General features: G+C 40.8%; 3 protein-coding genes across 7 annotated transcripts; 2 read left to right on the top strand and 1 right to left on the bottom strand.

Moving 5' to 3' along the window:
- The first annotated feature begins 2,630 nt into the window (after positions 1-2,630).
- PHOSPHO1 (phosphoethanolamine/phosphocholine phosphatase 1) lies at positions 2,631-10,793 on the top strand. Of its 3 annotated transcripts, none has more exons than XR_012677704.1 (2): positions 2,631-2,810; positions 4,119-4,645. XR_012677704.1 is itself a non-coding variant. In XM_075177197.1 (2 exons), the coding sequence occupies exon 2, from the start codon at positions 8,440-8,442 to the stop codon at positions 9,181-9,183; it is 744 nt and encodes a 247-aa protein (XP_075033298.1). In that variant the 5' UTR covers positions 2,671-2,810; positions 8,431-8,439; the 3' UTR covers positions 9,184-10,793. The 3 variants fall into 3 exon arrangements, 2 of the variants coding, with proteins under 2 accessions (XP_075033298.1, XP_075033297.1); XM_075177197.1 differs by lacking the exon at positions 4,119-4,645 and adding an exon at positions 8,431-10,793 and having other exon boundaries at positions 2,671-2,810; XM_075177196.1 differs by lacking the exons at positions 2,631-2,810; positions 4,119-4,645 and adding exons at positions 2,828-2,899; positions 8,431-10,793.
- A 28,176-nt stretch (positions 10,794-38,969) lies between these two features.
- ABI3 (ABI family member 3) lies at positions 38,970-96,324 on the bottom strand. Of its 3 annotated transcripts, none has more exons than XM_075177194.1 (10): positions 96,073-96,324; positions 92,080-92,247; positions 89,572-89,748; positions 83,203-83,288; positions 82,885-82,953; positions 81,691-81,773; positions 70,842-70,949; positions 67,241-67,333; positions 66,364-66,471; positions 38,970-39,289 (listed from the first exon to the last, which is right to left on the bottom strand). In XM_075177194.1, the coding sequence occupies exons 1-10, from the start codon at positions 96,226-96,228 to the stop codon at positions 39,261-39,263; spliced, it is 1,077 nt and encodes a 358-aa protein (XP_075033295.1). In that variant the 5' UTR covers positions 96,229-96,324; the 3' UTR covers positions 38,970-39,260. The 3 variants fall into 3 exon arrangements, with proteins under 3 accessions (XP_075033295.1, XP_075033293.1, XP_075033296.1); XM_075177192.1 differs by lacking the exon at positions 38,970-39,289 and adding an exon at positions 41,709-44,055 and having other exon boundaries at positions 96,073-96,323; XM_075177195.1 differs by lacking the exons at positions 38,970-39,289; positions 70,842-70,949 and adding an exon at positions 41,709-44,055.
- A 14,719-nt stretch (positions 96,325-111,043) lies between these two features.
- On the top strand, positions 111,044-118,942 carry GNGT2 (G protein subunit gamma transducin 2). The gene is made up of 2 exons (XM_075177191.1): positions 111,044-111,429; positions 118,673-118,942. The coding sequence occupies exons 1-2, from the start codon at positions 111,346-111,348 to the stop codon at positions 118,796-118,798; spliced, it is 210 nt and encodes a 69-aa protein (XP_075033292.1). The 5' UTR covers positions 111,044-111,345; the 3' UTR covers positions 118,799-118,942.
- The last annotated feature ends 25,237 nt before the right edge of the window (positions 118,943-144,179 follow it).

Below are 144,179 nucleotides of genomic sequence, written 5' to 3'. Positions count from 1 at the left end.
TCATCACACTGTGCCATGCTGCTCCTCCCCTTCATCACACTGTGCCATGCTGCTTTCCCCCTTCATCACACTGTGCCATGCTGCTCCTCCCCTTCATCACACTGTGCCATGCTGCTTTCCCCCTTCATCACACTGTGCCATGCCGCTCCTCCCCTTCATCACACTGTGCCATGCTGCTTCCCCCTTCATCACACTGTGCCATGCTGCTTCCCCCTTCATCACACTGTGCCATGCTGTTTCCCCCTTCATCACACTGTGCCATGCAGCCTCCACCCCTTCATCACACTGTGCCATGCTGCTTCCCTCTTCATCACACTGTGCCATGCTGCTTCCCTCTTCATCACACTGTGCCATGCTGCTTCCCCCTTCATCACACTGTGCCATGCTGCTTCCCCCTTCATCACACTGTGCCATGCTGCTTCCCCCTTCATCACACTGTGCCATGCTGTTTCCCCCTTCATCACACTGTGCCATGCAGCCTCCACCCCTTCATCACACTGTGCCATGCTGCTTCCCTCTTCATCACACTGTGCCATGCTGCTTCCCTCTTCATCACACTGTGCCATGCTGCTTCCCCCTTCATCACACTGTGCCATGCTGCTTCCCCCTTCATCACACTGTGCCATGCAGCCTCCACCCCTTCATCACACTGTGCCTTTTTGCTTTCACCCTTCATCACACTGTGCCATGCTGTGTCTTTCTGCTCCCCATTTCTTGATCACTCTGTGTCTTTTGTCCCCCTCTTCATCACTCTGTGCCTATCTACTCCCCCCCTTCATCACTCTGTGCCATGCTGCTTTCCTCCTTTACTTACCTTTCTATTGGCTTCTTTCACCTCTTTTCTTCTCTTCAGACTTCTTTTTTGCATGCTGGCTTCTTTCTCTCTGTGCCGCTCCTCACTGAATGTCAGCCATGATGACGTCACGCCTGACATTCAATGCGAACGGAGCAAGGAGGAGGGGCGCAGACGTTGCGATGCGTTTTTTTAAAAAAAAGAAAATGTACCCTGCTCCCCAACCAACGTAGGGGGTGATGTTATCAGGCATCCGGCTCCACCGGGGAATACCCCGGCTCCCTGGCGGGCCAGTCCAACCCTGGGGGGCCCCCTTGGTTGTTTCCTTCCTCCTTTATTGGTAACCAGCCCAGGCTATAGTACTGGTGATGTTTACTAATTTTAGGGGAAGGGGACAACATTTTTTTTGTTTAATCATTTCTTTTTTAACTAGTAAAGATATGTGCTGATCGTTCTCATCCTCAGCTTTGTGTATTTTTACACTAGGCCTTCAGGAGAGGCAAAAGATACTCCCAACTCTAAATAAGTTGCATCTCCAGAAGGCAGGATACATTGCACAACCCCTACTGTGCATAGCTTGCATATGCTCGCCCATGATCCGCCTCCACAGATGTACTGGGCAGAAAGTGCAAGTTAAGTGGAACACAAAACTTTGTCTTGTGAACAAAGTAAACAAACATGAACCACATTATAAATAATATATAACTTATATTTATATATTATATTTTTTACACACACACACACACACACATATATATATATATATATATATATATATATATATATATATATATATATATATATATATATATATATATAAAATACATTCATAAGCTTAATTGTAATAATTAATATAATTTGAACTTTAATACGATAGAAAATGTTTTATTCTAAATATAAAGCATTTTTTAACACCATCCCAAAATACTTGTTAAATATGCCCCTCCCACACTTGTGCTTAATGCTGGGGTTATCACTTTCAGTTACCACTTAGATGTATGAAGAGTAATGCAGTATTAAGCTCTAGAGAAAACACATTTTCCCTGGCAAATAGGCCCCATGTAGACTGGATCATTAGTCACTGTCCACCTGCTGATGGAATGGATTAGCTATAATAAAAAGGGAGAGCTGATCTTTGCACTATGCAGTTAGCACTTCTGTTTATCTGTCTCGTCTACACGTGTAGATAAGGCTGCTAGGCTGGAGGAGGGGACGGGGATGTAAAGGAACTGACTGATATAAACCGGTTCAAAGCAGAGAGAACCTGTAACGCCCTCAGAAACCAGTCATCGGGGATCTTACTTGTCATAAATATTTTTCCACTAATATTTTTAGTTTAATTGAAAACCAGGTAGCGCTTTTTAAGTGACATTATTTATGTAATAGTGAAGCTTATCTGAACATAATATGTGTCAGAGACAGAAAATAGAATATTGTTAGACCAGATTGAGACGTAGCTCAGTGTGCTGCTCTCATCAATGACAACCTTTTATTATATTCTATATATGTTTTCCATAGAGATCAGCACTGTGGTATTCACTTTCAGTAAATGTACTGATGGTTGGCAAGGCTGGCATCAGCCGATCTCTGGGCACTGCCCATAGAACAGGGAACTCTTTCTACGTGGAACATCACTCTCAATGCTGGGTGTCTGACCACCATACAATAACTCTAAATAGCATCAATACACGATGATGATGGCTGGTGGGCTTTGCCTGTTACTTAAGCTGTCGGGGGAGGGGTTGTCACCAGCGGTGGGCGTGTCTACAAGCTTCACCTCCCGCCCACATGGCAGCTTGTGAATGGAAGTGGGCGGGACTTGTTGCCGTGGGGTGTTTGTCATCCGTCCCTGTTGCGGCGTCCTCTGATCACTACTGAGCGCCCCCATTGGCTGCTCTACGCGTGATGCGTTGCGATGCAGCCGGTTCTCCTCTAGATATAAAAATATCGGGCGAGCTAACAGACCGACAGAACATCATCTAATCGGAGAGACGAGAGCGGCCATAAAGAAGAGAACGTAAGATAGTCCTGACAATACCCCCGTGTATGACTTGGACTGTCTTCTTGACCTTCACGGTATCGCATGCGGGGAGATTCCATTTGGGGGTAATGAGGGGGTTAACTTGCTAGAGGGCAAAGCAAGGAGTGGGATCGACCACTGGGTACAGGGGGAGGACAATACAATATGATATAATATTATAGAGGGCATGATGAAAGCAGCCATCTGGTTTAGGGGACAAGCACTAAAAATACCCGATGATGTCAATGCTTCCAAAGGTGCTCTATATATATATTGCACTGAGGACAAGGGATCAGCCTGTACTTGCTGCAGTAGGGGACTTTTGAGGGACTATTGCTCTGACCTCAGTGATAACGTGACAGCAGTAGGAATGTTCCTGGAGTAAATTAATTGACATTGTTTCTATGTGACAATGAATGTTATGTGCTTGCTTCTTTATTCGTTGTGATAACAGTGTAATATAGACCAGGATGATATTATGTGACTAACAATAAGGTGTTCAGATGTCAGATTCATTGGATAGTCCCATGGAAACGATGCACTTTTTCCAAGGACAGTGATCTCTGCTTTCATCCTGCGCTACACCTTTCCCCCTTATACCGCCTATCCCCTATAAACTCCTTTTTAACCCTCTCTTTCTTTGTTTCCTTCTCTGACATTGAGGATATGCAGCAGTAATAAATTACTAATCTGTCTTTCCTGTGATTTTATTCCTCAACAGGAGTGGGGCACTTTTTGTTTTATCGGATGTGCCAATCAAATCAACATATAATGTCACAGAGATAGCATTACATGGAGTAGGATAGCAGAGTGACTCAGCTAGGCTATCTGCTGACTACAATGCACCTCTATTATTGGAAGAGAGACATACAGTAGCTGTATAACTCCTAGTGAAGTTGAGAGATTCTTAAATTGGGAAATTTGGGAAATGAATTTGCAACTTTGTGTCCCAGGCAAAAGTCTCCGTATACTAATTACGCAATTTATAAAATGAGGCCATCTTCAAACATTTTGGTGCATATGCCTCTCAATTTCCCTCTATGTAACTAAGATTCCAATTTATCCTTTTGTCCTGTTTGTTTAACCTTTCGGTGTCATGTATACATCTGTATGGATAAACCTTTTCCACTGGCTCCTATAGTGTCTGCCTAGCTCCAGAATATATAATTTGCAATGTTTGTTATTGATTGATATTTTTTTAGTGTTGTCTGTAGCCGTGTGTATAATTTGTAAAAAATTATGATAATATGTAAACATTAGTTGACTGAGGCTTATATTTAAAAAGAGTTTATATTTTTATTCCAGATCCTGGCTCCCTACTTCAACTATTTGGAATATCAGAACATATGGAACTATTATAAAAACACAGTTTATTATATACAGCAACAAACTCCACTAAAACATATGCTAATATAAAGGACAGAAATAGATAGATAAAATATTCATTAAGAGAGTTGGCAGTTTCATTTTTATTATTTATCTTGAGTGTCAGCATTCTGTGTAGCTGTGTGCATTGTGTGCATGGAACAGTTGTGTCAACAATCATTTTAGTAGAGTAAATGGTGATACTATGGACTGTCTTGCAATGTACTAATCTGTGTGGAGTTTGTATGTACTACCTGTGTTTGTGTGGGTTTCCTATATTGCTCCGGTTTCCTCTTGGTAGATACATTGATTGGCTTCTGACAAAATGGAACATAGCCTGTGTGTGTTTGGTCGGGAAATTAGATTGAAAGCTCCAATGGTGTAGGAACCACTGTAAATGACATCATATTCTCTGTACACAGCTGCGTAATATCATTGATAAATATATGATGGCCTAGTGGGCAGCACATTGGCCTAGTGGTTAACACTTCTGCCTCACAGTACTGGGGTCATGAGTTAAATTCCCAATCATGGCCTTATCTGTGTGGGGTTTGTATGTTCTCCCCCGTGTTTGCGTCGGTTTCCTCCAGGTGCTCTGGTTTCCTCCCACACTCCAAAAACATACTGGTAGGTTAATTGGCTGCTATCAAAATTGACCCTAGTCTCTCTGTCTGTGTGTGTGTGTCTATGTTAGGGAGATCAGATTGTAAGCTCCAATGCGGCAGGGACTGATGTGAATGAGTTCTCTGTACAGCGCTGCGGAATTAGTGGCACTATATAAATAACTGATGATGATGATATGATAAGAAATATAACTAGCTTCATTAATATAGATACATAATGTTTATTACTCAGTAGGAATACCCCATCCCTTTGTCGCAAGTTGTAGAGCTTCATTTTCTTAACGCAAAATTGCCAAGGCTCATTGCAAAATCATCTTTGGTGAAGCAGTGAGCCTCAATTTTCACAGGTGCACCTAGATCTTCACTAAAGTATATGGGTTTGCGGAGCAATATTGCAGCAGATAGAAGTTTGCATCGACTAATGAGGAGTTGGGCAGGTCTAAAGCAGCGATCCTTACTAAACTTTGTGGCGCAGTGCAAAAATGCAATTTCATTTTACAGAGCAAGATTATTACAATGAGAGAATGGAGTGGAGAGGGTGATGTTTGCTATGCGGAGAGACGCACAGTCATTTCTGTTCTGAAAAAACATTTGGCTTTTGCACCATCTCAGATCTGATGAAGATAAAGACTCGTCCTATATTTATAGTAGGATGCATTTTTTTACATTTCATTAGGCAGAAAACACATTTCTAGGTGCACTAAAATTTAATTAGTGGGCTTGTTCTAAAGGGATAGAACGTTGGGCGTTTGATGTGACTGTTACACTTTTTCACACTTACTCTTTTGAAATTTTTCCTCAATGCAAACCTAGTCACGCTTCTAATTTGCAGCAGAATCTTCCAGAAGCGTGGAAAGTAGGTGTGCACCTTTTTATGTACTAGGTGCACAGATGTAAGACCAAAGCATTTCCTGCTGCACATCTAGGACCTCATTTAGAGTCGGACGCAAAGTCCGTTTAAGAAGTGTAGGAGTGGGAGTGTGTCGCAGCTTGGTAGGATATTACGAGTGACAAGCAACCCCAGTTGTGTCCCACTCGTAATACCCTATCGAGCTGCAAGCAGTTCCTGCAGCTAGCTAACCGCTTGCGCCACCTAATTCCTGCTGCACAGCTTTAGCCCTGTTTTGACGTGTGTTGCGTCGGCGCCTCACTGCGACTAGGATGCATTTACATGGTCACGGCTTCACAATTCCGCGTTCCTCCCATTCTCTCATAGCGAGTCACAAGCTGTCGCAAGTGTTAATTGCGTCCAAGATGCAGGCGGATTTGGTGCTTTCTGCACATGCGTGGTGGTGTTTTTTTGGATGCGCCTAAAACGGACTTTGCGTCCAACTCTAAATGAGGTCCCTAGTGCACTTTATAAATTATGCCCATTGATATTCTGCTGCTTCTCCCACTCCTTTCCATTTCATATACTGGTAGCGCAAAGGCTAACTCTTCCATTCCATCATCCATCTTCTGTGCACAGCAATTTTCATTCTAGTTTTCTGATTGTTTTTGCTACTAAACCTGTGCTAGATCTACAATTAACACATCAATCTATACTTATGACTAATCTTTAGTTCCTTATCTCATTGTACCATTTCATTTAATAATCAAAATGTACACTTCTTTAGAACTGCTTAGTACTAATTGGAAACACACAAAAAACTGGTTTAAAGCCTTATACAATATGTTAATGAGAGAAAATGAAATAAAAAACAGATAAGCTCTATTAATTATCAAATAATGACAAGTTATGATTTATACAATCATTTCAATAAAAAAAAAAATAGTATATATTTTTTTATAATGTAAAAAACTTTACTTAATTCCACTTTTAGTATACATGGCTAAAAACCAAATTGACTGGAACACTTTGATTATATCTTTCTTTTATTCACACAATGAGGGAAAGTTGGTATTTCTGCAGGAAAACCACAGTAATAAATCAATTACTTTTTATATGTAAAAATTTGTATGGTGCAAATTATACGGGTATAGTACCAATTAACGGTGCTGACTACCCCGACAGAGGACAGAACAACATGAGGAGTGCGATTACCTAGTACACCGACCTTCCAAGAAAACTGCTGAGCGCAATCCAGATGACTTCATATTCCCATTGGCTGTCTTGTAGACTGCTGAAAATGACGTGATTATAAACACCGACTACCCTTAAAGCGGCGCTGGACAGACCCGTTTGTTATTTAATTACTGTAAGTATTATCTTAGGGGTATGGGGTGCTAGGGTTAGGAGTTAGGGTTAACCCTAATCCTAACCTTAACCCCTAAGATAATACTTACAGGCAGGTCCGTCCAGCGGCGCTTTAAGGGAAGTCGGTTTTTCTAATCACCTCATTTTCAGCAGTCTACAAGACAGTCAATTGGAATATGAAGTCATCCGGATTGCGATCAGTAGTTTTCTTGAAGGTCGGTGTACTAGGTAATCGCACTCCTCATGCCGTTCTGTCCTCTGTCAGGGTAGTCAGTATCGTGAAACTGACTACCACCGAATTATACAATATAAACAAATGACTGCTTGGTCGCTATGTATTGTTTTAGCGCAGATTTGCACCTGATTTATTACGGAACACAAAGTAAACGCAATTCGCGTTTTATAAAATCGGATGCAAATTGCACGCACATACGCCTCTGTATTCAAGTAGAAGCGGGCCTGAATTAATGTCTCCATTTGAATACGGGTATAAGTAACGCTCTGGCTATGTGCTACTTGCCGTATGCAGACTCAACACACACTGCAGGATATGCACAAAGCATATGTGCAGAAGTCCCATGAGAACACACACACAAAAAAAATTAAATACATTAACAGCAGTTAATACTATAATCATGAATAAAAATACATTTATATATTTTATTTTACCATGAAATATATTTGTCAGGATGTTACTAATGCCTACTGTACATAAAATGCACTTTTACGGTTGCTCTCATCATCATCATCTATTGATATAGAACCACTAATTTGCAAACATGTGTTCTGGCATGTATCTGCGACTGCCATCACTATCAATCGGCACTTACACCGCCCTATAGCTGGTGCAAGTGATCCGGCTAAACATCACCTACCTGAGAGATACCCAGAACTTGAATTGAATGACTGTGCGTGCACTCGACCATGGCACGCCATTGCTGTACATTGTACATTGTTGTGTCATTTACGTTCACAAATGAATTGCATGCACTTGGCGTATAGTCTGTTTCTGAGCATGCGCCTCAATATTTTAATGTGCTTTTCCCCCCTATTTTTCTTTAAATGGATCTAATAAATATGCTTAGGTATAACTTTAAGGACGCTACCGTTTTATCTATTTTGTTAATACTCTGATGTTTACTTTTTTCATACATGGAATTTAATTTGTAACGTTTATCCCTTAGTCTCAATGGCTTGTCACATTTCACTGTGCTGCAAAGACCTAGATGTATTGGCACTAATTAGCAGATAGAGTTGTCTATAGTTTACATAGCACAGGCCAGGTTGATTGAGTGAATAGAGCAAGAGATAACTACACTGACACCTAGCTGCCGTACAAGGCACAGATTATAACTGCCAGGATGACATGCAAAATTGTTTGCTCATGCAGATTACTGACAATGACATTGTGTCTTGTTTTTTTGACATGTAGGTGATAAAGATGGCAGCCACCCAAAAATACCTCCTGGTTTTCGACTTTGACGAGACAATTGTCAATGAGAACAGTGATGATTCAGTGACCCAGGTGGCACCGGAGCAGGAGCTTCCTGATTGGTTGCGTGAGACCTTCCAAGATGGCTTTTACAACCAGTACATGCAAAGGGTATTTAAGTATCTTGGAGATAAAGGTGTGAGGTTGGTCGACCTCAAAGCGATGTATGAAAAAATCCCACTCTCTCCTGGAATGCCTACTCTTTTTCGCTTTCTGGCCAGGAACCAAGATCGGTTTGAGATCATCCTCATATCTGATGCCAACATGTTTGGTATTGAGAGCAATTTGAAAAGCTATGGTTATGATTCACTCTTCCGCAGGGTAATTAGCAACCCTACTAATGTGGAAAAAAGTGGATACTTGACTCTAGGACCTTACCATACCCATAGCTGCTCACAGTGCCCAGCAAACATGTGCAAGAGGAAGATCCTGACTGAGTACCTCAATGAGCGATCCCAAGAAGGAGTGACGTTTGAAAACCTGTTGTATGTTGGAGATGGAGCCAATGATTTCTGCCCATCTGTTGTATTTACTTCCACCGATGTTGCTTTCCCTCGAAAAAATTATCCCATGCATAAACTGATCAGAAAGATGGAAGAAAAACAAAAGGGAGCCTTCAAAGCTAGAGTAGTCCCTTGGGATTCTGCTGATGTGGTTGCACAGTATCTTCAGGCACTTTTGAACAAGTCCTAGGAATAGAGAAGAGTACGGAAACATTTTATATTAGAATAATGACTGTGAGCACTGAATGGTGGCTCAATATTTACGATCAATCCTACTATGCATTTATTTAACCACCAACCTCTCTTCTTGAAGGTTGTTAGGGTAGTCTTCACATACAAGTATTCAAATCTGCTAATATCTTCTGGCGGTGGGGTACGATGGACTTTTATTTCTCACATGCCACCCGTAGACTTAAGTATTGCATACGAATCGTCTTCACTGAAGAACAAAGTCAATTACGTTTTACCTTAACATGTTCTCATGTATTGCTAAAGCATGAAGATGTATCTTCTGAATACCTCACAAACTTCTATAGAACAAGAATCTTTACAATTCTAACAAAGAAAAAAAATAAAGTAGTTTCTGCAGGGTGTTCCAGAGTTTAGCTAAGCAAGAGGGGTGTGTGGGTGTGAATTATAACAAGCTAAACAACAGGTTTCATGGGTCATGCAGGGTAGATAACTCAAAATCTTCAGAACAATTTAAAGTCTAAAGAAATATCTGGATGCAGTGCTGTGCACAAACAATGTCTTTACAATACAATACAATGTACTTGCCTACTCTATGGATAAGGGAGCCAAACATCTGCTGCAACAACATAGAATGAAAAGACAGATAAAAGAGCCAGATCTGAGTGTTGTACCAATGTTGATCACTTTTAGTCCCCACTTATCAAGTAAAAAATTTAAAATACGTCATAAAATAGATCTCATAGTCACTTATCATCTTCCTATGTATTGCACTATAACACTTTTGTCACCTTAGAGCGCTGTGGATAACCAGGGACAAGAACACTGGGGACTGATGGCACCAATGTCTCAAAGTATAAACGTCTAAAAAGTATAGTATAGTAAAATCACATAGTAATAAAAAAAATACTTTGACTATATAGGCATCATGGTGGCACATTGGTTGCTGTCTCACAGCACTAGGGCTATGGGTACTAAGGGCCAGATTCATTAAGGAAAGTTAAGCAAAAGTATGGAAGTAAGGGAAAACTATGTTGCAATAGAGGGGAAGGTAAATTTAAAATGTGGGGACAAATTTATAGTTGGCGTAGGGCATGTCCTAGATCAACTTTAAATTTCAGTGTACAAATAAGCTATCAAGTATTTGTGTGCTACATGAAAAAACAGCCAGTATTTTCCTTATGTGTAAAATAATAAACTCATTTGCACCCCTTGCATTGTTTTGTCCAGAAAACTTGAGTAAGAAAACTTACTCAATTGTTTGCTTAACTTTCCTTAATGAATCAGGTCCTAAGTCACTATCTGTATAGAGTTCTCCCATGTTTGCTTTTTTTTCCTCCTAGTGCTCTGGTTTCCTCGACAGACCAAAAATGATAAGCGTTGGGATTAGTGTTAGAGAGTTTTTTCTGTAAACTCCACTGGGGTAGTGATTAATAAAATATTCTCCATTGGAGGCATTTACTCAAGAGAATCATGAGAGGTAAGTACGTTGGAAGACACCTCGTTGACTGTGTGATCCATTAGGACGACAATTAACTTCTCTCATTTCTTCCCACTGAAAGTCAGCTTCTGTAAGATTTCATCCATTAAATATCATTTATTCATATTAAATCATTCATATTATCATTCATATTAAATATTACCCCTGGTCAATAGAATGTTGAAGATGTCTGGTTGCAAATTCTGCTATCTTAATTAAGTAGGAGGAATCGCATGTTTATAGGTATTTCAGTAATATTTAACCAAACTTGTAGTATGTAAGGGAGAATGAATGGCTATCATTCACAACATGGCTAATGTCACATAGAGCAGGGATTGGCAACTTGACTTAGCTGAAGAGCCACACGTGCATAATACCCATAGGTTTGTAAAAGAACTACACAGAAGAAAAATTTCAGAAATATGTGCAAGAAAAAATAGTGTAATTTTATTATATATTTAGAGCAAGAGAGAATTTATAGTTTTCACCAAAAAGGATAAATGTACAGCCATAACTCACATTAGGGTGTCTAAGGGCTAGATTTACTAAGCTGCGGGTTTGAAAAAGTGGAGATGTTGCCTATAGCAACCAATCAGATTCTAGTTATTATTTGTTTAGTGCATTCTACAAAATGACAGCTAGAATCTGATTGGTTGCTATAGGCAACATCTCCACTTTTTCAAACCAGCAGCTTAGTAAATATACCCCTAAGTGTTTTTAGTGCCAGGGGTTTACTGTAATTTAGTAGCACATGTCATATTGCTAATAGTGAGGTTAAAAATTCTAAATAGAAATAAACATATGGCAGATTGCAAGAGTAAGACTTTCTAAATAAAACAAATCACTAATTTGCAGTTTACAGGATCTGTCACCTTTCAATAGATTTAAATGGTTGACACCCAAAATATTATATAAAAATTTCATAGCCCCATATGCCTGAGAGAGGCTTAGTATGCTAATCAAGTGATTTAATATGCTTAACAGCCTGGCCACCTTGCCAATCATGGTCACTGCTCCTTAGCAGTGCTTTATACCAGGTTGAAGTGCTGGCATGAAGCAGGGGACTGCCAGGAATGAAACAAAATTGTTCGCTATGCTATTGGCATAATCAGCCAGCTATCTGTTACTTTTTGGTATAGACTGTAGAAATTATGTTTTTTTTACTGTGATGAATGCATTGTATTACCCTCCATATTAATATATTACATGTTGCATGGGTAAGACACCTGGATTTAAACACCAGTGTAGTGTACTTTTAACAATGCTCATTCAGTTGTACCAGAGGTATAACAGTAACAACTAGCAGACAAATGGCAAATCTATTTCTCCTGTAAGTTTTAAAGTTGCACAACATATTTTTTTTTCCCTTTTTAATGAATTAGAGAAGGGGGCAATTGTTTAACAAACAGGATGTGTTTATTTTTTGTTTGTTTTTTTAAGAACGGATCAATTGCAACATTTTACAATTCTTGTATTTAAAAGAAACATAAGCACATCCTTATAAAACATTACACAATGCTAACATAAAAGCAAGCACGCTGTGAGCGATGTCTGCCTTTCTTTCAGGGATTGTGATGACATATTATAGAATAGTGCTGGCTAGAACTAATACACAGTCCTCATACTTTTGGTTAGCAACATAAAACACTCAGAATAAGCACCAACACAATACAGACTTGAATTCTATCTATTAAATCTATGTACTGAACCCAGCATGGGGGTTTGCATTAATTTTGTCACTTTACTGACAATATCCAGTAAATGAACCTTATGTATGTTTTAGGTTCCATAAAAATGTTTTCAAAATCTTATATTCAGGGTATATATATATATTTTTTATAGCAATGGATAATAGCAGGTATTTTGCATTTTGAATGAAATTCATCTTTCAAATTAGGTAACAACAGTTTTAACAGTAATTTATTTTCTTAGCTTAAGTTTATTGTGGTAATATGAGATAGTGTCTTATCCTCAAGAAACAGTAGACTCAAGGGGGTATATTTACTAAACTGCGGGTTTGAAAAGTGGAGATGTTGCCTATAACAACCAATCAGATTCTAGTTAACATTTATTTAGTGCATTCTACAAAATGACATCTAGAATTTGATTGGTTGCTATAGGCAACATCTCCACTTTTTCAAATCCACAGTTTAGTAAATATACCCCTAGATGTCTATAGGAAATAATGAGTTTTGTTTAAATATTTAGTCACGTACTACCTCTGTTACCTCTCCCTATAAGCAGAGTCATTCCTCTCATGAAGAAAGGTGAGAAACTTGTCTCAGGCTCCACCATCCATCTCACCTCCTTGTCCCTAACTCTCCCAGCCCACCGGTTGCCAACTGATCTGTAGAAACTGATTACATTAGGAGCATAAGGTTACACAAGTCTCTTGTGCTTCTTTCTGCAGTCACTGAAAGTATGGGAGGACTGGAAAGGAAGAGGAAGTATTTATCCTCTCCCTCTGACCATGTCAGTCAACATGCTACTGGAGTGATGGGGAGGGGGCTTGAGGAGTACGGCAGTGGAAGTGCCACCTCTTCCTATAGCTCCTCCTATTACTACATGTAATCTTTCACTCTATAACTGCTTCTTTTATTCTGTATAACCGCTCCTTATAAGTCTTATCTTGCTCCATGTAACATCTCCCTATAACTCTTTAAATTCCTCCATATAACCTCCCTTGTAACTCATCTGTTACTTCATATAGCCCATCCATTTAGCTACTCTGTTACTCCATATAACCTACCCCTATCATTCCTTATATTTCTCTATACAACCTCTCCCTATAACTCCTCTTATTAATTCATATAACCTTTCCATAGAACTCCTATTACTCCATATAACATCTCCCTATATCTCCTCCTATTACTTTATATAACCTCACTATAACTTCTATTACGCCGTATAACCTCTCCCTATAACTCCTGCTATTACTCTATACAACCTCTCACTATAACTCCTCCTATTACTCCATATAACCTCTCTCTCCTCCTATTGCGTCATATAACCTCTCACTATAACTCCTCCTATTTCCTCCGTATAACATCTCACTATAGCTCCTCCTGTTACTCCATATAACCTTTCCATAGAACTCCTATTACTCCATATAACATCTCCCTATATCTCCTCCTATTACTCCATATAACCTCTCCCTATATCTCCTCCTATTACTTTATATAACCTCACTATAACTTCTATTACGCCGTATAACCTCTCCCTATAACTCCTGCTATTACTCTATACAACCTCTCCCTATAACTCGTCCTATTACTCTATATAACCTCTCCCTATAACTCCTCCTATTACTCCATATAACCTCTCACTATAACTCCTCCTATTTGCTCCATATAACATCTCCCTATAGCTCCTCCTGTTACTCCATATAACCTCTCCCTATAGCTCCTCCTGTTACTCCATATAACCTCTCCCTATAACTCCTCCTATTACTCCATATAACCTCTCCCTATAACTCCTCTTATTTCTCCATATACCCTCTCCATATAACTCCTCCTATTACTCCATATAACCTCTTCCTATAACTCCTCCTATTACTCCATATAACTTCTCCCTATAACTCCTCTTATTACTCCATATAACCTCTCCCTGTAACTCCTCCTATTACTCCATATAACCTCTCCCTATATCTCCTCCTATTACTCCATATAACCTCTCCCTATATCTCCTCCTATTACTCCATATAACCTCTCCCTATACCTCCTCCTATTACTTCATATAACCTCTCCCTATAACTCCTTTTATTACTCCATATAACCTTTCCATAGAATGTCTCTTATTACTCTATATAATCTCTCTATAACTCCTCCTGTTACTCCATATAACCTCTCCATATATTTTTTATTACTGCATATACCTTTGTCAATAACTCCGCCTATTATAACATATACCCTTTCCCTATAACTTCTATTACTCCATATAACTTCTCTGTACTGCTCCATATATTTTTACTCTGAACCATTTGGCTGTAATTGCTTTCATTTTTATAAAGTATCTTTCTTATTGTATTGTTCTAACGAATGTATCTTACTAAATTGTGATTCATAAGCTGCAGTTCACAATTTATCAAAATTTATTGCATAAACCTTTGGTGATAACTACTGCAGCCTTTCTATATTTGTGACTTGCATACAATCTGCAATGGTGAAAAACATATATTTTCCATTTGGGGACATTTACTTAATATTTTCTTTTTCTTTACTACTGTAGATTATTTAATAAAAAAAAATTATTCTGCCAATGTCTATGCCAGGTATGGGCAAACTTTGGAACTCAAAACTTGACACTCCAATCCATTTTTAGGGATTGTACATCCTCAATTGCTACTGCTGCTTTGGACAGCTATTGGCGATGGGTTTGAAAATATGAGGTGAACATGCACTGCCATAGAGGGCAACATATGATTGGTTGTGAACCCTTGTTAGTCTATCAGCTCACCCTCCTCGCAATATAATATGCCATAGGAACTCTTTTCTCACAAGTAAAGAAACTATGAAAATATATATGTGTACATATATCAGCATGTGATACTACTAGGTACTTAATGAGAACTAAAAATGATTTGTATGACCATGTAATAAACATCCAGTGAAAGAGTTTAGAGGAAAGAATATTTATTCAAAGAAATGAAGAGGAACGGAACCCAAAAATCAAGATGCACTGTGTTAAGAACCATAACTTACTGCAGTTTCTTACATTTTGCCAAATGCTAATGTTTGATGCTGAAGATGTTCTGTTTATTTTGTTTGCCTGCCCAAAATTATGTAGCTGTCAGTTTTTATTCGAGCCCCTGGCACAGTAAGTGACCATAGTGAGGCTGCATTGGATCAAACTATTTGTTTTGGCCATGCTCAATTAGATCAATTTCCGATATTTAGGTCTATGTCCCTGTCCAAGCACATTGAGGCATCACAATTACTATAGAGTCTAAGGGGGAGATTCAGTTGCCAGCGTTGAGACACGAGGACATCTCGCTACGCACATTGCCGGCAATTACGGTAGGAATCTCCACTCATTTTGAAATGAGCGGAGATTCCAGCCAGAACATCATCGCAAGGTGTCTCCACAGACATTCCCAGAGACACCTCGCGCTGCATTGAATCACCTCCTAATTCTGGTTTGTAAGAGCTGGAGTGTGTGTTTCTTTTTACTCAATTGCAATAAATTTACACAAAAAAATTGGAAAAAAGCAAAGCAAACAGCTGAACACTGATTCTACTTTAGCATATGGTTAGGAGTGGCGGTGGTAGTGTATTTTGAATGCTACATGCTCTACTTACTCATGTTCATTGCAAGTGAACGTGAAGGTTTCATCAGAGTGTCCCCCCAGCCACATGTATCATTTACCACTGCGTGTCAAATGTGATTGCATTTGACAAGCTTTATGTATGTAAATTACACGAATGACAGACTTTCATGGAGATTCCTCTTCAGTAATCCTAGGTGGCACAGGTATATATAGTTCAGGGTAGGCTGGATTAAAGCAAGCCTTGATATTTTACTTAGCTGTTATAGGGACTGAGGGTATTAATGTAATCAACTCAAATGATCCTAGGATTAACAGAACAACTATATGGAGTATTTGCAGATGAACAAACACAAAAGTCAAAGGTTGATTCAAATAACAGGTAAATTATGAAAGTACCTGTGCAGGCAAAAGTAAATTCTAAGATACGTAGGGGGGAATTCAATTGGCCACGTTACGGGTAAAAGTAACGTGGCCTGCGCATTATTACCATTATTACGGTAATAATGCGCTTAATTACCGTTATTACAGTAATAATGCGCTTAATTATCGTTATTACGGTAGTTTCAATGCCGGCTTTTTGCTCGCAGCTCAGAAAGCCGGGTTAAAACTACCGTAATAACAGTAATAGTTTTAACGCCGCGCAAATTCGGGGGGAATTCTCCCCTTAATTTGTGAGTCAGGTATGTTGCCCATGTGTTGACATGAAAAATGCCAGTTGCCACTGTTTGACATGACTGGAATAAACGCGAAAAAGCGTCACTACTTGCAATTGGACCATTTTGGAATATAACTATGATCCCAGGATATGACCTAAAGGGGCATACAGTGATGTCTGAAAAACTCTTGGAAGTTATGCTGTAGCAAGGGCCCATTGGATACATTAGCAAGGGGTATGAGAGCAAGATCCTGTCAGCAACCATATTAATTAATACTGACATAAGAAATAATATTATTAGAGTTTGTTTTTAGGGAGCCACAAATCTCCGCAGTACTGTACAATGGCAACAGTACAAACAAGGTAGACAGTTCACATAAAAAAAGTACACAAAAATGTACATAGCATAAGTAGGACTGAAAAGTGTGGGTAACAAATAGACGTAGTAATACAAATATCATGCTCTAGGGTCTGGAAGAACCCATATGGTCTGCTTGGGTTGATGCTACCCTCCAAGAGGCGCAGAGTCTAATGGAGAGGGAGATATTCATCCTGGACCCTCGCAAGGGAGTGTGGACTTTGCAGCTTCTTAATCTCAGGTCATGGTTCTCAAGGAGGGTCACAAGTGAGACTGAGAGAAGAACCAAGTCACAGGTGTAAGATGGTTGCAGATAGGAGTAATAATGAGTATATTCTGCAGGTAGATGAGGCACAATGGTCTTGTGGAGCTAGGATCACGAGGAAGTGCGACGGTCTGCAGGTAGATAGCAAACAGAAGTAATGATGTGCAGTAGATAGAGACTGGTAGAAATACCTGCAGCAGGATGATGCTGTAACACCAGAGAGCTGAGAACAGGTTTTGGTGATAACGCTCTGCAGCAGGATATTGCTGACACACCAGAGAGCTGAGAGCAGGTGTAGGTGGTAACACTCTGCAGCCGGATGATGCTGTAACACTGCAGAGCTGGAAGCAGGTAAAGGTGGTAATACTCTGCAGCAGGATAATGCTGTAACACTGGAGAACTAAGAACAGGTATTGGTGATAATGCTCGGCCAGTGGAGAGGAAAAGCTTGAAGAGATGGGTGAGATAGAGGCAGACATTGGGGAAAAGGGTGTAGAGAAGGTGAGCGGAGATGGGAACAAGAAGGCAGGTCAAGAGGAGAAAAGATGAGAGAAGAGCATGAACTTCAACCATCATAGTGGGGAGACTATGGTTGTACAAGTTGACAGTATGCTCTGTGTAGATCAAGGAGTAAATAGAGCAGAGTGTTTCAAGCAAGTAAGAGAAATTAGTGGGATCAATGCTGACGACATTGCTTTTGATGAGGAAGAATGTTGGTGAGGGGAAGCATGGGGCAATAAGAGGGTGAAGGATTGGAGGTGGTGGTAAGGGACCAGAAAATTAGATTTGGGAAAGTCAGAAATGAAAAGTCTACGGAGTGGTCAAGACAATGGGTACATTAGGATGTCTATTGAGAGAGACCAAAGGAGGAGGTGAGGGAGAGAAAATTGGGGTCGACTGTAACAGGAATTTTCAACAGGTATTGACAGAAAATGGGGAGTTAAGCTGAAAAGTTCTCAAGGAAGTGAGAAATAGGGCCCAGATGATGAATGTCATGGATCTCAAAAATGGAGAATGAGAGGGGTTCATAGTGAGAGACCTGCAAGGTGCTGCTGGGAGATAGAAGGATGGTCACATCACCACCAGTCACCAGTCCTGGTTGGGCAAAGGAGATGCCCCTGTAGGAGAGGGCAGTGGGAGAATTGGCATCAGAGGAGGAGCCAAGTTTAAGTGATGGCAAAGGGGTTAAGGGAGATAGGGATGAAAAGGTCTTGGATGGAGGCCAGTTTGTTGCACAGGGACCTGGCATGCAGAGGGCATTGGAGTGGGGGCAGCAGAGAGATGTGGATAAGGTTGGCGAATTGAAAAGGGGTGATATTTGGGGTGAGAGGTGTTGAGGACAAAGGGTTAGACTAAAGTGGAGACCAGGGTTGGGGGACAGGAGGAGGAGAGAGGTGAGGAGGAGGATGGGGGCAGGGGATGGGAGTATGAAGGGCCACACCCTATATGGGTCATCAGGAAATGCAGAGCTCATAAGGATCTATTGTAACCCATAGATCCATTAAGAAACAACAGACAAGATCTGAAATAAATAGTGTCGTGTGTGTACGGCCCCAGCCTAAAGGCTGGAGAAATATAATTCTCCTTTGCTAAGTGTATACAAAATGACTTGATATTCACATCTCTGGCACCTCTTGATCAATACTCTGTGGGCACATTATCCCGTGCTTTCGCTGCAGCCTCAGACTCCAGGCCAGAGGACCAGAGAAGCATTGCCCCTTCTCAGCAGGGTGGGATTAGCCTGTTTGTGTATCTTGGGCAGAGGGAGCTGCCAGCACTAAGGAATACAATCAGTCGTATGTTAAATGTAATATCATTGAGAGAAATGGGAAAGTAGTTCTCCCAGATCTTGTTTCAATTCAGAACAAGTCACAAATGTTTCTAGAATACTCACAGTTTTAGGAACTTCTTTTCCACAGTGGTAGTGAGCAGATAGTGGAGTCTCAGATTTGTATTTTTAATACTCACGATCCTGTGCTGTGCAGCTGAAGATGTGTCCCCCTGTGTCTTTGTGAGCTGATATAAGTTTTATGTTAGTAAAAAAGAAAACCATACACTTAATCTAATATATTATGTGTCACGTGAGCTGATTCTTCACCGGACAGACAATTTCCGTAGAACTGTGCAGGTTTCTATCTACAGATCCCTTAGACCAGACTAGCAAAGGATTAAACATATGATCTTGGTCATATTTTCAAAATAGGCCTTTTGCATCTATTTTGCAAGTGTAACCAAAGTAAAGTCCACTATTTTTCTTTTACTTAACACTCCGCAGTGAGACCTCATCACGAGAGAAATGTCTCCCACCATCTGAATTATTTCATCTAATCAGCACTAGCCATAGCCCTGCACATTGCTGTGTATGCTGCCGATATGGTTGGGGTGTACAGGACTGTATTTAGAATACAGGTACAAGGGGAACCTTACTAATGTTTTATGTTCATTATATTTATTTTCCCTTTACTATTCTTATCTAACTGCTTTACCAACCACCTCATTTATCAGTAAAAATAAAAGAGGAGGGGGTTTTGGATAAATGAACAGAGGTCTTATACCAGTTGTTCACACATTATTCTGGCACTACTTGGATATTAAAGTCCCCCTCCAGGGGTCCTACTTTAGTATAATACCCCAACTTCCACCACCATAGGGGACGAGGAAAAGCCAATGAGCTTCTCAGTGCAGAGCTGAAAGCCTCTAGGTAGGAGGGTAGACCTTTATTTGCACCCATCACCCCCATAGAGGCACTGGCTATTGTTAAGTAATTGCATATTAAAAACATTAGAAGAGAAAAAAGTACCCCCCCCCCCCCCCCCCCTCCTTCCCTGGTTCACCTGGAAGAGAGACAGAGCAAGCACACTCAGTGGAGTAATAGCATATAGAGCAGTGCTCTGTACCTCCCTCACACAGCCCTGCTACTACATGCCAGTGAGTGACTAAAAAGCACAGGAGGAAGCTTAATAGAAGCATTGTTTGTAGTAAAAGTGTCATAGGATACAACCTTTTGTCCCATTGTAGCCTCCTTTGTTGTGTAGTAAGTATACATGATTTTAACTGCATTTCAGTATTGTTTAAAGCATAGATGTGAGTTTAGTTACTTGCAACCCATTAAGGGGTTCTGCGCTTATGGGGCAGGTTTATTATAAAAAACAGGAGTTATTTGCGAGATTTGAGGATTTTACCTATATATTAAAGTCCCCTGACAGATGAAGATCAAGAAAACTAATTGCATTTTCTTAAAGCAATTCATAAGCTGCTGGTGTAGGCAAGGAATAGATAATTACCTGTGGGTGAAAGAAAGGATGAAGAGATTAGTCCCTTTTCCCTCTTGTCAGGTGTAGAGATAACTAAGATGAAGTCCTGAATAACTCTGAATTATATTATAGAAATCTTAATACACTTGTAACAAACCACACTTTGAAAAAAACACACTGTGAATCCATACAAACTATGCAGCCAGACATACACATTCTGCAGAATTCAAATGCAGTTTCTTCCATACAGGTATGAAGAATGTATGTGAATTAACTGTAGTGCAGGTATATAGCATTTGTAATTTATATGTTTCTGGAATTTGCAAATTTAATTCTCTTGAGAACAGAATAATAAATATCCTTATTAAAGGATAGCTTCACCTAAGCTAAAACTAATTTCCAAGGAGCATTATGTATTCATACAGTAATATATGCATTTTGTTAATTTTAGAAAATTGTAAAAAATGACTTTAGTTGCTTCCACTTTAATGCAAACCAGTAAGACAATAGTGTTCATTGTCTTGAATACACTAGACTTCTTAAAGCTCCTATCTGGTTGAATAACAATACACAAAATAGGAAACCAGATGCTAGTAGATTAAATTAGTCAGTGGTGCCTACAAATATGCAGCTCTCCAATAAACAAGTACTGTATCCCGTCACTGGTAACTAAAAAAAACCAGAAAAGTAAGAGCGCTTGTATTATATAAAACAAATATCAAATTTATTCTTGAAAAAAAAATCACTGCTAGAAACAATTCTCAGATGTGAACATCAAAGATAAGCAAAGTCCCCTTTTATCTTATATCAGTTGGGCAAATATTTGTGCCTAGTTGTGCACAGATAATCCAATGTTATCAGGTGATCAGTTAGTTTAAAATAGTCCTAAAGTAATCCAAATTGTAGCTACAAACTGAACAGTACTTTCCACTTTAATAGTACTAAATTGCAATTTGATTGCTCCATATGTGATGGGGCAGAACCCAAGCGCAGTTTGAATATGATTATGGACTGGTGTATCTGCAGTATAAGGTCCTATTTGCAATCAATAAGGTTCTGGAAAGCAGTGTATGACCAGTAGGGAGGCTTACTGGATCTCCAGGCTAAAAACCCGTATGCCTCAAGGTTTAAATGATATGATAGAATTGAATAACAATTGATTTAATTTTATTTTCCTCCCCATATATTTATGTTTATTATACATTAGTAATTGTTAATTATAGTGTGTATATGCACAATTAACATTATCAATGAGAACGTTTAATTTAATTGTCTATTAGAATGCTTATTACAAGTAATGGAGAATTTCATCTTACCATTTATATTAAATGTGATGTTGTAGATCCAATGTCTGCCATGCATGTTTATTTATTATGAATTTTATGATAAATATTAATATATTCTGAAGTTTTTATGGATACATGTGATTATATCCGATGATTACTGTTTATATATCATATGATTAATGTTTATCTTTGACATGGGGTATGGTTTTCATGTTGTGCTGTGTAACATGATTTATTAATCATTAAAGGTTATTATCCAAATTAATGCAAATGAATATTTGAGGATCGAGATAAATGAATGACATGTAAATATTATCTGTACCATGTGATAAATGATTCACTGGATTGTTGCTAGGATACTGATTGGTATATCTGTCAGTGATTGGTTAATATTATTTTCCGCATGATACGTAAAGGTGCCTTAGACATTCAGTAGGGCGCGGAGTCTAACAACCTCTCAGGTCTTCACCAAGAACTTAGTTTTAACTGCTCCATAGACGGTTTTGTCCAACTATGAATCAGGTCCTCTGTGTGCACAGAATGATCACTGCATTTTGAATTGTTCTCATATTGGATTAAATAAGATTACATTGACATATCAAAAACTGAATGTGGACATGCACCTATGTATTAGCAAGGCAGACAAATAGGAGTATCTGTGCACAATGAGAAGCCCAACCGTACTTTTCATACTTTCATGAATAACCTGTTTCATTGTTCATGTTCATTAGTTTATTCAGGTCAGATTAAGCAAGTTGTGTCTTAAAAATAGAGGACGGAACCTGAACTTAGTTCCAACCATTTTCAAATCGAAGCGGATCTTCAGATGCATTTCAAATTGAATGTGGGTGTAAGTACGCTCTGCCTAAACTGTACTTGCCTTAAGCAGACAGACAGTACAGACTACAGTACACGCCAGAGCCGTAACGACGGCGGTGCGGGCGGTGCGACCGCCCCGGGCGCAAGCCCAAGGGGGCGCAGCCGCCCGATACCTGCCTTTGTGCCCACAATTCATTCAGGGCATCAAAAGCAGTGCAGTTCCACCGAAAGCCGGAAGTTGGGCATTTGGAACGCATTTGCGTTCCAAATGCCGAGGTGACCTGGAAGAAAGTTGGTTTCATCCCCGCTGACGAGCGGGTCATATCCAGAGCCAAGGGGGCACAGCAGCCACCCGCTAATAGGAACAGACCGAGAATGTCTGGGCTGAGATGTCAGTGGGGTGCAGGTACCTCAGTCACGGTGCGGCTGCTGGGGGCGGAAGCGCTGACAACTACTCTTACATCCTCTGAGTGGGGCAGACTACACAGCCGAGAGAAGCAATGCTTGCTGTGACACGGAGGATCTTACCACGAGTAGGTGGAGATCATCAGCCTTCACACAACCTATTATTACGGTCACTCCCCAATGCAGAGAGAGGAAGAAAGATCAAAGAGCTGAAAGTTTGAACAACTCCAACCACCACGGTTGGCAGAAGTAAATTATAGCTAGGTGATCTGATGCCAGGTACAGCGCAGCTGTCTCTGTATGAACACATTATCCTATAGAGGTACTACAGTAAGAGTGTGGGGTATTTACAGAGGAATAGTTGGGTTATATGTACAGAGTGGCATGTTTACCAGTAATGAGCTACAGGTAGGTATTTCTGGGTATAATGACTTTATTACTTATCACATTTTCTCTCTAATATTCAGTGCGCTTGGAACATGAAAGTAGGTGTCCAGGAAGGTGATTATAAATCCCTTCTTGAATACTTCCTGCATTAAATGTGACAGGTATTTTTTTTCCCGGAAAGCTGGGGAGTAATTGGGGAGTAATTTTAGCTGTTCTGAATTTTATTGCACAATTCTTTCACTAAATTGCTAGCCACACCCACTTGTCATATGCCACTCCCACTTAGATGGGGGGCGCCGGTGAGCTGTCTCGCCCAGGGCACCAAAATTTGTAGTTACGGCACTGGTACACGCAATATAAATGTATGTGCAATATAAGGTCACATCAGAACACATACAAAAAATATTATATTATAAGATATTATAAGATATTCTAAGATTAATGAACAACAATTAACAGTGTAATCATTAATATAAATGTGTTTTCTAAGAAAACATTTTTTCTATTTTTAGTTTTTTTACATTCAATACAAAAATCAAGATGCTTTCAATTTGTACTGCACATACAATGCACTTTTATAGTCTATCTTACTTGCTTACACATGTTCTGTGCTAGCTAATGGCATGCATGTGAATGAGTTTTCTGTACGGCGCAGCGGAATTAGTGGCGCTATATAAATAAGTGATGATTATGATGCATATTTGTAGTTTTTAATACAAAGGCTATGCTGTGTCAGTCGCCAGTATCAGGTGGCACTAAACCTGCCCTGCAGAGAAAAATCCAGGACTCAGATCAATTGCATCTGCTTCGGAACTCCCTCTGTATGCGCTTACTGTACATTACATACGTTTGTCCACCCCTCAACCCCCCCAGTTCCGCTTCTCAATCGTAGGCTTTCGTGTCATTTGCCTTTGGACATGAATTGCATGCAATTACGTCCATTGGCATAAGGTCCATTTCTGAGCATGCGCAGAGCTATTTCACTCAAAATACGCCACGCAAATATACGTAAGTTCGAAAATTAATCAGAATCCCATAATGGGAACAAAACCTATATAACAAGAGCATGTGTCATATCTGTGAAAGGATTAATACAAGTTCAAAGAAATAGTTCAGTTCCTTATTAAGACTGGTTCATACCACCTAGCTGGACAGCATTATAGGGTTCAAAAGGTATTCTAATGCCTACACTCAATAAACTACTAAAACTATGGAAAAGTTTAAAGCAAATTATAATATATATATATATATATATATATATATATATATATATATATATATATATATACATATATTTGCATATAGGATACACTGTTGATCTATGTTTGTAGTGAGGAGCCGAAGTAATCTGTTCAGGAGAGGGAATAGGTACTTTTTAAAAAAAATAAATAAATATCATATTAGCTGAAAAGGGACAGATCAAACGAGAAATTTAAGCGAAGGAGGGGTGTTCTCTACAGCTATTGGATTTTACAATTCCTCAGAGCTGGTGGAAACCAGGACTATACTTGTTTAGTATACTTACTATACTTACATGTGCGATTTATTAGTGACAGCTCATTTCCAGGCAAATTTCAAACAGTATAATACAAACATTCAAACACACATGATGTAATAAAGACAGAGATGATATCCCCTCACACTCATGGTTAATTTAAGACATAAATTTGGCTAAACTAAGCAGTAGGAGGCAAAGCATTTTAAAAAGTTTCAATTAATGAAGGGAGTGGTCCTAAAGTGGTCATAGGTTGGGCTTACTACTAATATACATTGGTGTGGGCATTTCTATAATCCAGAATGTAAGATCTGAGTGCTATGTGCAGGAAACGTTTGCACATATATTTGTAAATGGCCTTTACAGTGTGCATTCATATTGTAGTGGAAACAGTGGAGCACTCAATCTGCTTTGTGACGCCATCTATAGTAACATTTTGTTTTCATTCAGAAACTGTTCAAGGTTTCAAAATATTGCTTTGATCTCAATGCTCTTTGGGCGGGACATAGGGACAGATGTAGACTTTGTTTCTTAAATAATAAATCCCAGATAGGATCAAATTCATAATGACAGCAATTTTATTTTTACAGACTTTAATTCATTGACAATACATGCCAGAGGGCTTTGTACTTGGAACACATTACTGGGTGAATTAAGGACGTGTTTACACAACATGGAAGTTAGTAATTTACAAAAAAAAGTTGACATTAATTAGCCTTACCAATATAAATGTGTATACATGCGATTAAGGCATATGGAAGTCTACTTATTAAGACCTCTCTGTTATGAAGCTTTGTACATGTATGCTTATCGCAGCAGTAGAAAATGTTCCCAGGCTGTAATTTATGAAAAGAAAATGATGGCAACATACCGGCCGCCAATGGTAAGAGGAGGATTATGACCCGTCTGTCCAGTCTCGTGATAATCCAGTTGCAGATTCAACCAAAAATGTATAATAAAGTTATTTTTTTGTATTTAGATAAAGTAAAAAAATTTAGATTTTCTAAGAAAGGAAAAAATGCTTTATATTTATTTGTGTGTTTTAAGAAATTTAGACTGTAAGCTCCTATGGCATAGGAACTGATGTGAATGATAAATATTCTCTGTACAGCGCTGCGGGATTGGTGCTATATATAAATAAATGGAGATGATGATGATGAATAATAAAGTATATTTTCCTGCTGGCACCTCACGACTAACGTCATCCTGTCCTTTTTTTTTTAACAAGTAAAATTTTTATTGGTTTTTATAGATTTTTCAAAGGGGTACAGAAAAGAAAAAGGGGAGGGGTACTTAAAGGGAATGGAACACAATAACCCTGAAAGCATACAAAATCAGAGCAGTATCTACCTGTCTAATTTACCACGTATCATCCTGTCCTTTTTAAAAAGGCTTTCCAGAGTCCCTGGTGAAGGCTACAGCTGGTGATAGTCTTCATTTGCCAGGGGGATTTGATAAATAGGAAAAAATACTTAAATCTGTGGGGAAACTCCTGTTTTTATAATAAACATGCCCCTTAAGCTCTCAAACTCTTAATTTGTTGCAACTGACTACACTCACACCTATGCTTCAAACAATACTGAAATGCAGTTAAAATCATGTATACTTACTACACAACTAAGGCATACTTGCCAACTCTCCCGTAATGTCCGGGAGACTCCCGCATTTTGGGTGAGTCTCACGGACTCCCGGGAGAGTATGGCAATCTCCCGCATCTGCCCACTTCCTACCACTTCCTAGTGAAGTGGGCAGAATTAGTTCCAAAATGCTGCGATTCCCCGCCCCCACTGTAAAATAAAGGGTATGTGTCATTACGTCACGGGGCGCAATTTCCGGATCATACTTGCCATAAGTTGGCAAGTATGAACTAAGGAGGCTACAATGGGACAAAAGGTTTTATCCTACAACACTTTTATTACACACACTGCTTCTATTAATTATATCTTGTGTTTTTAGTCACTCACTGGCATGTAGTAGCAGGGCTGTGTGGGGGAGGGGCAGAGCCCTGCTCTATATGCTATTACCCCACTGAGTGTGTTTCCTCTGTCTCTCTTCCAGGTGAACCAGGGAAGGAGGGGGGGGGAACTTTTTTCTCTTCTACTGTTTTTAAAATGCAATTACTTAACAATAGCCAGTGCCTCTATGGGGGTGATGGGTGCAAATAAAGGTCTATCCTCCTACCTAGAGGTTTTTCAGCTCTGCACTGAGAAGCTCATTGGCTTTTTCTGGCCCCCTATGGTTATGGAGGTTGGGGTATTGTACTAAGTGGGACCCCTGGAGGGCGACTTTGATATCCTAGTTGTGCCACAAAGATGTGTGAACAACTGGTATAAGGACTCTGTTCTTTTATCCTACACCCCCTCCTCTTTTATTCTTACTGGAAAACGAGGTGGTTGGCAAAGCAGTTAGATAAGAATAGTAAAGGGAAAATAAATACATATAATGAACTAAAACATTAGTAAGGTTTCCCTTGTACCTGTATTCTAAATACAGTCCTGTAAACCCCAATCCTATCGGCAGCATACACAGCAATGTGCAGGGCTATGGCTAGTGCTGATTAGATTAAATAATTTAGATAGTGGGAGACATTTCTCCTGCGATGAGGTCTCACTGGGGAGTGTTGAGTAAAAGACAAATAATGGACTTTACTTTGCTTATACTTGCAAAATAGATGCAAAAGCTCTACTTTATAAATATGATGCCTGTCATATGTTTAATCCTTTTCTACTCTGGTCTAAGGCATACTTGCCTACTTCCAGTAGGCAACGTCCGGGAGGGGGGCATGGCTAGAGGGCGGGAGGGGGCGAGTAAAATGCCGTTTTAGCAAGTTAATTTCGGGATGTGGGATAAATGCCAGCTCTCCTGGGAGTCCGGGAGACTGACCCGAATTTCGGGAGTCTCCCAAACTTTCTGGGAGAGTTGGCAAGTATGGTCTAAGGGATCTGTAGATAGAAACCAGCACATTTATACGGAAATTGTCTGTCCGGTGAAGAATCAGGTCACGTGGCACATAATATATTAGATTAAGTGTATGATTTTCATTTTTACTAACATAAAACTTTTATTAGCTCACAAAGTCACAAGGGGGACACATCTTCAGCTGCACAGGATCCTGAGTATTAAAAATACAAATCTGAGACTCCACTATCTGCTCACTACTACTACTGTGGAAAAGAAGTTCCTAAAACTGTGAGTATTCTAGAAACATTTGTGGCTTGTGGGGGCACTACTGTGTGGCATAATGTGACTTGGGGGCACTACTGTATGGCATAATGTGATTTGGGGGCACTACTGTATGGCATAATATTTGCGGACACTTCTGTATGGCATAATTTTTGGGGGCACTACTGTGTGGCATATGTGACTTGGGGCACTACTGTATGGCATAATACTTGGGGGCACTACTGCGTGGCATAATGTGACGTGGGGGCACTACTGCATGGCATAATGTGATTTAGGGGCACTACTTTATGGTATAATATGATTTACAGGAACTACTGTATTTCAAAATTTGAACAGGGGGCACTAATGTATGGTATAAAATGACTTGAGGGCACCATAGTGGCAAAATATCAATTGGGTGCTTTACTGCATGCCATAATATGAATTGGGGGTAATACTATGTGGCATAATATGAATTGGGGGATTATTGCATGCCATAATATTAATTGAGGGTAATACTATGTGGCATAATATGAACTTCAGACAAAAGGGGATGGCCTAGTGCTTTTTCACGCACAAGTCTCTGTCATTGGCGACTAATAAGGGGGCCCCAAGAAGTTGCTTTACCGGGGCCCAAAATTCCTCTTGGCAGCCCTGTCTTTGAGTCAAGGTGGCAGATGTCTCCAGGTAAATAATCTAAATGTTTCTAATCTAATCAAACTGATGGATCACATCCAATTAGCTCTCACCCACCCCCTCCATTCCCCACAATTTATATACTGTGATATTTAAACATAACAGAAAAGACGCATATCTGATTACTGTGGTAAAAAAAAATATTTTCCTCTGACATTTTGCTGTAGATAGAAATACTTTTAATGTGGCAGTGTAGGTTCAGGTGAACATTTAACAGTTATGTTTTTTTCTGATCTATTTGTTAACGTTTAATTTTGTGTGGAATGATTCAGGAAAATTCTGCATTACAATTTAATTGAGAGAAAAGGGTACTTGTTAATTATATGTGTGCAACTACCCTGCTACTGCTATTTTGTGGGAGATTTGAAAAAAGCAGAACATTGGTTCCCTACAGTGATGCCCGTATTATTGGTGGTATTGCTGTAGTGTGGGGGTGGCGTGGTGGTTGTAATGTTGTAGTGTGTTTAGGGGTTAGTATTGTTAATAAGTGGGAGACGGTATTGCTGTAATGTGGGGGGGGGGGGCGGTGGTAATTCTGATTGCTGTAATGTAGAATGAGTGTTTGAGTGTGTGTGGGGGGATTATTTATTGCTGTATTTTGGGTACAAATAATGTATGGTTATGGTATTTATTGATGTAATGGAGGTGCTAGCAATGTAATGTTGGGGGTCATTATGAGAAATAGGCCTTTTTGTTAAATGTGAATGCTAATGGTGGAGCTGGTTTGGGGGCGTAGAGTGTTTAATAGTTGCGCAGCTTTCCAGGAAGTGAACAGTATCTGTTCCTTTTCTAAACAGGGCCTGTTAATTTAAGGTGAGGTGATGGGACTTTTAATTTAATGCTGGGGTGGTTTGAGGCTATTAATTCATTGTCAGGGCTGGTTGTAGGGAAATAGGTCTATTTATCAATTGTGAATACTGTTATAATGTTGGGGCTGGAGGGAGGCCTAATTATATAATGTGGGTGCTATTGATTTAATGCCAGAGTTGGAATTCTCTAAATAGGACCTCCAACATTCCAGGATTCAGACAAGCAGCAACTGATCTAAAGACACCAGCAGCCACAGGTGGTGAAAGTGACAAGAACAGGTAGAAGAGAGCAGGACAGTCTGCCAACTGTCCTGAATCTGTTGGAGCAGTCCAGAATTTGGGTGACTGTCCCACTTAGACAGGATTTGGTCCTAATGAAAGGACAGTTTGGAGGAATGTCCTGCTTTACACTGTACTGCTTGTGAAGGCAGAGCTGAGTGCACCTAACAGTAGTGCACACAGTATTGTCTGTGTATTTGTCCAAAATTTCTCTAATAACCATATTACATCAGAGGAGCCCCCCTGTCTTAAGTGTCCTGGGCCCCCCAAGCCTTAATCCAGCAATGTTAGGAGGAGGACGCTGATAGTTGCTCCCAGTCCCCGGACAGGACACAGCCTGCAGAGCAAGCCAAGGAGCTCTAAGTCTCATGAGATTTGGTAATCTCGTGAGATAAGAGCTTCCCTGCTCCCTCTACGGGTAGTTCCCACCCTTATGGATGTCAGCAGCATCAGAAGCATAGATGAGTACAGTGGACTGGGGGTGTCAAAATGTGTCTGGGGTGTGGATGGTGTGATGTGGCTGGGAGGGCGTGATAAATGTAATGTTTTCGTATAATGTATGTATCAACGCCCTATGTTGACCACGCCTTCCACACCTCTGTCACTTTCAGGATTTTATTTTTAATGGATCTAGGGGGTGTGGAAGAACCTTATGAGCTCTGTATTTCCCGATGATCTAGAGGGGATGTGGTGTCCCTGAAATTCACATCCCCATGAACCTTTTATACCTTCCCTTCCAGGAGTGGCAAGCTTCCGGACCCTGGGTGAAGATCCAGTGAATCCCAGGGCAAAGGGACCCCCCTTTAGGCAAAGGGGGAGTTGGAAGATCCTTGCCTCCTAAGGGACCTTTTAACTCTGGAAGTTGGGATAGAGAGACCCTCGTAAGCTAGAGTAAGACCTGCAGTTTGCTACATCCTTTATCACTTTCTGGTTCTTGCAACATTTCTTGCACTAGGCCACTAAAGCACCAATACCAGACTTTCAACAAAACACCAAAGTGGTGGCTCACTTAACTTCTATAAATATGGATGACTAATCAATTGAGTGGTGGGTATATGAGAGAACTGTTTTATATGTATAAGATGCATTATTTTAAAACTGACAAACGTTTCATTCATGTGTTTTACTGTTTCAATATTAAAGGTTATATAATGTTTTTGCATCTTACCAATCCCAATTATATATATATATATATATATATATATATATATATGTTACTTGTTTCTGCACACATTACTAGGAAATGATTAGAAAATAGGAGAGATGTTTTATTTACCTGCAACCTAAAACAACAACGAGGTTAATGGTTTAATAAGTGCTATGGTTTCTGTATAAAGCCAGCAGGATGTCCTACAGCCATCATGTTGACGTTCAATGAATCAGCTTTTATTCTTTCATATCAGATTAGGAGTTTTTTCCTTATGGGCTTCCAAATTTCATCTAATTTCTGGGTGAACTAAGGGCATGTACTAATAGAGATTAGAACAGGACAAAGCAAGCATTATAAAGAGAGACAGAGGCCATTGTGTAAAAAAAAAAAATACTCCAACCATAATCCTATAATAAAGCAGAGATATAGTTGCATGAAGACATGTTATATAGAGATATGAAAAATTAGTATGCAAAGAAAAATAGGTTTATAAAAATATTTTATCAAATGTCTATAAAAGGTCTGTCTGACTGTTGGGTCATAGGCCAGTAGCTACCCTCATTTTTGTGACCCTTTAATAAGCAGCCTCCACATTTGCCATTGAATATCTTTATTTTTGTTTAGTAAAGTCATTCCATCAGCATGCAATTATACCAAATGTGTGTACCCCTGATCTAGGGTACTGCTGTTCATTGACTAACCACAACAGTTATATGCCAAATTATTAATATTATTGTTTATTTGTGCGGTGCCACAGATTCTGTATCACCTACCATGGTAGTACCGATATGACATTAATGAAAACAGTGAACATAGAAACAGCGGAATAATAAATGTATGGATGCAATTAACAGAACAAATTGCATGGCATACAGAAACAATTCAGCATAAGACATGACAGGTACAAACAAGGAAGATAGAGACTGATGTGAGTGAGTTCTCTGTACAGCGCTGCGGAATTAGTGGCGTTAAATAAATAGCTACTGCTGTTGATGATGACTATACAGACATAAGATTAGCAGTCCAGGTGGGTAGCAGAAGAGGTGGAGGCAGAGGCTATAAAGTCGAGCTGGCAGGATTGGGTGGGGGGTTGAATTAGGTAAGGATATTTGGCAGGCAGGATGGGTAAGAAGAAGAGCACTGGAGATGAGGTAAGATAGGAGAAAGAACAGGAACATGGGGCAGTGTGGAGAGACATGGAAAGCAGTCAGTGTAGTGCCGGGGGAGCTATAAAGATGAATAACTTGATAATACAGATGAACAGACTGGACAAATTGAAGAATCATTATCATCGTCATCATCAGCTATTTATATAGCGCCATTAATTCTACAGTGCTGTATAGAGAACTCACATCAGCCCCTGCCCCATTAGAGCTTACAGTCTAAACTCCCTAACACACACGAATCAAGAGAGACTAAGATCAATTTAATAGCAGCCAATTGACCTACTGGTATGTTTTTGGCACGTGTAAGGATATCGGAGCACCCAGATGAAACCCACGCCCACGCCAACACAAAAGCTACAAACAGGTCAGGTGGTAACAGTAATAATGCACAACAAAGTCAAGTGAAATAGCGCATCACACAGAATTGTCAGTGCAATAAAAATAAACACAGCAGCAATATATATAAACAAAGGTTTATATTATAGAGAGACCTCTCCTTTTCCAGCCTTTTAGGTCTTATTTAACTAATAGGTACCTCTGGCCCACTTATTACTATGTTCACCTACTAAACAATAGTTGTTGCCAGAAACCATATACAATGCTCTGATTACACAGGCAGTATAAATAAACACAAGCTGTGACACATTTAAACTTGCTCAAACAGTGCAATACAGAAATCATGCAATAAAAGGGTAATGCAGTAATAAATGTCCAAATCTTTGATATCCGGTAGTATTAAAAGTACTCATCTTTGCTTGCTTGATCCAAGACTTAAGGATCATATATGCAATTCAGATGGATAAAGAAATAACACAGCTCACATGAATCACTGGGAGTGGCAGAGCAATAAAGCCAGCAGTAATAACACAGTAATAACCTGCAGAATCTTCACTTTAGAAAGATATTTATTTCTCTCAAATTTAATATGATTTAGATGAATATCTGAACACATTTAAGGTCACATTTATGCAGAAATTCCGAAAATTAAATGTGTACTAACTGCTACAGAGCCATGTAATATTTCATATTACAGAAATAAACCTTAGTTTATATCTGAATTACTAGTAATTTAATATATTATACAGTGTTTAAACAGGGGGTTCCACATGTAGGTGTTGTGACAAGAAAAACATGATAAGATAAAGAAACAAAAGGTAGCCTACCTTCCTTGCACTTCTGTCACCCTAGTCCTAGGTCTTTTTGACCTTTCCACCCTAAGAGCCTGATTCATCAATGCACACAAAGTGGGCCTGAATCATTAAGGAGAGCAAAGCAAATAAAGGAGTAAGTTTGCTCCTGAACAAACCATGTTACAATGCAAGGGATGCAAATTAGTTTATTATATTGCACATAAGTTAACTACTGGCTGTTTTTTTTCATGTAGCATACAAATACTTGATAGCTTTATATTTATACTGAAATTTACAGTTGATAGGACATGTCCTATCCAAATATAAATCTGTCACCTCATTTTAAATGTACCTCTCCCACCAATGTAACATGGTTTTGCCCAGGTGCAAGGTTACTCCTTTTTTTGCTTTGCTCTGATTAACGACTCAACCTGCACTAGTTTAAAAATGCATGCATATGCACGCCTAGATTCAACAAGTATCCGTTCTGAAAATACGTGCGCTGATGAATTTGAGTGTAGGTCTGCTCAGCTCTACTACATAATACACTCTACAATACGTTCAATACCTATGTGGAATATAAATTTGTATAACAATGCACAGAGAAAACCCCCAAAACAATTAATGTCACTTGTTAATAATATAACACATATTCTAGCATGTCGTCACTAGTAATCAGGACTTAGTCTAGTCCTATACCTGGAGCAGGAGATGTGGCAGAAAATCTAGTACCTTTGAGATGCCCAAAGCTTGATTCGGACATAGCTGCATGCGCTTGAGGTTAGCATGCACTTACTGTACATTGACAACGACCGTCTCTTCCCTGCCCCGTTCCCTCCCTGAAATTGTAAGCTGTAGTTAGTGTCCTTTGCGTATGAAGATGAATTGAACATTGCTGTGCTGGATGTAGAAGCAAGTAACAAATAGATGGGGTAATACACATAAGTGGCAAAGATGAGTGTGAGTAATGCTATGGGGACTCATACAGAGTGCAGCAAAAGACATGACAGGACGCACGAGCAGTGACGGATCCAGGTGGGGGTGGGGGGGGGGGGTCAATCGGGGCGATCGCCTCCCTAGCAGGAGCTTGCTGCCGATGGCTGCACACTATGTGCAGGTCCGTTCGGCAGAGACAGGCAGAGACAGTGTGCTGCCGGGCTGCTCTGATTGTGTTCAGAGCAGCCGGGCAGCACACTGTAGGAGAAGAGAATGATTGTGTGAAAAGCAGCACAGATGTCGAGGAGTATGAGAAGAGAGAAACGACCTTTGGACTTAGCTGAGAGTAAGTTGTTTCTTACTTTAGTGAAGGCAGTTTCAGTTGTGTGAAGGGGCCGAAAGCCATACTGGAGAGGGACAAGAAGAGAGTGGGAAGAGAGAAAGTGGGTCAGATGATTGAAGACAAGTCGTTTGAGAATTTTACAGACAAAGGGAAGCAGATATATGGGGCGATAGTTGGAGAGAGAAAATTGATCAAGGGAGGGTTTCTTGAGAATAGGGGAGATGAGAGCATGTTTGAAGACTGAGGGGAAGATATCAATGGAGGTGAAAGTCGAGAGCGATGATGGACGTGGGGAAGGACACAGTACAGAATTTGGTGTGGGGGTTATTGGACAGGAAAGAGATTAAGGATGTGAAATAGGTTTGTTTAGCAAGATAAAGTGCAGAATAGTAGGAATAAAGGATCAATTTAAAATGGATGTCAGCTATGGAGCGGGATTTCCTGTATTGGTGTTCAGAGGAGCTGGAGCACTTTTGGAGGAGATGAGTAAGAGGGGAATGCCAGGGTTGGGGTTTAGATTTGCGGAGACTAAGTCAAGTGGCTGGAGCTGCAATATCAAGGGCAACAAAGAGTTGTTAATAGCGGCTTTGGGGCATGATAGGGAAGAAATGGGAGCGAGGAGGGGTTCGAGGGTGCAAAGATGATAGGTTCAATGCTGTTGATGCGACGCTGCGTGAGTGACTTTGGGTAGGAGAGGGGAGGACAAGGGGTAAAGAGAGAGTACAGGAAAGGAGATTGTGGTCAGAGAGGGGAAATACAGAATTGGAGAAGTTGGAGATGTCACGGGGATGGGAGACCACTAGGTCCAGGGAGTGACCTTCACGGTGGGTGGCGTAAGTTGTTCATTGGGAGAGGTCATAGGATGAAGTGAGAGTTAGGAGTTTAGAGGCAGTGGTAACAATAAGAGAGTCGGTAGGGATGTTAAAATCAGTGATAATAATAGTGGGAAGATCAGAAGAGAAGAAATGGGAAAGAAAGGCAGCAAAGTTATCAAGAAATTGTGAGGAAGGGCCAGGGGGATGAAAGATGACAGCAACGTGAAGGTAGAGAGGGAAAAAGAGGGGGATGGAGTGAACTTCAAAGGAGGAGAAGGAGAGGGAGGGTTCAGGAGGGATAACACTGAAGGCGTAGCTAAGAGACAGTAGAACACCTACACCACCTCATTAGTGGTCCCGAGAAGAGGGATTTAGGGAGGTGGAAAGACCCCTTTGGGAGAGTGCAGTAGGGGAAGCAGTGTCAGAGGGGGAGATCCATGTGTCTGTTAGGGCCTGGGCAGCACGGTGGCTAAGTGGTTAGCACTTCTGCCTTACAGCACTGGAGTCATGAGTTCAATTCCCGACCATGGCCTTATCTGTGAGGAGTTTGCATGTTCTTTCAGAGTTTGCGTGGGTTTCCTCCAGGTGCTCCGGTTTCCTCCCACACTCCTAAAACATACCGGTATGTTAATTGGCTGTTAACAAATTGACCCTAGTCTGTGTGTGTGTGTTAGGGAATTTAGACTGTAAGCCCCATTGGGGCAGGTACTGATGTGTGTGAGTTCTCTGTACAGCGCTGCGGAATTAGTGGTGCTACATAAATAAATGGTGATGATGATGATGAAGGGCCTGGAGACCAAAGGAATGGGGAAGAAAAAGGTCATGAATGGGAGTGAGTTTATTGCAGATAGATCTTGCATTCCAGAGTGTGCAGGACAGGGTAAGGTGTGCGAGAGGAAGAATGGGAATAAGGCTGGCAGGATTGTATGCAGAGACAAAGTGATTAAGTGGTGGAGAGTGAAGCAACAACAGATAGAGGAGATAGGTTTGGGCATGTAGTATGGAGTAATGATATGGGATGCCATGTGGGGAATGGGTGGAAGTGTTAAATAGAGAGTAATCATGTACAGGAGAGGTAGTAATTAAGTCATGAAATAGGAGTGTGGGTCAAATTCCAGTCCAAATCCAATTAAAACTTAGTTTTAACTCTTCATACTTGTGTTTGCAGGCAAAGCCTTGAGTAGCTTTGAAAATACAATGATTAGATAACAGCTGTTGCAGGGAGGGGGAGGGAGTGGCTGAGAAAGTAGTTCAGCAGGCTGAATAAACAGAGGGGATATTGCAGGGAAATAAACTGACAGATAACACAAACTTTTTTGAGGTGAGAAGGTAATAAGAACAGTGTTCAAAACACCCCTTTCTTGAGGTGTGTAGTTTGCAGCCAGGGAGAGATGGAAACTTCAGGAGTAAAATATGGAGTATTAGGTGAATGCTGAATGTTGTCCTTGTGTAGCTGCGGTATCGGGTAAATGTTCATGTTTAACTCCGGTATAATTCCGAATTATCTAAATCTTAATACACTTGTAACTACCACAATCAGAACTACAGACACTAGCTAAGCAAACTTGGGAAGTAACTGAAAAGTTCACAGGAGTTTCAACTCTTGAACCAAATTTCAGTTGGGGCAGAGTTTTGTTTTTAATAAAGTATATAAGATAGGTTTTGGGAGTTTTATTTTATTTCTAGACTGGTTTTATTTTTACTAACATTTTCACACCCACATGTCACAAATGCCCACATGGGCCTTATCTTGGCAACGGAAGGAAGAAAGCAGTAAGAAAATAGTACAGGAATGACACCAGTGAAAGAGAAAAAGAAAAAGAAAAAGAAAAAGAAAAAGAAAAAGAAAGAGAGAGAGAGAGACCATGAAACTCTGCAGCTCAGTACTTTTAGTGAACAAAAGGCTTAATCTGTCAGTTACACAATGGTCCAGGTTTTAGTGCCTCTGGCAATATGTTCTTATATAACACACCTTGGATATTATGTATATGTCCACATTCCACATAAGCATATGGTCTGTTACCTCAAGCAATCAACACGTATGTGGCATTCTGAACACACACTAAAACTATGTCTAGAATCTCAGAATCAGCTCTTCACTTCAGAGTAAATCCTATATTGCCAGAAACCATGATAATATCGCTAAACTAAAGGTGTTGATCAGTGGTGAAGAAACATTTTTTAAGCATTCCCTACGATTCTATTGACTTTAAACATAGAGTTAACTATGAGACAAATGTTTTAATTAAGTAAAAGCTGACTCTCCTTCCCCAACAGCTAAGTTGAGTCATTGCAACTAACTAAAGTTGAAATGTGTAATAATTTCTTAAATCTGGGTTTGGTGAAAACTTTAATGAATCAATAAAGCATGATTCTGATGACATTTCATGTAAAAGCCCTCTGTATAATCAGACTAATCACTATAAGTAAATAAAAAGGAACCAATTAAAATGCAACAATGACCATCACATGATCAAAACCTCATAAAACTAGCATGTATATAGTTAAACACTCATTATTTCTGGTTGTATGAAATGAGAAACTAGGGTCATGTGTTCAATTCCCGACCATGGCCTTATCTGTGTGGAGTTTGTATGTTCTCCCCGTGTTTGCGTGGGTTTCCTCCGGGTGCTCCGGTTTCCTCCTACACTCCAAAAACATACTGGTAGGTTAATTGGCTGCTATCAAAATTGCCCCTAGTCTCTCTCTCTCTCTCTCTCTCTGTGTATGTTAGGGAATTTATACTGTAAGCTCCAATGGAGCAGGGACTGATGTAAATTAGTTCTCTGTACAGCGCTGCGGAATTAGTGGCGCTATATAAATAACTAATGATGATGATGATGACAAGATTCTACATAGACAGAAACAAAGTCACAAATGTATATATTGTGTGACTATATTACACAGGGTGACTGCTTTCGAAATGCAAGAAATTGTGTTGGGGCAATCACATACCTCCCAACATTCAAAATGTGAAATCGGGACAAAATAAGCACTGCCCCAAAATCTGCCCAAAACCACCCACTTTGGGGCGCAAGCTGAATCCATTTTTACACAAGCCCCGCCTGTTTCGGAATTTGAGGAAATTATTCAAATAATAGAAATGATCTATAAGTAGGTAGTACATTTGAATAAATACATCTAAATTATATAAATACTAATGTAGGAACAGAAAACAGCTCGATAGTACACAATTATATGTGTTTTTTTTAGCATTTTTTATCAAACTTAAATAAAAAGATGGGTTGATTCACTCATTTCAAATGTCTTGTGAGAATAACATACACTTTTTTCATTTAGGTATGATTTTTTTCCAAATCTCACCGCAAACAAGAGGAAACCCTTCTACACTCTATATAATTACTTCTGCTTTATTGGAAAGTATTATTCTTGTTCTGGACAAAGCGGAAATGCCTTTGTTGATTTATCAGTATAGTGTAGGCTTTGCCAGTAAAGGGCCAAGCTTAAAAATGATCCAACAAATCACGTAAATATCTGTAATGTAGACGTCATTTGGGAACATTTAGACAGCTTTGAACAAATTGTTTTACAACAACAACAATTTGCGGACAGGAAACTTTTTGCAAAGTTTATTTCTTAAAATAAGTAAATCAGTAGAGAGTCATAGAGCAATGTATTTAGCTGTTTTTATTGTTTGTTTACTGTTTATTGTAAATAGCTGGAAAATTCAGAAGGTCGAAGGCAGACAACAATTGGCATAGAAAGAAATAGAATAAAAAAGGCAGAAAAATGGGCAACAATAAAGAACTGAAACATTCATTGTGCACCCTGAAACATTCATTGACACAAATGCATGGCCTTTGGGGCAGTCAGGGCAAAATTATCTGCAATGGTTCCTTTTGCCTCTTGTACCACACACTTTGTATCACTTTGTGGCCGTGAATGATTATCAGTAGGGGGATCAGAGCTGGCAAGTGCCTGTTATGTAGCCTGAGAAAGAAATAAAGATTAGGGATCGCTGATATAACTGATAACTTTAGTATTATTAAAATATATATATATATATATATATATATATATATATATATAAAAAAATATATGTATATAAAAAAAAATATTATGTATATCAATCCAACAACAGTCAATATTCTGTCTGCAACAACTGCCATACAATTTTTAAACTAATTGAAACTCGAGATTTTCACTGACCCCCGTTTTCTGGTTTAGGTTTTGGATTAACTTTGTGTTTTGGTTTTGCAAAACCGCCCTTGCGTGTTTTGGTTTTTGTTTTGAACCCTGATTTTTTCTAAAATCCCTTTTTTTTTTTTTGCTAAAATCACATATTTTTGCTTTTTTCCCCCCTACATTATTATAATTGAAATACACTTTAGTAAATCACAGATTTATCTATAATGTATATTATTTTTACATAGCAAATGGATATAGAACTTAGTCCTCCAATAATTGTAGGTATAAATTAGTGCCCTCAAGCAACTACCTAATTTCCAAAAAGGCACATAGAAGTGTAGTATATCTTTCTCCTTTAAATTTTCCAATATGTCCTATACTTGCCAACTTGGGCAAATTGGTGTCCAGGAGATCAGGGGGTTGGCTCAGGGAATCGCATCATTGGCTCTGCCCCTAAATTACATCACACAGTTTTAGCCAATTACAGCAGGAGGTGCTGCGATTCTCGCGGAGGGGGGGGGGGGGAGGGGGCTGCAGGCAGGGAGCTGTCAGAATGATCTATTTGAATGCTAGCAACACTGTGCTATAATTGCTGAGTTATGCTGTGCTGTGCATAACGGGGGAGGGATTATTTGGTTTTTCTGAATGGGGGGGTGTCGCGATTCTCGCGGGGGTGCCGCGACCCCTGCAGGCTGGGAGCTGTCAGAATGATCTCTTTGAATGTTAGCAACACTGTGCTATAAATTCTGAATGCAGAGATCTTTCCAGGTGACTTTTATTAGTTATTATTGATTTATAGAGCTCTTACATATCCTGCAGCGCTCCGCAGACAGTAAGCTGTATTTATAGGGCATTAACAAGGAGACACAATAAATTGAGAACCATGCTCAGAAGTGCTTATATGGCAAATAAGACATTTCCTGCATTAAAAGAGTGACTTGCCTGCATACTGTCTCTAGGAAGTAGCTTGAAGATCTCCCTAACATTTCTCATCTTTTAAATTAGGCAGTTTCTATAGCACTTCACACAATAACAAAAAATGATGCCCTGCATAAATGGAAAGGGGGTGCTGGGAGAGGGGGTGGGAGAGTCAAAGGGGAAGGGGGTGCTGGGAGAGGGGGTGGGAGAGCCAAAGGGGAAGGGGGTGCTGGGAGAGGGGGTGAGAGAGCCAGGGGGGTAGACGGTGCAGGAAGACATGTGAGAGTGCCAGGGGGGTAGATGGTGCAGGAAGATGTGTGAGAGTAACAGGGGGGTAGACGGTGCAGGAAGACGTGTGATAGTACCAGAGGGGTAGACGGTGTAGGAAGAAGTGTGAGAGTGCCAGGGGTGTAGACGGTGCAGGAAGAAGTGTGAGAGTGCCATGGCGGTAGACGGTGCAGGAAGAGTGTGAGAGTGCCATGGGGGTAGACGGTGCAGGAAGAGTGTGAGAGTGCCATGGGGGTAGACGGTGCAGGAAGAGTGTGAGAGTGCCAGGGGGGTAGACGGTGCAGGAAGAGTGTGAGAGTGCCAGGGGGGTAGACGGTGCAGCAAGAGTGTGAGAGTGCCAGGGGGGTAGACGGTGCAGGAAGAGATTGAGAGTGCCATGGGGGTAGACGGTGCAGGAAGAGTGTGAGAGTGCCAGGGGGTAGACGGTGCAGGAAGAGTGTGAGAGTGCCAGGGGGGTAGACGGTGCAGGAAGACATGTGAGAGTGCCAGGGGGGTAGACGGTGCAGGAAGAGTGTGAGAGTGCCATGGGGGTAGACGGTGCAGGAAGAGTGTGAGAGTGCCAGGGGGGTAGACGGTGCAGGAAGAGTGTGAGAGTGCCATGGGGGTAGACGGTGCAGGAAGAGTGTGAGAGTGCCATGGGGGTAGATGGTGCAGGAAGAGTGTGAGAGTGCCAGGGGGGTAGACGGTGCAGGAAGAGTGTGAGAGTGCCAGGGGGGTAGACGGTGCAGGAAGAAGTGTGAGAGAGTGTCAGTGAGTGGAGGGGAGGAGACGGAGCAGAGAGGCGGCGGTGGTGAGCAGTAGCCTCTCCCCCCTCCCCCGTGCATCTGCATGCTGTGCGGCGGCTGTGACAGGTATGGTCAGCGGTCGCCGCACAGTTTTAAAATTAATTTCCAGTTCTGTGCCCTCCAGGCGCCCTCCAGAGCCCGGCGCCCTAGGCAAGTGCCTAACCTTGCCTAATAGGAGCGCCAGGCCTGCATAAATGACAATATTATGTATCTCAGGGGCAAATGCAGGATTTCTAGTTTAGAAGTTTTTTTTTATTATTTATTTCACATCACAGCAAAGCCTACGACAAATACTTTTTGTGGTCAAATAGTTTTACTGTAAATAACAATTGCAGTTGAGTCAAAGTGTTGCTTATTCACAGAGTGTGATATGTTATTTAATAACAACTGGTAACTAATAATAGTGACCTCTGGTCCAGCGAGTAGCACTCATACAGCTACTACTGAGGAGGGTTTGTGTTGACTACACTCACGCGCGGGTGGGAAGCCGTACGACAGATATATCTGTCACGTAGTTCTATTTCAGTTACACCCAGCGTGATTGGCCTTTGGTAAGTGAAGATGTGTAAAAACAGGGACAGTAACTCATTCTAAGGGGTCTATTTATCAGTACTGGTTGATATGGAAGATTTTCTATCTCTGTGATAAACAGTGAATTTAACAAGAAAATGTCCCCAGGACAGCTTCGGCCCATTTGCACTGGGACTGGAAGGCTGGAGTAGAGCTTCCATTTTCTTAAAAAAGATTAGTAAAGTTTGAAAGAATATGTAAATAATATAACAAATTAATAACTTTATTTGATTAATAAAGTATTTTTTCCTATGGAGAGCCCCTGCTAAAGCAATCCTGAAATACCGCCGCTGTATATGATAAATAGGCACAGCATAGGGAAGCTTCGCTGGGCATCTCCGACAATTTTTTTTTTCAGCTTGGGGCTTTGGTAAATTTGGAGAAGCTCCAAATCCAGTAAAAACTCAAATTTTACCCGGATCTAGGGCTTTTTCCTATCGATAAATAGACCCCTAAGTGGTAGTACCAGAGACAGTTTTACAGCAGAAATAACCCAGACAAAAAGATCAAGCACGAAGTCCCCTATAGTGCTACAAATCAACATAAAAAACTACACACAGGATATACACACCAATTGAAGTGCACTTGGTCAAGAATAACAGTTGCAGAAAATGACATAATGAGAAGTGGTACTATGCAGTTGTCCATACGTACAGCATAACAATACAGTCCAGAATTGTATGCAGCACACAAATTAGACAGTAGTGCAATAATCAGATTTGAAAACTTGAAATATAAAAGTAAATGTATATAAATGTAGTAAAATATTAAATACAAAAAAATTAGGCATAATAAAAGCTGTACATTAACATAGAACCCCCACATTAATAACAACACGCTTTGCTGAGTGTGAAATCTGACCATCTTACCAAATATAATATTAATATCTCCTCACATTCAATTAAAATAAAACATATTAAAATTAGGGTTATAGTTACTCATCCAGTGCTTCATATCAAGAAAATATAGAGGTGCACAGGTCATTTACTTTCGATGTTTACTATGTTTTATATCAGAAACCCAACAGAGCGCTACATGTCCAGATCAATATATATATATATATATATATATATATATATATATATATATATATATATATATATAAAATGTTACAATTAAGGCCAGCAGATATGAGGTTCTCACTTCACCTCTTGGCTCCTAAATTGCTTCTCCCACCCTCTGTCTAGTCAATGGCTGCATTCTGCAATAATTAATTGCAGGAAGAGGTACAGACTGAAATTAGTTACAAGTGTTCCTTCCTGCTATCACTGACACCATAAGTGGAGTGGGGGTAGGAGCCTAAAATCAGGTATTCTCCTTATACTGCCCAATGACTTGTGTCATCCTCTGCTCTCATGGCAGAGTGACCAGGAGAACAGGAGAACAGAAGGGGGGAGGGGGGAGGGGGGGGGGGGGGTGTCCGGATAAGCACATTTTATAATATTCCCGATTGGCAAATCGTGATAAATTACTTCCACAGCCCTTTCTGTCCAACCAATGCTTCCATCTGTCCATGTCTTGCTCATTACCACAAAAGCCATGTACCTTTAACCATCCGAGAACTAAGACTGTTCCATAAAAACTCGGACAGTTGAAATATGGTACAAGTGGCACCCTTACCACTAGACAGAGTGCTTTTTTTGGTTGGAATTCACAAAAGAACAGTACAGAGATATAATTGAAGTCATCAGGTTTTAGTAATTGAGGCATTGCTGGAATCCAAGGTTAGGTCTGTTTTTTTTTATTTCCTTTTGTTTGTTTCCTGCAAACCACTCAGATGCCGTGCCGGAATTGCAAAAAAAGTAAAAATCAGCCGGTTATTCAACATTTCTGTCATTAACTGTCAGGACAATCTTTAAAAAATCCCTTTAAATATGAGAAAAATTAGAACAGAAAGATCTCTGCTTGTCCGCTGTCACAGTGTACGTCTCAGTAAGCCCTTTGTCTAGCAGTCTGGAGGAGGTGGGAGGTCATCCAGGGAAGTAGGGTACATAAATAAATCAGGAGCTGTGGGACAATAAGGAAAAAATTAAGCCTGGTTGATATTGACTGATCTGTAATAAAACATTTCTCAAAATGACAGACATATATATATATATATATATATATATATATATATATATATATATATATATATACACACAAGTTAACCCGTGCATGATACTCATGCATTCTAGTCAAATCAAGCTACTTAAGGTGTTAAAAAGGTTCTTGTCATGCATTTGGCCCATAGCCCAGGCCTCAGCCACCAGCCACTCCCCACTGTCACCCCCGGCAACCATCAACCACTCCCAACTGTCACCCCCGGCAACCACCAACCACTCCCAACTGTCACTTCTCCTTCAAGAAATATATATATATATTTTTTAAATCTTTATAAACACTTTTAACAATTAAAAAATTAAATTAACAAATTAAAAACATCTTAGTATACCAAATTTCAGCCCTTTCTGAATTACATCATCGCCATTTTTTTATTTTTATATAGGCAAACATTGTGCGAAATGGTCAGCAGTGTACAGTGTTAAGATACAAAGCACTATAAGCACTATCACATGCCTGGGAAAGCACAGTTCCCATTTAGTATCTTCAGTACTTGGGCTGCAGAATGCTAGGGTTTTCTATAAGGAGAAAAAGGTTAATTCTAAAATGCTTTTCTGACATCACCATTACCGAGGAGGTGGTGGATTGCTATGTAGTGCTACTATTTTCTGCTTTCTGTGCTTAATTGTGAGAAGTGGGCAGGGAAAATAGACAACAACAAAAGAAGAATTTTTGCAAACAATTCTGCCAGTATTACAAAGTTATGTGAACAAGTTAGTAGGACAACAAAACACTGTTATAGAATAAACTTACAATGCACAGCACCACCCACAACCCAAATTTCTTCTCTTTACCGACAACTGTGTAACTCTTGGACTCTAGGCCCCAGTGCAGAATATATGCCACCCTCCGCCCCCAAAACATGGGGAACTAGTCTGTTTAGTAGATATTGGAGATTTTCTAAGTTATAATTCTAACAGGAACATTGTACAGTAATTGTCCCAATTTATTAAGTTTCCTATCTACTAAACAGGCCGTGCTGCTTCTATCCACTAAACAGGCCGTGCTGCTTCTATCTACTATACAGGCCGTGCTGCTTCTATCTACTATACAGGCCGTGCTGCTTCTATCCACTAACAGGCCGTGCTGCTTCTATCCACTAAACATGCCATGCTGCTTCTATCCACTAAACAGGCCGTACTGCTTCTATCCACTAAACAGGCCGTGCTGCTTCTATCCACTAAACAGGCCGTGCTGCTTCTATCCACTAAACAGGCCGTGCTGCTTCTATCCACTAAACAGGCCGTGCTGCTTCTATCCACTAAACATGCCGTGCTGCTTCTATCCACTAAACAGGCCGTGCTGCTTCTATCCACTAAACAGGCCGTGCTGCTTCTATCCACTAAACAGGCCGTGCTGCTTCTATCCACTAAACAGGCCGTGCTGCTTCTATCCACTAAACAGGCCGTGCTGCTTCTATCCACTAAACAGGCCGTGCGGCTTCTATCCACTAAACAGGCCGTGCGGCTTCTATCCACTAAACAGGCCGTGCTGCTTCTATCCACTAAACAGGCCGTGCTGCTTCTATCCACTAAACAGGCCGTGCTGTTTCTATTCACTAAACATGCCGTGCTGCTTCTATCCACTAAACAGGCCGTGCGGCTTCTATCCACTAAACAGGCCGTGCTGCTTCTATCCACTAAACAGGCCGTGCTGCTTCTATCCACTAAACAGGCCGTGCTGCTTCTATCCACTAACAGGCCGTGCTGCTTCTATCTACTAAACATGCCATGCTGCTTCTATCTACTAAACAGGCCGTGCTGCTTCTATCCACTAAACAGGCCGTGCTGCTTCTATCCACTAAACAGGCCGTGCTGCTTCTATCCACTAAACAGGCCGTGCTGCTTCTATCCACTAAACAGGCCGTGCTGCTTCTATCTACTAACAGGCCGTGCTGCTTCTATCCACTAAACAGGCCGTGCTGCTTCTATCCACTAAACATGCCGTGCTGCTTCTATCTACTAAACAGGCCGTGCTGCTTCTATCTACTAAACAGGCCGTGCTGCTTCTATCTACTAAACATGCCATGCTGCTTCTATCTACTAAACAGGCCGTGCTGCTTCTATCTACTGAACAGGCCGTGCTGTTTCTATCCACTAAACATGTCGTGCTGCTTCTATCCACTAAACAGGCCGTGCTGCTTCTATCTACTGAACAGGCCGTGCTGTTTCTATCCACTAAACATGTCGTGCTGCTTCTATCCACTAAACAGGCCGTGCTGCTTCTATCTACTGAACAGGCCATGCTGCTTCTGAGAATGCTGAGGGAAAGAGAGAGTGAACCAAGCAGCGCTAATCCCATGTAGGGCCGGATTAAGGCAATGGAGTCCCCTGGGCTAAGGGTACAGTGAGCCCCCCCAGTATATATACAGCACTTACCTGGTCTTCTTCTCTCGCAGCAGCCTCCAGGCTCCTCTTCTTTCTTCTTGTCCTGCTGTCTGTGAGGGTGCGGTGGGCAGCACGTACAGATCTCGCGTGACTATGAGTCATAGTCTAACAAGATGTCCTCTTTAGCAGCGTGATGTGCACCGCGGTTGCACTGACAGCAGGGATTCAGATTTGTTGTTAGCTGTGCCTGCCTAGAATGAATGGGAGGCTGCCCCCGAACCGATCGTCAACACTATTACAAACAAATATTTGTTAGGGCCCCCCAGCTGCCAGAGGCCCCTGGGCTATAGCCCACAAAGAACATTGGGTTAATCTGGCTCTGATCCCATGTTATATTTTGGGGTTGCAGTGGGGCCCCGGTACCTCTACTATCGCTGCTAGTGTACCCCTGTTGCTATGCCACCAGAAGGGGACTGGCGGTCCATAAGCTCCATACTATCTCCTCTATCTGCACAGACAACATCGCAGGACCAGAAAAGACCAGCGGGGATCATGCAATAACTTTGGATAGTTCAACCATAACCTATAGGTGAGTATGTATTTTATCAAAGTGGACTGAAAAATGCAGCTTCATAAAAATGAAAAAGTGACTGTAAAGTACAATGTTAGGATGTAATGGGGGTGCTAGATAAAAAGGTAAAATGAAAAGCTTGCAAGGCTTGATTTAGTATTGGATCCACAGTCCAACAGTGAGCTGCAAAAATGTACTTTGTACTATGCCATTCCATAGCAGTACTTGGATTCCCTTTTGCACACATGTGCCACATAGCAAAGGACATTTTTAAAAGATACTTTACACTTTCTTAATTGCATTAAAGGCATACGACTGTCAATGTCTTTTTTTGTTTCACTTGATGTGACTAATTCGGAGTTGGTGATTAATGCAATTACCGAAGATGCTAATTATTCTGGCCATCAGTGGACTATGTAATGTTCTGATTACATTTTATTTTGCATGAATAAAGAAAATTAAATACCATATTATAATTGATGTATTGATGATACAAAAGTATGTATTCCTTTGGCAACATGTAGGGCACTCTGCTAGCGGTATGTAATAGGCTCTATAAAGTCTTACCGATGACGGGTAAGCCAGGTGTACATGTATAATTGGGCGAGTCTGTTGATTACTGTGGTGATACTAGTAGAAGTAGCTGGAACATGTCCTCATAGTTGTTTGGAACAGCAGGTAATTGCTGTTTTCATTTTGGCTGCTGCAGTGTTGTTATCAGCCTGGGTGTGATCACATTAACTCCAGTCACCTGCAGCTCAATCTGACACATGACCTGATTGGTGACTGCTGCTTTAAATACTTGCAGGTAATAGCATTCACACGCTTGCTTCTCCATGCATATTCTGCTTTTGTCTGATAATTGGTTTTGAACTGTGTCTGTGACCTGTCCATCCCTGAACAAGACTCTCACTATGTCTTTAGTCTTATTATTCCTCCTTTTGTTTTTGTCTTTTCATTCCTGATTGCTGATTTTCTGCATTGACTTTATAGCTTGTGACCCAACTACATATATAGCTCCCTGGACCGACTCTTTTGCCTGGTGTTTGACTCTGTCTATTGCAAGGTAATAGCAGATCATCTTAATAATTATTTTTGCTCAGTGTTCACTACAGAAAGAGTAGGGAAGGGGCCACAGTTAAGTTACAAGTATATTTATAAAAATGAGGTAGAAACAAGTACATTTACAGAGGAGAAAGTCCTAACAGAACTCTAAAAACTGAAAGTGGATAAATCAATTGGGCCAGATGGGATACATCCAAGGATACTAAAAGAGCTTGAAGGGGTGTTGGTAAGACCAGTACCAGAATTTTTCAACCAGTCACTATCTACAGAAGTAATTCCACAGAACTGGACAAGAGCTAATGTAGTCCCACTGCACAAAAGTGGAAACAAGGAAGAGGCGAGTAACTACTGGCCAGTGAGCCTTACATCAGTGGTAGGGAAACTGATGGAAAGACTCTTAAAAGAAAGAGTTGTAGAATATATCAAATCCAGTAACTTACGGGATCCCAAACAGCATGGATTTACTGGGGGGAGATCATGTCAAACAAATCTTATTGAATTTTTTGACTGGGTGACTAAAGTAATAGATCAAAGAGAGTCGTAGATGTAGCTTATCTTGATTTTAGTAAGGCTTTGGATACTGTCCCACATCGCAGACTGTCAAATAAACTCGATAGCTAGGGATTGGATTCTAAGATGGTTGAATGGATAAGATCTTGGTTGCAGGATAGAAAACAGAGTTGTAGTAAATGGAGTACATTCACAGGAGGGAAAGGTTACCAATGGACTACATCAATGATCTGTACTTGGGCCCGTGCTTTTTAATATATTTATTGGTGACATTGCAAATGGTATTAAAGCAGAGAACATGCCCTAAAACTGGAGTGAAGTAGGTTCAGAGGAAATTTGAGTAAAAACTATTTAAGAGAAAGGTTATTGAATAAGTGGAATAGCCTCCCATCAGAGGTGGTAATACAGTAGAGCAATTTAAACATGCTTAGGATAGACATAAGGATATCCTTACAAAGAATTAAAAAAAAAATAGGGCTTGAGGTTACCATAAGTTAAAAAATGGGCATACTAGATGGACCAAGTGTTTTTTTTATCTGCCATCAAATTCTATGTTTCGATATTTCCACACAGGCCACAACTGGCATTACATCCATCCTCTACACTGCCAAGCTGTTATACTGGTGGAAGCTGGTATTACATCTTATTGCAACTCAGTATATCTGCTAACTTCTGTCCAGTGCCGTAACTAGACATTTCGGTGCCCTGGGCGAGACAGGGCACCGGCGCCCCCCTTCGAAGTGGGAGTGACATTTGCCAAGTGGGTGTGGCCAACCTAATGTGGGGGTGTGGCTAGAACTTTACTGAAAGAATTCTGTTACACATATTTGCAAATGCATGATATATATATCTATCAGAGCCAGATTTACACCTCATGGGGCCCTAGGCAAGATATTGGTTTGGGCCTCCCCCTTCACACACACAGTGGCCCCTCACATACACATAATACACACACACACAGTGGCCCCTCACATACAGAGCTGGATTAAGGCTTTAGGGGGCCCGGGGCACTTAAGGCAGGGGGGCTCCTATGATGTAGCATGGTCATCATTTTAGACAAATAAACAGGCAATACAGTGTGCACTACTGTTAGGTGCACAGTTCTGCCTTCACGAGCAGTACACGGTGAAGCGGGACATACCTCCCAACTGTTCTAAGCGAGACAGTCATCCAAATTTGGGACTGTCCCACCAGATGCAGGACAGTTGGAAGACTGTCCTGCTCTCTCCTACCTGTTCTTGTCACTGTCACCACTTGTGGCTGCTGGTGTCTTTAGCTCATTTGCTGGTTGTCTGCATTCCAATTACTCCATCTTAAATTCATAGGACCCACTATTAAATTAAATAGCCCCACCATCACCCCACAAATAAAATAGCACCCAATAATTAGCCGCCACGTGCACTCCACAATTAAATTAATAGCCTACCTACATTATATTAAGACCCCCCTCCCTCCCTCACTACATTCATAGAAGTGTTTATACTTTATACAGAGTTAAACAAATCAGTTATGTGAAAGTAGAGATTTTAAAAAAAACTAGCTGTTGCCATTGCTTAATTACTAATTTATGCAGAATGGTCTTAATATTTTGACATTTTATCAACTAGATTAGTCTGTAATTCTAATCTGCTTGTAATTTGGCTGGTGTTTGGGCACAAAATACTGGCCCATAATTGAATCAATTCATCTTTTTTGGTCCAGAAATATAAACATTTACATTTTCTCTATTATCATTTACAAAAGCCCTTTGTAAATGTGAAAAATATATTTTCCTACTGGAATCAGCAAACGGCCCAAAGAAGCATGAAGTACTGCTACGTGTATAATTCTTCATACTTTAAAAAAATTGTAACACTGGCGTATGCAATGAATCATCACAAATGATCTGATCCTATGTGTGAGCTCACTAGTTCTGCAGTACATGTATTTCCATGGGAGGTACACGTTGAAACACACACACTAATAACACTCACCATTCATCCGCGCCGAGCGCTCTCTGCAGCCCATGGGTCATGTGTCATGTGTCAGCCAGCTACCACACTAGCCCCTCCCCCCTCTCGCGGCATCCGACCTCCCCCCCCCCCCCTCCCCCGACTCGCGGCACCCCCCCCCCCCCCCCCCGCGAGTCGCGGGGGGGGGGGGGGGTGCCGCGAGTCGGGGGAGGGGCCACAAATTATTATTATTTTTTTTAATTTATTTTTTTTTTAATTTATTTTTTACTCTGTGCCAGAAGGTAAGGTAGCGGGCGGCTGCTGCGCCCCCCCTCGGGCTTGCGCCCTGGGCGACGGCACCGCCCGCACCACCCTAGTTACGGCTCTGCTTCTGTCCATGTATATTCTGCAACCTGTTGCCATAGAGTTCTCTGCTCTGCCCCCCACTACCAGTCCTCTGTGATGTTCACCTACTTAGGTTAAGTTATCACTACTTGAGATAAAGTCCTGGGGGGGGGGGGGGTGCAAAAAGTGAAGCTCTCAACTAGGGATGTGCACCGACGACTTTTGGTGTCTCGTGTTTTGTGTTTTGGATTCGGATTTTCTTGAGGTTTTGGGTTCGGATTTGTTTCGCAAAACACCTGCCGAAAGGTTTTGGTTCGGATTTTTTTTGAAAAAAGCATAAAAAGTTCAAAAATCAAATTTTTGGGCTTATTTTCACTCCTACGCTATTATTAACCTCAATAACATTCAATAACAATCATTTCCACTAATTTACAGTGTATTCTGAATAGAGATGGTCACTGACCCCCGTGTTTTGGTTTTGGATTCGGTTTTGGATCTGGATTACCGTTGTGTTTTGGTTTTGGTTTTGGTTTTGCAAAACCGCCATTGCGTGTTTTGGTTTTGGTTTTGGTTTTGTTTGGTTTTGTTTTGCTATTTTTTGGGAAAATCCATGTTTTTGGGCCTAAATTAACCCAATTTAGTGCTCCAACTGTTTTAGAGACAAGTAATCTAATTGTTGAGGTAATAAATCATCCAAAAAAACAGTTTAATTCTTCGTTGGTAGGCCTATTCTACACACAAAACAGATTGTCTTCCTCTCCATCTATGCATATTGGCAATGCAGCCATCGTCTTTGAATGTATATTACACCCTACACTTATAGTTAAATATGTAAAGAAATGGGAAAAGCCAGTTTGGTTTCTGTCTCTCAAGGCCCCCCTCCACTTGTATAAAATACCAAAAAATTCAGCCATTATAGACTGTACAATATTAATTGACATGGAGAAAGCCAGTTTGGTTTCTGTCTCTCTAGGCCCCCCTCCACTTGTATAAAATACTAAAAAATTCAGCCATTATAGACTGTACAATATTAATTGACATGGAGAAAGACAGTTTGGGGTCACTCTGTCTCTCTAGGCCCCCCTCCACTTGTATAAAATACCAAAAAATTCAGCCATTATAGACTGTACAATATTAATTGACATGGAAAAAGCCAGTTTGGTTTCTGTCTCTCTAGGCCCCCCTCCACTTGTATAAAATACCCAAAAATTCAGCCATTATAGACTGTACAATATTATGAAAAATGGACAAAGCCAGTTTAGGGTCACTCTGTCTATGACACCCTACCCTTAAGGATAAATTGCCCTAACAGCAGCCTTTCAAGATGGTATGTGATATGGAAATGCCACAAGTCCCTTTCCTCTTTGGGGGTAGAGTGCACCCTACACTTACATAGAAAGTTTTAAAAAGATGTTATCGGCATCATCTTCAGCTTAATCCTCACCCTCATCAGTGTGTACGTCATCATCACAGACTATCAATTCATCGCCGCTTGAATCCGCCATTAGAGAACAGTCAGTGCTTGGATGTCTTGGATGGTGAAGGCCTTCCTCGTGGAAGATGTAGTTCATTTTTATAAACATCATTTTCTCCACATTTTTGGGAAGTAACCTTCTACGGCGATCACTGACTAAGTTCCCTGCTGTGCCGAACACTCGTTCAGAGTACACACTGGAGGGTGGGCAGCTTAGGTATTGCAAAGCAAGTTTGTACATGGGTTTCCAAATGGCCTGCTTTTTGTCCCAGTAAGGAAAGGGACTGTCTGACATTTCCATATCAACTACCTCTTGAAAGTAATCCTCCACCATCCTTTGCATGTTTTTACTCATATTGGATGGAGTTATGGGCAAAGTGACACATTTTTTTGAAAAATCCTTCAAACCAGCCCAGATGTTAAATTGTTCTCGTCTGCCCCCTGTGTCTTCCCTGCTTCTTTTTTGGAAATTTAATTTTTTACGAGCAACAGCTTGAGAAAGTGAAGGAGGACACGTCGTCAAGCCGAGGCCCAGTTCAGCGGCCAACTTGCTGAGCAATAGCTCCTTGCAAAAGTTCACATCTCGCTCATTTACAAGTAAAGACTCAATGTAGGTTTTAAACCTTGGATCAAGCACAGTGGCCAAAACGTACTGATCCGAGTTCAAGATCTTAATAACTCGAGGATCATTGTGAAGCGAATTAAGTACTTGATCGACAAGGCCAACATACTTTGCTGAATTGCTTGCTTTCAGCTCCTCCTTCATTTTCTCAAGCTGCTTTTCCAATAGTCTAATTAAAGGAATGACTTGGCTCAAACTAGCAGAGTCTGCACTGACCTCACATGTCACAACTTCAAATGGTTTCAGCACCTTGCACAGCACTGAAAGGATTCCCCACTGTGCAAGAGTGAAATACATCCCCCCTCCTTTCCCAATGTCATGACTTGTGCAATATGCTTGGATGGCTTTGCGCTGTTCCTCCATCCTCTGAAGCATGTACAGGGTGGAATTCCACCGAGTTACCACCTCTTGCTTAAGTTGGTGGCAGGGCAAGTTAAACTGCTCTTGGAGCTGCTGTAATCTCCTACATGCTGTGGCTGAATGCCTGAAATGGCCTGAAATTTTACGGGCCACCGAAAGCATCTCCTGCACCTCACGGTTATTTCGTAGGAAGCTCTGCACCACCAAGTTGATGGTGTGAGCAAAACAGGGAATATGTTGGAAATCACCCAGCTGTAATGCTCGCACTATATTGTTGGCGTTATCTGAAATGACATACCCTGGGGAGAGTCCGAGTGGTATAAGCCATGCATCAATCACATCTCTCAGTTTGCGTAACAAATTGTCAGCCGTATGCCTGTTAGTGAAGCCGGTGATACAAAGAGTGGCCTGCCTGTGACAAATGTTACGTAGTGGTGTACATGCTGCTGCTGTTCCTGCTGGTGAAGGTGAATGACCAACCCAGTGGGCTGTCACAGTCATATAGTCTTCCACTTGTCCACATATCTGTGGTTAAGTGAACAGTGGGCAGAATGGCATTTTTCAGCGCAATCTCTACATTTTTACACACTTTTTGGTATAGTTGTGGAATAGCTTTACGGGAGAAATGGTGTCGCGATGGAATTCTGTAACGCGGACACAAAACCTCAATTAACTGTGAAAAACCAGCTGCGTTTATTGTGGAGATTGGACGCAGATCTAACACTAACATTGCAGCCATGGCGTCTGTGATTCGCTTGGCGACTGGGTGACTGCTATCATATTTGCTTCCCCTCGCAAATGATTGTTTCACAGTTAATTGCTGAAATGTAGGACTGCTCATTTTATTAACCTGCCTCTGGGATGACGATTCACCCCCAGCAGCAGCAACAGCAGCAGCAGGACTAACGCTTTCTTCAGAGGAATCAATAATAGTGCCGGAGTCATCCAGCCTTAAGTGGGATGCCGGACTAACTCCGAGCGCTACTGAGGATATTGATGAGGATGGTGTGGTGGGTGTATTTTGTAGCCGTCGGTATGTCGGTGAGCGGAGGGTCTTAGCTGATGAGGGAGTGCTTGTATTCTTTTGGGAAAAACTTTCAGCTTTTCCCAACACTTTGCCATGAACTCTCGTTAAATGGCGTAACATAGACGAGGTTCCAAGATTGTTAAGGTCCCTCCCTCGACTGACTGTGGCTTCACATACACTACAAATGGCTATACAATTGTTGTCTGGATTTGGGTAGAAATAATTCCACACATAAGAAGTGGATTTTTTTGTTTTATGCCCAGGCATGACAATGGCCTTTTTCTTGTCACGTGCCAGAACTGCTGCCACTGGTGCAGGACTTACACAAACAACCTCATCCTCATCAACATCCTCATTAGCGCCCTTGTCGCCTACACAAATCTCCCCCTCATCCTCTTCTAATTCCAAAGTGGCATCCTCAATTTGGGTATCACCGGCTACACTCGGGCTATTAAGGCACACATCAGCAGAATGCTCACGATTAGACATTCCACTGTTGGATGGACTCTCCACAGGGATTGTTGTCATTTGTGAATCAGAGCAAATATTCTCCTGTAATGCCTCACTGTTATCTTGCAGCTCGGCTTTGACGCGTAACAGTAGTTGTGCACCAATTGTAGGCTGGGTAACTTTTTGGGATCTGCCACTAATAGCCAAAGGTGAAGGCCTCATTCTCTCTTTGCCACTGCGTGTGTAGAATGGCATGCTTGCAATTTTTTTTTTATCGTCACTTAACTTTTGCTCAGTTACACTTCTTTTTCGCTTCAATACAGTAAATTTTTTTTTGGTTTTTGTTTTTTGCACTAATTTGAAAACACTCTGTTGTTTGACATCGCCTTGGCCAGATGACGTACTGGGAACACTAACATCAGGACTGGTGACAGAACCTGGTTGCTCATTCAGATCATATGTGGACTGCTTTGAATCCATTCTGAGCGCAAACCACTGGGGAGTGCTAAAAATTATTTAGTAGATTCTGCTGACAGTTATGACTTTTGACAGCCAGAAATATTAATGCACAATTAGGGAGGACACCCCAAAAGCACTGAGGAGTGCTAAAAATTATTTAGTAGATACTGCTGACAGATATGACTTTTGACAGCCAGAAATATTAATGCACAATTAGGGAGGACACCCCAAAAGCACTGAGGAGTGCTACAAATTATTTAGTAGATACTGCTGACAGATATGACTTTTGACAGCCAGAAATATTAATGCACAATTAGGGAGGACACCCCAAAAGCACTGAGGAGTGCTACAAATTATTTAGTAGATACTGCTGACAGAAATGACTTTTGACAGCCAGAAATATTAATGCACAATTAGGGAGGACACTCCAAAAGCACTGAGGAGTGCTACAAATTATTTAGTAGATACTGCTGACAGATATGACTTTTGACAGCCAGAAATATTAATGCACAATTAGGGAGGACACCCCAAAAGCACTGAGGTGTGCTACAAATTATTTAGTAGATACTGCTGACAGATATGACTTTTGACAGCCAGAAATATTAATGCACAATTAGGGAGGACACCCCAAAAGCACTGAGGAGTGCTAAAAATTATTTAGTAGATACTGCTGACAGATATGACTTTTGACAGCCAGAAATATTAATGCACAATTAGGGAGGACACCCCAAAAGCACTGAGGAGTGCTACAAATTATTTAGTAGATACTGCTGACAGATATGACTTTTGACAGCCAGAAATATTAATGCACAATTAGGGAGGACACCCCAAAAGCACTGAGGAGTGCTAAAAATTATTTAGTAGATACTGCTGACAGATATGACTTTTGACAGCCAGAAATATTTATGCACAATTATGGGGGACACCCCAAAAGCGCTGGGGAGTGCCAAATATGAAGAAAAAATAATAAACCTCTATCCTCCTCTCTGCACTAGCGATTTTGGTTAGAGCAATTGCAAGAACAATATTGTATTCTCTGTCCCTGCTCTAATTAGCCTATGACTACACCCTGCTCTCTCCCTCTGTCAAATGGCGATGGATTGCTGTGGAGGCGTGTATTTATAAAGTTGAAGTATCGCGAGAACCGAGCCCCGAGATCCGACGACGTCACAATGACGTTCGGCCTCGATTTGGATTCGGAATGGGCGGGAGAGTACCAAGCTGCTCAGCTCGGTACTCGGATACCCAAAGTTCGGGTGGGTTCGGTTCTCGGAGAACCGGACCCGCCCATCTCTAATTCTGAACACCTCACAATATTGTTATTAGTCCAAAACGTTGCAACAAGGTATCTTTCTGGACTGCGTAGTGGAGTGGTCCCCACAATATAATAAGAAAACCATCAACTGGTCTTAATTACACCAAAAATTGTACCTGGACTGCGTAGAGGAGTGGTCACCACAATATAATAAGAAAACCATCAACTGGTCTGAATTGCACCAAAAAATGTACCTGGACTGCGTAGAGGAGTGGTCACCACAATATAATTTAAAAACCCTGAACTGGTCTGAATCGCACCAAAAAATTTATCTGGACTGCGTAGAGGAGTGGTCCCTACAATATAATTAAAAAACCCTCCACGGGTCTGAATCGCACCAAAAAATTTATCTGGACTGCGTAGAGGAGTGGTCCCTACAATATAATTAAAAAACCCTGAACTGGTCTGAATCGCACCAAAAAATTTATCTGGACTGCGTAGAGGAGTGGTCCCTACAATATAATTAAAAAACCCTCCACGGGTCTGAATCGCACCAAAATTTTTTATCTGGACTGTGTAGAGGAGTGGTCCCTACAATATAATTAAAAAACCCTCCACAGGTCTGAATTCCAAAAAAAAAGTTTCTTGACTGCGTAGTGGGGTGGCCCCGGTACACTATTTTTTACCGGGGCCACAATATAATTAAAAAACCCTCCACGGGTCTGAATTCCACCAAAAAAGTTTATGGACTGCATAGTGTAGTGTTCCCCACAATATTATTTAAAAATTTTGCAGCAACAGTCAACATTGTTTAATATCTGATACACCTCTATCTGGACTGCATAGTGGAGTGGCACCGGTACTAAATTTGGTACCGGGGCCACAATACCTCCTCCAACTTCCAAGTGTAAAGTTTATAACATATAAACACTACAGTAATTCTAGCACGTCAATACCTCTTGTTTTAAATTATGACAGGGCATTTTACTTTTAGTTAAATTTTTTGAATTTTTTGACATTTTGTTTTACTTTTTGAACATGGCAAACGACTGTTGAATGGTCACATAATGCCAAAAAAAGAGTTGCAAGATGGAATTGTCCTTGGGCCCTCCCACCCACCCTTATGTTGTTGAAATAGGACATGCACACTTTAACAAACTAATCATTTCAGCGACAGGGCCTACCAAACAACTGTGGCTGAAATGATTGGTTTGTTTGGGCCCCCACACCAATAAAGCTATTCATCTCTCCCTGTACAAACTAAACAGGCTCTACTGAGGCAAGATGTCGTCCTCATCCTCAACCTCTGATTCCTCTCCCCCTACAGTGTGTACTTCCTCCTCCTCACACATTATCAATTCGTCCCCGCTGGACTCCACAACCACAGGTCCCTCTGTACTATCTGGAGGGAAGTGCTGTACTTGATTGAGGAATTGATAATTCATTTTTATGAACATCATTTTTTCAACGTTCTGCGGAAGCAACCTTCTTCGCCGCTCACTGACCAGGTTCCCCGCTGCACTAAAAACTCTTTCCGAGTACACACTGGAGGGGGACAACTCAGGTAAAATAGAGCCAGTTTGTACAGGGGCTTCCAAACTGCCTTTTTTTCCTGCCAGTAACAATATGGACTGTCTGACATGTCTATTTGGATGGTGTCAGCAAAATAATCCTCCACCATTTTTTCAATTGTTACAGCATCCAATGCAGCGACAGTAGACATGTCTGCAATGGTTGGCAGGTCCTTCAGTCCGGACCAGATGTTATCAGCATCCCCGCCAGCGGCTCTTTTAGGAAAACTGAGCTTTTTCCTCGCAGCCATAGATGTGGAAGAAAATGAGGGTGGAGCTGTTGGCATGTCACGGTCCTCTTCAGAGGACAATCTCCTGACCAGCAGGTCTTTGCACCGCTGTAGACTTGTGTCCGCCGGAAACAGAGACACAACATATGCTTTAAACCGAGGATCGAGAATGTTGGGCAGAATGTATTCCTCTGACTTTAAAAGACTGACCACCCTCGGATCCTGGCAAAGCGTACGAAGGGCTTCATCCACAAGAGCTACATGCTTGGTGGAATCGCAATGGTGTACCAGCTCCTCCCTCACTTTCTCCAGCTGCTTCTGCAAAAGCCTGATCAGGGGAATCACCTGACTCAAGCTGGCAGTGTCGGAACTGACTTCTCGTGTGGCAAGTTCAAATGGCTGCAGAACCTTGCACAACACGGAAATCATTCTCCAGTGCACTTGACTCAGACGCATCAACACTCCTTTTCCTATGTCGTAGGTGGCTGTGTAGGCTTGAATGGCCTTTTGATGCTCCTCCATCCTCTGCAGCATATAGAGGGTGGAGTTCTAGCACGTCACTACCTCTAGTTTATTTAGATTGCAAGGCTTGTAAATACTTTGAAGATAAAAAAAGCAGGCTGCACAGACTGTGGAGCTAGAAAGTGAAATTAAATGGACCACGTTACTTTGGTGGCTATCTATGCCCCCCCCTGCCCTACACTTGTAGTTGAATATAAAAAAAGCAGCCTGCATAGACTGTAGAACTAGAAATTCAAATATACAAAGAAATGGACAAAGGCAGTTTGGTATCTGTCTGCATCAGATCCCCTCTCCACTAGGAGTAAAATAGAAAACTATTCAGCCGTTATATAATCTAGAATATAAATAGAAATTGAGAAAGGCAATTTGGTATCTGTCTGCATCATAATCATCAACATCCTTCTCAGCGCCAGCTACATCAATATCCTCCTCCCGGTGTACAACATTCACACCTTCATTAGCCAAATCTGTAACTGGACTGTGGTTGATCCTTCCAGCATATGCAGAGGGCGTGCTGCAAATGCTGGATGGAGTCACCTCTTCCCGTACAGTGATGGGAAGGTCAGGCTTCACAACCACCAACACCCTTGGACTCGCCTTGGGGATTTGTGATGTCATCTGTTTAGAAGGCAGAGTTCTTTGCTGTTTTGTTGTTGTTGCTGACAGCATAACTCTCTTAAATTTTTTGTAGGGGGGGGAGGAGGAGGGCTTAGATCCTTGGGTGAAGCTGGACCACTAGTCATGAACACGGGCCAGGGCCTAAGCCGTTCCTTGCCACTACGTGTCGTAAATGGAATATTGCCAACTTTACGTTTCTCCTCAGATGATTTTAAGTATCTCTTTTTGCTATTTTTTGAGAACTTGGGCTTTTTGGATTTTACATGCCCTGTACTAGGAGATTGGGCATCGGGCTTGCCAGACGACGTTGATGGCATTTCATCGTCTATGTCATGACTAGTGGCAGCAGCTTCAGCATTAGGAGGAAGTGGGTCTTGATCTTTCCCTACTTTATCCTCCAAATTTTGGTTTTCCATTATATGTAGCACAAGAGAGCGTACCCCTAAGCCACACACACTCGGCAAAGCCTTTAAAAATTATATGCGGCACAGGAGAGTACCACTGGACTTATACTGCTGAATCAGTGAACTTTGTATATCAGTACCACTGGACTTATACTGCTGAATCAGTGAACTTTGTAATAGCAGTACCACTGGACTTATACTGCTGAATCAGTGAACTTTGTAATAGCAGTACCACTGGACTTATACTGCTGAATCAGTGAACTTTGTAATATATCAGTACCACTGGACTTATACTGCTGAATCAGTGAACTTTGTAATAGCAGTACCACTGGACTTATACTGCTGAATGAGTGAACTTTGTAATATATCAGTACCACTGGACTTATACTGCTGAATCAGTGAACTTTATAATAGCAGTACCACTGGACTTATACTGCTGAATCAGTGAACTTTGTAATATATCAGTACCACTGGACTTATACTGCTGAATCAGTGAACTTTATAATAGCAGTACCACTGGACTTATACTGCTGAATCAGTGAACTTTGTAATATATCAGTACCACTGGACTTATACTGCTGAATCAGTGAACTTTGTAATATATCAGTACCACTGGACTTATACTGCTGAATCAGTGAACTTTGTAATAGCAGTACCACTGGACTTATACTGCTGAATGAGTGAACTTTGTAATATATCAGTACCACTGGACTTATACTGCTGAATCAGTGAACTTTGTAATAGCAGTACCACTGGACATATACTGCTGAATGAGTGAACTTTGTAATATATCAGTACCACTGGACTTATACTGCTGAATCAGTGAACTTTATAATAGCAGTACCACTGGACTTATACTGCTGAATCAGTGAACTTTGTAATATATCAGTACCACTGGACTTATACTGCTGAATCAGTGAACTTCATAATAGCAGTACCACTGGACTTATACTGCTGAATCAGTGAACTTTGTAATATATCAGTACCACTGGACTTATACTGCTGAATCAGTGAACTTTGTAATAGCAGTACCATTGGACTTATACTGCTGAATCAGTGAACTTTGTAATATATCAGTACCACTGGACTTATACTGCTGAATCAGTGAACTTTGTAATAGCAGTACCACTGGACTTATACTGCTGAATCAGTGAACTTTGTAATATATCAGTACCACTGGACTTATACTGCTGAATCAGTGAACTTTGTAATATATCAGTACCACTGGACTTATACTGCTGAATCAGTGAACTTTGTAATATATCAGTACCACTGGACTTATACTGCTGAATCAGTGAACTTTGTAATATATCAGTACCACTGGACTTATACTGCTGAATCAGTGAACTTTGTAATATATCAGTACCACTGGACTTATACTGCTGAATCAGTGAACTTTGTAATAGCAGTACCACTGGACTTATACTGCTGAATCAGTGAACTTTGTAATATATCAGTACCACTGGACTTATACTGCTGAATCAGTGAACTTTGTAATATATCAGTACCACTGGACTTATACTGCTGAATCAGTGAACTTTGTAATATATCAGTACCACTGGACTTATACTGCTGAATTAGTGAACTTTGTAATATATCAGTACCACTGGACTTATACTGCTGAATCAGTGAACTTTGTAATAGCAGTACCACTGGACTTATACTGCTGAATCAGTGAACTTTGTAATATATCAGTACCACTGGACTTATACTGCTGAATCAGTGAACTTTGTAATATATCAGTACCACTGGACTTATACTGCTGAATCAGTGAACTTTGTAATATATCAGTACCACTGGACTTATACTGCTGAATCAGTGAACTTTGTAATATATCAGTACCACTGGACTTATACTGCTGAATCAGTGAACTTTGTAATATAGCAGTACCACTGGACTTATACTGCAGAATCAGTGAACTTTGTAATATAGCAGTATACCAATGGACTTATACTGCAGGATTGTTTTGGGATATTTTTTTTTTTTTTATAATTTCTTTTTTTGAAATTTTTTAGAATTTGGGAATTATGGGGAAATAACTATGCCCTTAGAAGGACAGAGCACAGGACACAGCACCACTGGACTGAACAGGACACAGCACAGGACCCAGCAGCACCACTGAACTCAAAATTGACAGAGCACAGCACACAGCACCACTGGACTGATACTGCAGAACACAGCACAGCACAGCACAGCACAGCACAGCACAGAACTAAACAGCACAGCATGAGATCTACCAGGACAGAGGACCACCTAACACACCCTCCCTCTACCCTGATCAATGCCCGAGTGAAGATGTCGGCGACTAGCGGGGAATTTATAGGATCCGAGTATCGCGAGATCCGACAGCGGGATTATGACTCCGAGCCTCGGTTTCAGGTTTTCATTTGGCGCCAATACCCGGATCTGTCTCGGATCCGACTCGGATCGGAAACGTTCGGGTGGGCTCGGATTCACGAAATCCGAGTGCGCTCATCTCTACTCTCAACTACAACAGCTTCTGATAACTTAACTAGTAGGGTGATTTATGACAATAGTCTTCTGTCGCTATTGGGTATTTAATTCATTCATGCTAAATTAGCTTTTAATTCTCGTGATGATATTCTATTCAGTTGACTTATTGAATTAATTTAGAAGTTGTTGTATGTTAAGTTGATTTACATATGATACACATTCTATACTGTGTATGCATACAAGACATGCATTTGACTTACATCTTCTTACCCCTCTTCATCATCATCATCATTAACATCATTTATTTATATAGCGCCACTAATTCCGCAGCGCTGTACAGACAACTCGTTCACATCAGTCTCTGCCCCATTGGAGATTACAGTCTAAATTCCCTAATATAGGCACACACTCACACACAGACACAGACAGAGAGTGCTTTTAGTGGAACTAGTCACTCTGCGCCTATGAGGAGTTTTTCTTTTAACCATTGGATTATTGACAGAAGCAAGAAAAGAAGAAAGAAAGTAACATAGACAGAAGATCCCTAAGGATTTATCTGAGGAATAAAGATGGCAATGAGGGAATTTAAAATAAAGGACATTGTCATGCAGTGTGTTTTTAGTTACTTGTATTTTAATATGTGGCACTACAGGACTAACTGGTCCCTGGATGCTAGGGCATGCTGGTGCTTGAACTTCTGTATACGTCCAAATACCCAGGCAGTTAATAGCTGGCAGGGTGTGCTGGGGCGTGTAGTGGCACAGACTTAATTACTATGCTTTATCATTTTACAATTACACCAACTACCCAGGGGTGTTGGGAGGTGCCTTAGTGCTATCAGTATGGGCTTTCTTTTCCTGGAGGGGGTCAGTGGTGGTAAGTACCGCTATGTAATTTAGCATCAGCTCTCTGCTAGACAGGCTGGAGCTGAGTACCACTATGCAGGGCCGCCTTCAGAAATAATCATGCCCAGTACGGGCCCCCCTTGTCCCCCGGATCACATGATCGCAGGGGGAATGAATCCTCCACCCCTGCGATCGCATCCTGGTGCCTGGCTGTCACAGTGACAGTCAGGCTGAAGACACAGTAGCGGAGACCAGCGGTGGGCCCCCATGTAAGTATATGTTGCGCTGTTGTACCGGGCCCCCTGGTGAGCCCAGGCCCAGTAAAACAGTACCCCCCGTACCCCCCTGATGGCAGCCCTGCCACTATGACTCTGCTATTTGTGTGACTGACACAGATGGTCATAGCATGATGCTGTTTGCAGCTTTTGCAGAGGAACCCCACACTTATTCTCTCCCTGCATTAGCTGTAACCAGACCAGGTTATGAGAAGGGGAGGGGTTGCATGAATTATTTTAAATAACTTTTTAAAAATTTATTTAAAACGCCTGTCATCATCATCAACGTGATCAAGTTGATGGTGGTTACTGACATGTCTAGCATGCTGCCGCGTCAAGATATGCTTAAGGAGTATATAGAAGCGCTTTGATCATACCAAGATGTGGCGGCATTTGAAGACGTTATTATGAGCTCATGTATCTTGCAACTAAAAATAACCAGTTAACCAGTTAAGAGCACAATTTTCCAATTGCATAAAAATAATAGAAATAAAATTGCATAATAAAATAATAGAAATTAAAGTGGCAGAAGTTATTTTATCTAGTGATCAATGGTGAAGTAGTTAAGCTACAGGGAATTACTTAAAAATATTAACAACAACAACCACAAAAAATCACACTGATGAACCCTAATTGTTTAATTACATATAGGTATGTACCTTGATTAAATAAAATGTGCAAGTTGCATTCCTTAAAATACCCAGGACCACTCTGTGCCTGCAGAGTGCTGAATTGTTTTTGTATACCATGGGATTTGTTCTGTTAATTGCATTCATGCTTTTATTACTCTGCTTATCTGTACCCATTGTTCTTATCTGTATGTACTTATGTAATTTTGTTGTATGTTCTTAACCCCCTATTTACCGCACTGTGGAAGCCTTGTGGAAAGTTATAAATAAAAGATAACAATATTAATAATAAAATAATAGTAAAAATAATAATATGTAATGCTTGCATGATTAACATTCATATTATTTATTTAAAATATAATCATTGTTTCACATACTGACCCCTTGTGGTTGTGTTTGAAATTTACTATTGTAAATGCTTGGGTTACAGTTTATCATTTCAATGCCATCTAGTGGCATCAAAGCATATAGCAAAGGGTTTGTATTTAAATGCTGTTTATGTTGCTACTGTTTTTTGTATCTTGCAAAAGGTCAGAACAGTGATGAAAACATCAGTGAAGGTAGGTAAAAGTTGCACTCCAGGTGTGCTGCAAAACACTTTGATTCTTTACTGTTGCACTTGGATGGTTTGTGAAGCACACATCCAGGCCCTGCTCTACTATTAAGCAGCTGCCTAGGGCACCGGGCTCTGGGGGGCGCCACTGTAGTCAGGCACAGCTTTAGATTCATGGGGAAGGGGGGGGTGTCTGGTGACTGATCATGCCCCCCATCCCTGCACACTACTGATGGAACACACTGTCCCTCCTCCCTCCACCGACTGCCTGTCAGGCATGACATCATCATTACGTCCCGATAGTGCCAGTGAGGAGCAACTGCCTGAAGAAAAGCCCAGGTAAATAAAGAATGGAGTGCTGGAGGGGAAGAGGGCAGTTTGATACAGGGGGGCGGGAGACAGTTTGATGAGGGGGTGGGCGTGGATATTGTGATGGAGGGGTGACAGTGTGTGATGGAGGGGTGACAGTGTGATACAGGGAGCAGCAGTGTGATGGAGGGGGACATTGTGATGAAGGGGTGCCATTGGGATGTAGGGGGCAGCAGTGTGATGAAGGGGTGCCATTGGGATGAAGGGTGCAGCAGTGTGATGAAGTGGAGCCCAGTGTGATGTAATTGGAAATACACCACTGTTTTTGTATTCACCTGAGAGTAGTAATAATATCTGCATTATAGGCTATGGGACCAGTTTCAGAAGCACTTTGACATTTTGTCTTTTGACTGCCTACAACGTGTTAATTGGACCAATAAAGGAAATTTGATTTGAAATTTTGCCTAGGGAGCCGTGAAACCTTGCACCGCCCCTGCATGCATCGAGGTGCACACTTACCCTCTGCTTTTGTGAGGCACCTTTGCAACTTAGCAGTGCACCTAGGTGTGTGCCTATGGTGGAACAATTTCAAGATGCACACAGTGCAAAAGTAAAAAATTTTACATCAAAATTCAATCACCTACCAATATAACTCCACCCCTTTCATTAAATTAAAAATTTTCATGTTTCTCTTAAAATATTGCTCAGTTCAGCCTCATTTATGTGTTACATTTTTCACAGTAGTAAGGTGACATAGAGAATGCATTTATTGCCTATGCACTTTGTGTGTATGAAGATTTGCTTTACATTGGGAAAAAAGTATGATGCTTGTGCCACTAAAAGTCACAAAATGCCTATTAATAGGATAGCACAAAATCTAATCTGCAGAGTAGAAGTGGCTGTGTGCCACTGGGCGGCAGGAGGGCATTTGCCCCCCAGACCGGTCCCATAGTGGGCTACCTTGGGCTGGTTCACTGGGCCACCTTCATTTTTTGCCATTGAAAATAGTCAAGTCTTGCCCCCCGGGCTAAAATCTGCCAGCCCTCCCCTGGTGCCACTGTCATTTTGTAAAATGTACTAAGTAAATGAAAACTAGAATCTGATTGGTTGCTATAGGCAACATCTCCACTTTTTTAAACCCGCAGGTTAGTAAATATACCTCAAAGAATCTCCAGAAAAAATGTCACCTTTCAGTTAAATTATTACTCTAAAAGGAAATCTCATTTTTGCACTTGGCACACGGGTGCCAAGTGCAAGGAAAACCCTCATTCTGTCCATGTCCTCCCCCCAATCTTCGGACTACTGACAGCGCAGAATGTAATTTGTGCTTTGGTAATGACTTCCAATATGTTGAATAAACTACATATATATATTTACTGGCACACATATTCGGTAATCTGACATACCATTCTCTATTGGCCAAAATGTATCTGTTACTTCATAATCAGGAACAGGAGGTGGAGGAAGAGAATCATCAATATTTTGTGCATATGTGCATACGGAGAACTGAGAACCTGCAGAAGAAAGGAGAAGACAATTAGAAGTTAATAAATAAGCAAAAGTGAGGTCCCAGAAAGTCCATTACACAACAACTGGATTGTAACAGTATAACAGCCTGTAAAATAAATAATCTGTAGAATTGTCTGGTTTATTTATTATTTATTATTTATTTATTTATTATAAAGCACTATCTCTGGCAAAAACAGATGTTTATGGTAGAGATAGTGCTCCACCCTGTACATTAAGAGGTCACCCACAGACGTTAATATTCCTACATGCACCACCTAAATCCTTCTTCTGCTATTGCCATTTCAGGATGAAAAAAATGCTTTACTATCTAAAATAAGGCATTTTTTCAATTATGAATTACTGACAATTTTTTTACATTTATCTTTTGATTGTTATTTGTTTTTTTTTAATTAACGGAACTGAAAGCCCAAGTCTTTGTTACCTACAGGTTCTCCTGTTTAGTCTTACACGGCAAAGGCATACTGGTTGTTTAATTTCTAGCAAAAATGAATGCATGTGTGTGTGGTTGTGTTGTAGGGAATATTCTGCAGCGCTGTAGAGAGAACCTTTGATAATTCACATCAGTCCCTGCCCCATTAGAGCTTACAGTCTAAATTCCCTAACATACATACGCACAGACAAAGAGACAGACTAGGGTCAATAAACAGAAGCCAATTAGCCTACAAGCATGTTTCTGGAGTGTGGGAGGAAACCGGAGCACCTGGAGGAAACCCACGCAAACACATATATATATATATAAGTTCTCTGACATACCATTCTCTGTTGCCCATTCATAATCAGGAGCAGGGGGTGGAGGGAGAGAATCACCAATATATTGTGTATATGTGCGCATGGGGAATGGAGAACCTGCAAAAGAAAGGAGACAACAATTAGTGAATAATCACATGAGAGGTATCACTGTACTTTTTATTTACATGGTTAACTATTAAAGCCAGATCTTACATTCATCATCAGTTTTATCAAAGATCTTGTTAGTTTTTAGTCATTTTTTTGTTTTACTGTAGCTTGACCTAACATAATTTATATAGTAAAGCACAATAGCAAAACTCTACGCACAGAGTATCCCTAGTATAGATCTTAACTTCTTGAACACTTGCATCATACAGAAACGTCACACACTTTACATCCAGACACACTTACAAGTACCCACACATTTACTGTTTGCCAGCTCCTATCCATCACCACAGAACCTATGTACTATTGCTACTATGTTCAGTCATCCATTAGCTACAGACCCCCTACCTGTTCAAATACTATGATATGTAGCGCTCAGTGTGGTCATTGCTACTCAGGTGTCCCCAGGAGTTTTGTGCAAAGTTACAGTTAGTAGGGTTAGAGTGATGACAAGGCAACAGTAGAGAAAGCAAAGGGTCTATTTACTATTAATCACACTTTGCCCCATTAGCTATCAGCAATGACAGATGAATTAACCAGGCAATTTACTATTTAAATCATGTCGGTACAGCGCATCTGATAGGGTCGAGCATGCGTAGAGTCCACTTACATAAATTAACGCAGGGGATAACAGGAAGGCTGGAGATCTTTCTACTGGCTAACAGTATTTCTATTCTTGCTCTATTGTTAGCTCTTCTTACATGTACTATGGAGTTCATGTTAAGTTGAAAGTAATTTGCTTTTTGGCGTAGAATACGTTTTTTTACTTGTGCGCATAGCACAAAGCACTGATTCCGAAACTAGTGCTGAGATGGAAAAAAACATGCTAGACGCCAAAAACTCATTTTGACCTCACCTTAACATGAACCCCTGTATGTTTAAGATCTCACCACAGATTTTCAATAATATGCAAGTCTGTATTTACTTCATGAAATATCCATCTGCTTTTTAGCTTCAATTTCTTCAATAACTATGGTCCATTAAGTTTTCAGGACACTGTCCTATCCTAGTTCTCATCCTACCTCTCCTACAGTGTTTGTTCCCATGGATCAACCTCTTTTGGCTTCTTTATCAGTTGGGGTTCCACAAAGCTGGTTAAAGAGCCTTTACTGTTCTTTATGTATACCAACTCTTTGGGAAAATAAATAAATTTCTTTGGATTTCAATATCAACTACATGCGACTGACACCCAAATTATCTATCCTAACCAAATCCCTCGTCATCTTTGATGTCCTCTTGCCACCTCAAACTCAATTTTTCAAAAAGTTGAGATAATAATCTTCCCAAGTGTTAACAGAAACTACCTACCTGACATTCCTACTTCTTTTGTCAAAATGACAAGCGTTCAAGTATTCCCTAGGTGTCATCTTTGACCCAAAAACTGTCCTTTGTTCCCCACATCTAATCTGGTTCCAAATCCTGTTAGACACATCTAAGATACATCTCTGTAATAGGGATGCACTCAATCTCCTGGATTGGCAATTGCAATTCCCTTCTTGCTAATTTTTCACTAACAATACTGTCACCACTATAAGCTATTTTAAATGCAGCGGCTAGGCTACTTTTCCCTGCAAAACCTTTCACTCTTGCTCCATCGTGAAAGTTACTATATTGGTTGCCTGTACTTTACAGAATCCAATATAAAATACTTTTGCTAATATAAACAGCCATACACAAAACCACAGCAACATACAACTCTTAACTCATCTCAAAATATCTCCCAATCTGACCCCAATGCTCTGCCCAAGATCTGTGTCTCTCATCCACACTCATTACTTACCCCCTTTCCAGGTTACAGGACACTTTTGTGGTCTCACTCACTCTGTGGAATCTTCTCTGTTATTCAAGACTTTTCTCTAACCTCCAAATCTTCAAGTGTTCCCTAAAACTCACCAGCTTATTCACCTTCTTTTACCTTCCTAGTATAGTATACCTAATAAGCACCCCTCTACACAGTGCACACAAAAACTTACATTTATTCTCTTTCTATACTCAAACAACCTACTGGCAACCTACTGGCAACTCAGCAAACATTGCACACATGTAACTGGATCATATAATCCCACTAAGCACTTTTCCTATTGCAATCTAGTGGATCCAGTATGCAATCTGTGGCACATAGCCTCATTTATGAAACATTACATGGCCACGCCCACATGATGGCGTTCCCTCCCGGAGATCATGATACCAAAGTTGGCAAGTATGAAATAGATGTTTTCCTCATCTTTGTCAAGTTAAGCTCAAGAAAATCCTTGCCCAGTCCTACTTGTTTGCTGCATCAATAACTCTGAATACTCCACCCAGGGTTCAATAGCATCATTGTATACTAATAAAACCTTTAATAATACCCTGGGCTTTTAATTTCCTTCTAGTAGTGGAAAAGCCTACATAACACACTTGGTCCAAAATATCTGTCTTCCATAACAATAACCAATACTCTGTCACATATCCACCCCCAAGCTCATACCTAGCGACCATGAACATCAGGGAATGAATGCTCGACAGTCCATCAGCATTTTCTTGTTTTTTTCCAAGTCTCTGTTTCATTGAGAAACTGGAAGGCTATAAGCTGAGGACCCACCTAGTTACTCGAATGGGGCAGGGTCAGATACCAATCTAAAGTTACAGATCAGTAGACAACACTTAAGTGTTTCAAGTGCCCATGTTATGGTCATAAACTCTTTCTCTATTATATCTCTAACCATAGATTTTCTGTGCCTGAGTCATTAAGGAAAGTAAGACAAAAAAAAGTAGTAAATGTTCTCCGGGACAAACCATGTTACAATGCAAGGGGTGCAAATTAGTTTATTATTTTGCACTTAAGTTATATACTGGCTGTTTTTTCCTCTAGCACACAAATACTTGATAGTTTTATTTTACACTGAAATTTAAAGTTGATTTAAGACATGCCCTACCCCAACTATAAATCTGGCCACACATTTTAAATTTACCTCCCCCTCCAATGCAACATGGTTTTTCCCAGATGCAAAGTTACTCCTTTTTTATGCTTTGCTCTCCTTAATGACTCAGACCCTCTATATCTACACTTTTTTCCTGGGGCTTTAGTTTTCAGCTTTAATATAGTATTAGTTGACTTTAATAAAAGACTTTGAAAGTCTGGGACCTAGACATAAAACCTCTTTTAAATTTTGAAACAATTGTTATGTTTCAGGGCGCCATTTTACCATTACCACAGCACTTGCTTTTGTGAGGTCCGTTAAAAGGCTTGCAGTACTTGCAAAGTTAAAGATGAATGTTTTATAATACTTAGTTACCTCAGAAATGTCATAACTTGCCAGTTTTGTATCATGTCTACACGCTTCTGTGGGTACACAAACACACAAATGGACACATGCTTATACACACTACAAAAACAAAGACTTTCATGCACACTAAAATGACAATTTCACACCGATCAATGATAAAGTCAGTTTTACTAATCATAGCTAACAGAACATACCATTTTCTGTCAGCTTTAATCTATTCATCATTTTATAGTCAGGGACAGGAGGAGGTGGGGGAGAGTCATCAATATTTTGTGGAGATTTGCAGATAGGGAACTGAGAATCTGCAAAAGAAAGGGGGATGTTTAAGATCAGTGCTACAACCCGGACAGAAGACAAGTGTTCATGGAAACAATAGTGAGGTAACACATTCAGTAAAATTATTGTTAGAGATGATCTACCAAAATTTCCAAAACTGTTCCACAAAATATTCGCCTCATTCATCCGTTGGATACAGAATTTTAAATGCTTCTCTGGTGTAAATTGGCTCCATGTGGAATTCCCCCAATCAATAATGTTCTATGTGGACTTTTCCCATATGATGCCTCAACCACACCACAGAGCAGAATGAAGTGACACTGCCATTGTTCCAGCTCTATATATAGAATGCAAATTCCATGAAATGTAGAATTTGCAATGAAACATAGAAATATAGATTTTATGACAGAAAATGACCCACAGGTCCATTTATAATGTCTTTTTTTTTTGCATTTTGAGGGGCGCTGTGGCTCCTTAAAACATTCTATTCTGGGTCTTAACAACAGCAATATAGTTATGTCCCATATTTTCTTACATTCTGGGAGACAGTTCCATGGATCCATTACTGTTTCTGTTAAAAACTTCTTGCTTATGTTGCCTATCACTCTTCTTTCCTTTAATTTCAAAGTGTGTGCCATTACAAATAATGTGTGGAATGTCATTCTATGAAATGACAAAAGAAATGTTGAACTGGAATTAGGGATGAGCGCGCTCGGATTTCTGAAATCCGAGCCCACCCGAACGTTGCGGATCCGAGTCGGATCCGAGACAGATCCGGGTATTGGCGCCAAATTCAAAAGTGAAACTGAGGCTCTGACTCATAATCCCGTTGTCGGATCTCGCGATACTCGGATCCTATAAATTCCCCGCTAGTCGCCGCCATCTTCACTCGGGCATTGATCAGGGTAGAGGGAGGGTGTGTTAGGTGGTCCTCTGTGCTGTTTAGTTCTGTGCTGTTTAGTTCTGTGCTGTTTAGTTCTGTGCTGTTTAGTTCTGTGCTGTTTAGTTCTGTGCTGTGCTGTGCTGTGCTGTGCTGTGCTGTGCTGTGCTGTGCTGTGCTGTGCTGTGTTCTGCAGTATCAGTCCAGTGGTGCTGTGTGCTGTGCTCTGTCCTTCTGAGGTCAGTGGTGCTGCTGGGTCCTGTGCTGTGTCCTGTTCAGTCCAGTGGTGCTGTGTCCTGTGCTCTGTGCTTCTAAGGGCATAGTTATTTCCCCAATATTCCCCTGTGTTTAAAAAAATAAAAAATTTTTTTTTTTATAAAATACCAAAAACTACTTTAATATTTTTTAATTACCACAAAATTTTCACAACCAATCCTGCAGTATAAGCCCATTGGTACTGCAATATTACCAAGTTCACACATTCAGCAGTAAAAGTCCAGTGGTACTGCAATATTACAAAGTTTACACATTCTGCAGTATCAGTCCAGTGGTGCTGTGTCCTGTGCTCTGTCCTGCTGAGTTCCGTAGTGCTGCTGGGTCCTGTGCCGTGTCCTGTTCAGTCCAGTGGTGCTGTGTCCTGTGCTCTGTGCTTCTAAGGGCATAGTTATTTCCCCATTATTCCCAAGTTTGTAAAAAATAAAAAAAAAGTAAAAAAAAATAAAAAATTAAAAAAAAAAAAAAATATATAATAATTATAACCAAATTTGCAAAACCAATCCAGCATTATAAGTCCATTGGTACTGCAATATTACCAAGTTCACACATTCAGCAGTAAAAGTCCAGTGGTACTGCAATATTACAAAGTTTACACATTCTGCAGTATCAGTCCAGTGGTGCTGTGTCCTGTGCTCTGTCCTGCTGAGTTCCGTAGTGCTGCTGGGTCCTGTGCCGTGTCCTGTTCAGTCCAGTGGTGCTGTGTCCTGTGCTCTGTGCTTCTAAGGGCATAGTTATTTCCCCATTATTCCCAAGTTTGTAAAAAATAAAAAAAAAGTAAAAAAAAATAAAAAATTTAAAAAAAAAAAATATATATAATAATTATAACCAAATTTGCAAAACCAATCCAGCATTATAAGTCCATTGGTACTGCAATATTACCAAGTTCACACATTCAGCAGTAAAAGTCCAGTGGTACTGCAATATTACAAAGTTTACACATTCTGCAGTATCAGTCCAGTGGTGCTGTGTCCTGTGCTCTGTCCTGCTGAGTTCCGTAGTGCTGCTGGGTCCTGTGCCGTGTCCTGTTCAGTCCAGTGGTGCTGTGTCCTGTGCTCTGTGCTTCTAAGGGCATAGTTATTTCCCCATTATTCCCAAGTTTGTAAAAAATAAAAAAAAAGTAAAAAAAAAAAAAAAATTAAAAAAAAAAAAAATATATATAATAATTATAACCAAATTTGCAAAACCAATCCAGCATTATAAGTCCATTGGTACTGCAATATTACCAAGTTCACACATTCTGCAGTATCTTGTGCTACATATAATGGAGACCAAAAATTTGGAGGATAAAGTAGGGAAAGATCAAGACCCACTTCCTCCTAATGCTGAAGCTGCTGCCACTAGTCATGACATAGACGATGAAATGCCATCAACGTCGTCTTCCAAGCCCGATGCCCAATCTCGTAGTACCGGGCATGTAAAATCCAAAAAGCCCAAGTTAAGAAAAAGTAGCAAAAAGAGAAACTTAAAATCATCTGAGGAGAAACGTAAAGTTGCCAATATGCCATTTACGACACGGAGTGGCAAGGAACGGCTTAGGCCCTGGCCCGTGTTCATGACTAGTGGTTCAGCTTCACCCACGGATCTTAGCCCTCCTCCTCCTCCCCCCCCCTACAAAAAATTGAAGAGAGTTATGCTGTCAGCAACAAAACAGCAAACAACTCTGCCTTCTAAAGAGAAATTATCACAAATCCCCAAGGCGAGTCCAAGGGTGTTGGTGGTTGTCAAGCCTGACCTTCCCATCACTGTACGGGAAGAGGTGGCTCGGGAGGAGGCTATTGATGATGTAGCTGGCGCTGTGGAGGAACTTGATGATGAGGATGGTGATGTGGTTATTGTAAATGAGGCACCAGGGGGGGAAACAGCTGATGTCCATGGGATGAAAAAGCCCATCGTCATGCCTGGTCAGAAGACCAAAAAATGCACCTCTTCGGTCTGGAGTTATTTTTATCCAAATCCAGACAACCAATGTATGGCAATATGTAGCTTATGTAAAGCTCAAATAAGCAGGGGTAAGGATCTTGCCCACCTAGGAACATCCTCCCTTATACGTCACCTGAATAACCTTCATAGTTCAGTGGTTAGTTCAGGAACTGGGGCTAGGACCCTCATCGGTACAGGGACACCTAAATCCCGTGGTCCAGTTGGATACACACCAGCAACACCCTCCTCGTCAACTTCCTCCACAATCTCCATCAGATTCAGTCCTGCAGCCCAAGTCACCAGCCAGACTGAGTCCTCCTCAATACGGGATTCATCCGAGGAATCCTGCAGCGGTACGCCTACTACTGCCACTGCTGCTGTTGCTGCTGTTAGTCGGTCATCTTCCCAGAGGGGAAGTCGTAAGACCGCTAAGTCTTTCACCAAACAATTGACCGTCCAACAGTCGTTTGCCATGACCACCAAATACGATAGTAGTCACCCTATTGCAAAGCGTATAACTGCGGCTGTAACTGCAATGTTGGTGTTAGACGTGCGCCCGGTGTCCGCCATCAGTGGAGTGGGATTTAGAGGGTTGATGGAGGTATTGTGTCCCCGGTACCAAATCCCCTCGAGATTCCACTTCACTAGGCAGGCGATACCAAAAATGTACAGAGAAGTACGATCAAGTGTCCTCAGTGCTCTTAAAAATGTGGTTGTACCCACTGTCCACTTAACCACGGACATGTGGACAAGTGGTTCTGGGCAAACGAAGGACTATATGACTGTGACAGCCCACTGGGTAGATGCATCCCCTTCCGCAGCAACAGCAACAGCTGCATCAGTAGCAGCATCTACAAAATGGCTGCTCATGCAAAGGCAGGCAACATTGTGCATTACAGGCTTTAATAAGAGGCACAACGCTGCCAACATATTAGAGAAAATGAGGGAAATTATCTCCCAGTGGCTTACCCCACTTAGACTCTCATGGGGATTTGTGGTGTCAGACAATGCCAGTAACATTGTGCGGGCATTAAATATGGGCAATTTCCAGCACGTCCCATGTTTTGCCCACACCATTAATTTGGTGGTGCAGCATTACCTCAAGAGTGACAGGGGTGTGCAGGAGATGCTTGCGGTGGCCCGCAAAATTGCTGGACACTTTCGGCATTCAGCCAGTGCCTACCGCAGACTAGAGGCACATCAAAAAAGCTTGAACCTGCCCTGCCATCACCTCAAACAAGAGGTTGTGACGCGCTGGAACTCCACCCTCTATATGCTGCAGAGGATGGAGGAGCAGCAAAAGGCCATTCAGGCCTACACAGCCACCTACGACATAGGCAAAGGAGTGGGGATGCGCCTGAGTCAAGCGCAGTGGAGACTGATTTCCGTGTTGTGCAAGGTTCTGCAGCCATTTGAACTTGCCACACGAGAAGTCAGTTCCGACACTGCCAGCTTGAGTCAGGTCATTCCCCTGATCAGGCTGTTGCAGAAGCAGCTGGAGAAAGTGAGGGAGGAGCTGGTAAGCCATTGCGATTACAGCAAGCATGTAGCTCTTGTGGATGTAGCCCTTCGTACGCTTTGCCAGGATCCGAGGGTGGTCACTCTTTTAAAGTCAGAGGAATACATTCTGGCCACCGTGCTCGATCCTCGGTTTAAAGCGTATGTTGTGTCTCTGTTTCCGGCGGACACAAATCTACAGCGGTGCAAAGACCTGCTGGTCAGGAGATTGTCCTCTGAAGAGGACCGTGACATGCCAACAGCTCCACCCTCATTTTCTTCCACATCTATGGCTGCGAGGAAAAAGCTCAGTTTTCCCAAAAGAGGCACTGGCGGGGATGCTGATAACATCTGGTCCGGACTGAAGGACCTGCCAACCATTGCAGACATGTCTACTCTCGCTGCATTGGATGCTGTCACAATAGAAAAAATTGTGGATGATTACTTTGCTGACACCATCCAAGTAGACATGTCAGACAGTCCATATTGTTACTGGCAGGAAAAAAAGGCAGTTTGGAAGCCCCTGTACAAACTGGCTCTATTTTACCTGAGTTGTCCCCCCTCCAGTGTGTACTCGGAAAGAGTTTTTAGTGCAGCGGGGAACCTGGTCAGTGAGCGGCGAAGGAGGTTGCTTCCTCACAACGTTGAAAAAATGATGTTTATAAAAATGAATAATCAATTCCTCAATGAAGTACAGCACTGCCCTCCAGATACTACAGAGGGACCTGTGGTTGTGGAGTCCAGCGGGGACGAATTGATAATGTGTGATGAGGAGGAAGTACACACTGTAGGGGGAGAGGAATCAGAGGTTGAGGATGAGGACGACATCTTGCCTCAGTAGAGCCTGTTTAGTCTGTACAGGGAGAGATGAATAGCTTTTTTGGTGTGGGGGCCCAAACAAACCAATCATTTCAGTCAAAGTTGTTTGGTAGGCCCTGTCGCTGAAATGATTGGTTTGTTAAAGTGTGCATGTCCTATTTCAACAGCAGACCTCTCAACTGCAGCTCATCCCTCCTCTGCGGGGATAATGTCTCCTGTGCTCTGACACGTCACTCTGTGTACTCTCAGCCTCAGGATCTGACACTACAGCTACCATGCCTCTTGTAGCAGCCCTCACTCCAGGGCCTCTTCCATGTGCAGTGTCCCCCTCTCTCTTGGGTTCACTATAGTGGCATGGAGTTCTCCCCCTCATCCAGGGCACACATTCCTTGCCCTGGCTCAGTCACCACGCTCAGACTTCCAGGCAATGCTGGGGGAGCCTGGGAGCTTCCACCCCAGGTCCCCAGCTACAACTCTCCTCTCCTGTGTCTTCTCTCTCTTTCTGACACTTTAAAGATCGTGCCTTTAAATGAAAAAGTCAGTCTTCATTGCACGACTATGTGCAAGTGCAACAGGGACATTTTTTGGGGTTTACAAAGTCAAACAATAACACTACGACCCTGTCTGTCTGGGGTCTGTCAATGACGAATTGTCTGGAGCATGTTTTGAGGAGGTATTGTGGCCCCGGTATCAAATTGGGTACCGGGGCCACCCCACTATGCAGTCCAGATACTTGTTTGGTGGAATTCCGACACGTGGAGGGTTTTTAAATTATATTGTGGCCTCGGTACCAAATTGTGTACCGGGGCCACCACACTACACAGTCAAGATACTTGTTTGGTGGAATTCAGACTAGTTGAGGGTTTTATTATTATATTGTGTGGACCACTCTATCTATACCACACTACAACTCTATACCACTCTATTTCCTACTTTAATTCTATTTAATTCTATTTCCTACTTTAATTCTATTACTAATTAATTACCATAAAGAGGAACAAAAAAAACCAATTTTACCAAAAGTATAATATGACTTAGACTTACAAACACTACACTTGAAAGATCGTGCCTTTAAATGAAAAAGTCAGTCTTCATTGCACGACTATGTGCAAGTGCAACAGGGACATTTTTTTGGGTTTACAAAGTCAAACAATAACACTACGACCCTGTCTGTCTGGGGTCTGTCAATGACGAATTGTCTGGAGCATGTTTTGAGGAGGTATTGTGGCCCCGGTATCAAATTGGGTACCGGGGCCACCCCACTATGCAGTCCAGATACTTGTTTGGTGGAATTCCGACACGTGGAGGGTTTTTAAATTATATTGTGGCCTCGGTACCAAATTGTGTACCGGGGCCACCACACTACGCAGTCAAGATACTTGTTTGGTGGAATTCAGACCAGTTGAGGGTTTTATTATTATATTGTGTGGACCACTCTATCTATACCACACTACAACTCTATACCACTCTATTTCCTACTTTAATTCTATTTAATTCTATTTCCTACTTTAATTCTATTACTAATTAATTACCATAAAGAGGAACAAAAAAAACCAATTTTACCAAAAGTATAATATGACTTAGACTTACAAACACTACACTTGAAAGATCGTGCCTTTAAATGAAAAAGTCAGTCTTCATTGCACGACTATGTGCAAGTGCAACAGGGACATTTTTTTGGGTTTACAAAGTCAAACAATAACACTACGACCCTGTCTGTCTGGGGTCTGTCAATGACGAATTGTCTGGAGCATGTTTTGAGGAGGTATTGTGGCCCCGGTATCAAATTGGGTACCGGGGCCACCCCACTATGCAGTCCAGATACTTGTTTGGTGGAATTCCGACACGTGGAGGGTTTTTAAATTATATTGTGGCCTCTGTACCAAATTGTGTACCGGGGCCACCACACTACGCAGTCAAGATACTTGTTTGGTGGAATTCAGACCAGTTGAGGGTTTTATTATTATATTGTGTGGACCACTCTATCTATACCACACTACAACTCTATACCACTCTATTTCCTACTTTAATTCTATTTAATTCTATTTCCTACTTTAATTCTATTACTAATTAATTAACATAAAGAGGAACAAAAAAACCCAATTTTACCAAAAGTATAATATGACTTAGACTTACAAACACTACACTTGAAAGATCGTGCCTTTAAATGAAAAAGTAAGTCTTCATTGCACGACTATGTGCAACAGGGACAGTTTTTTTCTTTACAAAGTCAACTAATAACACTTGGACCCTGTCTGTCTTTAACATACTTAATGGGATCTCAATGACGAATTGTCTGTAGCATGTTTGGAGGAGGTATTGTGGCCCCGGTATCAAGTTGGGTACCGGGGCCACCCCACTACGCAGTCCAGATACTTGTTTGGTGGAATTCTGACACGTGGAGGGTGTATTTATTTTATTGTGGCCCCGGTATCAAGTTGGGTACCGGGGCCACCCCACTACGCAGTCCAGATACTTGTTTGGTGGAATTCTGACACGTGGAGGGTGTATTTATTTTATTGTGGCCCCGGTATCAAGTTGGGTACCGGGGCCACCCCACTACGCAGTCCAGATACTTGTTTGGTGGAATTCTGACACGTGGAGGGTGTATTTATTTTATTGTGGCCCCGGTATCAAGTTGGGTACCGGGGCCACCCCACTACGCAGTCCAGATACTTGTTTGGTGGAATTCTGACACGTGGAGGGTGTATTTATTTTATTGTGGCCCCGGTATCAAGTTGGGTACCGGGGCCACCCCACTACGCAGTCCAGATACTTGTTTGGTGGAATTCTGACACGTGGAGGGTGTATTTATTTTATTGTGGCCCCGGTATCAAGTTGGGTACCGGGGCCACCCCACTACGCAGTCCAGATACTTGTTTGGTGGAATTCTGACACGTGGAGGGTGTATTTATTTTATTGTGGCCCCGGTACCAAATTGTGTACCGGGGCCACCACACTACGCAGTCAAGATAGATAGATGCGTATCATAGATAAAGTACATTCAGTGGTGTGGGGCAAATTGAAAAATATTCAAAATGCACTGACATTATCAAAAACAAGAGGTTGTCACACGCTAAAACTCCAACATGTATATGATGGAGAGGATGGAGGAGCAGCCGTATGTGTAGTGTAATGCAGACCTGTTGAAGGTTTTTTATATATTTTATTGTGGTGCCCAGTGCCCACTCCTCTACGCAGTCCAGGTACATTTATTGGTGCGATTCATAAAAGTTCAGGGTTTTTAATATATTGTGGTGACCCACTCCTCTACGCAGTCCAGGTACATTTATTGGTGCGAATCAAACAAGTTGATGGTTTTCTTATTATATATATTGTGGTGACCCACTCCTCTACGCAGTCCAGGTACATTTATTGGTGCGATTCATAAAAGTTCAGGGTTTTTAAGATATTGTGGTGACCCACTCCTCTACGCAGTCCAGGTACATTTATTGGTGCGATTCATAAAAGTTCAGGGTTTTTAATATATTGTGGTGACCCACTCCTCTACGCAGTCCAGGTACATTTATTGGTGCGATTCATAAAAGTTCAGGGTTTTTAAGATATTGTGGTGACCCACTCCTCTACGCAGTCCAGGTACATTTATTGGTGCGATTCATAAAAGTTCAGGGTTTTTAAGATATTGTGGTGACCCACTCCTCTACGCAGTCCAGGTACATTTATTGGTGCGATTCATAAAAGTTCAGGGTTTTTAAGATATTGTGGTGACCCACTCCTCTACGCAGTCCAGGTACATTTATTGGTGCGATTCATAAAAGTTCAGGGTTTTTAATATATTGTGGTGACCCACTCCTCTACGCAGTCCAGGTACAATTATTGGTGCGAATCATAAAAGTTCAGGGTTTTTAATATATATTGTGGTGACCCACTCCTCTACGCAGTCCAGAAAGATACCTTGTTGCAACGTTTTGGACTAATAACTATATTGTGAGGTGTTCAGAATACACTGTAAATTAGTGGAAATGCTTGTTATTGAATGTTATTGAGGTTAATAATAGCCTAGGAGTGAAAATAAGCCCAAAAACTTGATTTTTAAACTTTTTATGTTTTTTTCAAAAAAAATCCGAATCCAATACCTTAAATCCGAACCGAGACCTTTCGTCAAGTGTTTTGCGAGACAAATCCGAACCTCAAAAATAACGAAAATCCGGATCCAAAACACAAAACACGAGACCTCAAAAGTCGCCGGTGCACATCCCTAACTGGAATATTGCATCATTGGAACTTTTGTGAAGTTTCGCTGCAACTTAGCACATCTCTAGTTATAGTATCCATTACTGCCATCTAGTGTTTAAATTACTAACTGCAGATCTGCTATTAAAAAACTGAGAGACTATTATATTTTGAAGAACTACATCTCCTGTTGGTGCTATTATAAATTACCTTGTAAGAAATGAGGTGCTGAATAGATTGAAAATTATTATCTATTCAAGTCCAGAATGGCAGGTGGGCCTGACAAAAGTAGTAGGTTAGTCTTAGCTCCCAAAAGTATGCTACAATAAGTTGCTCAGCCTTAAACAGCAAACAATGCAGCCACTTAAGACAGTATTGACCATGAGACTAATAAATACACACAATGGCTAAGCAATAAAAACCAAGGCTTTGGGCACAAATACAAATTATCGGCAACTCTGCTTTGTATACCAGGACTGCTTATTTGTCCCAGTCTTGTCCTATATCTATTATTCTTTATTGACCCAAACATTTATGCTATTTTTATGCATGTACATGTTTCATATAGAAGTGGATTTGCACCACAGATTTCCTGTACCTCATCCCCTCCTCCTCAACCTGTCCCCAACCTCGTTCTGGTGGATGCAGCGGTTAACCATGGAGCCATGGACAATCACATGCCCCCCCCTACCCAGACCTCCCCTCCTGCCCCTCAGAAATTTCCTCTAATCTTCCTCTGAATTGCTGGCAATTCCTTCCACAGCACATATTACGAATAAATATATTAAAGGTCATTCTGATGGCCTTATTTTAATGATTACTGTGCAGACTTAGAACTATAGGTCTACAAAATATTCAGTACCATCCTTTAAGCGGTGTGATTATGTCTTTAGACATATTTAGACTATAGACTATTTTGTCTTGCATTATTGAGTGATGTTTTTTTCCTTATTTTTGTAGATCTGTTCTGGCTACCTTAAGACTAATAAATAGCCAAGTATACATACATGAATCTGTTATTTTAAGTAAACATTTATCTTCCTGTATTAAATGTATTTGTGCATGCTTTAAACATTCTGCACAATAGACAAGAAAGACAACACACAACTTAGCGGTAATATACCTACACTTATCTGTTTCTGACCAGTGTTTCTCATGTGCAGGAGGACCACAATACTTACGTAGTGCTGGTGGTGAGAGCTGAGCAAAGTCTTCATTTATGTTAGGTAGATCAGGAAGACTGGGAGAAAATCCATCCAAAATCCTAAAATGATACCAGAGAATGCAGATATAAAGAGCTTAATCTAAATATACTTATATAAATGATATAGAACTTAGGAAACAAATGGTGAGAGGTTTTATATTCAAAAAGATATACAGGATATTATATATAGTAATAGGAGAATTCATAGTGAGAGTTTTGATGAAGCATGCGTAGTGGGATAGATACGCTTTGCACAGTCTCTACCCCAGAGAACTTTGAGTTTGGAGCCCAGTGACTGTTAGTTACACCCCTGAGGGTGAGTTTATATAGAGTAAATATTATTATTAACATTTACTTACATAGCGCCAGTATATCCCATAGTACTTTAATAGGAAGAGATATAGGGAGCGGTAATATGTAGTAATAGGAGGAGTTTTAGGGAGAGGTTATATGGAGCAATAGGAGGAGATATAGAGAGAGGTTATATGGAGTAATAGGAGGAGATATAAGGAAAGGTTATATGGAGTAATAGAAGGAGATATAGGGAGAGGTTATATGGAGTGATAGGAGGAGTTATAGGGAGAGGTTATATGGAGTAATAGGAGGAGATATATGGAGAGGCTATATGGAGTAATAGAAGGAGCTATAGAGAGAGGTTATATGGAGTGATCGGAGGAGTTCTAGGGAGAGGTTATATGGAGTAATAGGAGGAGTTATAGGGACAGGTTATATGGAGTAATAGGAGGAGTTATAGGGAGAGGTTATAAGGAGTAATAGGGGGAGAAATAGGGAAAGGTTATATGGAGTAATAGGAGGAGTTATAGGGCTAGATTTACTAAGCTGTGGGTTTGAAAAAGTGGGGATGTTGCCTATAGCAACCAATCAGATTCTAGCTTTCATTTATTTAGTACCTTCTACAAAATGAAAGCTAGAATCTGATTGGTTGCTATAGGCAACATCCCCACTTTTTCAAACCCGCAGCTTAGTAAATCTAGCCCATAGGGTGAGGTTTCATATAGTATAACAAAGATTATATGAAAAATAGTCGGGGTTTTAGGACAATATTACAAAGAGGAGCTATTTCATCGATTTATATTAAAAAACAATTCTGACAACAAAAATTGCTATACAAGGTTTTTTACTTTTATTTATAGTAATTTAAAGAACTCACAATGGATATGGAAACTTCTGCTCAGGGATCAAGGGAGGAATAACTGGATCTTTTACCCGACAGCTTCTCCTGTACAAGTAACACAGGGTAAAGAGTCAGTTTTTATTTAATCCACCAACAATGATTGAGATTTCTCAACACACTCTGTTCCTTAGACATTAGGGAGCATCTCGTCTCTGAATTAAAAAATAAGTTTGTGTTTTGCTTTTATCTTCAGTAGTTTATTTCACATTGTCCTTGTTACACTGTGCTGTAATATGTTTGTGCACATTATAATCTATAATAATGTCTTTTTGTAGAATCTTATTCCACTCTTACCTTAAAGAACTGGTTGATTGGCTCATGGATTTCCCGCTGATCTTGCGAGACATAGTTCCGGTTTTAGATAACTGAGAGTCAGAGTCCTATGATATTGGGAAAATATTTAATTTGCCATTCATTTGCATCTCATAGTTATTAATATCAACAGTCAGTCCAAGTACTATCTGCAAAAGCTATACCTGTTTTATTGCTTATGTATCATTATGTACTGTAATGCTTTGCAATGTTTGTAGCTGTGTATAAGGCAATTTTTGATCATTTCCAACTTATACAATGTATGCCAGAGAGAAATCCATCCTCTTATAGTAAAGCTTATGAGGCAGATATACAAAGGGGTGCAAAGCCCTAATGCTAGGGAAAACTTGACTTTTCGCTGTGGATAGGGCTTTTAAATTGTGGCTCAATACATTAAAGGTTTACTACTGTTTAATAACACCATACTTACCTACTTTTGAGACCAGAGCTGTCCGGGAGGGGGTCCGTCGAGGGGGCGTGGCCACGCGGGATGCACCATTAGGCTCCGCCCCTGTCAATCTTAGGAAATTCTGGGCAATCGTAGCAGGGGCGGGGCCACGATGGCGCGGTTAGCCCTGCCCCCACCATCTACAACAACGGGGAGATGCTGGTTCCGGGATTTTTGCCTGCTCTCTCTGGAGTCCGGGAGAACTCCCAAAAATTCGTGAGTCTCCCGGACATTCTGGGAGAGTAGGCAACTATGAATAACACTGTTCTCACCCGTGATAACCCAGTCGGCGGTATCGGGGAACCTATTTAAGTATTGTAGTGGTACTTGTAGCACGATGACAATAAGTGATTAAAATCATTTAAAAGATGATTTATCCTGCAACGGCGAAGTGGTAAGTTAGCTATGGTCACTTTCCAGTATACTGTGGCAGCTGGCGATATTGTTTAGATAAATTGCAGTGCTAAGGGATTTTGCATTGCCATAATATTTGTATTTTATAGTTAAAATGAAACAAATGTTTAACTTCATTTTTTTAAAGGGTAGATCAACATGGGCACTTGGCTTATTGTCAATAATCACTAATTTATATGTTAACGTGCAAATGTAAATAATATGTTATTCACATGTAAAAGGGTTGCTCTGCATTTTGCAACTTATACCCATTAATAATTTTAACAAGTAATTTTATTATCTAGTGGGACATTAATGAAACTGGTGCTGATGCTGGGTTGGCGTTTCCCATAGTAAATCATACTTGTATACTCCCCCCGGAATTTCTGGGAGCCTCACACATTTTGGGGAGTCCTCCCGAGCTCCCGAAAGAGGAGGCACACTCGTAGAAAAATAAAAATGACAGAATCTTATAGCATTGTATGGTGATTACAACCTTTTTCCTTTTCATCAGTTTTCATAAATGTCCTCAAAGTTTCCTTAACTTGCATTTTTTCGCAGTGCCTTTAAGCCCCGTTTATTAGCCCTAATGCTGGGAATTACAGACTTTGTTTCACTTGTCTGAATCTATTTCTGTTTTTTAAACTCACTTCTCTTTTCGTTATGTCTCAATCCTCTGGCTGTGGTTTATATTTGACGCCTTTTTGTACTGCTGACACTTGTATAAAGCTACTCGTGTTAAGCTACTTATGTAAGACTTGTTAAACATCTCCAATATTATATTATTTGTTACTGTTATTAAATCATTTGCAGAGACTAATTAATATTTTTTTAATTATGAAACTACACTGGTGTCTTTAAGATTAAAAAAGTGCTGAATGAATGAATGTATATTAATCAGATCACAAACTGTTGTAATTAACTTTTCTATTTCCCCTCCAAAGCACAGCATTTTTATTTTTAGTATGCAAACTGGATCTATGTCATCCCTTTTATTTGCATACTAGATTAGGCAAGTAGCAGTGGGAAAGAATGGAAACATGTTAAAACAGATAAAAAGCTAAGCCTTTCTAGAACAGTTAATAAATGTTGTATCTAAATAACTTATTCTATATTAATGAGTCATAAAACCTAATTGAATATTGTATAGGTGTAGTTTACTTCAAGATAAAATTACTGCCAAATGTTGTAAGGCTTAAATCACTAGGGTCATTGATGTGTACACCCAATTTGCTACTTGTTTGCTTTACTGATATGCACATGCTCGGGTACGTATTTACGTTTGGCAGAACTCCATTCAAATTCATGGAGTCAATTCAATCTGGCGTGAAAAGTGGAAATTTTCATTCACTTCGCGAAGATAGCAAACCTCTTTGCACTCAAATTTCTACATATTGGTCCTCATTTAGAGTCGGACGCAAAGTCCAATTAAGAAGTGTAGGAGTGGGAGTGTGCCGCTGCTTGGTAGGGTATTACGAGTGGAAAGCAACCCCAGTTGCGTCCCACTCGTAATACCCTATGGAGCTGCGAGCAGTTCCTGCAACTAGCTAACGCTTGCGCCAACTAATTCCTGCCGCACAGCTTTAGCCCTGTTTTGACGTGTGTTGCGTTTGCGCCTCACTGCGACTAGGATGTATTTACATGGTCACGCCTTCACAATTCCGCGTTCCTCCCATTCTCTCGTAGTGAGTCGCAAGCTGTCGCAAGTGTTAATAGCGTCCAAGATGTAGGCAGATTTGGTGCTTTCTGCACATGCGTGGTAGTGTTTTTTTGTTGGTTGCGTCTAAAACGGACTTTGCGTCCAACTCTAAATGAGGTCCATTGTGCACAACATTTACCCATTTCAGTGGAAGTGCTTGCTCTCAGGACCTCAGGTGGAAAGTATAGGGTTTGGTGAGCACGACTTTGCATGCAACTTTAGACAGTGCCAATTCCTTGACTGTTTTTGCATAACTATTGGGGAACTATTGCCATCTATAGTGGAACTATAGGTCCCAGCATGCATTGACAACCAGTGTCTGCAAGGACATGTTGTTGCTTGTTGAAACACCTGAATGACCTTTCAGTTAACAGCTGCCAGTGTATGCTGGAACATATAGCTTGAGAAAACAAAATGAAGAAAAACTGTATAGACAGAGAGATTCAATTTGGCTGCGTTATTCTAGGAATAACGTGGCCTGCGCGCTATTACTGTTACTACGGTAAAAGTGTGCAGTATTACCGTTAGTACAGTAATTTTAATCATCAACATTTATTTATATAGTGCCAGCAAACTCCGTAGCGCTTTACAATTGGGAACAATACTGGGTAATACATACAGACAGAGAGGTAAGAGAACCCTGCTCGCAAGCTTGCAATCCCCAGGGCGTAGAGGTGCACAATTGGGTGATTAAGTCATAGGTTTGCTACGGGCCTTATCAGGGCCATCTTTTCCATTGGGCACGATGGGCAGCTGCCCGGGGGCCCCACGGGCAAGGGGGCCCCATAGGCACGGCTCTTAATGAGAATAAATAATCCTGCAAAAGAAAAAAACCTGCAAAAAAACCCCTTCAAGGGTCACTGAGCAAGTACATCTATCTATATCTCTATATATCTATATCTATATCTGTATCTGTATACATCTATATATCTATATCTATATCGATTTCGAGGGGCCCCGGTGCACTGCTTTGCCTGGGGGCCCATAATGTTGTTAAGATGGCCCTGGGCCTTATACGTAACTGGTGGCAGTTGCTGAGAGGTGTGAAGCGTGCATCTGTTTTGGGAAAAGGGACCAGCAAAATCTATAGCCTTAGAGAGAGGTGAGTGTGAGATTTGCATTGGAATCCTGTGTGTTCCCTTACAGTAAGCTTCCAAGTCACAAGTACGCAGAGGGCGGTTTGTGACAGATAAAGGGGTTCAGGAGCGGTTTCCTGACAAAATAGAGGTGAAATGGGTTAAAATTACTGTATTAATGATAATACAATTAGCGCTGAGTTATTCCTACACTAACATGGCCGAATTGAATTGGCCCCTTGTGTTTAAACTTGTGTGTGTGTGTAAACACTGATATAGTGCTATGACACCCTGTGTGGTTAGGTTGCTTTGGTAAGATAAAAATTACTCAATAACTTAATGTGCATAATTAACATTTGTATGCTTTGCTTTTAATACATTCTGTGCCTGATTCATGATCTACCGATTTTGAGTATATTGTACGTAAAATCACTCTGCACGTGGCCAGAACCGGAACATACCCAGCAAACGCAGCCCTGTCTGACACTTACTACAACCTACCCTTTTGGGGATTGAACATGTGTGTGCGTGTGTGTGTGTGTGTGTGTGGGGGGGGTGTTTTTGGTCGTAGTCAACGTACAGCAAGGGCATACCAAACTCAAGCGCACGCAGCCATGTCCGAATCAAGCTCTGGGGATCACAAAGTTACTTGTCTCTCCACCGTATCTCTTGCTCCAGCCACAGGGCTAGTCTAAGTCCTGATTATTAGTGATGACAGCTGTGTATGCTAGAACATATGTTTGCAATCAGGAGCAACTGTAAAATGTTTTTTTCTGTGTCTAGTAGACATTAAGAAAATTCAAATAAATGTATTTCGTTGAGAAAAACTAATTATAAAAAATATTTTTTTTTTACTGCTCAGTCACTAATGCCTATATTATTAACAGATGATATTCACTAAATTTTTTTGGCGAATTTATAATCCACTTAAGTATTTGACGTACCCTGCAGATATCTTCAGATCCGTTCCCTTAAAAGTCATCGCCGATTTAAATTTCCCCTGCAAAGTTGCCGATTTAGGGCGACTTGCAAAAACCGATGCTTCATACATTTACCCCCTGATCTTAACACAAGCAAAGCAAGAATTATGGTGACTCCTCTGGAGAGAACACTTTATTACTGATACATGCTAAAGTTGCTAAGACTATGAATCAACCAACATGTTGGGTTTGTACACCGTGCCTAAATGCTAGGGATAGTATTCCTATGGTTGTAATTCTGTTATCTTGGGGATAAATTATAAAAATTAACTGGCGTTTTGTTGCTCATACTTTGTCGTTCTGAGCCACAACCCGGGTCGTCCGGGCTCACTCCGGCATAAACTCAGGTTTTTTTGACAGGGTGAAAGGGGTATAACAGATGTATGGTATATTTGCCCAAACTGAAGGTCCTACTAGCAGTTATTACAAATGTTTCCTTCCTTAAGTAGTAAGTTAATAAGTTACATTTTTGTCAAATAATTTTATGAGTTAGGGAATGTGTTAGATTCTGTTTTAAATTAGACTAAAGAAGCCTTTAAATATGTAAATTAGGAACTTGGAAAATAGCCCTATAAAACATATAGGCTGTGCACCATATTCTGGCCTTAGATGGGGGGCAGCTGCGCTTTTATAGGACAGGAGTGTTATACCTATATAGTGGACCATGAAAGTGATATAAAAGGGCCCTATAGATGAAATAGATAAGCTGCAGAAAGAAAAGAGGCATATAGCTAGTGAAGGATGGAACCCTTTTGGATTCCTCGGTAAAGGATTGTCCAACTTATTTTCAAGAATTTTTCAATTTATAATGATGGTCATTATACTAATAATTTATGTATGTGTTCCGTTTCTACCTGTGTTTCTCAAATGTTTATGTTCAATGGATGTAAAGCTTAAAATACACCTACGATTCTCCTAATTATTCCAGGGTTGTTAAAGGTAATCAAACACCTGTCTTGGTCATGGTATCAGTCGACAAATAGCAGTCTCGGCAGAAACTATGTCAATAGAATAGGGGCCTATAGAGACGCCCCTTGTCTGGTAAATTTAGCACTGGTTATTTCCCCATCCATTTCACACACTCACTTTTTACTTCTACTATGACTAGATCTTAATTTGTGTGAGGATAGAATCATCAGAGGGAGGAGAATTGTTATGAACTTTATGGAATTTGGATGAATTCATAAAATAAATGTACACATACTTATGCTTAAAGAGTTAATAAGAGTTAATAGTATGCAGAAGGAAAAGACTCTTCAATTAATGCTTAACAAAGAGAGATATTGCACATTCTTGTGACTGACTGTACCTCGATACGAGAGAACCAGATGAAACCAGATTTGTTGTGGACCCCTGTAAGGTCAAACTCTGCTTATAGGGCATTCCTAGACCAGGGTGTGATACTAAAATCTGCCCAGTAACAAGAAAGGTATAAAAAACTGTGTAAATGCATTTGATAGAAATGCTGTACCCATGCTTGCATGTCTGAATAAAGGACTATTTACATTTGGATCTTTTGGATCTTTGGCTTATGACTTTAACTTCACACTGCTTGGTAAAATCCTAGATATAACACTAGAAGTTTAAAAAACATGGTCCATTCTACTTTACTTTAAACACCTTATTTTATGTCTGCCTGGTAAGTCTGTATGGTGCTTAGCACAGCTCAACTACTTTGGTAATATTTGTCATTGTTCTTTGCAAATTCCAAAACTTTTCCCTCGTAATTGGTTTGTAGAATGGCTGAAGTCTTACCTTGGTTCCATGACCAGTATCATCGAGGGAAGTGAAGTTAAGGGGAACTCTGGTATATGAAGCCAAAGGTCCTTTGCTCCCTTTTTGCAGCATCTTCTCAGTGTGTTGAAATTTCTTGACTATCGTCAACCTCCCAATTTTCTTGCGGGAAACCTTTTCCACATGGATGTCTAGTAACTACAGTCACAATATGTTATACATCTTCATCAGTGGTGCTCAATATTGTATTATGTGGTAAGTGTCAGTGTGTTATGAGACCCCAAAAGAGGTTGTTCCCAATAGAATGTATTGCATTTTTGTCAGGGCCCTCCTGAAAGCAGATTATGGGACCAAACTTTGGTCCTAATTCACAGGTTGTGCACCTCTGCTCCCCAAAAGAGTTGATTTATGTCTAACCCCTCCACGTGAAGTATGAGGAGGGGTTACTTACTAAGTACATTATGCTGTAGATACCAGCAAATAGCTTTAATTGATCTAGAACAAATAAGCAATAAAAGCAAATAACTTATTGGTTGCTGTGAAAAACTATGCATTTGTCCTTGATATTAAGTAAATAATCATTGAGGCATTTGTATAAATATGCTCTTTGTTTTGCCATAACAAGTCATTTTGTACATTTCACTGTAAAATGAGGAACGGGTTTATTTCTTGTACATATAAAGAGGTAGACAGATTGGGGGGTAGATTTACTGAAACCAGATAGATTTTAGCTATCATTTAGATAAATGATAGTTAGAATCTGATTGGTTGTTATGGGCAATACCCCCACTATTTCTTTTTAGATGCTTTAGTAAATCTACCCCTTGGTGTTGACCTGTGGTAAAATGCATCAAAAAAAAGTAATACATGTGACACAGAATGGAAATAAAAATTGCGGGTAGCAAAATGAATTGATATATGCATATACTACAAACTCTATTAATGAAGGATTATCACATTCACAGTATTGCTGTTAAGAGTAAAGCAGTGTGCACCAAAAGTACATCATATAGCAGAAAGGTTACTTTGAGGGTAATTTATGAACTGAAACATTTGTGGGCCCACAATGCTGCTTTATAATGTATATATACAGTGATCGAACTAGGCCGGTAAACAGTCATACACACTTCTCCTACTGCCTTCATTGTAAAATGATCAAATTCCATTCACTTATAATTTCCGTACCGCCAATTCTAAATTTACACTTAGAATATATCTGTGTGTTATATTGGAAATGTGTTGGGGAATGCCCTGGAAATTACTTTTTGGTATGGACAGATTGGACGAGTAAGGGGAGGGGGACAAGTACCTTACCTATAACCTCATGGGGTCTTAACCTGGCTCTGCTTCAACCTCAAATTCAAGTCCCTTTCTGGGGAGAAAAAGGCTGGGTATCTTTCTCTATCTAATTTAAATATTTGCATCCCATAACTGAAATCTCAATTCTGCACTTCAGTACAAAACCAGGTGCACTTGTGTGTCTAATTTGTACTTAGTAAGGAATGATCTCATATCGGCTGTAAGCATCTGCATATCAGCCACAAATCAATGAGCATGTGCAAAAGTAGCACACAAGAGAACATTTATGCAGTGTTTTCACATTATTGCAGTTCATGAATGTCTCTAATTTTGCATTAATTAAGTCATCATTTCTATGTACAGGGAATTTCAATGCTTGAAAAAAACCTGTATATGGTAGCATTTTGCTTATCTCCTATATATAATGGAATCCTTAAGGCTTCTACACATTTGCAGAACTCCATGAAAAATGTGTCTATTCTAAATGTATTTTAAATGATCAGCCACATTGTTCAACAGGAAACATGCTTGTCCTTTTGGTTGGTTTGACATAATCCTAAAACACTTTAAAATATTTATTACCTGGCAGTGAGGTAGACAGTCACCATATTTTTTGGTTTGCGCCCTTCTTATTGACCACAGCATTATATGCTTGCAGTACTTATTGCTTCACCTTGGTCAATCATCTATCTGTAGTTACTGCTGGGCTTGCAGGGAACATAAGTACTTATATCAGTGTTTTCCAAACCCAGTCCTCACAGCCCCCTAACAGTACATGTTTTCCATATCTCTTTGCTGGAGCACAGGTGTATTCATAACCGACGGACACATTCTGAAAGATCCACAGGTGGTATAATTAGGTTACTTGTGACCTGAAAAACATGCACTGTTAGGGGTCCCTGATGACTGGGTTTGGGAAACACTGTCTTAGAGGATCAATAATGATAACATTCAAGCTGCTTTATACCCCACAAAAGAGTTACTAACATGCCTGGATGGACAGGTGCTAACCTTCAAAAATGATTGGGGGTGCTCTAGTTACCATGTACGACTGAAAAATGGACCAGGTTAGTGTTAGCAGCATCACAAATATTGGGCGTACTTAAGCCCCCACATCACCCACAGAGCTGGCTACAAGGTACATTGAGAAATAAATACATATGTGATTAAAAGGAACCAAATTCCCCATAGCCAATGTTTTTGCTCTGTGGAGTGGTTTTAGCGACTGACCTGAGAGATTAATCGGACTCTTTCCTCCTCCTGCTGCAGTTTTTGGCTTTGTTTCTCCAGCATGTCTGACACATGCTGGGCCGCAGCCCCCACTTGACAGGCCACACTGGCCAGGGTCTGTGTTACTAGAGCCATGGTATTCTCCAGAGCCTTGTACTTATCAGAAGCCTGGGAAGAAAGTAGAAAGACTTTTTAAGGCAGGTAATAAAAGACCAGTGTTGCATGACAATGTGAAGGTGGTTAAGCATGTGTTTGGTCATTCTAAATTAGGTGCCAATCAAAAAAAAATAATTAGCCAATCATAATCCTATGTCTGGCCCCAATCTGGCAGTTCAAAATCTAATTCAGTTTTTTTGGAATTAATCTGTCAGGAAAGCAAATCTGGCCATCCGATGACCTCCACTGGCACGAAGTAAACTCAGAAGTAAAGGTGAGAGCTGATCAGCCAGGCGCACAGTGCAATTCAGTAACTCAGCACAGTACCCGAACGGCTGGATCTGTACAATTTAGCCACTCACCTAAGTGACCATTAGATAACAGACTAAAATCATAAAAAATGCTTCATTCCTTGAATAAAGTACTTTTGTTAATGCATAACTTTTAAACTATATATATTTTTAATATAAATAGGATCTATGTTTAAACTTTATTTTATTTTTAAAACTGGGCTTTACGTTAACTGTTTCTGATCGGGGAAAGCATTATGGGGGCAGTTGAGTATTGCCCAGCTTCTCCAGTGATATTTTCTGTTAAATTGAGGCGTTAAGCTATTGTTTTATTCACTATCATAAGTGCAATTTAAAACAAAATCAGATACATAGCTGCGATCAGAGAAGTTGTGATATATGTGACCTTTAGAGAGCCAAGAATTGTGTGCAGGGATATAATCCAGACACAATCATATACCTTCCTACACGTGGCTGTATCCATATAATTTTTTAAGCATCGGGGGCAGATGGCATCAGCAATCGTGGACAAGCTCCAAAAAGTTAAGCTTTTAGGAGTTTGATAAATAGGTCCTCTTAAAAATAATGGGGACTACAGTATTCTGCAGTAGTTTGCCTAATACATTAGGATAATTTTATTTAGTGCAATAGCTTAAATTTGCCTAACCCAAACTATGTGATTTAAGGCTTAATAAATAGGCCCCTTTGTTTCAAAAGCCTAGAGAAACTGTCAGTCCTTAATAATACCTTATTAAACCCCTTGTGTTTAGTGGCATAACTGTAGGGCTATAATGATGGAGGTGCGGCCATCCAGGCTGTAAGGCCAAGGGGGTGCCATGCTTGCCCACTATATGCCCAATCACCAGCCCCCCAGGTAAACATTAATGCAGAGCATTCCACAGGGCAGCATCGCAGGAGCCTGCAGTGTCGCTGACATGCTAAGATGACATCAGGATGCTCTTAGTATAGAGAGAAGCTGAGGAGTGCTAAGGTAGTTTAATTACTGATGGGGCTTGAGATAACAGGGCAGAGGGGTTGGATGCAAACGGGTCAGAGAGGGCAAATGCAACCATGGGGCATAGGGGGCTGGAGAGAACAGGAGGCAGAGGGGGCTGGAGAGAAGAGAACGCTGAGGAGAACAGGGAGCAGAAGTGGCTGGAGTGAACGGGGCAGAGGGGGTTTGAGATAACAGGGGGCAGAGAGGACTTGAGATAACAGGGGACAGAGGAGGCTGATGCAAACAGGGTTCAGATAGGGCTAATGCAAACATGGGGCAGAGGGGCAGAAGAGAACAGAGGGCTATAGAGAACAGGGAGCAGAGGGGGCTGGTGAGAACAGGGTTCAGAGAGGGCTAATGCAAACATGGGGCAGAGGGGCAGAAGAGAACAGAGGGCTATAGAGAACAGGGAGCAGAGGGGGCTGGTGAGAACAGGGGGCAGAGGGGGCTGGAGAGAACAGGGGCAGAGAAGGCTGAGGAGAACAGGGAGCAGAAGTGGCTGGAGAGAACAGGGGCAGAGGGGGTTTGAAATAACAGGGGGTAGAGGGGGCTTGAGATAACAAGGGACAGAGGGGGCTGATGCAAACAGGGTTCAGAGAGGGCTAATGCAAACATGGGGCAAAGGGGCAGAAGAGAACAGAGGGCTATAGAGAACAGGGAGCAGAGGGGGCTGGTGAGAACAGGGAGCAGAGGGGGCTAGAGACAATGGGGAATAGAGGGGGCTGGAGAGAACAGGGGGCAGAGGGGGCTGGAGAGAACAGGGGGCAGAGGGGGCTGGAGAAAACAGGGGGCAGAAGGGACTGGAGAGAAAAGGGGGCAAAGGGGTCTGGAGCAAACAGGGGTCAGAAGTTGCAGGAGAGTACAGGAGAAAAATCTGGAGAGAATGAGGGGGGTGGAGAAAATACAGGGCAATGCATGGTGCTGGAAGTTGGAGGGGGATTTTCTTTGGAGTGCATAAAAAAATGGTACATAAATACTATAGGGGTTGCCGGTGCAAGTTTTCTATCTTGCCCAGGGAACTACAATGTCTAGTTATGGCTCTGCATACCTGTAGCCATGTATGCCACATTTTGAAAGCTGAGAACCAGAACATCCCAGGTTACCCCCACAGAAACACCAAGCCAGACTCATGGACCGCCCACACCTCGCTGAAGAGTAGGGCACATTGTGGCAGAAATATGAGGTTTCTAGATTTTTTTTTTAAAATGATGACTTCTGAGAGGTAGTCTGGAACAGTTGGAAGGTCACTTAAATTCAGGACAATATTGGGCATGTCAGGACCTATGGTGGTTATGACCATGTGAAACCAGATACAGCATGGACTTCTAAAGGCCACCAGTTGGCTGCATATTGATTTTTTCAGAAACCATAATTTAATCAGATTTGACAGGTGTTTTGGATAAAAGAAGTGTAAAAATATTTCAGACAATTCAGTGGGTTGGAAAATAAATAATTTATTGCAGTGTTGCGCATTGGATCAAACCTATCATATAGTAAATATCTAATATAACGAAGTAAATAGCACCTTTGCAGATGCAGGTAGACATTAAATTAATCTAGGTAAACTAAGATTGGCCCTGTGCTGGGAGATACCAATGAATACACCCTGAGCGCCACCCATTGAGTGCCCCTCCCCCTGTTGGTACCCCCTATTAGCTGTAGCTCCCCCAACCCCATCTGCTTCCTAACTTGGAGCAGGGGAGACATATGCTCTGCTTAGGAATAGGGCTTTGACATTGTAGACTTGTGCTGCATTCCCACCTATTACCAACATTGAGGAGCACCAGCTGGCAGCTTCACAAGTAAGACACTGCCAGCTGCTAAACCTCCACGTCAGGAAGCACTGCCGTAAAAAAATAAAAATAAATGACTGACATTGAGCCACTCATTCAGTGTTTTAGGCTCCCCCTAAACACTGATGCTTAAGCGACCACCTAGGCTTGCCTAGTGGTAGCACTGGCCCTGGCTCTGGATTACTCCCTGTGTTAGTTAATTGATTTCTGGCACTGGTGTGTGTGCCTGTGGTAAGGAAATTAGACTGTTTTCTCTACTGGGGAAGGCACTGATGTACCTGGGTAAAGTTCTCTGATTGTATAGCACTGCAGAATATGTTGGCAGGTGAGCAGTTGCCTTAAAGATTCACTCTAGCATTTCACAGTCAACTATATCTCGCTCAAGTGCTTGTGTAAATAGCTTTTAAATAACAGTACTTAGGTGCATATACCTATAGGTGGTTTCAAGAGCTAAACCTGAATTATAACTATTGTTATATCCCAACAATTGCAGGTTGCTAAGTAAATGCTGGCTTTATTTTTATTTTAAGCTGGCAATTGCTACACTTTTGTATAGTTGGCAACATTTTAAAACAGTTTCCAGGGACACTGTGCATCTAAGCATGTCATGTGTGATACTGTCGCGGCAGAATCTGAAGATCTACAATTCCCATTATATCAAGTTTCCTACATTTTATCAATTCTTGTGACACATCCAGCCCTATATGTATTGTCAGATGTTTGGAATCACTGCCATCCAGCTTTCCTGTTCTCTTACCTCCATGTAGTTCTTCTCACAGTAATCGGCAACATTGTGCAGGTTTTGGTAGCCGTCTCTTAAAGCTTGTCTTGCTGTAGAAATTTCTCTGTAGTTGTCTGTCATTGCCTGTCTCATTATGGAAACATCTGGGTTATTGTGTATCATGTCAGACATTCTGCAACGGTGGCTTGCTGAAAGTGACTAACATTGTGTGAGCAAGAGACTGTGGTTCTGATATACTTCCTCAGACTAAACCACAATATACTGAGCGCTTACACTAAGACATAGGCTCACAGAGTGTCCCACGCTCAGCTCTCGTCTGTTTCATACATTCTGTATTATGCCTAACCCAATTTCAAGATGCCACAAAGCAGCATTTTAAAGATATTTTTTTTAATAATTCAGAATGTGATTAGAATATATAACAGTCTAACAAGAATGTATGATTGGGTGGAGCAAAGTCACATACTGGTAGTTAGAATCATAGAATGAAAAAAGCCCTACACCCTTATCTTAAGTGCGATTTTTACCGTATAACCACTTTTGTTTGAAGCATTTCCCATGATAGTTTCCCATGCAAAGCACAGTGGGGTGCGCAAAAGGCAGGACTGTATTTAGTGTTGAGATCTGGGCCTGATTAGCGATAAGCGAGTAGAAGGGACAAGAATGGCGACAGTTGCAAGTGTGACAGCGACCTCCCCCTCAGTAGCGCTCATTCATGCCTCTGTTCTGTTATACAGTTGTGATTTTACTGAAAACCAAATAAGCAAAAAAATTGCAGAGTTTCATGAACACGGAAACATAAACATTGGTGGGGGTGAAGGAAGTAGGATTTTAAGTTATAGACAAGTTTGTTTTGACCTACCATGTATTAATGTGGCATGGAAGGCAAGTGAGTGTTAAGGGCTTATTAGCCTAGGGCAGTCTAAACCCTTAACCAGACCCTTTTTGAGGCCATCGAAGCCAATGTTTATGACTATCCTCTAAGATAGTATTTGAATACCTGACATGTTCATGTCCCCTCTTTCAATATTTTTACTAATACATAAAGGTCAACTGAGAATGCATACCAGCCACCGGGCCTGGATGGGCTCCAGTTGCTGTTCTATAGCTTGACAGCACCTCACTCTTGAGAAGGTGCCTTAGGACCCAAACCAAACAGTCGACTAGCATGAAGATTCTGAGTAGATATACAATAATATTATTCTATATCATATCCATTGAATAAGACTGAATATTCCAAGGAGACTTGAAGAAAACAAGAATCCAACAGATTGCGACCGTGAGTCTTTATCTGAAAAAAACAATATTTTGGCTGGTTTTAGAAGAGAGTCATGAAAGATACTTGGATCAATGCGTTATTGTAAACAAGTATTTTTAGAGGGTATACTGTTTTTTTCTCAGACCTCTTTCCAGTTTTTAATCAATTTGTCTTATAGTATTCTGCAGGTACACCTGATATAGAAGAAAACAAAAAAAAACTTTTGATGCCTGCAATAAACACAAAAAAATTATCCATTATATATTAGTAAAAACCAACTCTGCCCAAGGCAGGAAATGTACTAAGTCTGACTGGTGTTCAGAGGCGTTACACCTAAGATATTGTTAGTTCACTCTGTTTCCCTATTGGTTTAGGGGTGATAGTCTAACAAGAATGATAAGTTTATTCCAAGGTAAATACAGAATGGTTACAAAACTTGGTTTAAATCTAGCTCAAAGATTATTTTTCAAGAACCCCATATATTTTCAATATATGATTAAAAAACACTAACATTTGCGGCAAAGGAATCCATAATACAGCAACGAAATAAAAACTTTTATTGAATTGATTAACAATTACCCAGATCACTGAATTACTTTCTAACACTTTTAGATCTACAATAAATTTAATAGAAAAAAGTACATTTCTTGTTTTAAAGGGCAACGGGAGCAGATGACCTGAATGGGGCTCCTTAGATATTGATCAGGCACAAATGGCTTAAAAATTAATTAAAGGTTTCAACATGTGTTTGAAGAGTAGATCAACAAACTGGTCTGCTAAGAAGTTGAATGGATATTTGGATGTCTTGCCAGTTTTCAATAATGGGTCTCAAATATGATTGTGTGTGTTTGAGATTAGTAGGGACATATATAATTTTGAGCCTGGATTTCAAACGGTCAGGATCTTTTCCCTGGATTTAATCAGCATAGGTTCATAACATATTAAAAACATATGAAGACATGTGTAAATAAATAAATATAAATGAGAATCCTCTGATATATAAAAGTATATTTCCAGTTTTTCTTTTTAAATTACGTTATGAGTTATTTTATTGGGTAAGATCAACAATAGGATGAATCCCCCCCAGTCAATGCCTCTTCTTTGAAAGTTAATTTTATGGCAAACAGTTCCCTATGCCATAACTATATTCAGTGTAGAATATATATTTTTTTATTCTAAGAGTAGGATCTCTGTGACAGTACTGCTCCCACTACTACCTCTAAGGCAGCCACCTATACCATGAAAGTGTGTTGGGGATTACAGGGGCATCCCCTGACAAAAAAAAACCAAAAAACCAAAACACGAGAGAGAGCTGCTGCGTTAGGGCAGCACTGTACAATACAGCACCGCCGCGGACGCTTCTTTGACAGCGCCGCGGCTGCTGTATAGTACAGTGCCGATATGGTGGGCACTTAGTTAGCGCAGGGGGGGATTTCTGGAGACTCAGAAACCCCCCCTGCGTGCGCCACTGGATTAGGGTTAAGGAATTGGGGCTGAGCTAAAACCATCATTCAATATTCAGAAAGGTCTTAAAGTCTCGAAGACCCTTTGTGGTAAGCGCTGTGATGGAAATTCTATGGCGAAAATGTTTTAAATATATGATGCTAATTGAAGCAATCTCCAAATCTTTAAATCGATTTAAGATTAACTGTTTGAGACCATTCTAAATTACCCTGTGTGACTGGATTACTTGTAAATAATTTATGGAATACATTCATTTAAAGGAAATAATGCAGGGTGCTTATTTATATAATTGCAAATGTACATATTTTTGATATTGTGGGTATCAAAAGAGATATCTTTATTTCTGAGACCAGGGGAAAAAATTTGTTTGTTTTATCCTTGCTAGAGGAAATGCATGATTTCTGAGGTTTATATCTGATACATTAAGCCTTTGTGGAGGAAGTCTTTTGTGTATCGTGATGTGGAGAAATGACTTGTTTGGGGTTTTGTACCTTTCTTTGGGAATGTGTATTCTGCGACTGTCTGAAGAAAGGACCCATGTTAATCTCATATTAATTAGACTTTTTGATGTGGGAGGGTCTAGCACCTGAAGGCACAGGAACGTTTAATTAGACTGCTGCATCTGTAAACGAGATGCAGAAAATCACAGCAAAGTTTTAAAATATCACAGAAAAGTGCAAATATTGTTAGCTTTGTATTGCATGTAAATCCATGTTTGGGTAAACAAATTGTATCCTGATTTAAAAATAGCTCAGACCTCAGTGGACTGGCTTAACCTTAGAGGCTGTGTTCAAATCTGTATAAAAAAGCACTTACTTGTATTGAAAATTGTTCTTCATGTTCTTCATGTTCCATCTGACCTGCTCCCAGGTACCTTTAACCAGGGTGAGAAAATAAACATCACTTGCTTCAAAGACCTGCTTGGAAACTTCTCGATCCCTGTGACCTACAAATTAGACCAAAAATCGAATACGTTCCCAGCTGTTTCTGAGGTTTGGACCCAGCATCCAGTATCACCGTTCTGCCGCTACCCAGCAGCTCTGGCCAGTGTGATAGGCAAGGGGGGATCCATCCACAGCAACCCTCATCCATAGGAAGAGGTCAGGAGTACCAGCCCAGGTACACCAGTAACGGGATACACTCGCAGCATCAGTTACCCAGAAGAAACCCGGTACTGGATGCCGGTAAAGGAGTGGTGGCAGCATTTGTAAGCCCCTCATATTGCGGTGAGAGGGAGCATTTGCGATGCTGAAAGGGAACGGTGGCAAAGCCCAGCCGGTTCCCAGCAGCACCAGAAAGAGTGGCATAGGCGGTCCATCCTGTCACACCTAACCTTGGTATAATTCTTAGAGACTCACTCTACCATAATAATATAATCATATGCCAACCTGGAAATGCACCTGTTGCTGAATCCACCTTCCCCCATATGAAAATAGGAAGAAATAAGTTTTAAATGTACTCCTATTATCTGTTAGCTATTAAGTTTATTAAGATTGTGGTTAATTTCCAAATTTAAATTTTAGGTCATTGTTCCCTGTGACCAGAGCTACTGCCTGATGCTAACAATTAACATATAATATTGCTGTATGGAAAGCTCTCCTGTTTACATGGTGAGGTTTGTTCTCATGACTACCCAGGGGAGAAATTAATTGCACATGATCATAAATTCCTTGGCCTAGCCAAATCTAGTCCTGATTGTATGTCTCAGTGCTGTCTATCCCCTAACCCAGATTGGCCACCCTGCTCAAATCATGCACTAATATCGGTCCAGTATTTCAAGTGCTTATTTGAACTTCTGGCAGGGGTGGAAACTGATTATTGCTCTATATAAAGAGGACATGCTGTATTCTATAGTGTGCAGAGTGTACTTTGTGTATTCCAACTGTGTGTATCATCACTACCTCACAGTGATGTGTAACAGATCTTTTAAGAGCTACTAGTGAGCAATAAACACCACTCTTCATATTGGATCCTGCACAATACTTATTATGTGCTAAATTCCTTTGATGTGCAGATTTGAGCTATACCTCTAATCCAGTGGTTCCCAAACTATGCGCAGCGGCTCCCTGGGGTGCCTCGGCGATCTCACGGGGATGCCTCAGCCAGGTCCAGTGGTAAGCAAGGTGGGGAACTACTTGGCAATTATTTTGGCTTAGGGGTGCCTTGAAAAAATTATGGAGACCCTAAGGGTGCCTTGAACTGAACAAGTTTGGGATCCACTGCTCTAATCTGTTCCCTGGCTGTCCTTTGTTGAATCCAGTGCCCTCAATCAACACTCTGCATGCTAAGATACAGTCATGATAAAGATCCAGGAGGAATCAGCCACAGACACACAACACCCAGAAGTAAGTGGTTCCAGGTTATGGTGAAGGAGTCTACTACAGTGACTACTCTCTTACAACTGCAGCTCAGTTGACAGTTAAAACTGGTGAGTTTCTTGTGGCCAAGGAACACCTGTATGAGTGGTCAGTAACTTGCTAGGTTACTAACAGTAAGAGGAACCCCAAGACAAATCAGAAAAAACATTTTACTTGTGGCAGCAAGACTGTTTGGCAGAGTAAGACCATGCTATAACATCCCTTTTCTAACTGAGCATATAAAGAGTCCTCTAGTGTTCTGTAGGATAGAACATATACTGTCTCAGTAATAGAAAAGGTGAAATGAAATTGACATTCAAATAAATTACCACAAATCGCCTAAATAATCTTCGAATATATTATTGACAGGAAGACAACTGGAATGTGACATGAACCAAATGGCACCAGTTATTCATAATGACTGTCGATTTATCTAATTTCTGGATTCATATCAAATCGTAAGCACCTTGAAGGTCTAATTTAGTAAACACACTGACCCTTTTAATTTGTTCCAAAGTTACCATATTGGCCCCTTGAAAAGTTCTGAAATTAATGATAAAGTGTTTTTTTTTGTTTTTGTGATTTTTTTTACAATGGCTTGAATGAAACTCCTGTAGTCAATATGTGTTCTTAAACCATTATCTTTTTGCTTACAAAGAAGAGCCCTGCTTCAGCTGGAGAAGTGGCGGGTCTAATGAACCCCCATATGAAAGTTTCCTTTTATGCACTTTATTCTTTGATTGCCAGAGGTTATCATCATCATCATCATCATCATTATCATCATCATCTTTATAAAGAGCATAAACGTTCCTCTTAGAAGGCATACATCCGGGAAGGAGATGTATGGAACAGTCATTGGGCCTATGAATAAACAGAACTTCTGATTATTTTACAAACCATTTCTGCAAAATCATGGTACTGAAATATTCCAAGTGTAGTTTTGGCCAAGTATACATGAGGAATAAATCAATTCCGATAAGAATCCTGACTGCACTGATCAATATCTGCTGTTTTCCAGATTTGTTAATTATTACTTTAGAGAATTTATTAACTAAAATGATACAGTTTTGGGCTTAATATCCGATGATGACAGATGCATCAGTGTAAGGCTGAGGCTGACACAATTGTAGGCTAGTGGCATTGCACTTAACACCAAGGGTTAAATGTATCAAGGTGCGATTTTGCAAATCCAGCGATTTTCTCTGGAGAGTTGAAACTCGCAGATGTATGAAGCTGAGATTTCATGTAAAATCGCCAGAGTTGTGTTTCTGTCAAAATCGCTATTTCCAAAATCGATAGAGATCAAACTCCCGACTGTTTTCCACTCTAGCTATACAAGTCTCAAATATATGGAGCTGCGATTAAGCAAACTCAGGAGATTTTGCATTAAAACATGCCAGATAGGACACGCTGCTTGCTAGCAGACAGGCAGTGTAACAGTGATGTATTTACAGAACACGCTGCTACAACACAGGAGAGTTAACTAACACAGGAGTGTTTTACATCGCAGCAAAGAGTCAGAGATGACCAGCGATTTTGAAGATCAGGGTAAAAATCGCAGCTTGATACATTTGATGAGTTTTGTACTAAAATTGTGGGTTAACATCTGCGATTTGCTGCGATTTTAACACACTGAAAAAAATCGAACCTTGCTACATTTACCCACAAGTATCTTTACTGACATAATCTCTCAGAGAACATCTGATATAAGTCTGGTCGACCACAATAGTGAGGAAGCAGAGAACAGAACACAGCTGGGGTGGCCTGCCATATTTCCACCTCATGGTGATCTACCCGCTGAGGCCTACAAGTCCACCACAAGCTAAGATCTCTTCTATCTCACCTAACTCCCTGACAAGCTTGGGAAGCTATCCCTACATACCGCTGTGAGAGATGAGAGTCAGCAGAGAGGGGAGACACAATCTCAGAACTCCTAGACTCTGAGACACACAGTGATAGTTACTCCCTCTACCAATCCCGACTACAGCACACAGCATAGATGTCCCCTAAGTACACAGCATTTTGGTCACTTTATGGAATTTAAACTCAGTTCCGATAGCAATTACTACCTCTCCCATTGCAATGCCATCAATCACTGCAGCATTCAACACCTTTAGGCATGTCCCTAGACTGTCTTACAATTTATTGTCATATTAACAAATAAATAAGCATTATCACCTGATAACTGGTCACTACATTGAAATACTGAGAATCAATTCAGAGGTCAACACAAAACCGTGCTGTATGTCGTGGGGGGCGGGGCCAAAATGACACGATTGGCCTCGCCCCGCCCCCTCCCGCCCTCCAAAATGGCGTGAATCACCGAGAATCGCTTGGATCCGGGAGAAATGCCAGCTCCCCCGGGAGCCCGGGAGACTGACCCGAATTTCAGGAGTCTCCCGGACTTTCCGGGAGAGTTGGCAAGTATGTGCAAGCATTATAATATTGTTTTTAGCAGCACAAATACTCTCATCAGCTCCCTTTCTAAGCACTCTCAGGGGATAATTCAATTGGCCGCATTACTGTAAAAAGAAACACAGCCTGCGCACTATTAACGAAATTACGGTAATAGTGCGTATAATTACCATTAATGCGGTAATTTCGTGGCTCCCTGAGCCACGAGCTGAAATGTGAGTTAAAATTACCGTATTAACGGTAAAAGACTTAGCGTAGCCGTATTCTTGGGGGAATTGAATCCCCCCCTCACTGTCTAATCAACTGATCTCCAGCAGGTTCAGCTGTGATCTTGCTCGCTAGAATTCATCTAGACTATGATGATACTAGCTACATTTCAACCACCAGAGGGTGCCATTACTCTTTCTCTTCAGTCAGCTCAGAGTGTTATAGCCAACTTCTTAGGAGGAAAGATGAAGTCCAATGCATTAAATTCTGACAATCTGCAAGCTAAAATAGACAAACTCTGACTCTCTCAAGGTGTGCTTGATAAGGAATTGGCCATACTGTGCTCTGAGGTCGAGGTAGATAGCAGCAACTCAACTCCAGCAAACTTGCACCTTCCAGGAATAACTCCCCAGATTCAACATCCCACCAACCCCCCCCCCCCAGAGTGGCTCCTTATATCCATGGTCAAATACACAGTGTTTTCCCCTGGCTCTCTCTTTCTTGAACATTGGTGGGAGCTGGACTAGGAGGTTGAAGGAGGAGTGGAGATGAGCTGTAATTCCACAGTGGCTCCCCTGCTGGATTCCAGACAAATGTCTGGATTAGCCCTGTGGAGGACAATGGATACTAATTGGCTGTCATGGAGCCTGAGTTTGGAATAGACCTTGAAGCCCCGCTCTAGATATACTTACACTCAGAGAGGTGCAGAGTCTAATGGTAGAGAGATATTCACCAGGGATCCCCACAAGGGAATATGGACTTAGCTGCTCTCTAGCCCCAGGTCACGGTCCTCTAAGGGGGATTAGAGCACGGTGAGATGAAACCGTGAAGTGGAGCAGGCCTGCTGGAAGATAAATGCAGACATTCAAATGAACGGCAGTGAACCGAAGCGTTGAAGTCTTTAGAAAGTGAATAGCTGAGAACAGGACTGATGAAGAGGCAACAATACTGCAGGACTTGATCGTGGAACAGGTAACACAGAATACCAACTGAGAAGTGGTGAACTGCCGAGTACTGATGCACTGAGATCCCTGGAAAGTGAATAGCTTGAGGACGGGACCGATGATGAGGCCGGTGGTAATCGTAAAAACGAGTATGCCGACATGGAAAAGGCCTACAAAATAAACCCAAAAACCTGAAAAAAAAAAGACTTAACTTGAAGACGACGCTGGAGATCAACGATTGGAACGGCATCATGACAGCAAGTGTTTCCGATTGAAGAACTGTTCGGCAGTGCAGGCTGACATCATTGCGACGTCTGTCACTAGAAATGTAAAGTGGCAATGTTGGGACCCCTAAGGTTAAGTGTTTAAACACTTAACCTGACATTGCCGCTTTAAATTTTTAGTGAGAGACGTCGCGTTGACATCAGCCTGCACTGCCGAACAGTTCTTTAATCGGAAACACTTGCTGCCATGATGCCGATCCAATCGGAGATCTCCAGCGTCGTCTTCAAGGTAAGTCTTTTTTTTTTTCCATTCGTTTTTTCAGGTTTTCGGGTTTATTTTGTAGTTCTTGTCCATGTCGGCATAATCGTCATAGTTAATTCGTACCCAACCCGATGAGGCACAAGGTTTGTGCAATAAGGCCACAGGTCTTGATCGTGGAATGGGTACACAGGGTACCAACTGGAAGATGGTGAACTGCAGAGAACTGATGCACTGAGATCCCTGGAAAGCAAATAGCTTGAGGACGGGACCGATGATGAGGCACGAGGTTCTTGCAATAATACCACAGGTCTTGATCGTAGAACAGGACAGGTAACACAGGATACTGATGTGCAGACAGGATCCAGAGAGAACAGTGCCCTAACAGGTAAGGAAACCTGAAAATCTGAAAGCTTGATAGAGAAGCAGGTGCTTTAAATAGACAGAACTGACAAGCAATTAGACAACCAAGAGAATGCAGGAAGTTTTGAAAAGACCAGGTTTGCGCATGCTCAGTTCAGACCAGCAAGTGAATGCAGTGAGTGAGAACCAAGGAAAACAGATAAGAACAGTGACCACAATGCAGGTTAGCTGGTGCAATGTGTGACATTGCCCATCCCCACTTTCGGATTTAGGATAGCATTCAGCCCCTCCTGAAATTAACCCTTTACACTACTTTGTGAGTGTATAATCTGCAAACATTGGAATGTCCTGTTGAAAGATAACATCTTAATGAATATCCTTCCAGTTAAGCCCAAATTTGTTTATAGGAGATCCTCCAGTTTGAAGGATTATTTAGTAAGAGGTATACTCCCAAATAATACATCACAAGTGAGTAGTAATAGGAATAAAGGATTCTATAGATGTGGGAATTGCCAGGCGTGCAGATCCACATCTGGTAATAACTCTAATAATAGAATTACGGAATTCACAATTAATGGACAAAATTTTCCAATAAGAAAATTTATTACATGTGACACAATTAATGTAATCTACTTGATGGTCTGTAAATGTGGGTTAGCCTATGTAGGTAAAACCTCTAGAACCCTTAAGAAAAGAATGAGTGAACACCTTTATAACATCAAGAAAGGTTTAGAAACTCACTCGGTATCTGCCCATTTTAAAACACACCATTCATGTAAAGAAACTGATATTGTATATTTTTTAGGTATAGATTCAATTCGACCTACTTGGAGACATAACAACATAGATATCTTGTTGTCCCAGATGGAGATGAGATGGATATTCCAGCTTAACAGCCTCATCCCCCATGGGCTCAACAAAGATTTTGAAATAAAATGTTTTCTTTGATGATAAATTTTTTATAAATTTTTTTTTTTTTTTTTATATTTTTCTGGGATATGGTAGAGGATGCTTTATTGTTTTTTATTGATTTTATATTGTTGGACTGTACTTGTTTATATATATCTACATCGTAGTATGTACTGTCTGACAGTGATATGTCACATCCGGCAGTTTCATTCATTTTGCGTTCCACAGCATGTCAGATCTGACGATTATTAATTCCTCCCTGCGACCTGTGGCGTTGTGTCACTTCCGGTTGAGTGATCGCGGAAATGTTTACATTTTGTTTATACAGATGAATATGATCATATGTGTTTATTCTATTCTCCTTATGGCTCTTATGTACTCTGTTGGAATGTGGATATTGGGATATGCTACTGTTATTTTTATAGTTTATAATTTTGGAGAACACCATCACGGATTGGTCATATCCGGTATAAAGAGCTGAGGATTTAGAACCAGTCTTATCTCCTTGACAAAGACAGACGGTCGAAACGCGTTGGAGTGATAAGACTGGTGATTGGGAGTGTGGTGAGCGCTGTATCATTTATCGGTTTGGAGGCATTCATACTGAAAGACTGTCCTGGGACTATTAACATCTGATTTCTGTATATGCGCTAAGACCTTGATCTCTGGTAGGAGCAATCACACTCTATTTTACTGTATCTGGAATTTTTATTAAAAGTTTTTAGTTGCATAAAACGGTATCACGCTAGATTCTGTTTACTTTCTTTTCACCACTCCCATCGGATACGGTAATACGGTTGGAGAGTGATATTGAGGTGGGCACAACTCGGATATCGAGAGGAGTCCCTTTGACGCCGTTTACCCTCACATAAGCAAGAATTCTGCGGCTGGAGAGGATAGTGCGGCGGTGGGAACAAGTCTGGGAGTCCTGATATCGAGGGAAATTCTTCTAACACCATATATGCTCATACACTCACGAATTCCGGTAGGAATCCATCTTTTACTATTTCTACGGATGTGGAGAAAAGAAGTATTATATTTTGAAGGACGTTGTCTGTGTTTGAAATTATAATAGCAGATTTTCATTATCGATATGGTTGATGTTGTATATTATCTATGAGAAACCTGTATGCGCTGAATGTCCTGATTTATTTTTATTATTTACAAAATGCAGGTTAGCTGGTGCAATATGTGACATTGCCCATCCCCACTTTCGGATTTAGGATAGCCTTCAGCCCCTCCTGAAATTAACCCTTTACACTACTATGTGATGTCACTGGGTCCCCAGCTGTTCCATGCTTCCTGTAGAGAAAGGAAGGTGGAAAAAATATAGTTACAGCCCCCTCACCTGTATCCTACAACTGGATTCCACCTGATCCTTACCTATAACACACCTGGCTTCAATTTGAGAACAATGTATAACAGCATCACTGCAATAACAACAAACCCATTTTTACAATGGGTAACATGAAATGAAGAAGTTTCTTATATAGGCATGGCTGCAATGTCCACTTATCCAAATGTAATTAGACACAGCAGTTGTACTCTGGTGAGCTGGGGAACAAAATCAGGGCTATAAAAAGTACATCTTGTTATACTCCACATTTTGTGAGAAAAAAGTGACAGGCTGGTTAAGGTGTTATCAAACGCGTCTTGTAACAGGTGGTTGTTTATCCTCTGGAATTTCATACCATATGAATTGGTGATAGCAAACTCACAAACCGAATTTAAAAATGTATTGGGTACATTTTTTTTTAATATAAAGAATAGTATCTGTAGTATAATTATGGGGTTGAGAACATTATGGATTGGTTGTGCCAGGAAATTTAAACTGAGACCTGTGTCTTTTTTCATTTGTACTATGTAACACTGTTCAGTGGGCAGCAGAGAAATGGTGTCTGGTTGAGTCCCTGTAGTTGCAGCTGGCCGTTCACCGGGTTCTGGAACTCTGATGCCTGATAATTGAATTATATCAGAATTATTGTTAAATGAAGTTGTATGATGATCAGTGTATGTGATCATCTTCTGTCCGCACAAACATTCTTTTCCCATGAGGTCAACAGTTCATACAATTTAACCATATATGTATGAGGCCAAGTAATCCTGCTGTCAGTGCTTTGGCTGAATGGCAGAATGAACTCTTGTATGATTGGCTTTAAAATGTATGTACTCTCAAGACCATTCAATGCAATAATCAGCCGATCTTGTCTTCATGGTTCTGAGTATGGCATATATATTGATAGAGAGATTACTGTCAAACCAATAACAATGTAAGCATGAAAATATAATCTCCATCAATCATTCACCTGCTAGAAAAATACTAAAGACATAAAAACAGGGGTCCTAGCAGGAAGACATTTTTCAAAACAGGTGTCATTTGGTTGCAACTCTAAACGAATTGAAAGTTTTGAGCTTTATTCCATACAGATTTGCATTTAGCACCACAATTGTCCTACATCAGTTTGACAAGAGCCCCACATCACTACTCTGTGCTGTTTTTAATGTTCAGATTGGCTAAATGCTGGCCTAACACCACCTACTCTATCTCCTGCTCATCTGTGTGACCCTTGTTTTGGCAGATGAGGACAGTAGATGCTCAGACCATAATCAGATGTATTCCATGCTGGCAGCACTTTTTAGTCCTTTCATCTTCTGAACAAGCTCCCATAGTAAATAATAGCATGCAACTAGGAGTCTCCCTTTCTACCCATAGTATATACATTGTTCATAAATAGGAATAGTGTGGTACCCCAAAGCCCTGTTGAACAGCACAGAGGAGTGCATAAACGCTTTTAAAATGCAGGGCTACAAGGAGTTAATTGTGCCCTTAAAACTTGTGCCCATGAGTGATTGACAGGAGGAGTATGAAGGCCCTGATTGGCTGGGGGAGTAACTGGAAGAGGTTGTGCAGGAAGGAAGAGAGAGAGCAGCATGGTAGAAGGAACAAGGGGGAGGATGTGCAGCCGAGCAGAGAGAAGATAAGCTGCTGCCAGAACTGTGACATTGCCAGCAAAGCGGACGGAGAACAGCTGGGGACACGCAGTGGGGCGCCAAAGACAGTATTCACTAACTACAGAACTCTTTTCAAGGTAAAACCTAGCCTGTAGTGTACTGCACACACCCCAGTGTCAGAGGGAAGAGTGATGAGAGAATTTATCCAAAACTGACATTGCATTCTTGTACAAGGAAGGATTGTGAGAGCTTTCCCCCCAGATCATACCTATACACAGGCTGCAGGGAACAATTAAGACGGTCGTTTCAGATATATCCTGTGTGTTTGTGTGCTGATATCTGGACATTATACCCTGCTGCAGAGTACATGTGCTGATAGAGATTCATTGACTGTTGAGAGAACAGCGCCATCTTGTGGCTGAAATGAGCAACAGCTCTGCCTTCTACTATAATACTTAACCCTTGATGGAAACCTCTGCAGGACATTGGAACACTACACAAATTCCTGTGCACAGGTCAGCCCAGGACTGAGTGGAAAATATGGTAACGTTACCGGGGATAATATTGGTGCACCAAATGTTTTAGATGATGTTAATGTTATGTGATTTACCTTAGAATTGATTTATTAATATTGAAGGTGTGACATTCAGTGTTAGTGGTACCGCTGCAATTCAAGTTAACTCAGCAGTAGATGCTAAAAGTGGGGCGCCTGACCCATAGGGAATAGCACGGTACCCCAAACACCTGAATAAGAAGTAGCCCTCTAGTGGGCGTGGTAGTGACCGTAAGAGTCTTGATGGGTTATTATTGATGGTTATTGCATCGTCACCAGTCAGATATTGTTAACGTGAAAGTAGTAACTGTGATTACCAGTGTGCCTTATTAGACAATGTGTATTGAAGATGTTATCGTTATTCTGCCTTATACTCACCAGGTGTATGTTATATGTTAAATGCTATTGTGCTCTATGCTGATCAGACGCATTATTTTGTCATTACTATTGAGCTGAAGGGGTCAGTGGCGCGGTGGCTTACCAAAACTATCCTTACCGAATTCTCAATAAAATCAAGTTGTTTGACCAATCTTTGTCCCTTTCATTGAAGTATTTATCTCCTGACCACCGGATATCCAAAAGAGAAAAGAACCTGACTCGTATCTGGGAGACAAGGTAAGGGAAGGATTTCCCATCAGTACTCGACCACCACAATAGAACTGAACTCAACTTAGTGTTCATACAAATCAGTGGTCTTGCTATAGAAAACATTACAAGCAGTTATTTGTTTTCAATGCAGTTCTCAATTATGGTAGTTGCTAAAGGTAAAGATACAAATATAACCATCTTAGCAAGTTTCAATGTGGTCTCTTTAAAAAGTAGACATGCCAATTATTTAAAGTGAAAAAATACAAATACTTTTATATAATTTTCATTTGCTTGTCATGCAGACTGGCAACAAGCGGCCTAAATGTGCGATATGTGTATTAAACACTTTTCTTTGTGCTAGAGTATTTGTTTTTCCCTAGCACACATGTATATACTGTACATCCTCACAGAGCTATAAACAGGTTAGACACTAAGCTCTTTATCAGATTAGGATTAAAGGGGGATCTTCCTTCCATCTGTGGTCTTCTAAAAGGCGGAATCAGACATGAGAGGAGATAGAGAAGGGCCATAAACAGCGTTCCTTGGTCTTTTACACATCCAGATTCAGTTGAACAGCAACATCTATGATATCGTCTTCTCATCAGAATCCCTGAGTTTTCTTTGCATGAACCATCTTCTCCAGAAGAATACCATACAGCTATAAAGACTGACTGTCTGATGTGTTTTATAAATATCTATTAGAGTACTGAAGTCCAGAGATCTTTTGTCAACATCACCATTCAACTGTGACATATCTGAGGCTCCTTTTCCTTGTGGTATATATAGAACCCTGGAATGGCTCAGGACATGACGGAGAAAGACCTTCTGAAGATGGAGGTGGAGCAGTTAAGGAAAGAGATTAAGACAGAAAGGATATTGGTAATGTATTTTAATTTATTAACATTTATCTGTCCCATTGCTCTGATCAGGGTTTTGTTAACCAGGTCACTTAGCCTGAAACATTTTTCTTGAAGTCATTTTGACGTCCCATGTCAACGCAAGCCAGTGATGGGTCCTTTTGAGCATGCCTGAGTGGCTCGCCGGCCCCCACATTTGCAGGAGAGATGGAAGCCTAAACTAAACTTTAAGAAAGATAAAATAGATAAAAAACAGTATTAAAACAAAACAAAAAGGAAAGAAGTCATTATTGTACTAATAAAGCATTACCACTACTGATCCGTGGCCATTGCCACACTGAGACGGCGATTGTGATAGGAAGACTGTTGCTAATGTATATATTTCATATGTTTGGTAGGGGGACTATACATGTATTCAGAGTGTAAATAGGGAACATGCTATAAGCAATACTAACAAAATGTATCTGCTACAAAAGTTCTTTTTCCACAATAAGTATGTACACTAGACAAAATTGTTTAGTGCCAATGTACTAATAACAGGCCAGGTTTTATGAGTATAATTGAACACTAGTCTTTTTGTATTTTGACTGATATACTGTAGTTTCTATACAGGTGTATAAAATAGCCCGGTCCCTAAACTGGATGTCTTCCAGGCATTGCTACCTGTAAAGCACAGAGTATTGTAATGAAGATTTGCCTGGCTATAATGAAACCAATAACAAATGTGTCCTGTTACTGTCAATCTCCCATGGAGCGGTGCAGCCTTGTTGTACACTGAATAGTCTAATAGAAATGTGTTTTGATTTGTAGCTATCAAGTTCAAGTGTCCACTCCCACTCACAAAGTGACAAACCAGTTCCAGTGCTTTCTGCTTAATATTCAATATTCCTTAGGCTGGGTACACAATACACAGTTTTCAATTATCGGCCAATCAGACGTTAAAGGACCGATTGGCCCGATATCACAGTAGTGTGTACCCTGGAAAGATGAACGATCATCGTTCCAAAGCACAGATAATCGTTTGATCTGATTGGTCATCCTGTTTAAAAATGTCGTTCAGCTATAGAACAATGTCGTTCCAATTCTGCAGTGTTTTTGCCCTCTTAGTGATGCACAAACCTGTACCAACCAGCGCCGGTGCTAGGGCCCTTGGTGCCCTAGGCACAGTGTGAAAATCCCTTTAAAAATCGGCGCCCCCCTGTCAAAATTGGCGCTGCGCTTCCCTCCCCTCAGCTCCCCATGTCTTTCTTTAACTTACCTGCATGAAGCTGCTCCTCTCTGCTCTGTCTTCTCCCCTCCCCTCACAGACACTGTCGGGCCGTGATGATGACATCATCACGGCCTGTCACTGTCAGTGAGTGGAGGGGAGGAGACAGAGCAGAGAGGAGCAGCTTCATGCAGGTAAGATTCATAGCCCCTTCCCTCCTCTCCGCTCCGTGGATTTCCATTTTAAATGATCATAGTCATTTTTTTTTTAATTTCGAGGCGCCCTGCAGAGCCCGGCGCCCTAGGCAATTGCCTAACCTTGCCTATTGGGAGCGCCGGGCCTGGTACCAACGTTGCATGTTTTGTGTATCTCTCCAGGGAGCACAGGTTAGTTATTATCTCAGGTGAATGTATCTTCACCTGTCTATTGCACCTAAGTATGAATTGAACCAAAGGGTAGAAGACAGGACAGATGTGCTGGAGACTTTATATTTTCCCTTTGCTTTCAGCAAGATATATTTAGCATATTCCACCAGCACTTTGGTGGAAAGTCAAATTTCTATGTGCCCTTCGACCATTGTATTAATGATGTCCCATCATTATCACCATTAATTTAAGACATAAATGAGGCTAAACCAAGCAGGAGAAAAATTAAATCATTTAAAGAAAGTTTAAAATGATGAAAGGGATAGTACACTCTGATGTTAAGTTTACGGTTTACACAATGCACATTTTCCAGAGTATCCACCAATCTGCAACTGTTTTTATAGAGTTGTTACCAAAGACCAGAAAGTAGACTTGCGCCATGAAATGTGGGAGTTGGACAATTACTCGCAATGTTACAAATAAAGAAGCAGGACGGGTCTACATTTTTTGCAGTTTGTCAATTAGCCATACTGTAAAGTTTGCATCTTGTCTAGTTGCAGTGAGACGCAAGAACCTGTGTAGACAGGGCAGTGAAACATGGGCATTTAAGAACATTTCAGTTTTTTAAACTTGAAAACCCTGGCTTTCTAAACATCTCCCTAGTGAAATATTCCATTAAAAATAGTGACTCCATAGCTTAAGGGCAGCACGGTGGCTTAGTGATTAGCACTTCTGCATCACAGCGCTGGGGTCATGAGTTCAATTTCTGACTATGGCCTTATCTGTGTGGAGTTTGTAAGTTCTCCCCGTGTTTGCGTGGGTTTCCTCCGGGTGCTCCGGTTTCCTCCCACACTCCAAAAACATACTGGTAGGTTAATTGGCTGCTATCAAAATTGCCCCTAGTCTCTCTCTCTCTCTCTCTCTGTCTGTGTGTGTGTTAGTGAATTTAGACTGCAAGCTCCAATGGGGCAGAAACTAATGTGAGCGAGTTCTCTGTACAGCGCTGCAGATTCAGTGGCACTAAATAAATAACTGATGATGATGATGATGAAGGACAGAACTGATTTTGAATTGGAAAATTGCATAATTCTAAATGCCTGTGTGTCTCAGCACATTGTCACGTTTGTGTCTCATCTTCTTCTGCAGAAACTGGGTTATTCATAAAGCACATTCACCAAAGGGAAAAGTTGGCATGACAGTGATACTTTGGTGCAAATGTTCTAAGGGTGGTATCACATGACTGCTATTTTTATTACACACAGATAATTAACAATTAAAATTCCTTAAGTGTTAATGAGTATGTGCTATAAATTGAGAGCAATGAGAATACAAGTATTTTAAAGCATGATGAAAATTCCTGAAGTGTTAATGAGTGTGTCAATAGTTAGTTTATGCGACATACTATATAATACCAACTGTAAAAATCAAATAAGTTGCCAAAGCTGAAACAGAAGAGTTTTTAATAGTTGACATGATGCACTGGAAGCAAGTCCAAATATAATCAAGAATGATATATTAGCAGCTGTGCTCTCTGTGTTCCTACCATCCTTTCCCTAAATCCATCCCTCCTAATGGTCTTTCTAGAGTCCTAGGGGTATATTTACTAAGCTATGGGTTTGAAAAAGTGGAGATGTTGCCTATAGCAACCAATCACATTCTAGCAATCATTATTAGTACATTCTACAAAATGACAGCTGGAATCTGAATGGTTACCATTGGCAACATCTCCACTTTTTCAAACCCGCAGTTTAGTAAATATACCCCCTAGTTCCTTTTCCTCACCGCTGGTTTAACTGAACTCCATTCTGCAATGTTAGCGGGAAAACAGCTGAACCGCACAGGTACAGTGGATTACAAGAATTAATTTCAGAATGTTATCTCCAACGTGTTTCGTCCTTCAATGGGATTGTTTTTTCTCCAACGCTTTTCATCCTTCAATGGGCTTTCTCAAGAATGGATAGTCAGCTGTTTCACACAATATAATTTGTTTAAAATTGTGCTGTGTAAAAAAGATAATTAATTCTTTATTTTGTTGTAAAGCTCTTCTTATGAATGGCAAAATAAGAATCCTTGCAGTTAGGGGGGTATTCAATTGTTGCTTTTAACGCGCTAAAACAAAAAAAAACGAGCACTCTAAAAATATTAGCGTTAATACGGTAATTACTCGCTAAATTGGGAGCTGGGAGATGAAATTCAGCGAGTAAACTACCGTATTAACGGTATTTACGCGCATATTACCGTATAAACTGTAATATTTTTCGAGCGCTCGTTTTTTTTTGTTTTAGCGCGTTAAAAGCAACAATTGAATACCCCCCTTAAAATATGATTTTTAAAATAATGAATATTTTCATAAAGGAGATAGTACATCAAGATATGTTCTAATGCAGTAAAAATTAACCTATATCAAAATGCTTTTTTTTTCTTCATTTTTTTACACAGCACAATTTTAAATAAAGTTTATTCAAAAGTGTTTCTTTTAAAAAGTTGACCTCTGCCATAACTAGCCATCCTTGAGAGAGTTCAGATAAACCAGCCACGAGGAATAGGAAATGACACTCTTCTCAGCAAAGAAGAGCATTTAGAGGGACGGAATTAGGGAAAACATATAGTATAAGAACTCAGCCTGCATATCTGCTTCTATTCCATTCCTAATTATATTTGGACTTACTTTTCATGTTTTCCAGCGCCTCATTACTGCAAAAGATCTATTAAACACTCTCTTATTCCAGCTTAAATGGCTTAAATAATACTTGCCAAGGGGGGGAGGGGGGGTGTGTGTGTGGGTGGAGGGGACGGGGCTTGGTGAACATGTCATTTTTGGCCAAAATGACGCAACTCCCTGAGAATTGTGTCATTGCGTCTCTAATCCTGCCCACTTCACTAGGAAGTGTGGAAGAATGTCTTACTTTCCCTGGAGTCAGGAGACCATCCGGAATTCGGGAGTCCGGAAAAGTTGGCAAGTACGGCTTAAATATTGACAGATCATTAACACCTGAGGAGTTTTCACCATTCTTTAATGTACTTGTAGATGTGGGTGTAGAAAGACTGGAGTGACAACTTTCAGGAGTGAAACATAAGGTGTTTACTCAGGATGGTAAGTTAGATTCAGTGTCTTCAGAGATGAATTGTTTGGGTCACAAGGGGTGATCATTTCCCCTCCACTTCAATGTGTCACCCCATCAGTGACTGAGCTCTTGTGTACACCACATTTTTCTAGCAGAAAGGATACTAGTATTCAAGCGCTGTCATTTACTCCTTTGTACAATGTCAAGCAAACACTGTACAGGTATGCACAGTATTACCAATGTGAATAGCAAATGTGCTTCATAAACCTATAGCTAAAGTGGACATGCCAATCAGGCACAAAGAGACATTAAAATATCTAAAGTATTCGCTAAAAATGTGTCTAGCTGACTCTCTGTTAAAATTAGAATGGAGCTTTTATCCCGGCCTTTTCCTTTTCGCTTCCTAAAGCCGAACCTGAAGACATTTTTAATCTTGAAGTGGGGCTAGCATATTTGGAAGGCAAAAACAATGACACATACTGTGTATACACCACATTCTTATCTTGCCCAGTATATATACCAGTACCCATGCTATTATAAACCATAGCCTATTTCCCACTGTGGCTGGATCACTTATAAATGATTTATTGTAAAAATATATTTAATTTATTAGTGTAGTGCGCCAATTTATATCATTGCAAATGTACTGATTTTTGATACTGTGTATTAGATATGTACTGATTTTTGAGGTATTGATTTCTCAGACAGTATGTCATGTTGAGGTTTTGTAAATTTTCTACAGGAAATCCCAAGTAAGCATATATGTGGAGGTGATGTGTTTTTGAAACTTGCTGAAAACAGGTAATCTCATGTTAATAGGACCTTTCATTGCTGAGTGACCAACACGTTTGATTAATGTGAATTTTGCAAGTTAAATTGCGTTAAAAACAAGATTACAGAGAAAATGTTATATCCTTATGGTAAACATTCAATATAATACCTCAGATGTTGTGATGCTGATAGCAGCAATGTATAAAGGTGTTAAACCCCTCCAGGCTGCTTTATGTGCAGGCTGCATGAATCAACTGGATTGGTTAGAGGGGCAGGAGGCTGGATTATCTCCTGCCTCCTGTCAGGGTAGCTGTGTAAATCTGTATAAAAAGCGGACTGTTTGACCATGTAATGTATTATCATACTATCTGTAACTTCTGGAAAGATCGCTAGCACCACAGACTGGCATGTAAGTGTCCTTATTAGGACACTTGAGCAGTTAGAGGGGCTCAATACTACAGTTCAAGGGGCGCAATTTTGAAGAAAATGGATGGTGGCAAGGCAAGCACAGCCGGTCCCCAGCAACAACAGACAGTGTGGCATAGGAGGTCCATTCTGACACACCCACCATACAGCAAACCCCTTTGCTGTATGTACGCCTTTGATCCATAGGCCAATATACAGAATTCCCTTTTGCCCCGGAACAGTTTTTCCCTTTGACCATCTTGACACTTTTTCCAGAATCAATCTCTCCGAAGGACCTCCCCAAACCTCAACATCTTTTTCATAACAGTGGCCACTGAAAGCACAAGAGGGGGTTAGCTCCTCTTACCCTGGAAGTCAGTACTAGCCTGCCCTCCACTAAACCACCAAGAGTAACACCAGGCACCACTGGCTTTCTGTCAATAGTCTGAATTTGCCTCTTTAAGGGTTCAATTGCTGCTCAGATTAACTGCTTTCAAACAATCAAATGCATCTTCTAAAATACTGATTGCTCCCTCATATTGAAACCACTTAATTATGGTGAAATTACGGTGAAAAACTAGGGCCCAGCTTTTAATGCTGGCTCTGTTTATGTGGGCAGCACAATGGCCTAGTGGTTAGCACTTCTGCCTTACAGCACTGGGGTCATGAGTTCAATTCCCAACCATGGCCTTATCTGTGAGGAGTTTGTATGTTCTCCTTGTGTTTGTCCGGGTGCTTCGGTTTCCTCCCACACTCCAAAAACATACTGGTTAGTTAAGTGGCTGCTAACAAATTAACCCTAGTCTGTGTGTCTGTCTGTGTTTGTATGTGTGTTAAGGAATTTAGACTGTAAGCCCCAATGGGGCAGGGACTGATGTGAGTGAGCTCTCTGTACAGCGCTGCGGAATTAGTTCCGCTATATAAATAAATGGTGATGATGATGTGTACAATCCCTTTAAAAAGAGGCCAAATCTGGGTTTTACAAGACTACACCTTGAAGGCTACTTCAATGCCTGCTAAATCCTTCTTGTCTTTTAAGCACAAAGACAAATAGATGGAGAAGACTGTAGAGAACCATAAAAATGGGTATTTGTGGAACAAATGGCAACTTTAATTATATACATAGTTTGTAATGTATTCTTGAATAAGAATATGTTATTTAACAATAGTAAGGCCACTATAAGATGCACCTGTCATCACATAGGGCAGATTGTAATTTAATGGGTGTAACCAATATTCATGAGAATGCAGCCGATCACCTCACTAGGAATCAGTGATATTACTGATGATTATTATGAGGCACAAATAATATTTATACGACACTGGCTGGACACTTGCACAATAACATTGACGTCTATTTCTCTCAGTATTTATTTATTTGACAGTGATATTTATTATTTATTTATTTGACAGTGATATTTTTGTTATATACTCATCTATATTTCCTTCTAGGTTTCTAAATCTGCCCAAGAAATGAAGACCTTTGTTGAATCTTTAGCGACAGACGATCCCTTGCTTAAAGGCGTACCAGAAGATAAAAACCCATTTAAAGAGAAGGGTGGCTGTTCTTTGTCCTGACACACATGTTATACTCCATTCTATGGAGCCCTACAATGAGCGATAACTTATTTTCTTCTCTGTAGCAATTTTAAAATGTGTGTACACTCTATCTGTGTTATTAGAATTCTAGTAAGTACAATAAATTGTGTTTTCATGATTAAACATTTTATCATTAACTATACATTCCATAAAATGTGTCCAATGTAACAGTTTGAAAAAATAAAACTTTCTGATAGGTTGGCTTGTATAAACAGATTATGGGATATCCAGCATAAATATCAATCAAACACAGTTCACCCCCCAAAAAAAGAACACAGGGGGCCTGAGTCATTAAGGAGTGTATCCCACAAATGCGCACTTGTCGTCAGCACAACATACACATTGCATGCTCAGAACCAGACGGTATGCAATAGAATGCAGCCACGTCCAAGTCACCTCCGAGCGAAAAGACATTTACAACCGCCTACAATTTAGGGAATTGAACGGTGATGGGAATGGACAGATTCACATAGGCTATATATAGTAATGGTGTTCCCGTGCAGCCACATCCAAGTCAAACTTAGACACACACAGACAGGGCCGCCTTCAGAAATCATGGGGGCCCGTACTGTGATCATGTGCTCTGGCTGTGACAGCCAGAGCACATGATCGCAGGGGGAATGATTCCTCCACCCCTGCAATCGCATCCTGGTGCCTGGCTGTCACGGTGACAGCCAGGCTGAAAACAGAGTAGTGGAGAGCGGACTGCAAGACAGCGGGCCCCCAGGTAAGTATGTGTTGCACTGTTGTATCGGGCCCCCTGGTGAGCCCGGGCACGGTACAACAGTACCCCCTGTACCCCCCTGATGGCGGCCCTGCACACAGAAGTATGCTGGTTTTCTGCCATATCTCTTACTCCAACTGGGGGGCTAGTTTAAGTTCTTAATACTAGTGCTGATGGCTTAGTATGTATGTGAGAACATATGTTTACAATCAGCAACTGTAAAAATTGTATTTTATGCACAATAGACATTAAGGACAGTCTAATAAATGTTTTGTTTTTTTTATTTCAATGTATAAGCATAAATATTATTGACAGATAACATATATTGCTTAATATTTTTTTTCTCTGCATTCTTTTGAGTTTTTATATTCCCCATAGGTATTGTACTTATCCTGCAGTGTCTGGTCTAGTACAGCAGAGTGGACCTACACCCAAAGTCAACACCGCAAGTATCTTAAGATTCGTTCCTTTGCTGACTCCGGGAGTATACTGAGCCGATTTACATGCGGTTTAAAGCAAACGCACAATGCGCTCAGTATTCCTTCCCTTAATGACTCAGGCCCAATATGTGCATTTTAAAATTAAGTGTAGTACATCAAAGTCATGTTTACATACATACATTATTTTCTCATTAGCAATCTGGCATTAGTAGACATGTTTTCTCCCCATTTTTGTAGAATTTACGTATTACATATAGTGCAGCTCTGCTGAAAAACAGAGAACTAACCTCTGCAGTGGATTGTAGCACATTGAGGATGGGAAGGAGTGGAACAACAGGCCTCATGTTAGTCATTAGAATCATTATTATACGTGAATGCCCACACTCTGCCTCCTCCTCTACACCCTATGACTCTGTGAAGTCTGAAGGAAAGTATAGAGAAAAGAGGTGGATTGTTCTTTCCTCCATATATGTCTTAATACAGGGGGCGCAAAGTTTACATTGTGGAACATTGATAAAATACAGTGATTGGTTTTTATTAATATGAGGTAAGAAATTAAACATATCAAAAAGAAATCATAATAGCATATTATTAAGATGTGGTGATAACATTAATAGTTTCAACAACAGGGATAAGTAGTGGTTACTATAGACTCAAAAGTAGATCATAACTGGTCTAACCATTCTAATAATCATACTGGAGGCTTTTTAATCCATCTAACTATATTTATTTTAACTCTGCAGGTACAGGGGCATTGTGTGACTTGAGATTAGCTTATTTTGCAATTAGAGTTTTCTTTTAGTAATGAAAGTGTGTTGAGGCTGGAGGCCTCTGGTTGGATGGAGACCCAATCAAACTAAACTCGCTTTCATTCATAAGTGTAAGTGGACAATGAGCGGATTAGTCTTCCAGGCAGACCTATCTCAGGCTTGATGCCAAATGGTTAGATTTTAAAGCCAGATCAGAGGACTGCAATGTGTCTGTGAATCAGATTGCAGCAGCCCCGTCTCAGAAGTCAAAGCAGAAGTGTACTGCAGAATTATTTTGCTGGGTTGATTGGATTAGGAATTCAAATGAATAAAAGGTGATGTTGTAGGACGAGCATAATGGGGTTTATTGTAGTTCCATGCATATAATGTATGTCTGAATATAAGCACACTGGATATTGCAGTAATCAAGAGAAATCAGGTGTAAACACAGACTCGAAGGTAGTGCAGGGATGAGTCACAGCTAAAAGACAATGCATGAATATACCACAATCATTGTGGTAATGCACATATATAACAGATTCGGTAACAATCAGAAATATACACGGCCTTTATGAAAATGCAGATATATAACACTGTCTTTGTAGCAATTCTGGTATATAACAGTTTTTGTAGCAATACAGAAATATACATAGTATTTACTATGAATGCCTAGCAAAGTGAACAATGATAATTACAGCACTCTGTGTTATATGATTGCATGCAGAAGCAAAGCGAGATAACAAGAAACAGCACAATGTAAGTTTCAAATCCATGTATCAGGAACCAGGTGACAATAGGTTGTACAGTCAGGTATCAAGAACCAGGAGACTGCTGAATACAGAGCCAGGAACTGCTTGATGGAAGGTCAAAATCACACTAGATATAGATACAGGAACCAGGATGCTAGCATTTAACACTATCACTGGCAATGAGTGCAGGACAATCAGCAGTTAGAAGGAGACACACTTGAACTGCATAGCCGATCTGAGTAGCAAGCAGAATGCAAAGCAGATGAAAACCGATTGCAACTGCTAAAGTGGGAAATAAGTGGCAGTTCTTGGTCCCTCTATTCTCACCATGTGTGTTTGAAATCTCAAGTGACAAACTGCATGAATTGAATAAATCTTGATGCACTCACCCACACACCAGCAAAATATTTACTGTTTTCTCTGTTCAGCACACCACTATTTAAAAAACTTCACCAATATTCACGAGATCATCTAACCACATGCAGCTCCCAACTGAAACAAGTTAGGTATCTTGTAACTCCCGCCTACAGCATCTTAGATGGGTGTTTTCCATTGGCACAGAAAGAGGAACATGGGATAGCATGAATGGACTGAACAAACTTGATAGCCTCCATCAATGACAGCCTCAATGTCCTCATCCACAGAAAGTTTGTATCACATTACCTCCAATGTTTACGATATGATGACAGGTGATACATATTGCCTGCCCAGGTATAATTAAAAGAAGGTTGGAGAAACAACCAGACTACACAACCTTCCAATAATTCATCAACCCCACACCCAGAAAATAGATTTTTTTAATTTATTTAATAAAACAGTGCAATACTTCCATTGCACAGCTAATCATACTGGGTGCTATGGGGATAACACATATTTTCTATAAACATTTCAAAGTATGTAAATAGCTTCTGCTGTTTTACCACAATTCAACATGCCATATAATATGTCAGAGATTACATGATCTTTCTTTTTCGTAGCCAGGGTCACTCTTGCTAATCACTCAGCTAAGACGGACTTCTCAGGCTAAGTCCTGATACCCAGATATTAAACTACAAGCCCTGAGTAATCTCATATGGGCTTCTTAGCTGGCCTGCCACAGACTTCAAGATTTATGTTAATCATAGCAGATGGTCAGCGTAATGTAGGACAAAGTGACCTAAAGACAATGAAAGAATATTTTGTAACAGCATCCATATAAGAGTAAATATACCTTTTACAAATGAAAAGTATAATCTTAAAACGGGGACACAAACCAGTCTGTTCTGATAACTTTATGGGCCTGAGTCATTATGGAATGTAAGGCAAAAAAAGGAGTAAATGTTCTCCTGGACAAACCATGTTACAATGCAAGGAGTGCAAAGGAGTTTATTATTTTGCACACAAATACTTGCTAGCCTTATTTTTACACTGGACTTTAAAGTTGATCTAGGACAGTGATGGCTAAGCTGTGACACTCCAGGTGTTGTGAAACTGCAAGTCCCTGCATGCTCTGCCAGTTATCAGCTAGTTATCTACTGGCAAAGCATGCTGGGGCTTGTAGTTTCACAACATCTGGAGTGTCACAGGTTAGCCATCACTGATCTAGGACATACCCTACCCAGACTATAAATCTGACCCCACGTTTTAAATTTACCTCCACCCTCCAATGCAACATGGTTTTGCCCAAGTTACTTCTTTTTTTATGCTTTGCTCTCCTTAATGACTCAAACCCTATATTTCAGCGTATTTACATTTAGTAAAATAAGTGGGGCTGGCTTCCCACTTGTGTGGCTGACCTAAACAACTGTGCACTAGCAAACTATTTGCATGTTTTAATGCAGATAACTTGGAAGTGTTCACATTCTTGTGAGAAGCTGGTTAATTATAAGGCTATGTACAAACGCGTTGGTTGCTTCAAAAGTTATTTGACATAATTTCAGGGGAGATTTGAGACCAGTTCATTAACACGTCTCAAAGCTGCTCTGCAACATAGTGTACTATGTACTTTACATTGGGATTTTACAGGTGTTTTTATAGAACACTTTTAGATTTTAACGATCCTTAACAATTGTGAACTCTACAGGCAATGTTGAAATTGACGTGACTCAATGTTCCCGTCTGTCAGCAAGCATGTGTATGTCCATTCGCTTACATTAATTTTTAAAACCCTAGATCAGAGAGTTACTAGACTTTGTGGACATGTACAGTACTTCCCCATGGATACGTTATGTCTGATTTAGTTTTGCTCATCCTTTTGAGCTGTAAGCATGTGCATGGCCTATATAATAGGTGAAACATCATTTTTAATCACTGCTATAAAAAAAGAAAAGGTATTGAGACCACAGTATTAAATGTAAAGAATCATGTGCATATTTACTATAAAGTCCTGGGAGTCCCAGGTTTAAGTCGGCAAAGGTGTGGAGGGTTTTCAATGTCTAAAAATTGATTTTCATGGCTGAATAGGGGTGAAAACTGATTGCAGAAAAGCTGAGTGGCCCTAAGTCGCACACATCAGGTTATATGGCATTACATTAGGCCTGCTGGCTGTGGATGCTTTACAATATGCTGACTTGGGAGAAACTAGAGGAGGAAGAGAGGCCGCAGCAGTGAAGGTTTCAGTGCTGGTGGGATTTCTGCTAATGAGCTTCAAGATCCTGCTGGGCATTGTTAAGGGGATATTTTATCTTGATAGCCAGTATCAGTGATATGATCTTGTTGAATATTGATGATGGCATATACTGTCTTGCAGACATTATTATTCTTATATTTCATCTGGGTGAGCATTATCCGTTGCATTTTACATCCTGATGCACTATAACTGGCTTGTTATATCTTATTGTGCATTATCAGTGGCATATTATATCTTGAAGAACATTCATATTTACATATTGGATCTTCCTGGTATGTAACACTGACATGTTATGTGTTGGTAAGGCAGGGTAACTTGCATTTTCAATCTCACTGAACATTAACAGCTGCATATTTAATGAAAATAGGTATTTACGGTGGCTTAGTGGTTAGAAATTCTGCCTCACGGCACTGGGGTCATGAGTTCGATTCCCGACCATGGCCTTATCTGTGTGGAGTTTGTATGTTCTCTCCGTGTTTGCATGGGTTTCCTCCGGGGGCTACGGTTTCCTCCTACACTTCAAAAATCATACTGGTAGGTTAATTGGCTGATACTAAATTGCCCTTAGTCTCTCTTGGTCAGTGTGTGTGTAAGTTAGGGGATTTAGATTGTAAGCTCCAATGGGGCAGGGAAAGAAAACAAAGAATGACCAACCACTTGTATACTTTGGCCCTAAGAATTGCCTGTGTTCCATGTTTAACCCCCACCCCTAATTTAAATGGAGCTTCCACTATAGTGTAGGCCATACAGATCAGATAAAGTAATTTTGTACAATTATACCTTTAAGCACCTGATTAAATTTTTTTATAATAGTCCAAACCAAAATAAGTAAAATAACCAGCAAAATTGATAAAATCTGTAAAGTGTAAGTGATTTAAAAGAATTATATGTCTCATTCATATCAGTCAGTCAGTCACATACACGTCAGTCAGTCAGTCTCACGCACATCAGTCAGTCGCACACACATCAGTCAGTCAGTTACACACGTCAGTCAGTTAGTTACATGTACATCAGTCAGTTAGTTAGTTACATGTACGTCAGTCAGTCACACACACATTAGTCAGTCAGTTACATACATGTCAGTCAGTCTCACGCACATCAGTCAGTCAGTTACACATGTCAGTCAGTCAGTAACACGCACATCAGTCAGTCTGTCTGTTACATACACATTGCTGTCTTTCTTCTCTCCCCCCATTCCCCTTTCTAGTATCCCTGCATCCTTTGCTCACTCATTTGCTAGTCCACCCTTTCCCCTTCTATACTTCCTCTCCCTACTTAGTCTTTCACCATGTCTGCTTGCTCCTGTCCAATACCCATCCTCACCCACTGCCCTCATCTCTGTCCCATATCCAGCCCACCCACAAGCACCAGCAACCCCGCCAATGTCATCCATATCTTCCTACTTTCCTCTCTCCTTTTCTCCTGTGCTCTCTGGAATTCCAGATCCATCTGCAACAAACTGCCCTCTATCCATGACATCTTCATCTCCAACTATCTTAACCTTCTTGTCTTTACAGAAAACAGGCTTTCTTCCACTGATACTGCTCCCCCCCGCTGCTCTATCCTATGGGGACCTGTTAATCATTCCATCAGACCTGATGATCACCCGGCCGACGGGTTGGTCATCCTTGTATGCAATTGAAGCCTCTAAAGTGTGGCAAGGCAGCTAGTCTGGCAAACATGCAGACATTTCGTTTATCCACTCTATATTCTTCATGCTTCTCTACTAGAAGTTCAATTGCACCTTCAATGACCGGTGTCACCAGGATAGGGACTTTTCTCCCTCGTTTTCCCATTATTTCAATGCGAGTGAGGTGTCAGCAGAGCTTCCTCTCAACCTCAGAAAGCGCTAGGGCCACATCTTCATGGAGATCTGAAGTATCTCTCAAGGGGAAGGTAGCCAGCAGCATCTTGGAAACTTCTCTTTCCCTTCTTCGATTGAACAAGATCACCTGTTTGCAAGCAGTGCCCAGTGGTTTAGCATAGGCTCGATGGATAGACCACTTTGGTAGGCTTGATGCTTCTCATTAAGGTACAAGTGCATCTTTTTTACATCTTCCGTGAAAGGTAAGATCTGAAGCATATAACACTTAGACTCCCTAAGAGTTTTCAAGGCAGCCGATGAGATAAACTCGTTCCATCTAGTCTCGTATATCTTCCGGAACTTGCGTGCGTTTTTAAGTGCAGCCCTCCATCATGGCTCGGCACTCCATAATGCGCTATTTCAGGCGGTGCCTGACATTGAGTGCCAGCGAGGGTGTCTTAAATGTACCTGTCTCCTCGTCATAGACAGCAACCAGCTTCATAGCGTCTACTACGTGCAGAAATTTCGATGGTGTTGTAAAGTCTTCCATCTTCTCCAACGGGGTAGCTCTTCTGCCCTGTAACAGCAGCCTGCCCATTTCTCTAAGCTTTTGACGGATGTATTCTTGTCTGTTAGCATCTGAACCGGCCAGGTTGAAGAGATGCTGCCCCATCTGCATGATGCATCGGTCATTTTTAACAGCGAGTAAGACTGGGTCGTGTCCCTCAAAACTTCCAAAAGCCACCACTGATGTCAGGTGGAACAGACTGAGCGAAGGTGCACAGTGACTGGACTCTGTTTTTGTCAGGTGTGTGCTTGTTGCCCCTTCGGTTTAGCTTACATCTCTTCATGTGTCACCATAGGTATTTTCTTGCAAACAAGCCTTGGTAGGCTGCAGTGTATGGAGCCTTCGGCATCCACCTCTTTATCTGGAAGTTTGCATGAGACCAGAATACCATGTCCTGTCCTCATCACCTCAGCGGTGTGTGCAAAGTGGCCCCTATTGTGAACATATGGCAATTGCCTGCACCTTTCTTTCGAGTGCTTCGGGAATGTCATGGTCCAGGCTACTTCATTCTCATTGTGGTGAACTTGCTCCATATGCTGGGCTATTTTTCAAAGGGGCTTGCCACAGTACAGGCAATAGTGCTTTTTGTTATATGCTCTAGAGCCATCACTGTTTTAGGAGAGCGTTTGGACAGATACAGTGTCGTCTCTACAATCCCCTGTGTTTAAAACACCGCTGCTAGCTGGTCACGAATAAGCGTCCATATAAAACATCTCTGGGTATCTGCACTTTACTCCACTGGCAGGCAATGGGACATCACCGCTGGTGTCTGATCCGCTCTCCTCTGAAGTGTCAGGGGCATTCTCATGTCCACTGTTCTCCGGGCTATAATCTGAGCCTCTGGTAGGCTCTGTCATGCTCCATTGTCCCCACTTTACTTTCAGCAGCAGACAGATGTGTCCGTGTCTTATCCATATTTGGTGTAAAAAGCCTGTGAATGCTGCAGTCTCTTCCTCTTCCTGCTCCTGCATTTGGTCAACTGACCTCTAGTGGTGGTGCTCACACACTCTCCCCTCCACATTAGACACATGCACACTTTTGGTCCGAAAAAGTGACTCACATGGACATATCAACAAGGTCCCCTGCATTAATTAGCCTTGGGAAGCTTTGTGGGGACCTCATTTTTTGACCCCACTATGACTAATGTCCCATGAATCACTGTTATCTCTTTCATTCCTCTTACAAACATCCAGAGGCTGGGGTTATGTGCCAGAAGGCTGCTCAGGTCATCTACAGTAGTCTTCTTTAATTCCTCTGGGGGAGACTCAGAGGTGTTCTCTGAGTCTATGATCCACTCCAAGAAGAAGTGGTTTGTTACACTGTGTCCAGGCACTACTTATCTCTCATGGTTAGAATGCTGTTTCTTGGTGGCCAAGGTGTCCATGGTGTTGGATGGTTCAAGTTGCAAGAGAAATGAGCACATTTTCAAATCTGTTCAGTAGAATATTCACCCCATGCAGCATTTGGGCATAGAATTTTGCTATCTGGCCTAATTTGGATTTAAGTTCACTGTGCTTATTGTTCTGCCCGGAATTCAAACTGTAACACTGAGCAAAATTAATTGACTCCATCATCAGCCCAGTTCTATTTATAGATTACAAATGTTTGCAAGTTTCCACAACTTCGCTCATCTCGAACCTGCATTTGTAGGGATCAGTTTTGTCCTCACTGCCGCTATTTTTCACCAAGCAATGCTCCTACAGAGGGATAAGTAGAGAGATTTTTATAATACACCATGTCTGTGATATTTCCTGTTAAGCAGGTGACACTGCTTAATGAAGCTCAGCACGCGTTCTAATAGAAAACTCCATTAGAAATACTTCATTTACTTGAAACCTTTGATAAAGTCGCTACTGGACCTCCAAAACTTGTAGGTTATTGATGCTGACAGTGATTTTTTTTTAATAATCTAAGACCCTGACTAAGTGGATATGGGCTCCATAGAATCGATACAGAGACAGCGCTGTTGATTTGACATTATATGTTTAAAATTTGCATTTTAAAAATCTGGAGGAGGACTCACATGTCATGCAAGTATGTTCTTGCTAAAGTCTGACTCTGGTAAAAATAATTGCTTGTTTCTAAAGACACATTTACAACTGTTTCATCTTTGAAAGTTTAGGACTATATCTTCCGAAAAACACATTGTTCTTAAGAAAATAGCAGGATTTTTAAGGAGAATTGGGTACCTATTGTCCCCCTTGTTTTCCATAGGAGGTCATTAACAGTTTCTTGATAATATAGCAGTGTGAAGTTTTATCTGTATATATGATTAGATCTGTATATATGACTATATGTAATATGATTATCTGTATATATGATTATATGTAAATATATGATTATATGTGCTTTTATAAACAATTCTAGATTGTATGTATTTATCACATACATAAGTGCTTTTTAAACAATATTCCTTATCATTAATCTATAATGAGCTTAGTCCTAAACTGTTTCAGGTGTAATATCTTAGATTGAATTTACAATATTTCAGATAGGAGTGCAAACCTGCGGGTGAATAAATTCTTCTAATCTCCATCTTTGTAAAACCTAAGTAGCAATTTCTCAATCGAGAGAGAATAACAACCCAAGTTATAACAATTACAATTGTCTAGCAATATTTTACATTTCTCACTGAAGTTCAAAGACTTGATATCAATGGAGCTGTTTAAAATGCTCCGACGTGCTAATCAGTTAGCTCTACATACTTACCAAGCATATCCTCTGAGATATAGGAAACAGAGGATATTGGACTGCAAATGACAGAGTGCTTCAAAGGCTGAACTGTTATCTCAGAACAGTCTACGTATGTTTCATAGTTTCAGTGTTATTAAATGTTACTCACTTGAGTTATGTATAAAGTAACAGTTTATGTATGCTACATGATTTAATGTTTGCTACAAATCATAGCCATATATGACCTTTATACATTATGCAGTACAAGTGTTTTATCAAAACTGAATTTTTACACGATTAACAGATATTTATATGTGACACTGTAAGACAAAGGTTTTATATTAGTTTACATGTTCCATAGGTGCCTTGTCTATATGGGATTGTAACTCTTGTCCACCTTCTTACCCCTACTCGGCACTGTAATAAGCCATTGAAACCTACGGTCTGTTACGATTAAGTGAGATTGAAGAGTTATGTATCTACATTAACCCCAAGGAATATATTGCCAGTAGGAAGTAAAAGAGAAAAAAGGGATTAATAGCTAAATGTTTCATTACCAATTGATTGGCTTGATATTGGATTCATTACAGAACTGTTTAATAGTAGTTATCTCAAAATAGGACCTTGTGCAATGCCCGAAACTGGTGACTTCCATGAGTTCAGAACAAAGGTGCAGTCCATGTTTCACCTGTATTAATTGTCAGGACAACAGCAAGTAGACATCTTGATGGGACAGTTAAAGGGTCCTGCCAGGGCCACTACCAGAAATTGTGGGGCTCAGTATAGATAAAACCAACATGATCCCCTCCCTCCCCTCCCCTGTTCCCCATTATGCGCTCTCTTACCTGTTCTGTAGCTTTGACTACCTGCTACTACTAATGATGTCTTCAGTCAGCTTTGGAAAAAGAGATAGTTATTAATCACCTCATTGAAAACAGAGAATTGGTAAAACACTAGGCAAACATTAAATTAATATCAACCACATTTTATAATTAGGCCTCCAACATTAAATTTATGTTTAATAAATAAGCCTCCTTCTCCTCACCAGCCCTAACATTTAAAACATTCCCCTTTAATAGGTACATGTACCCCCTTCCAATCCCCAACATTAAATTAATATCATTCCCATTTAGTGAAATGGGCTATTTCTCACAAGACCCTTATTTTTTTTACAGATTAGGCACTGTAAATTTCATGTCAAACTCTCCTCCTTTCTTTTATATATTATGTGCCAGAATAGTCTTGTCACCCCTCCCCCCTATATAATTTATAGATTAAAACCAAAATAGCCATGTCAACCCCTCCTATATTTTTTAAAGAATGAGTTCTTGAATAGACATATCAACCCCCTCCCTATATTATCTATAGATTAGGAGCCAGAATAGCTATGTCAACCTTCTACCCTGTATATTTTTTACAGATTGGGCCCTAGAATAGACATATCAAAACCCCCACACCCATTCTCTATATTATTTAAAGATTAGGAGCCAGAATAGCCATACAGTCTAATCCCCCCTCCCTCTATCTCTCTCTTACTCTCTCTCTACCTGTACATTACTTACAATTTCCTCTCCTTCTTCATTCATCTTCTCCTAGTTCCTCTGCTTGGTGTAGGCAGCTCCTGTCGGATCCTCTCAACAGCGTTGGTGACTTTATGATGTCATGTGGATGGCACTTTACATCAGGGGGCAGTGAATCGGAGACTGGGGCCACATTTGATATGTCTCTGTATCTGAGAGAGGGGGCGTATGGAGCATGGTTTAAGCAGGAATATGTGCCCCCCACTCAGAGGCTTGCTGAGCCTCAGATACTCATTGTGTGATTAGGTGCCAGACAGTCAGTTCACGGTGTGCACCCTCTTCATTCTGGGCCCCATACAGTGGTACCCTCCCGTACCCTCCTAATGATGGACCTGGGTCCGGAGTTAAGAAGTGAACTCATTGCCAGAGAGTGAAGAGTAAATTGAGCAGATCTCGGGAAGACGAACAGCCATCTTTGACACAAAGTAGGTATCCAAGCTGAAAATGCACTTCTACTCCAGAAAGCAACAACAGGGATAGTCACTCTGTGATTTCACCCTCTGTAACCAGGAAGGATTGAAGTATGAAAGGTGGATAAAACGATTGTTGATAAATTAAACCAAGAAGCTCATGGAGCATCTGTAAAGACCAAACTACGGTTGCTTAGATTGCAAACCTTGGACAAACCATTTCTGGATTTTAAAGAGTCTGCTATTAAAGTATATGGACCCATTGCAAGAGGTCCAATTTCCAGAGATGCTGAAATAAATAGCGGCTCAGGTACACAGAAGCTGGTCACTGACCCTGTTGGAGATTGGAGCGAAGGCCATATAACAATACCTGATGGAATTCTCCCAGAAGTACTGAGATGTACCCTTCTGACCTGTTTGATCAACAAGGAAGGTCTATTTGCAGATGTTGTAATAGAAGCAGCCATGTTGAATGACCCTGTCTTCAGATCAAGCTTTGAAATTCTAGGCCAAAAGCAAACCCTCAGAAAACACACTAAGAATAGGTCCAAGTCAAGGAGATCAGTGGCCCTGATATGTAGGCCAATGTTCTACCTTCGAAATTTCAAATTAACAGAGCCACCAATGCCATTTTGATAGACACAGATTGATATGTCATCACTATCCAGTTGGCCCAATTCAAACAACACTGGGAAGAGAATGAAATGATCCCATCTTCACCCACTTAGCTCCTCCTTTTAGCTAGCGATGGACTCCGTATTTCCTATCATGGCTATTGGAGAGCAGATATACAAATAGGACAAGCCATACTGCTCCTGCAAGGATGTATCATCACCATCATCCATAAAGAAGATGTACCTCTGGTAATAGTCATAAAGAAGATTCTACAGAATTGTTCTAATGAGTTAATAGAGGCACTCAAGAGAAGTGGGTCCTCCAACAAACTCTCTGGCTCCTGCAGGGTCATCAAAGGTTCATAGATCCCAATGGAAGGTTGGGATAAGCCAGGATCACAGACCGAAGAACAGTAGCCTTGAAAGCAAACTGAAATTATACAGTAGTATGGTGTAAGGCCAGAGTTTGGTCCAGCGGTCAAAATCCAGTAAAACCCAAGAAAAAACTGAAGCTGTACTGGCTCAAGGTCTAGTTGAAGTTGAGAAGGGGAGAGTACCCATGAGACTGTTAAATCCTCATGACCATCAAAACTATTTGTATCACTACTGGCCTGTAGTGGACCTGACCAGAGTGACATTTCAAGATGTTCTTGATTTGGGACCAAAGAGTTTGCAACACAGTATAACATCAGTATTACATCAGAAAGGATATAAAAGACCACACAGTGGGAATAAACTCAAATTGGCCATAGTGGACCTTAGTGGAGCAGAAGCTAGGAATGTTCTGTTCAGTCAAGAAACATGTAAAAACATTCAGTCAACTCTCTTTGAAGCAGGCTTCCAATGTTTGCCCATTGGGATGTACATAGATAATTAGAGCCAATGAAGTAGAGATCTGTCTCCAAGTTACATGTATGTGGTCTTAAAGGCGTATGTTGTCACTGGTCATATTCCCCTATTTAATTGCTTATGCAGCCATGTGGTAGCAAGCGACCACACTACATGATGTAGACAATTACATTGTGTTTGCAGGTGTACAGATGATATAGGTTCCCTGATTCAGGTTGATAAAAATCAAGCCTTCAATTACAGCTTCTGCCTCTAGATGGATGAATATTGAAAATCTCGTGTGGGAATAGTGTGTTACGGAACACAGGTATATGCAAGTTGCCAGAGAGGGCAGTGTATTGTCAGGCAATGAGATAGTGTCCCAATAGAGGGAAATGACAGGTCTCATACAGATGTTTTAAGTAGAGGCAGTCTTTATTATTCCCTTATCAAGAAGGTTGAGCCCACAATTGTATGTTAGGGTGAGGTTCTTAGACGGAATGTTCTGTGGTATTACATGGGATAGTATCACATTCTTGCTGCAGGCTCCAACCTCTGCAGCAGCGGGGTCTCAGATTCCAGTCACACACACAGTCACTATGATTATAGTCTGTGCTCAATCAGCAATGTAGTTGTGGGTGTGGGGTAGGTTCAGTGAAAGGCGATGATCGGCACTGGCTACAAGATAATTCAAGTGAGTGTTAGATGTTATGGAGCCAGCAGATCTGTGTCTCCCAGTCGTACTGCACACTCATAGGGATGTAGAAAGTCTGTGACCTTGGGCTGCTGGTAGATTCCGAAAAGGCTATCATGAGGGAAGTAGGTAAAGGGAATTCTCCTCTCTACAGTGGCCTCACTCTACAGTTTAAAAAACTACAACTTTACAAATTGCCATCCTGGTTTTTAACATGATCAAAATATAAACAGCCAGATTAACTAAGTTGCTATTTGACAAACCACCAAGAAAACCGCCAGCCAAAACAGCCAAAACAAAAGAAGTGGATGTGAGACGCAAGATTGCCCAAACAACATGCTGTTTGAGTTATCTTGCTATTCAGAACATAAGAGGAGGCACCATTGACTTATAATTGACTTATAAATTATGAGGGCATTCATTATTTATTTTATTAATGGCCAAAATGTATTTATAATAATCTTATGGGGGCAAATTTCATTATTGTATTATAATATTGAGGAAATATAAATATATAACTTTATTAACTAGGCAATACTATTTGATTGCTAATGGGGGCTATAATTATTTATGATGAACAGAGACTTAGGGAGTTCTGGGGTGACCCTTCAGTGGTCACTGAATCAGCGTCAATTTCTTAAGATTTCAACGACTTCTTAAACAAAAGATGATACTCTAAGTCTCTAACTTCTTCGCCCTCCCAAAAGTCATCCTCAAGCTCTTCCCCATCAGCTGGGTTTCAACCATCCAATCTCATCAGTCAAGAAAACCAAGTCCCCATTGATATAATATCTAAAGAATGGGCAGCATATCTACCTATATCCTAAACCAGTCCCAGCAATAAACTGTATGGGCCGTTTCCACTATAACAAGGAGAACATGACCGCGTGCGCTTTCCTATATCATCCTTGAGCAAACAGACAAAATATGGAAAATCGCCACCTGCTGTGGATTCATTTTCATTGTTTATTTACATGGGTTTCAGTTATTTATTTAGTTCCCCTTTAAATATAAAATGTAAGTCTTCTTTCCTGCAGTAGTCCAAATGAAATGGTCAATAAAGAAATGCAAATAAATGGCTGTAACTTCATATAATTTAGACATGTAATTAGGTAACTACAACTATAGTAGTCAATATGCAACTGGGCAATCAGAAGCAGTTAGATAGTGCTGTAGATCGTCCTCATCATCATCATCACTGCATATCTGTAAAAGGGTGTGAACTGAGGGTTAGTATCAAGGTAAAGGGGTAAATGATCATTTAATAACTAATCTTATTTAGTGTCAGACTGGGACTTGAAGGGTCCACCGGGGGAATGTAATGGTAGGGAAACATGAAACAGGCATTTTTTCCACTCCCATAAGTCTTGCATCCTGAACAGACCGGCCACAGCATTTCAAAGTCTTTGCCTTTCTAGCCCCTCCTCCAAGGGTATTATCTCCATGTTGTACAATGCACTTCTTCTGACCTCGACTGGTGCAAAAGATCTCTTCCAGTTGAGATGGAAAGCTGATCTAGGAAAATTCTTGGACCAAGAAAAGTAGTCTGAAGTATTTGAATGGGTCACAAAATGTTCCATTAATGTTTGCATTAAAGAGAATACATGTAAAGTACTCCACAGGTGGTATGTTCCTTCTAGGCTTCACGGTATCTTTCCTCATGTTTCCATTTCTGTTGGTGAAACTGTAGCCAAACTGGCCCTTTCCTGCACATCTGGTGGATTTGTCCCAAACTCCAATCATTTTGGCCTGTATTAATTTCCCTGGCAACTGCTTGTATTGGTTTCCATATCCCATCATATCCCAAATATGTACCGCTCCCATTATCTGTCCCAGATCTCAATGTGCACTCACATAAGTATCTTAGACATATCATAAGTGTGGGGACTTGTCAGATATTGGCCTCTTGGAGGAATCCTTCCCCTCCAGTATATAACTTGGCTTTTACACTCAGATTTTCTCCACTCCTTCAAACACCCACCTTCCACGCAGAGGGGTCCTGCTGCATACCGGGACCTGTGTGAGTTGCAATCCAGATCCCACGGCCGAAGTAGTTGTAATTTTAGGTCTAGGCCTACTTGTCAGTCCATGTCTTTGCCAAACTAGCAGTAGGAGGCCTCACCCTAACCTCTGTGGACTCAACTGTCGTGCAGAGACATCCATCGGGCACCAGACCAAACACTGCTGCTTCAGACTCACCTGTATGGCTTACTTACCTGCTACATCTGTCCATTGGAGACCTAGGGACACCCAACTCCCCAGGACCTCCAGCGTGGTGTAATGCTATCCTCAGGGGTGGATCTAGAACTTTTTTTATGTGGGCAGATTTAGTCCCTGCCCCCTTATATTTTACTTTTAAAGTATGCACTGCCGGGTGCCGGGGCACTCACCCCCCTCCTCCTCCCATCAGGGATGTTCTGTGTACAGCCGCACACTTTGCGCGGTCCGTGTCTGCAGAGACAAGTAGGCAAGGTATGCAGACAGAACACCCCCGATTGCCCTGATCGCCCCCCGTCCTGGATCCGCCAGTGGCCATCCTACGCATCATGGTCAGCCGCAATCAGTCAATGTCTGTCCTGTGCCACAGGTGGGTGCCTCATTTCAATAGACACCCTCTGTCATCAGATCTCCTGAAGCAGGGACCAATCCTCCTTCTTGCTATCACCACACCTCTCACAATGGAGACACTCATACAGACAGTATTTCTTTCATGCTGTGCTGGCACTGAGCATGTATTCTATCCTCTTCTCCTGCACTTAGACTTGCTTTACATGCCACTGCTGCCAGCAGTGCCTCTTATAAGTGCATCACTGCCACCAATTGTACACTGCTTATTTCTGAAAGCTGTACATTTGTAATATACCTAGGGTACAGTATTTAATCCAACAGGAGTTACAATTTGATTTTTGGTATATCAGCGCCACCAAGTGTCATCCAGGTGGAACTTCATGCACAATATATTGCTGCTCTTGTACTGTTCCATCTGATTGTGTCTTCTTCACAAGCTTCAGCAAAAACTATAGCTCCCTCTACATATATAAAAGATAATTCTAACTATATCTGCTCACCTGGAATTACTCCCACTGCCAAGCATTTTTTGTTCTCCCATCACCCACCAAGCATAAAAGTATTTCAGAGGTAAAAAGAGAACGCAAATGGGAATATTCAAATTGAGCATTCACATAGGGCCTCGCATCCTAAAAATAAATTCTCTAAGCCACCTAGGGATGTTGTTCTTAAATTTCTTTAGTTTAAAACCAAGAACAGAATAGTTACTGCTTGGAGGAACTCACCCTATGGGCCTGATTCATTAAGAAACGCAAAACAAAAAAAATAAGTAACTTTGCACCTTGGCAAAACAATATTGCATTGGAGGGGTAGGTAAATTTAAAATGTGGGGACAGATTTATCGTTGGGGTAAGACATGTCCTAGATCAGCTTTAAATTTCAGTGTAAAAATAAAGCTATGAAGTATTTGTGTGCTACATAAAAAAGCAGCCTGTATTTTCCTTACGGCCCTGCATCTTCTTTGAAGAATCCAAGATCCAGATCTTCCAAACCGTACTGCCTTCCACGATTACGAAAACACTGAGAACTCCGGGAGGTGATAAGAACACTGCGGAAATACAAAATGATATTCTCTCTTTCCCAACACCTAAATTTGAGAAAAGGTGGAAGACTGAGCAGACAACTGGATGAGGAGGCTTGGTCTATCATTAGAGAACAGGTTGCCAAATCTTCATTCTCAACCTTAAGTTAACTTATACAAAATATATTACAGATGGTTCTAGTGCTATCCAGACTCCAAAACAATATATGGTGACACGTTCCGCCTCTGTTGGAGAAAAAATCAATAACAATTCAATATAAACAAAACATCATAATGATTCCTTGCTTATAAAATAGAAACTGATTGCAAATTGTAAATGAGCACCAATATTAAAACCCCGTAATTAGGAACAAACTTAGACTCAACCAACTATATTGGTGGTTATTAACACAGAGTTCGCTGATCACAGATCATCCAGTTCCAGCTCACAATACAGGAACTCAGTGTCCCAGTGAATCAGAGGAACAAAATACACTTTGTACGTTGTGAACAATGAAGATAAATACAATTTCTTGTTTTAGTGTCTTTGCCGGACTTTTCAGCTTTTCACTGCTTTAGTACACTAGCAAGTTTCAAACATAGTGTTTATAGGTAGTAAAAAGATTTCACACTTATTTAATACATAGTTGAAGGATCCTGCACTGTGCAAATAAATTGTCTTTCACTTTTCATTGACTTTGGCAACTTCTTCACAGATGTTATATTTTTGTACTGTGCATGGGAACTGTTATTTATTTACTTATTGTACTTCAAACAGTACTGGTCCTGTGTAGCCAGTACTTGCACTGAGATCTGTGGGGTGAAGGGCTAGTCCTGTTTTCGCTAACCCCATACAAAAGAATGGTAGATCAATGGTCAATATTGCTTGTCTCCTCTGGTTTCTAACTGGATTCGGGGTTTTCGGGATATAGTCAGAAAAATTTTATTGTGGACAACAAATCTCTGAAACCCTCACAAAATTCAGAATGCACCGAACAGATTAAATCATGTCTAGTCACAAGCAAATGTTTGGATAGAAGCATCAACATTAATGTATTACTGATAGATACACATGCAAATACCTAAAAACCTGGCACAACATAAAAGTGGGCATTTATGACAAACAAGGGACATGGCTAGTGCTTTAAACAGTGCTAGGCCACAGCTTCCATCTACCTGTAAACAAACCGGTAATGTGGTACACATCACTGTGAGGTGCACAAAACTATCTCATCACAAGAACAGTAGGGCGAAGTCCTGAATGTGCGAGACAGTCTTTCCTCTGTGTTCTTTTAGCTTTTACAAGCTAGTGGTGTTTAAAGGTCAGTTGCTACTTTCCTGGATACTGAAATAATTGGGCCCTGTTTGGAAAATTGATATATACTACTCACCTGCTGGAAAGCCAAGCAACAGTGAACATGAAAATTTAATAAATAGATCCTCTTTAAACAGCATTGACATTAAATTAATAACATATACATTTATTAAAATGATTTCCTTTCCCCCCAACTCGGCCACTGAATAAATGAATAGGTCTCATTGCCCCCAACTTGGCCCCATGTTCAATTAAAATCCCCTATACCTTCCACCATTAAATTAATAGTGATTAAAGAACTATTGATCTACACTCAACATTTACTCAATTGTGGTGCTAATTTGTGATGGGAGCTGCAGGTTTGTAAAAGTGGAGATGTTGTCTATAGCAACCAATCAGATTCTAACTTTCATTTATTTAGTGCATTCTACAAAATGACAGCTAGAATCTGATTGGCTGCTATAGGCAACATCTCCACTTTTTCAAACCCGCAGTTTAGTAAATATACCCTAAGTCTCTTAGGGGTCTATTTAAGAAGCACCGCATAATATGAAAGATACTTTTCAATCTTTATCGCTTAGATAAGGATTGAAAGATCTTTCATGTTTATAAAAAAAACAACCACAAGAACAGCCGTTACGAAAAATGGCTGTTCCTGTGAAGTCTTACAGTTACCGTTCACAGGCTCTTCACTTGCAGTCCTTTGCAATGTGGTTTCTTGCTGCTATGAATCCCTGTGAACCTGAGTCCTGTGACAGGGAGGGATCACATTATCCCTCCACACATGCGCTGTCCAGGTCTGCTCTTCGGAGCAGAGCTGACAGCAGTGAAAGTTTTCAATTATGTTAATGTACGCCAGCTTCATGTTTTGTTTTTTTTTCATTTCGACTATTGATAGATAGCGTTACTGAGCAGTCCCCATGCACTTTTGGGGGGACTGCTCAGTAAAACAAAAACAGATACAAGGCAGTAAATATCTATGATATCTGATGCAATCAGTGTCGGACTGGCCCACAGGACTACCGGAAAAATCACCGGTAGGCCCCTCTGCCTTACGGCCACACCCCCTTCTAGAAGTGGGCGGAGCCCATTCAGCTCACATGTTCGGTATCCCTGCTGCCCTCCCCGGCGTCCCTGCTGCTGTGTGTACAGAGTTCATCTCGTCTGCTTGTTATAAACCTTTGTAATCATTTTCACTGCCGAACTGGTGTGAAGAGTTCCCCAATCACCATCCTGATATCACCCGTGTTACAAGCAGTATGTGTGCCCAGATCCTGCCAGCGTGTTAGACAAAGGAGCGTGTGCCTGCTGGGAGACCAGGTCCATGGATTCTTGTCAGATATTTCCAGATAAGGTTTTACCACAGGGAACAGTTCCCCCTACGCACATCAGACTTCTTGTCAGTAAGTGTGTTACACACAAACTGTCTGAGCGTGAGCGGAATAATAAAGGGAATACTCGTAGAATATTTAACTTAAACCAAGAATTAATGTATGGCTGCTGAACATACGTATCCTGTCATCCAGCCGGCAGCCACGTTCTGGATCAAAGGGGGGGGGGGGTCAGCTCACCTGGTGATCGGCGTCCCCCCTGCTACAGGGGCTTGTAGTTTCACAACACCTGGAGTGCCACAGGTTAGCCAAGCCTGGTTTACTGGAACAATCCCAATTTTTGGTGACTGTTCTACCCAATCTAAGGGGCAGGTCAAGACTGTGTACTCTATATACACACTGCATTATTTATATACTACACTATGGTACTAGCTGTCCTTCGTAAGCTGACCACTCCCCCTCTAGTGTCTGGTCCCGCCTCTATGATGGCCGGCCACACCCCCACTGGTGGGCCCCTAGCATTGCAGTCCCCCGGTGGGCCCTTCATGCCCCAGTCCGACACTGGATGCAATGCAGTGATCATAAATTACAATTTTGTGGTTAATCCCCAAAAACGTCAGTGATTTAACCAAGGATTTAGGTTTCATAAATAGGCCTGTTAGGGCCCGAGTCATTAAGCAAAGCAAAGCATAAAAAGGTAGTAACATTGCACCTTGGCAAAAAAAAATTGCATTAGAGGGGGAGGTAAATTTAAAATGTGCGGATAGATTTATAGTTGGGGTAGGGCATGTCCTAGATCAGCTTTACATTTCAGTTTAAAAAAAAAGCCATCAAATATTTGTGTGCTACATGAAAAAACAGCCAGTATTTTCCTTATGTTCAACTAAGTTGCACCCCTTGCAGTTTAACATGGATTATACAGGAGAAAACTTTTTTTTTTTTGCTTTGCTCTCCTTTATGACTCTTAGTGTATTGCAGATAAAAAAACAAACTTGTGTTTCTAGAGGGTATAAGAATGAACACTATTTAGAAAAAATAGAATTTAATGGATAACTTGATGTTATCAAATAGGCAAAAAAACATGGCAAGAGCTTGTTAGCAAACAAGCTTGTCATGAACAATAGATTGGCCACATGTAGTGCAAATGAAAAAAAAATATAAAAAAACAACAAACATTCATAAAAAAAATAATAATAAGAAATAAATACGAAAATATTTAAGTTATAGTCCAGAATTTAAATACTCCTAAAATGTTCAGTAGTCCTTACAAAAATCTTTATCAAGCAATGGTAGATAACACAAGTCATAGTTATTACACTTCCAAGAGTGGTGAAAAATGAAAATCAACAAGGTATAGTGAATGAAAAGTTGTTCCAAATTGTCTTAATTGACCTGGGTGAATTGAATATCTCCTAAGAGGGAAAATTTCACTCTAGTGGGTATATTTACTATGCACCGTTTCTGTAGAATCACCGATTTCAGGCGCTTGAAGGCATTTTTTAAAATGCCACTTTTATTAAAGACAAAGCCCATTCATGGAACCACCGCATAGTAAATGTACCCCTATGAGTGAGTAACTTACTCCTTTTGACGGTCATTGATTTCTGGGGAAATCCCAGGTTGATGGTTCCTCAATAATGGTAACGGGACGGAGTCTCAGACTTGCTTCTTTAGGTGCTATACCCAGGTTGGGATTCCCCGGTCCTCTGTGCGCCCCTTCCAGAGGCAGAAGTAGCGAGCTGTGGGCCCCAGTGCAGGGAGACAGGGAGGAGGGAAGCGAGGCCTGTGACCTTCTGTATCAGCCATGCAGCAGACCCCATTATCTCCATGGGCCCTGGTGCACCGCACATGCTGCACCAATAGTAGTTCCGCCACTGCCCCCTTCATATTCGTATTAAATTTGTGCAGGACCTCGTTAGAAGCCGGTCTGCGGTTCGTGGGTAGTTGAGTGATGTGCATATACATACCGAAGTTGGAATTAATGGTGATGACATGTAGCTATGTTCACCCAACACATTTCGTCACGTAAAGTAACTTCCTTAGTGATTTTCTGTACAAAAGTGAGCGTTCCAAAGAGTCTCTTTAAATAGACATAGATAGTATCTCATAATATGGATCACATGTGGCCCAAATAGAGTGATTTGTGGCAATCTAAATCACTTAAGACCTTACTTTGCTAAGCCCTACACTGTTCAATAAAGCTATACCAAACTATAGCTAAGTGGACACCAAACTCTAGCTAAGTGGATATAGATAAAAAAAAAATGTAATATAAAACATAAACCAAAACAAAAAATATATTAAAAATACAAATATAAATATTAGAGGTTTATAAATTAATTAATTAATTGAATGATTATATAGTGTCATTTGTTCAGATCACATCATTATGTCAACATTACTAATCTGACAGTGAGGGAGTAAGAACCTTCAGATCTAATTTAAAATGCAGGGATGGTCTAGTCTCCCAAAAGATGAGTGATAGTACAAAATGTTTTTCTGAATCTGGATCAAATAAAACTATAGAAATGTAATAGACTGTTGAGGTAAACAAAATCAAAATTAAAATACATTAGTCAAAATAAATCAATATCTTTAAAAACTTACAGAAGTGGAATTAAAATAGGATTTATAGCCACAACACTACCCTTCTTTGTGATGTACATCAACTGTTATTGTTTAATTCCATGTACATACTAAGTTGCCGTGCACTTAAGGATATAACATGTAATGTGCAAATGAGTTCCATGCAGGGGTGGATTGGCCATGTAACCTACCGGGAAAAGTCCCGGCAGGCCAATGGCCTCAGGAGGCCAACTGGTGTCTTTTTAGAGGTTTTTTTTAAAATAAAATAAAATTATGTGTAGCGCCCCTCCCCCCCGAGCCGGACCGACGGGGCCCCTCCTCCAGGACCAACCACCCACCTTAATTTGGTCACGGATGCCTCTTCTGATCGGTCTCTCCCTCCTCCTATCTGTGTCTGCAGTCTCCTACACAGGTCACATGGGTCGTGTCACATGACAACTGCCGTCCCATGTATGCAGTGAGAGGAGTCTGCAGAAGGAACAAGGTAAGTGTGTGACTGCTAAAGTGTGTGTGTGGCTCTGCTAAAGTGTGTGTGACTGCTAAAGTGTGTGAGTCCCTCTGTTGAACTGTGTGTGACTGCTAAAGTGTGTGTGACTGCTAAAGTGTGTGGCTCTGCTAAAGTGCGTGTGGCTGCTTAAGTGCGTGTGTGTGAGGGGGGCTACTAAAGTGTGTGAGGGAGGGCTACTAAAGTGTGTGTAGGATAGGAGTGGGGGCTACAAAAGGGTATGTGGGACAGGAGTGGGGGCTGCTAAAGGGTGTGTAGGATAGGAGTGGGGACTGCTAAAGTGTGTGTAGAATAGGAGTGGGGGCTGCTAAAGGGTGTGTGGGATAGGAGTGGGGACTGCTAAAGGGTGGAATATATATTGTGTGATATAAGGGAAGGGCGGGGCTGTCGTAATAGTTCATGGGTGGGAGATAGGGTATTAATTTAATGGTGGAGTTTAGGTTGGGGCTAATTATTTTAATGGGTGCTATTATTTGTGGGGCAATTTAATTTAATACTGGGGCTATTAAATTAATATGGAGGGACGGGACCTTTAATTTAATCCTGGTATGGTTTGGGGCTAGTAATTGAATGTGGGACTGAGTTTGGGGAGGAGAGCTATTTATTAAATGTGAATATTAATTATTCAATGTCATGATGTTTGTGGAAAATGGTTATAATAAACGTAAATGCTACTAATTTATTGCTGGGGCTGTTTGGAGGGAGGGAAATAGGCCTAATTATTAAATGTGGGTGCTATTGATTAAATGCCAGAGATGGTTGGAGTTTTCTAAATTTCATGTACCCATTTTTTTTTTTGCAAATAGGGCCTCCAACATTCCAGGATCCAGACAAGCAGCAACTGATCCAGCAGCCACAGGTGGTGAAAGTGACAAAAACAGGTAGGAGAGCGCAGGAGTCCTGAATCTGGTTCGGCAGTCCAGAATTTCGGTGACTGTCTCGCTTAGGATTTGGTCTGACTGAAAGGACAGTTGGGAGGTATGTCCCACTTCACACTGTACTACTCGTGAAGGCAGAGCTGCATGCACCTAACAGTAGTGCACACACAAAGTTTTGCCTATTTATTTGTGATATATGAGAACCCCACTGTCTTAAGTGCCCCCCGGAGCCTTATTTCAGCTTTTAGTGGTTCTCACCTTGATTTCATTGTTTGCCTTCTACCTTGCATTGGTCCCATTCTCAGATCACTTTGTTGAACATATGGTCAGCCCTCATTGTACTGACAACATTATTAATCCTTCCTCCTTCGCACTTACTATATCACCAGCAAACCCTTGGAATAGCTCTCCCCTTCACTTATGCCTTCGTCTGCCAACCCTCCCTGCACTGTTATTAAAACAAACCACCACCACCACCAATCACTGGGCACATTTAGGGCTCATACACAATTGTTACAAAAGAAGTGTTTTCTTGCAGATGCTTGAAGCATTTTACCTTTCTGGTGATAGCACTGGATAACCATTTATTATAAGGATTATTTTATATGCATTTTTTTAAATACACAGTACACATTTTTATATATTAAAGAGAGAGATTTGACTGGTAGTTTACAGCTCATGATGTCAGGGAAAGATGCAACAGTGTGTGAGGCGC

The sequence above is a fragment of the Mixophyes fleayi genome, chromosome 6, assembly GCF_038048845.1.
Source record: "Mixophyes fleayi isolate aMixFle1 chromosome 6, aMixFle1.hap1, whole genome shotgun sequence".
NCBI classification, from domain to species: domain Eukaryota; kingdom Metazoa; phylum Chordata; class Amphibia; order Anura; family Limnodynastidae; genus Mixophyes; species Mixophyes fleayi.
The sequence above is the reverse complement of the archived record's forward strand: the minus strand, read 5'-3'. Positions and strand labels throughout refer to the sequence as shown.

Bases quoted from the DNA above. Each gene is read 5' to 3' on its own strand.
- PHOSPHO1 (XM_075177196.1), top strand. From the start codon at position 2,840: ATGACTTGGACTGTCTTCTTGACCTTCACGGTATCGCATGCGGGGAGA. The intron at 2,900-8,430 runs GTAATGAGGGGG...TTTGACATGTAG, and splicing joins CGGGGAGATTCCATTTGGGG to GTGATAAAGATGGCAGCCAC.
- ABI3 (XM_075177192.1), bottom strand. From the start codon at position 96,228: ATGTCTGACATGATACACAATAACCCAGATGTTTCCATAATGAGACAG. The intron at 81,774-82,884 runs GTGAGTTCTTTA...GTATCATTTTAG, and splicing joins CAGAAGTTTCCATATCCATT to GATTTTGGATGGATTTTCTC. The intron at 44,056-66,363 runs GTATGTCAGATT...ATTGTCCCACAG, and splicing joins ATTTTGGCCAATAGAGAATG to CTCCTGATTTATTTATGTAC.
- GNGT2 (XM_075177191.1), top strand. From the start codon at position 111,346: ATGGCTCAGGACATGACGGAGAAAGACCTTCTGAAGATGGAGGTGGAG. The intron at 111,430-118,672 runs GTAATGTATTTT...ATTTCCTTCTAG, and splicing joins TTAAGACAGAAAGGATATTG to GTTTCTAAATCTGCCCAAGA.